The 121,896-nt window shown below is 41.9% G+C and overlaps 1 protein-coding gene across 1 annotated transcript; it reads left to right on the top strand.

Annotated features, from left to right (window-relative positions):
* The first annotated feature begins 833 nt into the window (after window positions 1-833).
* ipmkb (inositol polyphosphate multikinase b) lies at window positions 834-56,148 on the top strand. Its single transcript, XM_060939568.1, has 6 exons — window positions 834-1,119; window positions 13,376-13,461; window positions 19,880-19,976; window positions 23,298-23,470; window positions 46,924-47,005; window positions 49,968-56,148. The coding sequence occupies exons 1-6, from the start codon at window positions 927-929 to the stop codon at window positions 50,453-50,455; spliced, it is 1,119 nt and encodes a 372-aa protein (XP_060795551.1). The 5' UTR covers window positions 834-926; the 3' UTR covers window positions 50,456-56,148.
* Window positions 56,149-121,896: the final 65,748 nt, after the last annotated feature.

The raw sequence follows: 121,896 nt of genomic DNA, 5'->3' as shown, positions 1-121,896 counted from the left end.
CCTGAGATATTATTTACTTTTCAAATTTACGCTCAGCACTGTATCTTTTAATATTGATGGAATATATTCATCGAAGTCTGTTTCAACAATGAATGTTGAAACGTGAATTTCTAAATCGAATCGTATTTAGTGGTTTACATTTTTTTTGGCTTTATCTTTCTCTCATCCAACCATTAAGAAGGAATATGATGAAATAAATGATTTCAGTCTGGAAAGCCTACGTGACTTTTAACATGATAGCTCGTGACCCGGAAGTAATTAAAAAAACCCGTAAGAACTCGTGGTTTACAAAGATGGCTTTTATTACAATTCTTTATATTTGGAATAAGGTACACTTTATAAATTTACGTGAAATGAAAAATAGTTCCTAGGTAGATAAATACATAGTTGTCTGTTGTGACCTTTGTGGCTGTTCGACGTCACGCGTGACGTCACGCGCACCTCGTGCCTTCTGGGATGAGGAGGCAGCGAAGAAGAAGAAGTAGCAGCAGAGCAAGCGTTGATGAGAATGAGGAGGTGTTTTTGATACAGCTTGGGGTTTAATCTCGATTAAATTGGATGGCGTGGCTGTTTTTGTTTCCGGGTGGGGTTCTGCCCCTCCTGTCCCCTATCTCGGAGTAATTAGAGGAGCGGCTGTGTGTAAACATCTCTGAAGTGAGGAAGTGGGATGTGGCCCGGCTCTGTCTCCACTCACGGTGACACAATCACAGTGCCGTGGGCGCGCGCTGACACTCTGACACGCGGATATAAAAAGGCGTGAGTGATGGCATCCGCTTCATGCAGCTGGACTCGCGCGGCGGCTGTTCTGGACTCGGTTCTTCGTGCTGGAAGACTGAAAAGCGAGACGTGTGTCGTAATGTAGCGAACCGGACTGTCGTGCGTTTATTTTTTTTTTGCCCTCACAAAGCGTCGTTTGCGTCGGAGAAATGGACTCATCGGTCACGCTGGGCAGGTTAGAGCTCGGGCGCGCCGCCGTGAGCCCGGGCGCGCGCCTCACGAGACCGGGGGTGAAGGAAAGGAGCGCGCAGCAGCAGCACGCGGGGCCGCGCACAGGACCTCTCGGCTGCGTGCCGCTCTCGCACCAGGTCGCGGGCCACAAGTACGGCGTGGACAAAGTAGGTCAGTTTCACGATTAAACTCCTTCCTGTGTGTCCATGTTAAAGCGTCAGTGCGCTGTGCTGTGCAGACAGTAAGTTAACGCTCGGAAACAAGCTGGATGACGCGCCTGCGCGTCGCACGCGCTCCCGTCATGTTTTCTATCTATGACGTCACTACATCAGTGCTTTGAAATTGTACTTAAGTTTAAAGTGCAGATCCTGGACCAAACAAGTGTGTGTTTTTATTTTTTTTATATGAAAGTATGTCAGTGGCGGCTGGTGAAAAAAAAAATTCTTGGTGGGGCTGGTGTGTGCCAGTAGAGTTCCCTGCCTAGTCCAGTATAAGCATTCAAATGAACAGTCAGGAAATGACAATTCCACAATAATAATTTAATTTCCTTCTCAAAATCAGCAGTTTCACAGAGAAAGTAAATTAACAATTTACAGCTATATTAGGCTCCATTTATGCTTTGGAAAGGAACGGTTTCAAATACAATACAATACTCAAGTTCTTGAGAGAAGTTTACAGCAAGGGTACGATTTCAGCTAAATCTATACAAATCAACTGTGTGTGTGAGAGTGTGAATGAGCGAGAGAGGGAGGAAGGTTTCTAAGGTGAGTGTGTCTGATTCTAAGGTGAGTGTAAGGCTACGTTCACACTGCAGGCTGAAGTCAGGGCTCGAAATTAACTTTTTTTTTCTTTGTGTCCCCCAGTGGTCCCGAATTCTGTGTTGTATTGTCCCGAATGGAAGCAATAGTGTCCCCATTTTTTTCCTCTCTGAAATAACCAGTGGTTAATATTATCATACGAAGTTACTATTATATTTGTAACTATGCGATTTTGAACCCTTTATATCATTTTTACAATAAGTCACAAGACACAAGCGACACATGTCCTATACATCATCTACTTCAAAATTACAGTTATTGCATTTTAATGTTTATTAAACTTTGGCGATCTCACTGTATGAATAGATACCCGTTTATTTAAAGGGGCCAACTAGCTCATTCAGAAAATGTTTCAACTCCCTACATCTGCAGTACACTTTAGTTGAAAATAAGACCCCTTTTATGTTCATTTCATCTACTTGTACCTTGAATATCTGTTGGCACTTATAAGGCCAACTTATAATTTTCACCATTACCGTTATCCATTTTTATGAACTTTCCGTTATCCATTTTATGAACTTTCGCTGCCGGGTGCAAATGTTAGCAACATCAACATAGTGGCAGGTCCGAGCCTAGTTGTGCTGCTGACTGACTAAACTTTCTGAACTAGAAAGACACCAAGAAAACTCACTTATTCTGTTGAACGGTATCTTCCGTCAATATCATCCACATCATTCCTGTTGTATTTTATAACGTGTCTAACAGTGTTCATTAAGTTCATTCAGTTGCTAGCGTTGCCTGCAGACCAGGCGATGACACTTTGGATCCTGAAGGTCCCGAAGACGTTATGTCTGGGCTTTCAGTTTCTTCCCCGCGGTCGGTCTGCTTCAACCACTTCAGCATTTTTGTTCTGGCAAGAGTCGGCGCAGCGTGTGCGCTAGCAATTCCATTCCAAGTCCATATAATGCGGACTCCGGCCGAAGATTCTAGAACAGAATGCGCTGCTCTGTAGCCTACGGATGCAGGTGCATCGAAAGTGTAGCTACTATGTATTTTTCGCTGTTAACGTTTTAAAATTAAAATTGACAAATTAGGTGAATGTCTACGTATGTGTGACGGCTTTGTAAATAATATTAATGTAGAACTTTTTTTTCTAGATCTATTTTTTTCCATTGTCCCGGGATTGTCCCAGATATGATAATTTTGTGTCCCGATGACATTTTTTATGGTCCCCGGGACATCGGGACACCGTTAGTTTCGAGCGCTGCCTGAAGTGACTCAAATCCGATCTTTTCGCCCATATGTGACCTGTATCCGATCTTTTATTGACAATATGAACGACACAGATCCGATTTTTTTCAAATCCGACCCAGGCCGTTTGGATATGTGGTCCTAATTCCGATTCCTATCCGCTCTTTTCATATGCGACTTCAGTCTGAACCGCCAGGTCGCATTCGTCCGACTTACACGTCATCAACAAGCCACAAACGTCACTATTCTGCGCTGAAGTAGGCGGCGGGTCTCTCAAAAAAGTTACAACAACATGGCGCATAATCACGGGCGCAGATAGAGGGTGGGACTCGTCCCACCCAGATTTAAATTCACCTCGTTCGGTCCCCCCCACTTATAGGGAGGAAAAAACGTCTATGCTGTCTTTCTTTGCATAAGGCAAACCTCACGGAAAAATCAAAAGACTAATTACCATTCGGTTTATTGAGGTGCACAGCAGTGTATACATAGTTGCAACAACTCACATAAAACAAAGACTGATATTCGGTTGATTGAGCTGCGCAGACTGCACAGGTTGCGAGCTCGAGCTTGGTTGCTATGGTAACCCACAACAAGTTTGACAGGCATATCGGGGTTGGGGTTGGTTTGCTGGCAGCTTTGTTCTCCCCCCCCCCCCCCCCCCCCCAGTTCAAAAAACGTATCTGCGCCCCTGCGCATGACATCAATGCGAGGGACGCTTCGGGCTGTGAAGGTTCTGAATCTTCTCAATGGAAGGACGCAGAGGTTAGGGAGCTGATTTCCATTTGGGGGGATACAGCTATTCAAGCTAGATTGGATGGGTCATACCGCAACCGGGCGGTTTTACTTCCGTAAACACTGGCCATGCTCACTGCGTGTGACGTCGTCGTATCCTGCAATGCGCATGCGGAACACTTTTAGGTCGCTTTTCGTTCATACTGAGGATCACATACAAGTCGCATATATTTGTTAATGTGAACGACCTCACAAAAAAATCGGAGTTGAGCATTAAGCCTTGCAGTGTGAACGTAGTGTAAGATTTCTGTGTGAGAGAGTGACTATGAAATGAGGTGTGTGTGTGTGTGTCTGTGTGTTCTGAGCTCGGTGTATTTCTGTGAAACGAGACAGTGAGAGGGGGAGCGAAACACAGTGTTGACACTCTTGTTGTGAATACAAACTATGACAAAGCTGTGTGATTATTGTCCAATATGAACCAAAAGTCAAGTTTTGAACATCAAAGACAGAGAGAGAAAGAGATGCATTTTCTGTAGCAGGGGCGAAATTTCCAGCGCCCCAAAACCATTAAATTCGGCAATGCTGATTGGCCAAATATTTATGATTTTTCCCGAGCAACCATACACGATTGGCTATTCCGCTGCACTTCTGGGGCGCTTTGCCGAGCGCCCAAGAAGAGAAATGATACGCGTCTGTCGGTGGAAATTCACCATTGAATGAGAGTCAGTTGGTGGAAATATTGTTTAAATAATTCAGATCGCATGTAGGCACACACTATTAAGTAAAACTGACATTGATAATAAAATTTGTAAAAATATATATCTCATCTCATTATCTCTAGCCGCTTTATCCTTCTACAGGGTCGCAGGCAAGCTGGAGCCTATCCCAGCTGACTACGGGCGAAAGGCGGGGTACACCCTGGACAAGTCGCCAGGTCATCACAGGGCTGACACATAGACACAGACAACCATTCACACTCACATTCACACCTACGGTCAATTTAGAGTCACCAGTTAACCTAACCTGCATGTCTTTGGACTGTGGGGGAAACCGGAGCACCCGGAGGAAACCCACGCGGACACGGGGAGAACATGCAAACTCCGCACAGAAAGGCCCTCGCCGGCCACGGGGCTCGAACCCAGGACCTTCTTGCTGTGAGGCGACAGCGCTAACCACTACACCACCGTGCCGCCAAAATATATATCGAGATATATATATTTTTTTCCCCTCCACATCTGGGAGGGCGGCGCCCGAGCGCCCCCTATGAGCCAGCCACCACTGAAGTATGTCCCTTTACACACTCATCCAGAAGGGTAATTTTGCACAAGGCCATCTGTTTACAGCAGAAAAAAATAAAACAACAAAACGCATCTGGAAAAATCCCAAGGGAGTCTGGAGCCAGATTCGTGACGTCACCTGCGGAAGCGCCAGCAGGCTGCGCGAGCTTTGCACGGTTTCAGTGCACAGCCTGTGTAGACCAAGCGCTCCCATTTCTCTCTCGTTGTCCGGTCTTTTGGGAAACGATGAGTACTAATCCCATCAAGATTGGTGTTGCTACACCCTCCTACGATACATCTGTTAACCATTTTAATAATTACGTGATAACGTTGAAGAAATTTGCAGAAAACCACCAGGTCGTTTTCTCATAAACAAACCAGCGCTGACGTAGGATTCAGAGGGAGGCGTCCCGCACGCGACGTCACGAAAATCAACGTTTCCCGGGAAATTCAAATGCCAAGTTTTTTCAGAGGCGGACCAATTCACCTCAAATGGCTTGATTTCAACTGAATTTTTCTGGTATTGCGCAAGGCAAAAAAATTGCACAAAATGTGACAGATATTTGACGTAAGTTTAATATAAAATAGGAGAATTACACTGATCTTGCTCCTGAATTTACCCGTGATGTGCGCTTTAAGTTTAAAGTGCATATCCTGGACCAAATTCGTTTTTTTTTTTTATATGAAAGTATGTCCCTTTACACACTCATCCAGAAGGGTAATTTTGCACAAGGCCATCTGTCTACAGCAGAAAAAAATAAAATTAAAATGCATCTGGAAAAATCCCAAGGGAGTCTGGAGCCAGATTCGTGACGTCACGTCTGGTCACATGCGGAAGCGCCAGCAGGCTGTGAGAGCTTGCACGAGTTCAGTGCACAGCCTGTGTGGATCAAGTTTAGCAGCTAGCGATTTTGTATTGAAATATAGAATTGCCACCTGAGCGCAATGTTACTTCACATTTGGCTGAAGAATCTAATGTTGCTACACCCTCCTACGATACATCTGCTAACCATTTTAATAATTACGCGAGAACGTTGAAGAAATTTGCAGAAAACCACCAGGTCGTTTTCTCATAAACAAACCAGCGCTGACGTAGGATTCAGAGGGAGGCGTCCCGCACGCGACGTCACAAAAATCAATGTTTCCTGGGAAATCCAAATGCCAAGTTTTTTCAGAGGCGGACCAATTCGCCTCAAATGGCTTGATTTCAACTGAATTTTTCTGGTATTGCGCAAGGTAAAAAAATTGCACAAAATGTGACAGATATTTGACCAAAGTTTAATATAAAATAGGAGAATTACATTGATCTTGCTCCTGAATTTACGTGTGATATGCACTTTAAAGTAGAGATGCACCGATTGCAATTTTTTGGGCCGATTCCGATTTCCGATTTTCCATGGAGTGTGACCTGCCGATACCGATTTTGGCCGATTCCGATTTCATTTTTTCAAACCACTTCACAGCACACACAAAGACTATTTTCTTTTTATCTTTTCTTTAATAGAACATTCTGCCAGATTTTCAGTAATAAATTTTCAACACCTCAAAGGTTGAAAACAAACAAAAAGACATTGTTCTTTGTAAAATCTTTCTTCATGTTTGGTATTAACATATTAATTCCTGTAATAGGAAATTCACACAAACATTTTTTCTTTTCCCATCCAATATCTGGCACAAAAACAACTTCCCCCTCATATATTATTTGCCAACTGCTACGGAACACACTTTCATAAGCCTATTTACATCTGAAAACTTATGCCTTATAGAACAACCCATTTCTTCATTCAGTATCAAAATACAAAAATAATTTCCAGTCATACTTAAACCATAGCCATTCTATCATCTTTGTCAAATGTGTATTTGTAGAGTAATTTCCAATGGAATCAAGTGCAACCAAGGTCGTAAAACAAACAAAAAGACATTTTTTTCTTTCTCTCTTTGTACAAATCTAACTAGATGTTTGGTAATAGGCTAACGTATTAATTCCTGTAATGGGAAATTCACACAACCACAAATGTTTTCTTCTTTTCACATCCAATATCTGGCACAAAAAAAAAAAATTAACTATCGTGAATTTTTTTTTTTGTTAACGGCGCGCGCGCCGGTGCTCGTTAGGCGCTCAGGACTGACACTGTTCTGCGCAAGCGCAACACAATCGCACTAGAAAGCATGTTCAAGCTGCCAGTGTAGCTGCAGCCTTTTTAGTTGCGAATTACGAGTATTTCCACTTTCATCTCTATGTGATACACAAGTTTTGATCGGCAGAAAATCGGCATATTTTAATTTTGACCGGCCGGTCGCCGGTCATGGCCGATCACGTGAAAATCGGCCGATTCCGATCGGCAGCCGGTCAATCGGTGCATCTCTGCTTTAAAGGTGCAGTAAGTAAAGCCCACCGTACACCTTCCCGATTCGCTTACGAGTTTGTCGGGCCGATTAAATCGCTTGCGAATCCTGAATGTGTGTGGCGGCACCTCGTAGCCGATTTCATCAGTTCAGATCAAACTGGTCTTGATATTTTCGGATGCGATCTCCTCATACGCAACACATTCGGTAGTGTGCGTGTTGTTATTATGATCTCATGGATTACGATAATTTTTAAACAGCCAACTGGAGTGCCAGGATTGATCACACGTGGACTGCAGACTGGGAAGCACAACTTGTGTCGTTTTGGGAAGCGTCCGCCTGTCTTTATGACGTTAGTTCACCTGATTACAGCAAACGGGAAAAGAGGAACGAGGCTATGGCTGTAATCGTGTCCGCTTTGAAAATGCCTGGTAAAGTATTATAGCATTGTCAGAGGTACAGAAATCGCTTGGCCAGAATCCCGGAACAAGTTGAATTTTAAGAACGACTGAACAAATTTAGAATCAATTCTTATTATTGATTTGTCTAGTTGGGATTATCCCTTTTTGATTCTAATATTCAAAATTTAATACTACTTTATGTATGTATATTTTTTATTTTATACATCACGTGATATCTTGAACACGTGACCATCTGTTCAGGCTGAATGTGTACGATGTCTCACAAATGTGTGCGGGGGAATTTTGAACTGATCAAATCGGGCCTGTATGCTCGTAACTGATCGCCTGACGCACAAAGCCCCGATGGAATCAGGAAGGTGTGCGCTGGGCTTAAGGTCAGTCTCAGCTAAGTGGGCTGGCCAAGAAGAGGCGTTTTTCCGCAAACCTTTTTGCACTTGGTTTTAACGTGTATTTTTTTCGACCGAATCGCAAGTAGAAGTGTAAACTACTATCAAGATGCGTTCACTCAAACCGAGGTGTTCTGGGACGGATTTGAGCAAATGGTTTTCGTAGCATAAGTACAAAGGGAGGACTTGCACTTGCATGTTGGGTTAATTCAGGGCTCGACGTTAACTTTTAAACCCACCTGCCCTGGGGGGAAAGTGGGGGTAAATTTCCATTCCTCCCCCATATTATCACTTGCCCCCTATTTTGCGAGTGCTACTTTATGGAAAACCATAGAATAGTTGTGAACTGCAACATAAAATGAAGATCACACACTGAGTTGAAGTTTGGTTATTGATTAAGTTTATTATTAAGTTTGGTTATTGGTTACTTTTTACTTGTAACATAACAGTTTTATCTAAAATAGTTTTTCCTGCCTTAAGCTGGGCATACACTGTGCGTTTTTTTTTTTTTTTTTTTTTCCCAACCGTGGTATTCAGCTGCTTCTCACACTGTACGAGTGAATCGCAGGGGTAAACAGCACGCAGCTTACGATTCCTGTTCTCACACTATACGATCCGATGCTCAGGATTTCAAACAGGTTTGATTTTCATCCGATCGATCGGGAGGAGGTCGTGAGGTGTTAATCGCTTATCGTTACCCCGTGTATACTACACGATCCGAGACACACGATTGAGCCAAAACTCGGCCCGATCGCCAAAATAGTCGCACGAGTGAAAATCGGGCCAAAAATCGCACAGTGTATGCCCAGCATTAGTCGGTTTATTTTCATTTCACATGCAGGCAGCTGTTAAGTCTGGTGTGGTTTTGTGTAGGTTCATTACTCGATAATGTAGAAATCATAAAATAGAAAGCTATAATAGGGTGCCAAGACTTTTGAACAACCTTGTGTTTGAGTATGTATGTATGTATGTATGTATTTATTTATTTATTTATTTTCTGGTCATGTCATCCACCTCTAGGTTTAAAAAAAAAACAAAAACTGCGCTGCACCATGACAGACGAGTTTAAAATTATAGTTTAGTGTGTAGGTTGTGGGTGTTTTATACAGACCTGGCAACTTGTAACTGAATCAGTGCAGCCAGTCTGTCATAACAGAGCACAGGTTTTTTTTTTGTTGTTGTTGTTTTTATAAATAAACCTACAGGTGGATGAGAGAACAAAAAAAAAAAAAAGTCCCCTGATATATAAACATTTTGCACAGGACTGTGTTCCTCTGATAACAGAAACAAAGCTCCAGCTCTCTCTGCTCCTTAATCTGTTCTCTTCTTTCAGGATTTATCGCGCATGTTGCTCCTTGTTGAGGGTTTTTTTTTTTTTTTTTTTTTAAATGCCTGAGTTGTTTGAAACCAATGTGGGTTTTCTGTGTCGAATAAGGAAGCAGCTTCACCTGCAAGAAAATCAAACACTTTCATGAAGGAGCTGACTCGAATGCGAGCAGAAAAAAGATAAAACGAGATTCTTAAGCGAACTCTCCCATCCTCACTTCCGACTTTGTTTTTGTAAAATATGTTTTAAATACAATTGTGAATTTCTCTGGAGTTTTCAGGCTGAGCTCCTCTCATCGTATTCTTTAACCACTCATTTCCTCATTGTTCTTGAAGCATTTTTCTTGATAGCGGGAGACGGTAACGCCTTTTATCGATTTCTCTGTTTGAACAAGCAAAAACAGCGCTAAAATTAACCATGTTGAAGACCGATTAAGTCTTGCTTGCATGAAAGAAAGTGTGTGTGTCTGACCCCAGCTGTAATTATCACATGATGTTTGACGTCATGCACAAGGGGTCTATAAACAGTACATGTACCATACTACAACAGCGGGGTATATAAAATAACTTGCAAAGCACTAAAAGAAACCGAGACGAAGAAAACAGCCAAGACATAATGGCGGATACGTAGTGAGGGACGCTTTTAGGAACTGAAATAAAAGATCCAAAAGCCTAATTTTTGTGGTACTAGTTCGTAATAAATGCTCATTCCAGCTTGCCCGGTCGGGCATGTTGAGGACATATCCCATTTGCCCGACCGCATGTTTCACTTGCCACGGGCAATCGGGCAGTCCTTAATGTCGAGCCCTGTTAATGCTTGATGGTGGTGTAGTTGTGCCTGATGTTTGAGGGTGTCTTGCTGGTCTGATCGTCCTAGTGACAGCAACCAATTACAGTTTCCTAGCACTGAAACATGCATAAGCGCGATCTGATTGCCTGGAGCCTGTGCTGGAACGTTTGATGGACTGGCACCTGCACTGCGGCTTGAAAAGTTGGACTTTTTGCAACTTCCACCGCAAACAATACAAGCAAAGCGAAGGAACGGAGCTGCAATGCAGTTTGGCAATGCATGACACCTCCCCCCCCCCACTCAAAGTCAAGTGAATGTGAAATGTCTGCATTGAAACCTCCAAGACATATGTGAGTGCTCCCTACATCCTGATGTGTCCCCAACAAGGACGTTACAGGAAACGTGATGTAAGAAGTAACCGAATCTTAACGCGAGTGTTCAGCTGGTCACCTTGGAAACAACTGGCGAAGATGTAAAAGCAAGTGTAAACACGGCCGGTGTCTCATCGTTAAAGCACGCGTGCGTGGAGAGTTTAGCTCGGTGAATTTCAGTCTTGCTGTCCTTAATTAAACAGTAGTGAGTGAAACCAGGCACATACTGCCATATATACATGCGTCTGCTGACGCTTGCGTGACGAATGTGGTCGATGGGAGTCCAGGAAAATGAGACTTGCCTAGTTTTTTTTTTTTTTTTTTTTCCAAGATGAGGTCTTAGGTGGGTTTGACATTTTGAACACAAACACGTTCTGGACCAGAAGTCCGTTTTCCCAACAGGAACTTTGTCTCAGTGACTTAATAGACTTGATCCTAGACCACAACTGAATCCATTAGTGTGTAAGGTTATTTTATTTATTTATTTCCCTTAAATAAATCCTGCTCGTCCAGGTCATTTGTACAAGTAAAGAATAAAAGATGTGCTGTTGCACCTTTTTAAGTGACTGATGTACAATCATTAGTTCATTCCTCTTGAGTAACTCGTGATCAGGGTTACTGTATGGAGAGTATTCTGGGAACACTGGGTGTGAAGCAATCACATCTAGGAACGATTGAACATAGCCCGTCCACCTCCCAGCATGCTTTTGGGAGGTGTGAAGGCCTCTGCATGCTCTTGCGACAAGGCTTTCGCAGATAGCTTTTCGCGGACAGTTGTAATTTATCGTTGAGTGGGGAGTAATAGGCGTGTGCGATGTTATTCACCGCCACAACGCAAGGGGGCGCGAAATCGGTAGGAGTAGTTGGTGGGTGTGGTTAGTGGAGTGTTTATCCTCCGGTTACTTATAATGACTAGAACTGGAGTCGTATAGATGTACGTACTTCCTCACTTCCTCGATCAACCGCTCTTCGTGCTGCTCCATCTTCGCTCGTGTTTTTAAAAATGGCGGTCGTGAAAACAAACCAAACCAGGAAAGTAGGGAAGCGGAAGTGCGTGTACAGCGGATGTAGAGTGGACCAATTGGAGCCCTCTTGTCTGCGATACTGTCTGCGAAGCTTCTGCGGTGGTCACAATTTTTGGGAGGTGCGCGCAGAGCGTCTGCGAAGGTGGGGGGGCTATGCAGACACTGTCTGCGAGGACTGGGTTGTCAGCATAAATTGGCCTTGAGGGAACCAGAGAACTGAGAAGAAACCCAGAAGGACATGGGTAGACGTGTGGAACTCCACACACACACACAGAGTAACCCGATTTCAGGATCGAAGCAGGGTCTCTGGAGGTGTGAAGTGGCAGCGCTACCCGCTGCACCAGCTTCTCAGTCTAAATTTATTCATTTTATCTGAGGGGAAGAAAAAACATCCAGTTAGGTCAGTGATTTGATCTGTTCAACCAGGTTGGTTTGAGCGATGCATTAATTCCTGATGTATTCATCCAGTATGTCCAAGTGTATTTCCAGTTTTAAGTGTTTTATCATACATGTCAACCTTTGGTCAGTCAAACCTGTATAACCAACCTCCAAAATCCGTATTTCCCTTATAAAATCTGTATAAGATGCAAATTAAAATAATTTACCTAAAATTTGAATGATAATTAACAATGATGTATCCCAGTTACTTTTTATTCAATATTAATAACAATAAACCTTCAGAATGAATACAAAGCTCCAATGTTCGACAAAAACACAAAGTGTTTTCAGCGTAGTTACGAAGGAAATACTTCGTTGTTTGGAGACAGGTTTCACCGAGCGTCTATTATGCGCGAGACTTCATATTAGCCACAAAGGCAGAAAAATCTGTTTGTAAAATTACGTTATAATGACCAAATACGATGAAAAGTATTTTTCCAGTCTCACCTGTGAAAGGTAATCCCATGTGATCTCGTTTGGACGGTAAACCTGTTGGTACAGTTAAACGCAGCACATGAATGAGGCATCTTTATTCTCGGCTACTGTCTAGACGCTATACCAGAGACGGCTGAAGAATCTCCACTTTGCCACATCCAATATGGCGGCGAGGATGACGTATGATTCTACGCAGAAGGCGGCGTCTATGTTTATATGTCTATGACTTCACGGTTGGCGGGATTCTCGCAATGCGGTGTGCGCATGATCAAAAGTGGAACGAAGTCTCGCTACCACAAGATAACGCACGATTTCATAAGACTCTTTACTGGATGTCTGTGGTGTACAGTACGTTTGTAAATGTTATGCGCTCTTTTATCATCGTGGGAATTGATTATAGCGCTAAATAAATATTCAAGTTTTTTTTTAAAGAATCCGTATGACTTTATTTATATGCCCGTATACTACGTTTGTTGAATCAAATCCGTATAAAATACGGACATTCCGTATAGGTTGACATGTATGTTTTTATTGCTACGTATGTATCCGTCAACAATCAACTTTATACGAACTAAGCAATGGAATGGAAGACATGAGTCATGACAAAATACAGATGAATACTGAGTCACGGTGCAAGTTTAACAGAAGAGTATGTGGAAATGTTGCAATAGTACAGACAGAGGGAAACCAGTCACGGCAGGAGAGACGAACCATAATGACCGGTTTGATGCAACCAGTAGTCACTATGCCACTTCTGTGTGATGAAAGGGAAATAAGTCGACTTCCAGGACTGATGCCGGGTATTGTGAGAATTGCAATCACTTCCTAGTTAAAATTTAAATGCATGTTTGTGGTTGGATTTAACTCTAGGTATACTGCAGCATCCTGATGGTACGGTACTAAAGCAGCTCCAGCCCCCGCCTCGAGGACCCAGAGAGCTGCAGTTCTATAGCATGGTAAGTGGTGTTTTTTAATGGTACGATTTCCTCATGCTCTGTTATCTTTGGTATAATAAAGTAATAAGGACTGCTGTGCATTTCAATTTGATGGGCATTAAAGTGCATATTCTGGACCAATTTAGTTTTTTTTTTTTTTTTTTTTTTATATGAAAGTGTGTCCCTTTACACACTCATCCAGAAGGGTAATTTTGCACAAGGCCATCTGTCTACAGCAGAAAAAAATATAACGCAACGCGTCTGGAAAAATCCCAAGGGAGTCTGGAGCCAGATTCGTGACGTCACCTGCGGAAGCGCCAGCAGGCTGCGCGAGCTTTGCACGGTTTCAGTGCACAGCCTGTGTAGACCAAGCGCTCCCATTTCTCTCTCATTGTCCGGTCTTTTGGGAAACGATGAGGACTAATCCCGTCAAGATTGGCGTTGCTACACCCTCCTACGATACATCTGTTAACCATTTTAATAATTACGCGATAACGTTGAAGAAATTTGCAGAAAACCACCAGGTCGTTTTCTCATAAACAAACCAGCGCTGACGTAGGATTCAGAGGGAGGCGTCCCGCACGCGACGTCACGAAAATCAATGTTTCCCGGGAAATCCAAATGCCAAGTTTTTTCAGAGGCGGACCAATTCACCTCAAATGGCTTGATTTCAACTGAATTTTTCTGGTATTGCGCAAGGTAACAAAAAATTGCAGAGAATGCGGAATGTTACAGATATTTGACTAAAGTTTAATATAAAATAGGAGAATTACACTGATCTTGCTCCTGAATTTACCCGTGATGTGCACTTTAAATTGCAGAATTGTTGGCGTTCTTCAAAAGAATTGGCAAAAATAATTAACGTAAACAGTGGACACAATGATTCAAATTTTTTTTCAAGAAGAAAGAAACTATTCTTTCCTATAACAATTTAATTTTTTACATTTTTTTTTTTTTAATAAATAGTAATTTCCCTCAGAATCTGGGGCACAGTTAAAGTGCCATTCCACCATTGGATGTATTCTTTGGCATAAAATACAATATATTTTATGACAACATGACTAGACAGAGAAATCTTTTAGCTTCAAAATGATATATCAAACATATAATTTTTTGACAACGACAAGTATATTAATTTTGCGACCAAAGTCACCTACCCTTTTAATTTCCGCGCGGTAGTGAAACGTGATGTCATCGGCAGGTTCCCCTTCTTGTGTACCACGTCACGTGGCACAGATTATCAGCAATGGCAGATAGAACACGATTTCCACTTGTCGATTGCTGTGCCGATATTCACCATCGACCGTCTCCTTTGGGCATCACTTGCTATTTTCCTTCGCTTCTTTTCCAAAGCTGACAATCGCGTTCTATCCGCCATTGCTGATAATCTGTGCCACGTCACACGTGACGTGGTACACAAGAAGGGGAACCTGCCGATGACATCACGTTTCACTACCGCGCGGAAATTAAAAGGGTAGGTGACTTTGGTCGCAAAATTAATATACTTGTCGTTGTCAAAAAATTATGCTTGATATATTTTGAAGCTAAAAGATTTCTCTGTCTAGTCATGTTGTCATAAAATATATTGTATTTTATGCCAAAAAAATACATCCAATGGTGGAATGGCACTTTAACACCACCATGAAATAAAATGTAAAATAAAGACAGACAAATTGTCGTCCTTAAACGTATTGTATTTTAAAAATGCCTTTAGTTACCGGATCCTAGGCATATAACAATTCACTCAATTATTTTTATTAACTGAATGCGAGGGCTTTATGAGAAAATATCAGACCTCGGGTTTTTTTGTACTGTCAAGACCTTCGTCTCATATTTTCCCGTAAAGACCGAGCAATTGAGTTTAATAAGGATAAGTTTATTATATGGCTTTTTTTTTTTTAATTTCTGAGATTAAAATCGATGGTTACTATCCCCTTGCTGTCCGAAAGGCCCGAAGAGGGATTATGCCGTGGTGACGTCTGTCTGTCCGTCCCGGAAAAGGTGCTCACTTTCTGAAATCAACTCCTCTCACAATTTTTGGAGGAATTTCACAAAACTTGGCTGGATTCTTTGATTACTCAGTGACTCGTTTGTCTTTTGTGTTGCGGACGTTTTTGGTTCCGTTTTTATTTCCGATTAATCTTTTTTGTTGGCTTTTTGCAACACTGAAAGACAGTGCCTTGGAAAAAAAATCGCCCACAGGCATTACAGGACAATTCTGCCTGCCAAGGAACCAATCGGAGCGCACGATTTTACCAGAAGTAGCTTGTGCCATATGAGATTACCATAAAAAGCAGCATTTCCAATTCTTTATCATTCTTTATTTTGGTTATGAATTTTCCTAATAACCAACAATTAGTTATCCACATTTGTAAAGGTTGGAGTAAAATATAATAGCCTGTTAACTGAAAGTGTCTTTTTATTAAAAATGATGTTAATAGCAAATAGGTCTTTTCTTAAAAACTTTTATGAACATTTGTACTACCTGCATTTGCTTCTTTTTTTTTTTTTATAAAGCTTTCAGCAGTCTGTATAAAGAGAGCTCTGATTTCTTATTAAATCTGCTTGCAGAGTCGATCGCACAACACCTCTTTCCCATTTTAGATAAATCTTTTTTTTTTCAATACATTGGAGCTGTTTTCCTTCCACCTTGGGTGAAGTCACATGCATTCCCACGATTGTTCCAGTGTTGTGTAACCCTTTGCTGTCTAAACAAGGCGATTACAGCTAGTAAAAACTAAGATTACACATCCTGATGATAATCCTGATTCATTTTTTTAAAAATTGATTTGAATCCTCATAAACTTCTCATGATTCAGCATCGCACGATATATCGTTACATGCCTACCAGGAACTGCATTGCTGTATTGCATATAACCAAATGTGAGGTGCTATGTATATCCTTTGCCATCCATCACCATGCAGAAAGCAAAATAACTTTTAATTGACCTGTACAAGTCAAGTGATGCTCATAATAAGGTTTCAAGAGTAATGTGCATCAGTTGCCCTCACTTTCATAAAATCTGATGCATTTTTGTTTGGGTGTTCCTTTTCACCAATAAAGACATCCTGTAAAATGTTTTGACCATATTCAAAAGTCTAATGGTGGCACCATGAGGTTCATTTTTTGCCAAAAAACGCATTTTATGTTTTCGCGTAAGGTTCGAATCACAACGTTGGACTCCATTTATTGATTTCTTGTGACCCAGAGATCATGTTAAGAACCTTTGCATTTAATAGGGGCTAGCATATGCATTGGCGGCAAGCTTAAAACCAGGGTTATAACATTGATAATGCTAGTGACACCCTAAAATAAACCTCCAAATATTTTTAGACATTCTAGACATACTGCCTACAGTATCTAAGATAAACTCAACAAAAATAAAAACTTTACACTCGTTTCAAAGTCAATAATTTGAACATTTTGGAAAATAGGTTTGAAATAACGATTGTATTCAATTATCTTGTCATTAAAGATGCTATAGCATACAGATCATGTTTGTCATGGAATCGGTTCCACCGGAAATGCGACGTCAATGTCCATGATCAAAAACTGTGAGTCACAACTTAATGCAGAGCGCAGGCGATTTCGAATGATTTGGGCAGTCACTCGACCTCCAAACAATTCATTCCCAGTGGATGTGGCAGTGACAAACCGATTACGCAAATGACGTAAGACAATCTGTCGGTCTTCTGCGTGTGACGTCACGCGTGGTCGACCAGGACGGGGGCGGTCGGCTGTGGTGCCAGTTTGATGGAGACGTGTCTGGAGGTTATGGACGGTCTGTCGACTGCATCCCATAACCCTCGCAACGTCAGTGACGGATGTTCCCGTATTCAGCATGCCAATGGCACGTTCACGCTGAATGTTTGACAGTCGTGGCATTGCAAATTAACGAATAATTAACCATAAAACCTTGTTTTTCTGAGATGACACTCTACTCTGCTACCGTGAGATCAATTGCACGTGTATCAATAGGTCACGTCACTTGTGTCACGTGGAAACGTGATTTTTAGCGTGCAGTGCTCTCGCACGTGCTACGTAGGCCCGACCAGTAGAATGAATGTGTGACGTAATGCCCTTGACAATGCATTTAACCATAATCACAACAAGAACTCTCAAGAAAAGTTTCTAAACACTATTTGAAAAATGAGTGTCAAGTTTTTATTTTTGCTGAGTATATTTGGTATACTCTATAACGGGGGTGGGCAATTATTTTTTCCATGGGGCCACATGAGAAACAGAAAATTTTGTGGAGGGCCGGACCAAAAGGCTGAACTAAATTCTGCATAATATTAATTGTATTTCTTTATATAAAACAATAAATAACGTTTTTACAAGCTGCTAAGACTGGTAAGAGTATGGAAAAAACGAGGTTGCCTTACAAAAAATTTCATTTATTCAATCAAATTTCCCAAAACAATGGTTAACAAAATGTGAATTATTTTTTTTCAGTCACATTCACCCCAAAACACAATAAAGACATCACAATATTGTCTTTCTACTCCAAATATCAAACAAGATACATCATATAATAATAATGATGCCCACATTTGTAGTCTAATCACCTCATTTGGTGTTTTTCAGTTTTTTATTTGTTCAGTGAGAGAAATCTAGTCTCTGTTGGTCTTTAACGAGTGCATCAAAGTCAGATTAAATGTCTGAGGTGGAGATGTGAAGCACAGCTGACAGATGATCATCAGTCGATTCGGTGTAGGTATCAGATTGGCTCAGGCGTGGGGGTGTCGTGGCTCAGATGGCTAAGGCACCGTACCATAAATCCGGGGACCCGGGTTCGATTCCGGCCCGAGGTCATTTTCCAGATCCCTCCCCATCTCTCTCTCCCGCTCATTTCCTGTCTCTCTACACTGTCCTATCAAAAAAAAAAAGATTGGCTCAGGCGCCTGCTGGTGACGTCACAATATGTGATTGGCTGGACTGTTTGAAGGATGACGTACAAGTTTGTGGTTGGTCTGGACAAATTACGGAAGTAGTTATCGCGGGATTAGGTTTTGGGGGATTTCATGTCGCGCGCATTGCGTTTTTGTTGAACACAACTTCAAAATAAAAGCAATGCACATTCAGTCCATGCATGGGGTAAAATTAGAAAATACATTTATTTTGGAATTTCTAATTAACCTTACGTGGGCCGGTCAAAATGAACTAAAGGGCCGCAAAATGCCCAGGTCTGCTCTATAAGGTGCCATAATGTTTCATGAAAAGCGATCGAAATTTTGTCATAAAAGTCATAAAATAGCAGCTTTTTCCATAACTTTGAGCCCCTGGTGCCACCAATAAACTTTTGAATTTTGTCAAAATATTTCACCCAGTGTGTTTTCTTACTAAAAGGAACATAAAAACAAAAATGCATCATGATCAGAGGAACTTTTCATTTTTAGGGGTCAACTGGTGCACCCTATTCAAGAGTCTAGAAAAGTTGAAAATTACCAGCAAATTGGGCACACGATTCCACCCCTAGTGTGAGGAAGGTGGTGGAAGAAACGAAGCAAAACGCAAAGATCACAAATTCTCACTTTTTTTTTTTTTAGTTGATTTTGGGCTTTCAAAATTCTGAATGTATTAGATCCTATCTTCATAACACCACACTGTTTGGAAGTGATGGATGGATGGGGGAGGAAGGACACGGGATTGATGCATCTTACAAAACGCTGAACCAAGCACCAACTTCACCAAATGTCAACGGACCTAGAACTGCAGTCTTGAGATATGGCGAAAAAAGTGTCCTGTGCATCAGGAGAACTTCCTCATGCCCAAAGTAAAATATTGCAGGACATCATTGATGCTGTAGCCTTGGCCTGATTTTGCTGGCATCGATGGCATCAAGGATTCTGAGAGGACATTTTAGCCAAAACTTTGTTGCCTATGCCCGACCATCTCAACCTGGCTGCCTCCGATTCCAGATTTGAACCCTGTTGAAAATCCTGTGGTCTGATCTACAGCAGTGTATTCGTATTAAGCTCATATTTGGACTTGTTCTTGGCAGTCTGTGCGTTCATATATTAAAACTAGTGTTTATAAGAATGTCTGTCTGTTTGAGCTTATCTGGAGCCATCACTGATGCTCATAAAGCGTGAAGATAATGGTGACGACTCCAGAGGCCTGCCATTCCTCACTGACTCCTGAAGATAGTCTCTTGAGGAAGACCAGTTGGTCTCTCAGTCCAAACTTGCTTTTTGAGGGGTAAACGTTAAGCAGTCCAACGACGGACGCTGTTATCCAGTCCTGTATCTGATGTAATATTTTCAACGTGCTCTGAAACGGTGAGTGTTTTCAATCAAGGTTTCATGGTTTTTCCATTGGGGTTCAGTTATGTAACCGACAGTGCTGGCTATGGCAAGGATCCACCCACACGGCAGCGTATTTTCATCTTTCTTCCTTATCTTTAGTTCACCTGGTCCAATCTTGTGTTTTGCACAGGTTTATGCCAAGGATTGCTGTGACCCCTGCTTACTCGAGCTGCAGCAGCATCTTCCCAAGTACTACAGCACTTGGTCTTCTCCTGACAGCCCCACAGGTGACCTATATAAACGTTACACAAGTGTATCACCGTCTCAAGCATTGTACATCTGTCCTGTTCCAGATCATGTTTCAGTGCATGTTTTACGTCACATACACGCCTAACCCTGATTCTTGTTATGGGAGTGTTCAAGTGTGGAAAATTTCACCTGAGCAGAAAAGCAAATTCTCAGAAAGGGCATGCGAAAGACGTGTTTTCGGTTATTGTGCAGCGTATTGAGGTATTTCACCCACGTGACCAAGTCACGTGACACAGCCATTTTGGATGGCACGCTTAAGTCCTTCAGTGCAAGGCGGTATGAGATGGTGGAGACCTTTGCACATTTTAACAAGAAGGTAAGCTGTGATTCGTGTTAAATTGGATCTGTCTTTTATCACAAACACTGTACCCTGTTTATTTATTTCTGTGTCCCGTTTCTTTCTAGCCTCTGTTATTGCGTTTTATGTCTGTCCGCTACATGCAACCCTAGACAAATTAACACTGCCTTGTTTCACTGCTCAGATGGGTTAACAAACACTGACCCATTTACTTTTTGCTATATATTTTATCAAAATTGCGTTAACTGATAAACTAACCTGAAATGAAATGATCACTGCAAAGTCTGGAGTACTCTGTTGGCTCCCAATCCTGTCTCTTCACAGCTGCAATCCATTTGGCCCTCTTGTCTGGGTCAGTAGGAAACCGGTAGTGATGTGTCGGTCGCAAACGATCCGGTTCAAAGAGCCGGCTCTTTGAAGTGAACGACGGGAGCCGGCTCTTTGGTGGGAGCCGAGTTGGGGAGCCGAATTAGCCCATGTTTACATTAGACCGTATCAGCGGATCATCAGATTAACGTTTTTAAAACGATTAGCGTGCCCACAGCAACGCCAATACACGATTCGCGTGCACACAGCAACGCCAATACACGGATACGCTCGGCTCCGCAGGCATCCTGCGCTCCAAATCACTCCGCCCTGAACAGCGAATGCCCTCTGGAGGGTGCGCACTCCGGCCCTGCGCAGCTCACAGAGCGCGCGAGTGAAGCGCACGAGCAGTGATTCGGGACTGAGCCGCTGTGTGTGTGATCCCAGCGCATATCACTTACCACTTGCAAGTGGAAGGATGGCAAGCCTAAAGACAATCATAACTACACAATGGGCAGTATTTGCATCAGTATTTGCAGTATTTTCATACTTTTATACTCTTTAATGAAAGGTGATACAAGGCGGAAGTCCGCGCCGTTTTTCAGCAGTCGCGTCACATGACCAACGCCAGCGAATCAGGAAGGTGGATGTCACAGTGACGTTGTCCAATGACGACGCCAGCTAGAGCTCAGCACAGCGTATCCGCGTATCTCAATGTTTACACAGCACCGGAGCTGACACGATCTGGATTGAATACGTGGACCCTGGCGGATTCCCGTTTCCAGGCGGTTTAATGTAAACGGACAGTGCATCCGCGAAGAAAATGAGACAGATACGGTCTAATGTAAACTTGGCCTTAGTTTTTTTTGTCCTTAGGTGCCTCAGAGAGAGAGAGACTTTCACGAAAAAAGTTGCTGTCCGATTGCGTCTTTGTGTTGTCTATTACCATTCAAAGGAAAAAAAGTAGCATGGTGTACGCCTACTTTTTTTGGTTGGGGGGGGTTGATGTCATTCACAGCTGCGAAAATATGAAAATTGGTGTAATGCTTAAAGCTGTGGAGCGCAGGGGAGAGGAGTCTGTGAGGCACCTGAGGAGGGGAAAATCAGCTGTGTATTTTATATTGGTAATATAACACAGTTTTGCATTATGTTTGTGAGAAAATAATTTATTAATTGGTAAGTAAGTTTTATTTCTATAGCTAGAACATTGTTACACTGCTATACTTTACAAAGCTTTACAAAAACTAAAAAATAAAATGGAAAACATCCTATTGATAAAATTTAAATAATAATGTAATTAATCGGGCGGCACGGTGGTGTAGTGGTTAGCGCTGTCGCCTCACAGCAAGAAGGTCCGGGTTCGAGCCCCGTGGCCGGCGAGGGCCTTTCTGTGTGGAGTTTGCATGTTCTCCCCGTGTCTGCGTGGGTTTCCTCCGGGTGCTCCGGTTTCCCCCACAGTCCAAAGACATGCAGGTTAGGTTAACTGGTGACTCTAAATTGACCGTAGGTGTGAATGTGAGTGTGAATGGTTGTCTGTGTCTATGTGTCAGCCCTGTGATGACCTGGCGACTTGTCCAGGGTGTACCCCGCCTTTCACCCGTAGTCAGCTGGGATAGGCTCCAGCTTGCCTACGACCCTGTAGAACAGGATAAAGCGGCTAGAGATAATGAGATGAGATGAATGTAATTAATTAACTAGTTAATTGCAGCAATTAAATCAAAAATAAAATCTCAGGAGCCGTTTGGGAGCCGAAAGAGCCGGCTTCTTATAGTAAGAAGAGCCAAAAGAGCCGGCTCCTGAAAAAGAGCCGAAATTCCCATCACTAGAAACCGGTAAAAGGAGCGTCCTGCACGCTGTCCCTGTCTGTTTTGGCAGCCCACAACACAACAAGCAAACACCATGGTTATTTATAGAGTGCTTACTGACAAATTAATCTATTCTAGGTGTCTGTAACACGTTTTTTTTTTTCTTTTCAAGCTGGTTCTCCCTCTCTGTCTGCAGCGTTGGTATGTAGCTTGACGTTCAAAATGGCGGACACCGGGGCGTCACGTGACGTCAGGTGAAATACCTCAATAGGTGAACTTGCAACCTCGGTCTTGTGAGGCAGGAGAAACCAAAAGGCTCAGTATTTTGCATTTGTGAAGATGTTTCCTTTCAGGATGTAAACCTTTTTTTTTTTTTTTTTTGGAGCTTTTTTTTTCTCGTCCTATTTGGACAAATGTTTGATTAGTTTAACGGTCTCCCATCATGTTTGTACAGTAATAAAGACTGATGGTTTTCATTGACCACTTTATTTGGAACCTTCAAGTTTTTTCAGTCTTCAGCTGTCCAGTTCTGCCTCAACGTTCGACGTGTACAGTAGTTGTGTATTCCGAGATGCTTTTCTGCTCACCACGTTTGTTTAAAAAATAAAAAAAAAGTGGTTATTCGAGTTGCATAACCTTCCAGTCATCTCGAACCAGTTTCGTCAACTCTGTTATCAGCAAGGGGTTGCGCCCACAGAACAGCTGCTCACTGGACGGCCTCGTTAGGCTTTTGGTAACCATGATAATGACAGGAAGGTTGAAATTTTAACCAATACGTCTTGACATGTTCATGCTGCTCCCCAGAAGAGTCTGCGTGAACTTGCCAACATTTTACAGGTCGACCCGGTGGTGATGACACTAATGGTTATGACGATCCTCTTCGTGTACAGAGCTGTATCTGAAGCTGGAGGACGTCACGCGCCGCTTCCAGAAGCCCTGCATCATGGACGTGAAGATAGGCCAACGTAGCTACGACCCCTTCGCCTCACAGGAAAAGCGCGAGCAGCAGATCAGGAAGTACCCCCTGATGGAGGAGATCGGCTTCCTGTTGCTCGGGATGAGGGTAAGCACTCGTTTGTGTTTTTATTTGAAAATATTCATTCAGACAAACGGCTCACGTTTGAGAGAATTACTTTAAATGTTTTTACTCTGGTCCGTCCTGTTTCGGTAATCCTACTCCCACACTTTTTTTTTTTTTTTTTTTTTTTTAAATTCGGTTCATTCAGAAATTAGTTCATGGGTGGAGATTGGTATTTTACAACAGTTTCCAGATGATTTTAATAGCGATGATGCAATCAGTCAGTGCTGTAACAAGAAACTATCATAATTCCTTAAAAATTCTTCCAGCCCTTAAAGGAGAACTGAAGTCATTTTTAAACTTGCTTTATTCCTTAATTAACGTGTTATTCAATTCAGTTTTCGGTTTTAGTAAACTTGTATCGTGACTCGTATTGGCAACCAGTTGCAATTAAATATTATACTTACCGGCCTATTCGGTTTTTAGCCATGTTGAGTTTAGCTCGTTTGGTCCACGGCAGGTGTCGCTTATCCGCGCGATCTTTGCGAGACTTGCGCGAGACTTCGAAACGTCAAGTGTCAGCCAGGTGTCAGTGCCGCCATTTTGAAAACTGTTTTCCAAACGAAGTATTGCACAAAAACGAGTTTAAATGACGATTACTGCCTGCTTCTTTTCAAACTTTCCTGATTTGCTATCAAAACAAACAACTTCCGGCTTGATTACGTCAGCATTCGAAAGAGGGCGCGCGTGTCTTTTGACAGCGTTGGCAGATGTTGGTCACTTTGATTTCCGCTGTACGTTTTACTTCCGTCCTACAGGTCTCAACAAATCTTGTTTACGGCCATCGCTTTGCCATATGGACTGATGTGTGTGTGTGTGTGTGTATATATATATATATATATATATATATATATATATATATATATATATATATATATATATATATATTTTACATAGCATATTTCGAACACTCATAACTTGCTATAGCCATGACAAAATAGCGATCAAAAATGCATTCCGATATTTAATAAAATTTGCCTTCAGTTCCCCTTTAACTTGTATCACAGTATGGTTTATTAGCTGCTAATTAATAAGGATTTGTTTGCATGGCCCGTTTTGCTCTTATTTATTTAGTAAGTACACAAAGGCACTGTAAAAATGTACTTTAATGATTTCTGCTCACCAAAAGAGAACACATTCCCCCTCCCCCCCTCCATATTGCGAAAGGGCCAAGGGTGACACAAGCATTGAGCAAACCTGCAGCGCACGCAAACAGGAAGGCTGTACGGGTTTTTGAACTGGACAGATATGTTCTATGGAAAAAAAAAAACAAGCCATGCAAATCAAATACTGTGGCAGTCATACTGGCATGACTCACCATCATCAAGAACCTGATGGACTTTATTCCATAAGCAGCTCTGGAAAACTAATGTAGGAGCAGACGGACATATTTGCATGCACCTGTGCCAGCTGCTCTTTGGTCCTGAATCACAAAAGCACAAGGGGATTAAAACAGCACTTTAAAACAGGCGGCTGATTTACTACTGATGGTCGAGATGCACTATTGAGTATAGAAGTATAGATACTGGCTTGAAAAGCTGGATTTTGATCAGCATTAGGATTTCTGATTCAATCTTCTGACTTGATGCCATGCCACACATTTTACACCTAATTTATCACATGACTATGGTACACTACTTGTCTTGAAGTACATCAGCATGGCTATGATGATTTGCATAACAAACCAACATGGCAGAAACTTTCAGGGAGTCCGTTTGGTTCCTGTGAAGATGTCCGTATTAGATTATCAGGTAGTGACTGATAGTCAAAGCTGTCATAACAGTATTGTATCAAAGACGTACTAATTGGCGGTGTGTATTTCTAACGCACTCAAACTGTCAGCATTCAAACAGCGTTTGTTTTCCAATTTGTGCTGTTTGGCTATCGGGTATTAGCCTAGTAAACTAGACCCACCTGCCTAGCGGCCAAAAATATTTTTTGCCTAGCGAGTGGGTCTAGCCTCACACCATATAAACAAAAACACCCCGGGCATCAAATCGTGCCCGCCAATCACAACGCAAGGTTTTTGTTTGGATTCTTTGGGCGGGCTTTTGCAGGAGTGACGACAAAGCTGCGCGACGCTGGAGAAAGCACAACAGGAAAGATGGCTACGGCTATTGAACAGCACGTGTTTGACTCCGCTTTGGAATCAGTTTTAGAAGAATTAGACTTGGAGTTTTCGTTGAAACATGAGCAGGAAGAGGCTCTCCGCTCATTCCTTTTCAAGAAGGACGTTTTCGCTGTTTTGCCGACCGGCTCTGGCAAAAGTCTGATCTACCAGCTGGCTCCGCTCGTAGCCAAAAGGATGGGGCTAGTTTGTGCAGTACGAAGAATTAATAAACAGCTTTGAAACATTACTTTTTGATTGTTTCTTATTTTCCCGTTATTTTAAATTTAAGGGAAATTATTTCACCAAACACCACTAAATAAAAACTCTCAAAAACAGTTTAAGCAAACCCTTGAAAAACACTTGAAAAAAATGTGTATGTTAAGTATGTGGTACAGACTCCAAACTTGTGGTCATTATCTCCAAACTTCTTAATATCTAGAACCTGTTTATTAATTAATACGCATTTTGAAAAATTATTTATTTCAAGGCCTCTCCCACTGCTTTCTGTCGCTCTGACTACGTCACTGTCACTGTTGCGCTGATTGGTCAGAGCGTTGGCCTATGGACCCTTTTCACGTGACGTCACGACAAACACGGCTGCCATTTTGGACGTGTACTACCAGTAGTTTACCACAGCCAGCATTGAGGAACGGCAGCAAAGAAAGTGTTTATTTTCAGCAAGACTTCCATCATGCCACTATATTGTTGTGCACCTGGATGTAGTAACCATCAACAAACAAGGCAAGGGTTATCATTTTATCGGATCCCGGTAGATACTGACCGACGGAGAAGATGGATAGCGGCATACCAACGCTTGTGTAGTGACCACTTTGTTGGAGGTAAGACGAATAAAATTAGCCAGAAAAGGCATTACATTGCTGTTAACATTCTGTGGCGGCAAGTGTGTAACCAAATAGGCTAAAATAACCCATTGTAACCTCTTTGTTCTTCTGTAGTAGCTATTAGCTAACGACATTAGCTAGCGTTGTGTTCCTTTGCTGTTGGTAGACTGTAGGACAGATCAGAGGCAGTGTCCTACAAACAGCGCTTAATTTGAGGGGGAGCAAGCCGGAGCGCGCTCCGGAACCTCGGGCGTTGGCTCCGGCAGCTATTTACACTGGATCTGGTGATCCGACACCTCTTTTGACTATGTAACAAAAAAATAATAATAATAATAATAATTAAATTAAAAAATGCAAGTTTATTTAGTGTTAATGTCTGATTTTGATATCTGTCTTGTTGGTGATTTCTCTCATGAAACGACATCCACAAAATATCTGCAGATGAACTTAATTTGCAGTGTTATTACAAAACATGCCCAGAAGCGCAGCGCCGCGCCCCTCTCCCCTCTCCTCTTTTTTTCCGCACCGGAGCCGCTCATCCTCTGCGCTCCGGGACCTCCCACTTTACAAATTAAGCACTGCCTACAAATAAGTGTTCAAAACAAGAGGAGCATGTATTTGTCTCTTAAGTCCAGGCCGTTCCCTGTAATCTGTAACAACGGTTGGAGAAAGTAATGGCAAATAGTGAGTGCACAAACCATAGAAGGGAAACTGTACACAGCGCCCGGGCAGTGTGATGGTATGTCTACTTTTAGATTGTGTTAGCTTATCAATGAACACACTCGACGAGTTTCACGTCTTTACGACGGATACTTAAATGTGTGTTAGGTATTATTGTTGCAGTCTAAGCAGTCACTGTAGCAGCTAGATGAGCAAGAACCGAAAGGGTCTGTGCCATAAACCGTTATTTCTGTACGGCGTTGCTAATGTGTCGTTACTGTTGTTATTTCTCCCTCTGCTCGCCCTGTAAATGCCCTACGTCGCTGGATAGCGAAGGTGTTTTCTGCATCTCCCTCCTTTTTCTTGTATGTTCTCCGTTTGTCGCCTTCCTCGCATTCAAACCAATTCGAGCCGAAGTCCACTACATGTCCAAAATGGTGGTCGCGTTTACGAAGGTCACGTGACTGAAAAGGGTCTATACGCACAGAGACAGTTTGAAAGACGGCGGTTTGTTCCACCCCCACCCTTCAGAAATGTCTACGGATCGAGGCCAGACTAAATATTCACATTTAGTCTGGCTTGCCAGGCTAATCGGGTATAGAAATTAGGGCTGTCAATCAATTTAAAAAAATTAACTAATTAATCACATTTTGCAATGAATTAATCGTGAGTAAAAACTTCTTTTTCTTCTTAAGACTAAAGCTTGATATAATGTATATTTTAAATATAAAATAACCAAATTAACCCTTTGGGGTCCAGAGCGTCGACCTACATGAGTAGGTCATGTAGCAAAATTACAGAGTAATTGTGTAACGGAGTAGGTTGTGGTTCTGGACTGAGTAAAATAGTACACGAGTTAATTTCAAGACACACTGAATAGAATCAAATACCAGATAAATGAAGCTGTTGTAAGAATCATATTTAGAACTGTGTTGGAATGTGTGAAAAATCATGACCTTACCCATTGTGACCTGCCGTGATGATTACAGGTCATCGGCAAAGGTTTTAAATGTATGCACGTTTGAAACTTTATATGTTAAACCGTCTGTAATTTTCTTCTGGTTCCAAGAAGTATTGTTAATAATTAAAACTAGACCGGACAATTCCCCGGGGGAAATTGTGAGAGGATGCAGTGCGTGAAGCAATTCGGTCACGCATGTTCGCTGGCCGTGAATGTGTGACCTGCAATGATGTTTCAATGCAATGATTGTGTGTGTGCTTGAGACAGCAGCCGTCATGAAGAAGAGCTATTCAAGAGTATAAACAAATTGACTACAGGCGGAAATTAGCATGTACTGCTATAACCTGGGACAGACATCTGTCCTTACCACAAGGATAATGTTTAATTTGTGCACTGTCCCTTTTAAAAATAAAATAAACTCTAAGAAGAGTGTTTGTAGTTTGTATGTACGAACAGAAGTGTTCCTAATAAAGTGGGCGGCTAAGTTGAGGCCCGTCGGCTACCTTCTCAGTTTGAGGCTTCTCGTTCAAAAACTGTAAATCCTATCGTTTAGGTAGACACATTGGTGTGAATCAGGACAAGTTTTACTACTACTTTTGAGAAAATCATGTCTGTAGAGTGAAATTTGTGGCTGAAAACACAGTTTAAGCGAGAAAGTTTGACCTTTTTTTTTCAAGCTCTCTCCACTCTGACTTAACGAGTTGCACTGGTGTGTAGCGCAATAGACACCCATTCAAAAGCCGGATTTTCTCCCGGAACCCACATGGCGTTTGAGCCGGGACTGATCCGAAAGTGTAGAACCTAGCAGAAAAGTTGAATGCCAGATCCACAGAGGAGAAGTTTTCCTACGTTTTAGAGTTTGAATCATGTCTCTAGGTGAAAGCATGCCAGAGCAGCGGACGTTTGAAAAACGTTGAAAAAGAGCTTTTTTTTTTTTTTCAATTAATTCCATAGAAATGAATGGGGTTTTTTTCAACGATTTTTTTCGCGACTAGGTCGCGAAAAAATCGTATTCTGTAGAGAAAAGTAATAGCATAGCGAGTCCGATCGAGCCGCACGTTTTGATATATTGTTTGTCTGTGTGCGACGTACGGTTGTGTGACCTGCTATGAAGCTACAATGCCATGATTTGTGTGTGCTTGAGACAGCCGCCCCCTCCCCTATCTGCTCCCTTACTGAAGCCAGTCGGCATGGTGACGGGCCTGAGCAGGTTAAGACACACACACAAGATTTTGTCAGGTGTCTGCTGTATTTTGCTAAGGACCAGGCCTCGAACAATGACAAATAACTCGACAACGGAAGCAGCTATTCACAAAATTCTTTCACAGTGAGCGCTAGAAGGGTCTCCTGAATAAAATGATGTATTTTTTTGTCTGTAGTCTTAAAAATAACGACACTAGAGCGATTTAAAAACGAGTGACTTTTCTCTCACGTTTATAATGGGTGTCAATGAAGCCTGTCAGCTGCCCTGTCCTCAGTTTGACGCTTGTCATTCAAAAACTGTAAATCCTATCGTTTAGGTACACATATTGTGTGAATCAGGACAAGTTTTCCTACTACTAGGTTCTACACTTTCGGATCAGTCCCGGCTCAACCGCCATGTGGGTTCCGGGAGAAAATCCGGCTTTTGAATGGGTGTCTATTGCGTTACACACCAGTGAAGCTTGTTAACTTAGAGTGGACAGAGAGCTTCACTGGTGTGTAACGCAATAGACACCCATTCAAAAGCCGGATTTTCTCCCGGAACCCACATGGCGGTTGAGCCGGGACTGATCCGAAAGTGTAGAACCTAGCAGAAAAGTTGAATGCCAGATCCACAGAGGAGACGTTTTCCTACGTTTTAGAGTTTGAATCACGTCTCTAGGTTAAAGCATGCCAGAGCAGCGGACGTTTGAAAAACGTTGAAAAAGTGCTTTTTTTTTCAATTAATTCCATAGAAATGAATGGGTTTTTTTTCGACGATTTTTTCGCGACTACGTCGCGAAAAAATCGTATTCTGTAGAGAAAAGTAATAGCATAGCGAGTCCGATCGAGCCGCACGTTTTGATATATGGTTTGTCTGTGTGCGACGTACGGTTATTGAGTTATTCGAAATCAAAATTTGTGTAGGAGGAAGAAGAAGAAATACGTAGAAGAACAATAGTTGCAGTGCTTTGCACTGCAACCTATGGGCTCCCCTAGGGGAGCCCATAGGTTGCTGTGCTGCAGCACTGCATCCTAATAAGTTAGCGTGGATCGCTGCAATTTTCTGCTCTGCGATTTTCGTGACCACTCGGCGCGTGACATCATTCAAGACAAACAAATCGCTTGAGTTGAGTCCACTTCCATTTATTTGCATTGCCGTTCGGCTTGAGTGCAGACATGCGTTTGGTAATATCCAAAGAAAAACCATGCCTTATTGTTGTGCAGTGAACTGTAACAACGGGACCGGTTCAGGAAGAAGTTTTTACCTTTTTCCGTGAGAGGAGAAGAGGAAGAGAGAGTGGATTGTGCGTGTGAAGCGAGAGGGTTGGCAGCCGGGTAAATACGCCACTCTGTGCTCCAATCACTTTTTGAAGAATCCCCATCTGTTGGAGAGTTTAGGTGTCAGTGTCGGACAGAGAGGGCTCAAACCTGACACTGTTCTGACAAAATCCGAACACAAAATCAAGCAGTCAAAGAAGAAACAGACCAGCGACGCTCAAGCAAAAAAGATTGGAGGTAAGCGTTTTTTACCTTTGCTTGGAATTGACAAGTCAAGAATCCTGAGGGATCCTGTACAGTCATTGTGGAAATGAGACAAAGGGATATTTCCTCGCTTAGAGTTGGCTATAAATAGTATAATGCCGCGAATGGCAGGCTAATGTGGCCTACCGGCACACTGTCAAGTAATCATTATCTGTATCCACTAGGGAGGGCGGTTTAATTATTCTTCAAAAGGGCTCTTTAGTATTACAACGAAAGTAAGAATTTATCATAACTTCCAGGATAAATCGTTTGGGCGCGAGTCTTGTTGAGGTCCGGCGTCACCGTGATCAGAGTCGGCGGAGTCGCTGTCCGATTCCGAGGCTGCACAGTCAAACCAGTGAGCCACATTCACCGATTGCTTCGCAACGGCCATAGGTTCATACATCCATGGTTTCAATTTGGAGAGTTCCTACTTCAAAATCGCTATCGCTTTCAGACGTTTTACACAACAACTCGCAACCAAAGTCCGTACACGTGTGCTCAGTTTGCAAGTAAACACAGAACTGCTCCCAGTCTGTTTGCCTTGAATGCAGGGCTGTGAAAAATCCGCGGAATTCCGCGAATTTGGCCGCCAAAAATATAATTTTAGTAAATCATCTAGGGGTTGTTGTCTACCGACTAGGGCTGGGTATCACCAGATACCTTACGATACTATGGCGATATTTTGCCCACGATAACGATAGTATCACAGTACAGCGATTCAGCGATAATCGATATATTGCAAGAAATTTCAACCACATCACGATATCTGTCACTGAAGAAAATCAGAATTTATTGACCACTGTAAAATTACATTTCACATACATAACTACACACTCTTGCCAGACATACATTTGTCTCTATTCCACTGCTGGCAAAACCAAGAGTTGCTTCACTACAACATACAGAAAATTCCCATTTCTGTGCTAGTATTCTCAACTTTTCTGTAAGCATGGACACATCAGTGCTGCTTAACAAGCAAATCAAATTGTTTTATGAAAACTTAAAACTTGCACTGCAGACTGCACATACATTTCAGTGCTAACACTAATATCAATTTGTTCTTTGTAAACTTGAGAACATATACCGGAGAACATTTAACTTGTGCTTAGTACTTGTGTAAAATTTAATCCAAACCTGTACTGTGAGCACACACTTCAAAACTGCATGTTCTTCTTCAGGATGAGCAACTGGTCAGCATGCTCAGAGGTGAGACAGCTCCTCTGAGAGCTGATTATGTCACCTGCAGTAGAAATGGAATATCTAATTGGAGCGAAACAGGTTTTGCAGAGTGTGTACTCTTTGTCCGGCTCACTTTTTTTTTTTTTTTCTCCGTTGGAATCCAAAGTGCCTCCAAACATCTGCCTTAAAGTTCGGCGGCGTCTCTAGGTTTACGTTAACAGCCATGCTTGCTTGCTTTTTTTTTTTTTTTTTTTTTCCCCCTCACTGCAACCACCGGGAAAAAAAGAGAAGACGAAGAGTGCCTTGCAGTGAGATAGCGGCACAGTGACACCTTGCGGAGCGGAGGTGCGGAAGTCGTACTGGATTTACAATCTGTCTGAAACATGATTTATTATTTGAAAAAATATCGATATTCAAATTTTGAGTATCGATATTGAATCGGAAGACAAAGTATCGCGATATATCGCCGTATCAATATTTTTGCCCACCCCTACTACCGACCACTAGTAGTCTCATACAGTGAGCGTCACCAAGCCGGCGAGTCTGGGAAAGAGCCTACCGCAAATTGTTCTTTCTGTAATGACATCGTAATTTTTTTTTTTTTAAAGATTTTTTTGGGCTTTTTTTCACCTTTATTGGATAGGACAGTGTAGAGACAGGAAATGAACTGGAGAGAGAGATGGGGAGGGATCGGGAAATGACCTCGGGTTGGAATCGAACCCGGGTCCCCGGATTTATGGTATGGCGCCTTAGTCGACTGAGCCACGGTGCCCCCGACATCGTAATTTTTTTGGTATCTTTTTTTCTTTTGCGACAATGACAGACCAGTTTACAGCATTTGTGCCATGCTTACAAACATGGCGCGAATCTTGTGTTCTTTTCGTTTTACCATTGTGCTCTTTAAACACGCTTTCGATATCGACGGTTTTGAAACGAAGAATTTCGCGGTATGTCCGCGTCACGGAGGGACATCGTTCAGAGGGAGGACGGTGAGACCGACGATGTCAAAAACATTGACAAGGAAAACGGCATCAAAAATCCATGGAATTGGCGATGGCTGGAGTTTAAAGCGGGTAGTGAATATCTCCATGAGCACATACGGAAGATAAAAGAACCAGGGAAAGCTTACTGCATCTTGTGCCATCAGGATGTGAAGTACGGTTCTGGTGGAAGAAAACATTTGGTTGACCATGTTAAAGGAAAAAAACATGCGGAATCGGTGAAATTGAAGCTGTTGAACTATAGATTACCAGGTAGACCATCTTGTTCACATTTATTATTTATGTAGTTTTAACTTATTGTTCATAATGTTCATTGTTATCATGAATCTGTAATGAAAGAGAGACCAAAAGAGCAAGGAAAAGCCATATAGAAAGTCAGAAAGAAAAGAGTAGGCTTTCTAAGCTGAAGAAACTGCTAACAAAGAAAAGGAAATAAATATAAATATTGACTTGTAAATAGTTGTATATAGTTTTTGACTAGAATCTGTCTAACATGAACAAAGACATTTTGGTATTGAATCAGTTCAAAAACAAGAACATTAGTGACTATTATTTAAGTCAGTCTAGAATTTCCCCCCTGGAAAAGACATTATGGTACCCAATGAATTGATACAAATCGACACAAGAATATAAGTGAATTTTTACAATATGAGGTATGTTATTGATATATTTTCATTCAAGTGAACCCTTATCAGTTAAAAGGTAAATCAGTTCATATTGTATTATTTCAACATAATACATACCTGCAAACTAGTCACCTTTCGGCGAAATTCGCTGTTTTGATCCCAAAATAGGTCACTTGTGTGAATCGTGTAGATCCGAAGAGGTGTTTTTTTTTTTTTTTTTTTTTTTTTTTTTTTTTTGGGGGGGTGCGCGAGGCCAAGTTGCCGAACATTTGGTTTCAATGTACTACTACTTCAAAGTACTACTACTACTTTTCTCCTCACACCCACATTCAGACCATTTCCGCCTTCATACTTCAAACGTCTCTCTGATTGGATGACATTCCAACGAGCCAATAGTCTTACAGAATGCTGGACAGTATCCGTGAATTGTAACTGAATAGAGGCGGGGTTTTCTTGAATACGGGTGTGTATAGGAGGATGGCAGAGATCATCCAAACGCAATGCAGAACGGGACACTGAGTCTTGAAAACAGCTCACGGAATCATATTTTCTGATTTTTTCCGGAACTCTATATTACATCTGGAGACGGAAAAACATTTTTAGTATGCAGAGAAAGCTGCGTTACGATGAGGGCGATTTAAAGAGGCTTTAGGGTGGTTTTTTTTGGTACCTGTGATTTGGTGGTCTGAGTCGCGTTTTTATGACGTAAGACGCAAGGGGCGGGGCTGTTACGTTTGAACCGAACGCGCGACACGGAAGATGTTTCTGTGGGCTGAAACAAAACAGAAAAAAAAATGTCAAATCGGTTTGAATAAAGTCATTTTTTTCTTGAACATAAGGATCTATAAGCGTGTGTTTTGGGTAAGAGAAATCATTTTTATGTGAAACTATTGGTGGGATTGTCAAAATTATAACGTAATATGTGTTGATCTCGGTTGTATTCAGAGAACCAGTTGTGAGTGAGAGAGAGATATTCTCTCTCTCTCTCTCTCTCTCTCTCTCTCTCTCTCTCTCTCTCTCTCACACTCACACACACACACACACACACACACACACACACACACCATGAATTTGGCAGCACTGAAGGAAATTTGAATTTGATGTCCAGCCATCTACCAGTGCTGCTGGTAATAGGGCAGAGGTGGTAAAGAAGGATAGCATGGCGCGAAAGAGGCACATGGCAGAGCAGCATAAATGTGCCCTTGAACGGCTTGTTCGGGCCGAAAGGTCTAAAAAATGATAAACTGGTCTGCTGAAGAAAGTTTCCAGTGTCACACTTCAAAAATTACTTTTTTAAATTCAAATTTTACTTTTTATACTTTTCCTTCCTTAATGGTAATGTAATGAGGTGTCAGATGCAAAACTGAAAATTGCAAAGCTAAAAATGAATGAATCTTGTCTTTGTTTTAAATGTCTTTTCCCTTTATTTTCCTTGATCGCGCGCTGTTTAAGGGGGCCTGGGGGTTACCGGTAGTTTGTCACCTTTTTCAACCCTCATGAGTTTGCAGGTATGATAATAACAACAGTTCAAATTAAATGGCATGGTTGAGAAAATATTTGCTTTCAGGAGATGCTTCAAATCTATCAATATACACAAAATCTGTTCAGCTTCTGGGGCCCTGCGGCCCCCAGGCCCACAGCTCCTGGGGGGCTGCGTCCCCAGACCCCCTGCTAAAATTGTTTCCTCGGATTTTGTCATTTCTATTTCACAGTCCTGTGAATGACATCACGACGATGGTCCCCTGGCGGTAAAAGTGCGCATAAGTGAGATATAAACAAACTTTCGGAACTTGCGCAAACCAGTATATTTTAACCGTTTTATTCAATTTTAGGGTGCAAATTAAACACCAGCAAGATTGAATTTGCTTTTGGGGTTGTTCTCCTAGAAAATAAAGTTGATATTCTACGTTCCACCTCCAACCCTTGCCTATGACCTTTAAGAGTTGGCAGTGGGAGGGGTTTTCACTCTTCTCATTGAATGGAATGGAAATTTTTACACTCCTCATTGAATACCACTGCCAACCCTTTATACGAAAACAATAGAACATTAATTTTTTTTTGATGGCCAGTTAATTGTCCAAATCAATGGAGCAGATTTAAGTTTTTGTGCTTGATCCATTCCTAAGACTGAACAAAATCCCCTCAAGTGACCAAAACGGTTTGACACAATGGGTAAGGTCATGTTTTTTTCACACATTTCCAACACAGTTCTAAAACTGCTTTTTACAACATCTTTATTTATTTAGTTGGTTAGTTTAGTTTTTATTTATTTTTTTAAAGTACAATCATGACATATACATATTGTAGCTGAACTTGTGCTGAATACAAAAAAAGTCATACGACTTGGAAAATACTGCTTAGATTTGTTGAAATTGACGACAAAATCAGAGCATGCCAAAATCATTAGAGTGCCAGAAAATACCCTCAGACCCCAGAGGGTTAATGTAGAATAATCAGAAAGGATGTAAATTTCAGACACCATTGTTTTAATAGTATCTTTAAATACAGAACTATGCAGTTGCAGAAAGAGAACTCGGGAAGAGAGAGAGAGAGAAAGAAACACACATACAGAAAACACTATAGGGGTGTTCACATGGCACATATTTGCATCAGTGCTGCACTGATGTATTTTGTTGCGATATATCTTACACCGGTGTAAATTTTGTGGAGCGTTCACAGGTCACAAACCTGCTTACTAGAGAGAAGCGTGTTAGCACCGGTGCAGCCCCACTTGCGTTCACACGGCAGTTTTTGCGACCGTGCTATACGATAGTAATAATGCGGAAATGAAATATGCGCATGCGTGAAAATGTACTTCCTTTTCCCGGTTGTCATGGCATCACCAAGCGCCGGGAAAACAACGTGGATGAAGACACCAGTGTTGCCAGATACTGCTGATTGTTTTCCAGCCCAAAATATGTTCAAATCCGCCAAAATGCACTTAAAACCGCCCAATCTGGCAACACTGGAAGACACGCAGTTCTGTTGTTGTTGATATTCGCCATTTTGGAAGCGCAAAATACCAGGATGCAAATTATGCAATGCCCGTATGTAATCAACTCTCCTCACGCGTAGCGAGTCTACCCCTGTAGCGTTCAGACGTCCCATTTTATATCGGTGCTGCCCCTCAAACTAGCATTTACTCTGAAGTAAATTTCTTAAACCACCTCCCGAGCAGGGTTAGATTTGCACCGGTTTAAGCAGCTTTCAGGGGCGACACCGGTATAACTTTGTACCGTGTGAACGCTCTACCGGGGCAGCCCCGGTGCTACACCGGAGTAAAAGTTGCCGTGTGAGCACCCGTTATGCTCATGGGTTGAAAGTTTTTAGCTATCCAAGTAGCCAGCTGGTTTAGTTATTCACTCACGAGTACCACACTCCTGTAATGTAGACTGGCGAGCAGTGCAGATGGTTCCCAGAGGGGGTTTTGTGTAAAGGTGATATTTTCGAGACAGTATGCTTCTGTGATCATTGAATTTGGCTTTGCAAGCTGTGCAAATTACTTTTGTTTTCTCAATGGTTCCGTTGGGCAGCTTTTTATATTAAAACTTTCCGCCCCAAACTCCTCCACTGTTTGTCTCCATTTCTAGCTAGGGATCGTCTCTGGCTAGGATGAGGTTTCACTGCATCCAGGTCATAGGTCAGCCCCCACACAGGAAGTAAACAAAATGCAGCTGCATTGTGTTTTATTTATTTGAATACGTTAAATATTTTAAAATAAATCGCAACAGTTAACGTGTTAATTTTGGCAGCCCTAATAGAAATTGATTTTATTCTCCATATTTCTTGTTTGTCCCTAATGGTTTAAAAGATGTTTTTGAAATGTTTCTCTTCTGAAAAAACAAGTATTTAATTAACGGGTGAAATACAAAGTCAAGGTGATTTTTATTAAAGAGGAAGTTCAGATATTCATATACAAACAAGCTCTCCTTATAGCAAGAGAATTCAGCTAAAACTTCTGAAGGTCCAGAAAGGATAAAATAAGAAAATATAGTCCTGTAAAACCCACGGTTTTAAGTTATATGATTTAGCGATTCTCTGTTGCAGCCAATGACAAAGTTAATCTGTTGTACTATGGCGTTTGTAAAAGTCCTCTGAAAAGGCTTTTCTGTAGGGCTGCAGCAAGAAATCGATTATAAAAAATCGTTGGCAACAAATTTCATAATTTGTTAGGTCCATGTTGTTGCATGCTGTGTCACGGAGCTGGTTATGTCGCATCAGTAAAAACTTTTGAAACACGGTGGAGGCGGAGAACACCGTTCGACCAAAATCATCTATAGTGTGGGAGCATTTCAGATTAAATTTGAGTAAAAAGTGTGTCTGACGTAAACTACGTAATACCGATTTGCATTGTGTAAAATGGGGATAGGAGCACCACGGTAATAAGAGAACACCTGAAATGAAAACATCTTTGAGTTATATCTCAAAAGTTACTTCCCATCTCATTATCTCTAGCCGCTTTATCCTGTTCTACAGGGTCGCAGGCAAGCTGGAGCCTATCCCAGCTGACTACGGGTGAAAGGCGGGGTACACCCTGGACAAGTCGCCAGGTCATCACAGGGCTGACACATAGACACAGACAACCATTCACACTCACATTCACACCTACGCTCAATTTAGAGTCACCAGTTAACCTAACCTGCATGTCTTTGGACTGTGGGGGAAACCGGAGCACCCGGAGAAAACCCACGCGGACACAGGGAGAACATGCAAACTCCACACAGAAAGGCCCTCGCCGGCCCCGGGGCTCGAACCCGGACCTTCTTGCTGTGAGGCGACAGCGCTAACCACTACACCACCGTGCCGCCCCAAAGTTACTTCAGAATCGTAATTATTTAAATGTGTTTCAACCCACGGCATGAGTTGCGTTTTTGAAGTGAGGAATCGTTCGTCTCACAACAAGTAGTTCTCGTTTATTTAATAGCCAGTGTTTGTACACTATCCAGCTTGGATGGTTTAGGAAGTCAAATTTAGTTCAGTATTGCATGACCAACTCCGCCATGGCCAGTCCCAGGCACGGCTGAGAAAGGAGAAGGATTGAGTATAGGGTTAGCAACCCGATACCGTAAAAATCTACCTGCTCCAGAAACATCAGCAAGAGCTCAAGAGACTTAAGTCCTGAAAAAGGAAGGCCCAGGACGGGAAGCTGTGGCAGTGTTGTTGGTGGCCTGTGCTCCAGGAGGGGTGATGGGTTTAAGTAAGTATTTCATGACCTTATGGCTTACATCAATGATGGAGCAGAGGCAGTGTAGCTAACGTTTGCCTAGCAAGCTAATGAACCAGTAGAAGTAATCACTTATTCCAGTGATGGCAATTGAATGATTTTAAGCTAGTGTTTAATTTACTGAAATTTATTAAATAAGGCACTTCATGTCTGAAAGTAATGATGGATGTCATTTCTCTTTACTTAGTTGAGTGGTTCTTGACATATGGATTACTACAGTTGGGCAATTCAAATAGGACTGTTTGATCTCAAACACATTCCCTGTGTCTGAAATCACTCTCGTTCACTACTCCCTACTCACTATATAAGGAATTACTGTATAGAGGACTATACAGTGAGCTCATTGGTAAAATTAAAAAACGCTTTCGGACACTCCTCCGCCACGCTGTTCTTTACGTCGTTACTGTCGCACAATTAAAACGTGTCAGATCAGTCGGCTGGTGGGTTTTCAAAATGATAAATACGCACATGTATTTTTGTGATAAATCCATATTATACGGAGCGTATTTTCCACATTAATCAATACAAAGTACCTGCAGCTTTCAGTTCTTTTAAAATCAAGGCTGAATACTTTCTTCTTTATCGCTGCCTTTTATTAAATCAAATTTGAGGCTTTTGATTAAGTCCTCACTCTGCACTCTTACACTACGTTCACACTGCAAGGCTTAATGCTCAATTCCGTTTTTTTTTTTTTTGTGAAATCCGATTTTTTTGTGAGGTCGTTCACATTAACAAATATATGCGACTTGTATGTGATCCTCAGTATGGACGAAAAGCGACCTAATGGCCCTTTTCCACTACCCTTTTTCAGCTCACTTCAGCTCGCTTCAGCTCACTTCAGCCCGACACGGCTCGCGTTTCGACTACCAAAAACCAGCACGACTCAGCTCGTTTCAGCCCTGCTTAGCCCCTAAGGCTACGTTTACACTAGACCGTATCTGTCTCGTTTTCTTCGTGGATGCACTGTCCGTTTACATTAACCCCCCTGAAAAAGCGGGGAAACGGGAATCCGCCAGCGTCCACGTATTCAATCTAGATCGTATCAGCTCCGGTGCTGTGTAAACATTGAGAATACGCGAATACGCTGTGCTGAGCTCTAGCTGGCGTCTCATTGGACACTGTCACTGTGACATCCACCTTCCTGATTCGCTGGCGTTGGTCATGTGACGCGACTGCTGAAAAACGGCGCAGACTTCCGCCTTGTATCACCTTTCATTAAAGAGTATAAAAGTATGAAAATACTGCAAATACTGATGCAAATACTGCCCATTGTGTAGTTATGATTGTCTTTAGGCTTGCCATCCTTCCACTTGCAAGTAGTAAGTGATCTGCGCTGGGATCTCACACACAGCGGCTCAGTCCCGAATCGTGGCTTGTTCACTTCACTCGCGCGCTCTGTGAGCTGCGCAGGGCCGGAGTGCACACCCTCCAGAGGGCACTTGCTGTTCAGGGCGGAGTGATTTGGAGCGCAGGATGCCTGCGGAGCCGAGCGTATCCGCGTATTGGTGTTGCTGTGTGCACGGCTAACGGTTTTAGTGTAAACGCGAATCGTTTTAAGAACGTTAATCTGATGATCCGCTGATTCGACGTAATGTAAACGTAGCCTAAAACTCGCACCATTTTGGAGTGGGGCTGAAGCGAGCCAAACCGTGCCGACTGAGGTTGGGGGCGTGAGCAGACACTCCCCTGTGCACTGATTGGTGAGGAGGAGTGTCCTCACATGCCCACACACGCCCCGCGAGCGCGCTGGGATCTGTAAACACCGCAAACCCGGAAGAATAATAATTACGAATTACGAGAATTTCTGAAGCCTTATGCGCCTCGCCTCATCTATACGCTCTTGCCAGTATCTGTCCGCGTTGTCGGTGACAACAAGCCACAGCACCGAGACCAGCAACACTAACGACTCCATGTCCTCCATGTTTATTGTTTACTATTCGGGTCGTGAGACTACCGCTGAAAAGCTCACTGAATCAGTGAGAGCATCGTGCACGAGTTCGCGGAGCGCAAGGCTCGTCGTATGCCCTTCAAATAATGCGCGCAGTAGGCTATTGATGTTTTATTATGAGCCATGTACAGTATGTCGCCTAATGTTTTTTTTTGTTTCTGAGTTACATGTTCGTCTGAAGGACTTGATGTACAAACTAACATAGTTGCACCCCGTAGTGTTGAAATTGGTAAACACAGTGCATTCAGTGAGGTTTGCACCGCCCTCCTTTTATTTCTGACTCTTCCTGTCAGCGTTGCAACCTCTGAGCGCTCATTCGTATGCCCTTCAAATAATGTGCGCAGTATAGGCTATTGATGTTTTATTATGAGCCATGTACAGTATCCTAATGTTTTTTGTTTCTGAGTTACATGTTCGTTTGAAGGACTTGATGTACTAAATAATAGTTGCACCCGGTAGTGTTGAAATTGGTAAACATCGCAGTTGCGGACATTTTGTAGCCTAAAATGATGTTATGATAAGCTTTAATAAAGGGCCCGGTCATTTGCCCCGCCCCCGGCCCGGCTCTGACTTGTTCCGCCACTGTCACTGATGTCACTGTTTGCGCTGCTTAACGGCATCACGTGACGTCCACCCACTTTCGCTAACTCCACCCAATGTGTCCACCCACTTCCAGCCAGCACGGTTCAGCGCGGTTGTAGTCGAAATGCAACTCCAACAGCCCCGCTCAGCTCGACTCAGCTCGACTCGGCACGGCACGGCTCAGCCGCGTTTGTAGTGGAAAAGCGGCATAAGTGTTCCGCATGCGCATTGCAGGATACGACGACGTCACACGCAGTGAGCATGGCCAGTGTTTACGGAAGTAACCTAAAGTTTCCTGTGTATGACAGTAGCCAGCATGGAGTACCTGGCGATGATGCAGTTGTTGTTGCGACGGAGCCAGAACATGCACAATAGCCTGATGTTAAGGAGGAGGTCGAGAAGGAAGAGGGCAAGGGTTTTGGCTCAGGCGTTCTGCGGGGTAGTGACTGCAACCTCCGTTCAAAGGAACATCAAAGCCATGTTGTAACTTTTTTTGAGAGACCCGCCGCCTACTTCAGCGCAGAATAGTGATGTTTGTGGCTTGTTGATGACGTGTAAGTCGGATGAATGCGACCTGGCGGTTCAGACTGAAGTCGCGTATGAAAAGATCGGATAGGAATCGGAATTAGGACCACATATCCAAACGGCCTGGGTCGGATTTGAAAAAATCGGATCTGTGTCGTTCATATTGTCAATAAAAGATCGGGTACAGGTCACATATGGGCGAAAAAAATTGGATTCGAGTCACTTCAGCCTGCAGTGTGAACGTAGTGTAACTTTTATTCTTGTATTTTATCTGACTTATTCTATTTTAGCTTATTTTCTATCCTCTATTTTTAATTGTACTTGAATGTCTGTCTGTTTTATAATGCGTTTCTTCCTCCGTCCAGCCCAGTCCCCCCCCCTTTTCATTTTTCCCTCTTTTAGCGCGACCACAATGCATGATGGGATATATTGCTTGGTTAGTGACCATCGGTTGTACACTACTTTTCATGATGCATTGTGGGATGCTTTGAGTGCACTATATAGGATGTAGTAATTTTCACTATACTTTCAGCCAGCACTACAAAATGGCGAACTCGCTATATAGTCCACTATATAGTGAGTCGTGAGTGATTTCAGACACAGGGTCGAAGAAGGCAAGAAACTCGTCCACTAATTAACTTTTGACGAGGTAAACCTGTTAATTGAAAAGCATTCCAGGTGACTACCTCATGAAGCTGGTTAAGATAATGTCGATAGTGTGTAAAGCATCATCAAGGTAAACACTGGCTACTTTGAAGAATCAAATTTTTTTTTTTTTTTAACTGCATAATTCTATATATGTTCCATATGTTATTTCATTTGTTAGTTGTAGCCCTAGTTTTCTGGAGCTGCATCCGGACCATGGTCCGCCATTTGAGTCCTACAGCGTCTCAGCATTACGTGGTGCAGAACATGTACAAGTCATCCAACTCAGCTCTGTGCTTTGAGTAATGGGCCAATAAATTATGCATCCTCTTGTAAACAGATCTTTCTTTTGAGAAGAGAGTTTTTTTTTTTTTTTTTTAAATAAATGTTTGTTAGTTATCATTGAAAGGCGAGGGAATTTTTTAGCTTTTGGAACTGGCTGAGCATCGGTATTCTGTATGAATGCGTGTGCTATCAGCCTGACAGGATGAACTTGTCTCTCAGGCCTGCCTGAATGATCTCTTTAATCAACCTTCACCTCCCCTAGAGTCCTCGTCAGTCTCCACAGACTTGCCTCGAGGCTCTTTTGTCCTTATCTGAAATCCATCATGAAGTTTACACAACAGCCATCGCAGTTATGTGGGGCTGAGGCTGAGCCATTTTTAATATCCTAAGAGGAAATGTGTACTTGAAGCTTCAGAGCTCGTCCGACAGGTTACGTGCGCATATGGGTTGCCTGTCATTCTCACAGTAACGCACAATGAAGTGGCTCTGTTAAAGCGTGACATATGAATGTACCGACAGGTTAGTATTGTACTAGGTCTGATGTAAAGAATCACATTAATAGCAATATGAATCTGGGGTGTGTGGTTTCATCTCCTTATCTCTAGCCGCTTTATCCTGTTCTACAGGGTCGCAGGCAAGCTGGAGCCTATCCCAGCTGACTACGGGTGAAAGGCGGGGTACACCCTGGACAAGTCGCCAGGTCATCACAGGGCTGACACTAAGGCCAAGTTTACATTAGACCGTATCTGTCTCGTTTTCTTCGCGGATGCACTGTCCGTTTACATTAAACCGCCTGGAAACGCCGGGAAACGGGAATCCGCCAGGGTCCACGTATTCAATCCAGATCGTGTCAGCTCCGGTGCTGTGTAAACATTGAGAATACGCGGATACGCTGTGCTGAGCTCTAGCCGGCGTCGTCATTGGACAACGTCACTGTGACATCCACCTTCCTGATTCGCTGGCGTTGGTCATGTGACGCAACTGCTGAAAAACGGCGCGGACTTCCGCCTTGTATCACCTTTCATTAAAGAGTATAAAAGTATGAAAATACTGCAAATACTGATGCAAATACTGCCCATTGTGTAGTTATGATTGTCTTTAGGCTTGCCATCCTTCCACTTGCAAGTGGTAAGTGATATGCGCTGGGATCACACACACAGCGGCTCAGTCCCGAATCGTGGCTCGTGCACTTCACTCGCATGCTCTGTGAGCTGCGCAAGGCCGGACTGCGCACCCTCCAGAGGGCACTCGCTGTTCAGGGTGGAGTGATTTGGAACGCAGGATGCCTGCGGAGCCGAGCGTATCCGTGTATTGGTGTTGCTGTGTGCACGCAAATTGTGTATTGGTGTTGCTGTGTGCACACTAATCGTTTTAAAAACGTTAATCTGATGATCCGCTGATACGGTCTAATGTAAACATGGGCATAGACACAGACAACCATTCACACTCACATTCACACCTACGGTCAATTTAGAGTCACCAGTTAACCTAACCTGCATGTCTTTGGACTGTGGGGGAGGAAACCCACGCGGACACGGGGAGAACATGCAAACTCCACACAGAAAGGCCCTCGCCGGCCTCGAACCTGGACCTTCTTGCTGTGAGGCGACAGCACTAACCACTACACCACCGTGCCGCCCTGTGTGTGTGTGTTGTGTGCGGGTTTTTTTTTTTTTTTTTAATTTATATATATGATTATTATAATTATTTAATTAATTATTTCATCCTGTCAGGCTGATAACACATGCATTCATACAGAATACTGATGCTCAGCCAGTTCCAAAAGCTAAAATTATTATTATAATCCACCTTTTGGTGAAGTCGTTTCGTCTTGCACTGAAAACATGAGAAAAATCCAGCCTTTAATTGAAATAAATGTATTGAGAGGGGGAAAAACAAAGCTCTCAAGAAATAATTATTTTCAACAAAAACACATGTCCCACTACAGGGTGTTTTTTCAAAAAAAATTTGATATTTGAGATGTAAATATCCCAGAAGCTACATAGTCTAGGCAAATGAAACTGAACAGGCTTAATGTTGAGCAATACAAGCTTTATTCCTCATAATTTGAATGAGAAATTCAAAGGTCTGTGGATTCCATGAACGATTTCACAAATTTTCAATATGCATGCCGCCTGAGACACAGAGACGCGTCAAGTCGGGAGTCCAGCTCCTGCCAAACACGCTGCAACATGTCTTTGGTAACAGTGCATTTTTAGAGAGTTCTCTCTTAAATGCACGCTGCACAGTCTTGTTCGACTGTGTTCAAGCGTCCTCGAACACATGCAACGCTTTTTCTTTTCCATTGAATGGTATTTCTATACCTAAAAAGACAAAAACAAAAAACATGCTGTTAAATTTGAGGTCAATTGAAGGAGAATTGGCCAAGTTATTAGATTGTGAAATGATATCACTTTTTTTTTTTTGAAACACTCTGTATTATTGGCAACCCTGGAAATGATGGTGAACACAGTGTAACTGAAGCAGGGTTCCCATTTAAATTGTACAGTATTTTTGAGTTGATTGGAGTGTGTAGGAATTCTCAAGCTGTCATCCATGACTTCTTGATTAACTGGGGTTCAAATATGAGGTGAGACAGAGGCCTAATTCCCTTAGTCATCCATCAGCATGGGAAAGATAAGAGAACACATGAACCAAATGAGGGAGAAATGTGCTGACCTTCATAAGTCAAGGAACGGTTATAAAAATAGCTACTTGCCTTAAAATGTCCGTTTCTACTGTTCGAGCAATAATAAAGTGGACACCAACTGGAACTGTTACAAACTTGTCTGGAAGAGGAACCAAGTTTATTTTGCTCCCTCATACAGTGAGGAGGAGGGTAAGAGAGGCAAAAAAAATCCAAGGCTCACTGGTGAATTACAAGAAAAAGTAAAATCTTGGTTTCCAAGTCTCCAAAACCACCATCAGACTCCACCTCCATGCCAACAGATTATTTAGAAGGTTTGCCAGGAAAAAGTATTTTCTGCCAGTTAACCACAAACATAAGTGGCTGAAGTTTGCGAAACACTATGACCGCTCTGACTGGAACAGTGTTCTCTGGTCTGATGAAACAAAAATGGATCTTTTTGGCAATAAACACTTAAGGTGGGTTTGGTGTAAAAAGAAGGATGGCTATAATGAAAAGAACCCGATCCCAGCTGTAAAATATGGTGGCGGTTCTGTGATGTTTGGGGCTGTTTTTCCTCCAAAGGCCCTGGAAACCTTGTTAGGGTGCATGGCATCATGGACTCCATGAAACACCAGGACGTTTTAAATCAAAATCTAGCTGCTTCTGGGAGGAAACTAAAACTGGGTCGTCATTGGATCTTCTAGCAGGACAATGATCCGAAGCATATGTCCAACACTAAAATGGCTCACTGAGCACAGAATCAAGCTTCTGCCCTGGCCATCTCAGTCCCCTGACCTGAACCCCTGTGGGCTGAGCTGAAGAGGAGAGAGCGCAAGAGAGGGCCGAGGACCCTGGATGATATGGAGAGATTGTGTAAAGAGGAACGGTCTCGGACGCCCTGCTCTGCATCTCCAACCTTTTATTCTCAGTGTGAGATGAAAGGACCTCACCAAAAGGTGGATTTCCCCCCCCCCCAACTCTTTTTACTAATCTTTCCAAGGGGTGCCAGTAATTTTGGAGGGCACTGTATGTAAAAGGAAAGACTTGTGAATGATGTCATTTAATGTCATGGCAAGACATATGGCTTTGCTCCAGTGTGTGAAGGCTTTCATCTTGTCTCAAGTGGTTTTGTTCTTTGGCAGGGATCATGGGGAAAAAAGCAGTTTAAGCTTGAAGCGGTTAAGCCTCATTTCCGAGCAAAATGAGCTATTACTAGTAATTACACTACTCATTTGGTTGATGGTCCAGAAATTTTACCTTGTCTCTTAACAGACCGAGACTTGCAGAGCATCAATATTAAATTGACTCCTTCCTGGACATTTAACAGGAATTCAATATTCTCTGCTTGCTTATTCATTTAATTGAGTAACTAGTGTTTATATCCTTTTGCTTCCACTAGAGGGAGCTCACAGCCTCTAATAAAACCATTTGCAACCACAGATGTGATTTTATGTGTGTGTGTGTGTGTGTGTGTGTGTGTGTGTGTGTGTGTGTGTGTCCCCTATTGTATAGGTGTACAACGTGGGCTTGGACAGCTTTGACACTTATGACCAGCATTATGGAAGGGGTCTCATGAAGGATACTATCAAAGATGGTAAGATTTTAAACCGTGCACCACCTTTAATGTGTTTATAATGTATTCTCATGCTTTTTAAAGGGGAAAAATAAACCCCGATTATGACTCGCATGGTCAATGCTGTTCCTCCATTACCCACAATGCCGTTCAGCCACATTGGCCAATAGGAATGTAGCCCTCACTTCATCTCTACTTAAAAGTACACTTTGCTACACTGATCAGCTTCTAAGTGCTTCAGCTTTTAGGCAAATCCCAGTGTCCTCGCCATCGTGCTGTCGGTTAATAAATCACTACTAGCCATCCTGAGTGCCTGGTGTAATTAGGTGCAAGTGTGCCATGTAGCTGCATTGCGTCCTGGAACTTTGCTCTCGTCCTGACTTAATTATCGTTAATATGGTGCTGAAAAATGGCGAGTGAGGAAAAGAAGCTCTTGCTCTTTTATTTTTAGGCATCAACAGTGAAAGCTGACTGTGATCACTTATGATTTGCATGTGCGATAGCGATCAGCGTTCCCCCTGGGTTCTGCAAAATATTCTCCACCTTTTTCCTTGAAAAATCAAGTCAAAGAAATATTCACACTTTTTTTTTTTTTTTTTTTTTCTTCACTTAAGGGGTGTTCACACTGCAACTTTTACTCCGGTGTAGCACCGGGGCTGCCCCGGTAGAGCGTTCACACGGTACAAAGTTATACCGGTGTCGCCCCTGAAAGCTGCTTAAACTGGTGCAAATCTAACCCTGCTCGGGAGGTGGTTTAAGAAATTTACTCTGGAGTAAATGCTAGTTTGCGGGGCAGCACCGATATAAAATGGGCCGTCTGAACGCTACAGGGGTAGACTTGCTACGCGTGAGGAGAGCTGATTACATACGAGCATTGCATAATTTGCATCCTGGTATTTTGCGCTTCCAAAATGGCGAATATCAACAACAACAGAACTGCGTGTCTTCCAGTGTTGCCAGATTGGGCAGTTTTAAGTGCGTTTTGGCGGATTTGAACATATTTTGGGATGGAAAACATCAGCAATATCTGGCAACACTGGTGTCTTCATCCACATTGTTTTCCCGGCGCTTGGTGATGCCATGACAACCGGGAAAAGGAAGTACATTTTCACGCATGCGCATATTTAATTTCTGCATTATTACTATCGCAAATGATAGGAAATGATGGTAATAAAAGGAAATGATATCAAAACTTTATTACTATCAAAGGAAATGATAGTAATAAAGTTTTTGCTACTATTGCACGGTCGCAGAAACTGCCGTGTGAACGCAAGTGGAACTGCACCAGTGCTAACACGCTTCTCTCTAGTAAGCAGGTTTGTGATGTGTGAACGCTGCGCAAAATTTACACTGGTGTAAGATATATTGCAACAAAATACATCGGTGCAGCATCGATGCAAATATGTGCCGTGTGAACACCCTCATCTCATCTCATTATCTCTAGCCGCTTTATCCTTCTACAGGGTCGCAGGCAAGCTGGAGCCTATCCCAGCTGACTACGGGCGAAAGGCGGGGTACACCCTGGACAAGTCGCCAGGTCATCACAGGGCTGACACATAGACACAAACAACCATTCACATTCACACCTACGGTCAATTTAGAGTCACCAGTTAACCTAACCTGCATGTCTTTGGACTGTGGGGGAAACCGGAGCACCCGGAGGAAACCCACGCGGACACGGGGAGAACATGCAAACTCCGCACAGAAAGGCCCTCGCCGGCCCCGGGGCTCGAACCCAGGACCTTCTTGCTGTGAGGCGACAGCGCTAACCACTACACCACCGTGCCGCCCTTGTGAACACCCTATTAGTCTTTTTTTTTTTTCCCCTTAGTTACCGACTTAAAAGTCGACTTGATACAGGTTTATACAAACCAAACTGGCACAATTCAGCTATTTGTACAGATACAGCTCAGCCTCTCCATTCCATATAAAATTTGGGCTTCACTCCAGCCTTGAATAAGAGACTTGGTTTTGGGCACCCTGTGCACCATCAAGCTAAAATAAACCTCTTTAGTTTGAGCTTACTGAAGGTTATTTTAGCAGGGAATTATTCAAGAGATATTAGGACTCCCTTTAGCCTTTACTTCAACACACAACTTGATTTACAATTGAACATATTCAAGAAGAGTCTTGGACCAACCAACAGTGAAGGAATCAGAATTTCCTGTTTGATTTACGAACCGAACACAGAATGACACCACTTTTTAAAAAATAAAAAAAATCGTACGTTAACCACGGGAACGCAACACACCATGCTGTGCGAAACACGGCTCCCTTCAGTCTCTTGCCGGGGGGTTTAACCGCCCCCTGTATTACTGCTACTGTCTGATGTGCTCGGGGACGATCGGGGCTCTGAGTGTGCCTCCTCCGTGGCTGTTTGAGCCCTTAAATCCTCTTCAGTGCTTGAAGCTCACTCAAAAAACGTAATCAGTTTAGACTGCGCCGTTATTTGGCTCACGCAGAGATAATTAGACCACCATGCCAGGCCGATTAAGACTCACTGCGATTTGTCAAAAGCTTGGCACTCATTTGGTCATTGTGTAGTCAATTTTTATTGGTCACAAGCACGTGCTCGTTGTTTACACTCTGGCCTCCCGCTGTCTCTTCACCGCAGTTGGATTTTGGCAAATGGAGGGATTTCTATAAAAGATGACTTGTGATTTAATGTGAAAGTTGACATGCATTTGTCGCAGCGATAACTGACTGCTCGTAATTTTCTCTTCGTCACTGATGGATTATGTTCGTCAATGACGAGTGTGACTAGCGCCAGCGGGAGCCCTGAGCGATGTCCCCCTGTGCTGTCAGTGCAAAAAGTCCAGTCCCAACCAACAAATTTCAGTATAATACTCTGCAGTATGTTTCAGAGTGGAGTTTTCCTTTCAAAGCCTGCTCTCTGGATGTATCGAGCCAGTCCAATCATAGACACGAGCTCAGGTGAACAGGTTATTTCTCCCTGCCCTAACTGCCACTCTCCTCAATACAGGACTCTGCAAGTTCTTCTACAATGGTGACCTCCTCCGCCGTGATGTCATCGCTGCCAGCATCGCCAAAGTCAAGAGTGTCCTCCGTTGGTTTGAGAACCAGAGCCAGTTGAACTTTTACGCCAGCTCTCTGCTCTTTGTCTACGAGGGGCTTCCCATGACCTCGCAGGAGAAATCCAGCACCCGGAGTCTGCAGAAGCACGAAGGGGTTCTGGAGTACAACAACAACATCGAGCAGAGCCTGTCCACCATGTACTCCCTGCACAAGAAAGGCTGCATGCAGAGCCACCATCCAAGCAAGCAGGACAACAGCGCGTGGCACGGCCTCACCCAGCCGGATCCCGGCGAGCAGGAAATGGAGGAGATGCCCGAGGTGGAGGTCCGAATGATCGACTTTGCCCACGTCTTCCCCAGTGAGGTCCACGACCACGGCTACATCTACGGCCTGAAGAACCTGCTCAAGGTGCTGCAGCAGATACTGGATGACTAAAGAAAAAAAGGTTCTTCAGCCATGATGATCTGCTCATCTCATCAGAGAGGAATTATTATTATTATTATTATTATTATTATTATTATTTTTATTTTTATTTTTTTTAATTTTAAAGTTGTAGCTACTCTTATTCTCATGTTCATTCCTCTCTCCCCTGGACTACAGTGAAATAACCCATTTCAAAAGCTTGCGCTGTGTCCGAAATCACTCACTGCTCACTATATAGTGGACTATATAGTGAGTTCGCTATTTTGTAGTGTTGTCCGAATGTACAGTGAGCATTATTACATCCTATATAGTGGATTTGTAGTATCCCACAATGCATCATGAAAAGTAGTTTGCAACCGATGGTCACTAATCAAGCAATATATGCCATCATGCATTGTGGTCGTGCTGAAAAAAACAAAAAAAAGGCAGACGACGGACAGGAGCACCCGGTGTTGCGGCTGAATGGACAGGGGAAGAAACGCTATCAATGGACATTCAAGTAGAACTAAAAATGGTAAGAGAATAGAAAATAAGCTAAAATAGACACAATACAAGAATAAACGTTACAGTGCAGAGCGAGGAATTACTCAAAAGCCTCAAATTTGATCTAGGACTAGACGGCCTTTCGATTTCATAAAATCTGTGAAACTTTGTTCCCTCTGAAATGTGGTCCTAGTGATGTATGTTTATTTCTGTAATATCTCACAAATGGCCCTTTTCCACTACCCTTTTTCAGCTCACTTCAGCTCGCTTCAGCTCACTTCAGCCTGACACGGCTCGTGTTTCGACTATCTCAAAACAGCACGACTCAGCTCGCTTCAGCCCTGCTCAGCCCCCAAAACTCGCACGGTTTTGGAGTGGGGCTGAAGCGAGCCAAACCGAGCTGAGTGAGGCTGGGGGCGTGAGCAGACACTCCCCTGTGCACTGATTGGTGAGGAGGAGTGTCCTCACATGCCCCCACACGCCCCGCGAGCACGCTGGGATCTGTCAACACCGTAAACCCGGAAGAAGAATAATTACGAATTACGAGAATTTCTGAAGCCTTATGCGCCTCGCCTCATCTATACGCTCTTGCCAGTATCTGTTGGCGTTGTCGGTGACAACAAGCCACAGCACCAAGACCAGCAACACTAACGACTCCATGTTTATTATTTACTATCCGGGTCGTGAGACTACCGCTTAAAAGATCACTGATGTCACTGTTCGTGCCGCTTAACGACATCACGTGATGTCCACCCACTTTCGCTAACTCCACCCAATGTGTCCACCCACTTCCAGCCAGCACGGTTCAGCGCGGTGGTAGTCGAAATGCAACTCCAACAGTCCCGCTCAGCCCGACTCAGCACGGCACGGCTCAGCCCGACTCAGCCACGTTTGTAGTGGAAAAGCGGCAAAAATATCAGGCCATCCTGTGGCTGGGAAGTTCTTTAATTGGAGGGGATTCCCGAGCAAATAGTGTGCATGAAATCGCTCGCTTCACACAGTCAAGCAGACAGAGGAAGTCCGTGTGCGCATGCGCAGGTTTACCACCACCACCTTCTTCTTTTCCTCCTTCTTTTGGGTTTTATTGCAGCTGGCATCTACAGGTTTACCTTTGACCATGCACTGACAGTTCCATCATTCTGTCACTAAACGAACAGCTGATCACACCGAGGTGCTCGCTGAGCGCCGATGTTTATTAGTTTGGTCCTGTGTTTCCTTTCCTTCGTATATAACATAACGTCTTTTCTTCTGGCTTTCCGTTACTGCAGTCGGTCTTTCACGTTTCATTCGCACGCTCACGTCCTCCATTTTTCTCTCCTGTTTCAAATTTGTATCCCACAATGCCTTGCGTGAACGGGGAAAGCCCACCACGTCATGCATGACGTAGTACCTTGAATTGGGTCATGGGGAAGCAGGAAAAAAATAACGGAGAATTTAGGGCCACGTGGTGCTAAATTTGTTAGTTCTATTAAAAAAAAAAAAAAAAAAACACTAATAAAATTGGAAGTCTGTGATTCAAATTCAGTAGTTTTTGGTCCACTAAACAAAAATAACTGGGTTTTTGGAGGGGGGAATTCTTTTTATGACCAAAACTTGAAAAATCTGAAAAGGCCGTTTTACCTTTTAATAAAAGGCAGCGGCAAAGAAGAAAGTATTCAGCCTTGATTTAAAAGAACTGAAAGGATGCAGGTACTTTTGTATTGATTAATGTGGGAACCGTGCTCAGTATAATATGGATTTATCACAAAAATACATGCGTTTTATTATTTTGAAAACCCACCAGCCGACTGATCCGGCACGCTTTAATTGTGCGACAGTAATGACGTAAATAACAGCGCGACGGACTCGTGTCCGAAAGTGTGTTCCCAATGAGCTCACTATATAGTCCTCTATATAGTAATTCCCTATGGAGATCTTGCAGTCACGTGACCGGAAAGTACACAACCGCCATCTTGTCGGTCAAAAACACCGCTGAATACTGCTGCACTCGTGTACAGAATGGATCAATTTCAACTGACGGACTACACGGCTCATTTTTCTAATGAACAGAGAACTAGATATATGTCTAAAATAAACAATCTACAGATTAGTGACCCTTATGGTTTACCAGACGGAGTTTTCACGACCGGATTTTGAACTGCCAGCGGAATACCTGGACGTGTATAATTACCTCATTAACTTTCCCTCGCTGTTCAGTGGTGAAGCACTGCGTGCTTATAAATCTCTGGACAGTTATCTTTACAGAAATTCAGGATTTGTCAGCGACTCAGATGTGGCATCTTGTAAACAAGAATCCTCATTGGATGGGTAAGTCACTTAAGTATTGAGTATAGCACTGACCAGCCGATTATAGACTAGAATAAGGTAATTCCAGCTGTAATTCCAAATCGTCCGTCTTGTTTACATGGATCTGGCGTTGGAGAGGTAGAGGCTTAGCAGTGGAGATTTGAGTGGCTGTTTTCTGAGCTTAATCAACAGGCCGGCTCTGCAGCCTCGCTTTTGCTTCCGCTCCCGGCGCCGCCTCCTTCGCTTTGCTTCCGATAACAATCCATGGAGACCCCGCTGGTCTCGCTATCTCGTCCGGAATGTTGTGCATGCGATGGAAATCGCTACAAACCGTCATTTTCTGCTGGAAACCAATGTCCAGTAAGTCCATACGGTTGTAGTGGATATTGAAGTCCGGTACAGACGAACAACACGCAAAAATACACACAAAAAAAAACATAAAAAACGTACACAGGTAGGGAGAGCTTGTAGCTGCAGCCGTTGTAGTAGAATTGTATATAGTAGGGTTTTCCAGAAGAAAAGGTAGAAGTAAAAGCAGAAGTAGAAGGCGGAATATGGCGTTTGACCGACAAGATGGCGTCTGTCACAATCTGGATCGGCTGTGACGTCACATGCAAGTGCTCCATATAGGGAGTAATGAACGAGAGTGATTTCGGACACAGATTTGGTTTAGCAGTTGGTCTACATGCACCTGTGTGGGTTTTTGTTTTTTTTTTCCAAGTTTTTTACTCAGGTAAACTGATTACATGGTCATTTATGGTATTTATCTTGGCAATGGCAGAAATGAAATTCTCTCACTTTTACACACCGTCTTAACCCTTTCTCTGGATTTCTCAAGACAAGTTAAATAAGGTTTTGTCTTGCTTCACAATGCTGTAAGGACTCTGAGGACACATTTGTCGGTTTCTTTAACCTGCGCTGCCATAATGGCTCTACCTGTGGTGAGTTTTAAACTTGCGGTTTTGACTCGTCTACATAAATTCCCCTGTGTAAATACGGTATCCTATTTTATGTAATGTAACGATGCAGTATGCTGAGCCGATGAAGGGAAGGCTTGGATTTTTATTGGCGTTTTAAAAACCGTCTTGGTGAGCTTGTCCTATGTGTCGTAAATGGGGGGGGGGGGGGGGAGTTAAGTTCGTACCATTTTTGGCCATCTTTAAAGCCATGCTTTATTAATGCTGTATCAGCTGCTAAAGTGTTTTTGATACACTTTCCTGAGCTGAGTGAATGAAGCGTTACTGTGCAGACGTAGTATTGATTTGAGTGCAGGAGGCAAAAACCAGCATAGTGAGCTTGATTTTTATAAAAAAAAAATCCACTGACTGAACGGGGGAGGGGGAAAAAAGAGGAAAAGCTATAAATATTTAAAAAAAAAAAAAAAACTTTTCCCTCCCGGAGGCATTGGACCCCCCTTTTTTTTTTTTTTTTTTTTTTAAATCCTTAACTTTGCATTGTATTTATATGAACTAATTTTGTTGCAGCTTTTTTTTTTTTTTTTTCCCTTTTTAAATTCTAGGGCATTGCAAATTTTATCAAGACTCATATAGGTGCGTAATCACTGTATACAATGACATACTGAAAAAAAAATCTGTGAAATGTATTCCTCATCTCAAAGCTGATAAGTTTCTTGCTTTATTCTTCATTGATTGCAAGAAATCTGGAAAGTGTTCTTCGATGCATTTCAAGTTTTACTTGGAGCATACTGTATATGTAGGACGTCTTCTGACCTTGTCTTGTGCTGAACGACTGCCGCTGCGTTCGACTTGTCTGATTTTTAACATTCCCGTCGATTTAAAGCAGAACAAGAGCATGCTTTCTGCTTGTCCCCCGAAGAAGAAAGTCAGGCTCTGAAGGAAAAAGCCAACTTGGAATCGCACGTCTTGGGGCAAAGTCGAAACTACCTGTGTGTCTGATTCCCTGGCTCTTGTCTCACACTCAGGAATGTATTAGCGTTACGACTTCAAAGTAGTCGAGACATCCGTATGCAAGAACTGGAAGGAAACAAGCCGTGGGCCAGTTCAAGCTTGATGCATTTTTTTTTTTTTTCCTTTCCTGTAGCATGCACCATTAAATTGAGGAATTTGTTTGCATTCCAGTTTCTTTTTGTTCCTGCTATTACATTTACAGCATTTTTATTTTCATTCATGCACTGAAGCAAGTGGAAATACTGTATGATGTCTATATCAGACTTCCTGCTGTGAACTCATCCATTCGTCTGTAATTTTTTAAAAATCTTATTCTCATTTATTACTGTGTTTTAGTAATATTTTTTTTTTCTTTCTTTCTTAAACAGTTGCACCTGACTGAAATTTACGCTGGTGCTCAGAGCACTTTAATTATTTGCTAGACTGGAGTTTGCCTATGGAACTAGTTTAATTGAACTAACTGTAAAGGCATATTGCATTTTAAATGCCTCCAAATAGAAGAATCGAACGTTTAACCATTTTTGTAACCTGGTTTTGGTAAAACTTTTTTTTTTTTTTTGTGCTATTTACGCAGTCTCAAAAAAAAAAATAATCAGGGTAATTTTATCATGTTATGAGGAAAACATTGAGTATAATTTATCTTTGCTGCCCTGGAATATCCAGGCTCATTTACGCCCATGAAGCAGCAGGGTTGCGCAATAAAATGGGTTGGAGTCGCTACATTTGAATGATTTTTCCCATGTGCTGTATAATTCTGCAATTCACAATGCAGAAACTCATCTGAAAACTGATCTGATTTCTGATTTAAGCTTGAGGTTCTGGCAGAAATGATCCAGGTTGCAGATCAGTACTGGAATGCCCATTACTCATGTGAACCCTGGAATAAACAGACGAAACTAATGATGGTTTTTGTAATCTAGATGTATAACGTCATAATCAGACTCGTATATTTAGGTGTATATTTGGCAAGTCTATCATTATTAATAAAAACATAACGCCTCTTAATAATGCCTTGTTTGTTTCTTCTTTGAGACACTTCATATTTTGCTTTCTTGTTCAGCGGTGATGGTACAGAGCCTTATTTTAAGTGGACATCTTTCCAAACAGTACATCGCTGAGGCTTTTTAGAGATCAGTATGAGTGTTACATGGATTAGTTCATTCTTGTACAGCTTCTACAGTGCTGCTGGAGTCTCAAAATTAGGTTTACATTCACCTTATCCCAAATGCCTTGGGTCAACTTCGAGCTTGATCACTCAGGGCCATCATCTCGTACATCACCGCTGATTCCCAGGGTTGCAGATATTAACACTTGCTACCGACCCACTCCAAGGTACCTGGGTGTAAGTGGAGTGTCCGGGAATGCTCTGAGCCAATCAAGTTCTGTCTTGAACCTCATCAGGCAAGGGATTGACTTGATGTTTACTAGCACCACATAGTAGAGAGCTGGTGCGACCGATGAGAAAGAATTAAATATGTTGACACTGCTGTATAGAGGTTTCTTAGTCACGTGACCGGAAACTCTTTACACCGCCATGTTGGAGTGAAAACAAACCGGCTCGGTGCTTCACAATGTGTAACCGATCCGTCAGGACTGCAACATTTGAACATGGCGCAAAGCGAGGAGTCGAGTGGGATCGTTTCCCCAGCACTGTCAGATTTAGCGGAAAGTTATGATAGTACGCATAAGGCAAGATATGTGGAGAAAATGGTGATCGCTGGTCTCACAACCAATCCTTACTTGCTATCGGAGGCAATGTTTGTTTACTGCTTGTTTGGATGAAGCGATAGAGAACATTCCTAGTTTGGTATATCCAGATATATACCGCTACCTGATAGACCGAACCTCAGACTACACAGTACACGTGAAAAAATGAGTTATAAGAGTTTGCAAGCTTATAGACCCCTTCGCATGTTTGTAAACAAACCGGCCGTTGCCAGGATGCGCACGCAGCCTGGACCCAGAAACAATGGCGCTGCCCATAGACCGGCATTATGAGCTGTCAGATTATGCCAGACAATTGTCGTTACAAGATCGAGAATGCTACATAAATAAGTTAACTCTAACAAGTGGACATCACGGGCGGCACGGTGGTGTAGTGGTTAGCGCTGTCCCCTCACAGCAAGAAGGTCCGGGTTCGAGCCCCGGGGCCGGCAAGGGCCTTTCTGTGCGGAGTTTGCATGTTCTCCCCGTGTCCGCGTGGGTTTCCTCCGGGTGCTCCGGTTTCCCCCACAGTCCAAAGACATGCAGGTTAGGTTAACTGGTGACTCTAAATTGAGCGTAGGTGTGAATGTGAGTGTGAATGGTTGTCTGTGTCTATGTGTCAGCCCTGTGATGACCTGGCGACTTGTCCAGGGTGTACCCCGCCTTTCGCCCGTAGTCAGCTGGGATAGGCTCCAGCTTGCCTGCGGCCCTGTAGAACAAGATAAAGCGGCTAGAGATGAGAAGTGGACATCGCCTACCGGATCTGCATTTAATTAAAGAGTGGACGGACGATGTTAATAAGTTCCCTGGCCAGATATATACTCGTACCTTATTGACAAGACTTCAGTGTACACCCACGAAAAACTTCGTGCCTACAAGTCTTTAGATGCATATGATTATGTGCGGGCATGTACAACTTGATTAACAATGGGACATTCATATTCGTTTTGTTTTAATCAAATTATGCCAGTGATGTGATGGCAATGTGGCTTTAGCTACAACAGCAAATACCAACATTAAACAGCAATTTGCAGGAGGTAATGGCATGAAAGGAATGATAGTGTAAAGAGTGCAGCGAAGAGAAATCAGAGCTGCGTAAAAAGCGAGAGGCAGAGACCAGAAATGAAACTGAACGGGGCGGGAGCTAGGTTAGAGCAGTCAACGTAAGTTGGCATTTAGAGTGAGGGCACACAATTTTACCTTTCCATCCTTGCTTTAAAATTGTGATTTTCGGCATACACAAATGATGATGGCACAAAATCTGGACTGCTTGAGTCAAGCGAGACCTCTCCTACAAACAAAACTGCATGCAAAGCTAAGTTAACATGCTAACAATATTCATTACATTGTGTAACTATGACTCAGCTAATCAGACAAACGTTACCAAAGTATTTTGCTACATCAATAAACGAAGACTAGAAAGAATAAAGAAAGATTTAATAAATAGCCTGATCTTACCCGTGATGAAGTTGGCGCTGCAAACCCGCGCATTTTTGATGGTGCTTTCATCCCAGTCTACACGTTTGATGGCTTGTAGTCATAGACGTCAGCGGTTTTTTTTTTTTTTTTTGGAATGGGTGAGATCCTGCTGGAATTCTGGACATTTTAACTCCATCACTGCTACGATTCTGACACCCGACAACACAACAACTAGGCATTTCTGAGTCTTTTTTGGATCCAGGCTGCGTGCGCAATTTCCGCTTTCGTATGAATGACGTTTACTGCGAAGGGGTCTATAACTATATAGTTTTTCCGGATTTGTTACGCATTTAAGAACGCGTGTCGTGGGACGAGGACCTGCACAGCAAGTATCCCCAGGTGCCGAATCCAAAGTGCTTGTTATGGCAAAGGTAATTTAATCTCTTCAATTTTCGTTTCTAATAGAATTGGATTGATAAAAACTACCACTTATATTTTGATGTAGCGATTGTGAGTTGACTGACATCTGATCCTTTCAAACATAATGTTAAAAGTTGTAACCTAGTTAATCACCACTTCTTGTGTCTGTATGTTTGATCCTGGACCTTGTTGAATCACGTAGGCCTTTGACTTTGTACGCTACATGCTGCTAAACATTTCTAGAGTGTACATCCAAATGTTTCTTTATTCAACATGTGCTTAATAATTTGATACAATGTATGGATTGTGTTTTCTTTCAATGATATAAAGACTTGTATACTATGTTTTTGAGCAGAACTATGGGGGGGTGTCAAAACTATAGATTGCTTCTATAGATTAATTTTACATTTATCCTTCATTATCGAATGAGTAATGATTCATACCTCCGACAAAGTGTTCATTGCATATATGACTGGTCGCAGCTGGTCTCCATTCGCTCCTGGCGTTGGACGAGTCGGCTCTCCGTAATGCAGCAATCCATTTTTCATGGCGGTCGCGATCGGCTGGGAACCTGTGAAAGGGTAGTCCAGGTTTCTTTCCCCGATAATTCTGACACCCTACAGCAACACAGTTTAGAACCATGGCACAGAATCTGGTTTACAAACGCAATCGAAAACTTGCGGTCTCCAGCACTGCCTTCTGACATGCTGAGTGAGTGGTTTGTTTTCCCTCCAACGTGGCGGTTTAAACAAGCGGTAATTTATGTGTGATGTCAGCAAAGAAACCTTTATTGGGAGTAGTGGTGTTGAGTCACTAAACCTCAAGTCCGAGTCCAGTCTTGAGTCCCCGGTGTCCAAGTCATTTAAAGAAAATTTCAAGTCAAGTCTGAGAACAAAACTCCAACCGCACCATTTGATGGTGGCTGTTGCTGCCTTTATGTGAAACTGTCTCTGCTGCTGTGTTAGACTAAGGCTACATCCACACGACAACGGCAACGAGATTTAAAAAAAAAATCGCATCCACATGGGCAACGGATCAGTAAAATATCAGGTACATATGGCAATGCAACGCTTGCTGAAAACGATGCAATACACATGCCACACCTCTAGGTGCGCTGTAAGACGGTCCTATCGGAGACACCAGAATAATAGAAGTAAGGACGCATGCGCATAAACTATTATGCGCGAGACTTCATATTAGCCACAGTCAGAAAAATCTGTTCGTAAAATTACGTTATAATGACCAAATACAATGAAAAGTATTTTTCCAGTCTCACCTGTGAAAGGTCATCCTATGTGATCTTGTTTGGACGGCAAACCTGTTGGTACAGTTAAACGCAGCACATGAATGAGGCATCTTTATTCTCCGCTTTGCCCCATCCGATATGGCGGTGAGGATGACGTATGATTCTACGCGGAAGGCGGCGTCTTTAATGGTCCGGAATAAATTGAATGCTACACGTTGATGGATTAATTTGTTGTTCTACGCCCTTTTTGAGGAATGTATTGTAGGACTTAAACCAACATCTGAAGAGGTGAGATCGCTCCTTTTTTTTTTTTTCCCCTATTTTTGCTGGTGGGATTGACTCTGCCCTAAGGGCTATTCTCTCTCTCTCTCACTTTGCACCATCACACAATAAATATTCACAGTGAAAATATTTTGTAAGCGCGTTTCATGAACCAAGTTATAGGATTTGTTGACAACTCGCATTGAGTTCGTTACACTTCTACCCGGCGTGAAGCACATGTGGTTGTGACGTCATCGTAAACAAATCCGTTCTACTCATCCAGACGACTTCGCAACGGCGCCGTTGCCAGATCTTTCCACTCTGGAACCCATTCTCAAAAGATTTCGTTTTGGGGCACCCAAAACGCCGGTGCCGTGTGGACGCCAGGCCGAAACGATAAACAATTTTATCGGATTCACCTGAATCCGTTGCCGTGTGGACAGGGCCTAACATTACTGCTTGACTGCCCCCATTTTAGTTAATAGGCTGCATATAAAAAGCTTGTTCATCGCTCAGCAAGCCCCGCCCACTATCAACAGGGCAAATAACATGAGAGAAGGTTAACATTAGCTAGTTCATCAGTCAGCAAGCAAACCCCGCTATCAACAGAGCAATGAACATAGTGTGTCACTTCCTTCTCTGGGTGGAGTCTCGCCAAATGACTATTGAAGTTCGAGGTTGTTCCCATCGTCTCCTCGATAGTTGTTCTACATTTGGAACACATAGCAGCGCTCCCCCCCCGCACGAGAAGTCTGTATAAGCAAAGTGGACAATCCTAGGGGCTTCTCTCCAGGCATTTTAGCGCCATTAACATTTAGTTTGTTCCTGAACATGATGTATGAACAGGTGAATGTGCATTCTCTTGCATGAAATTAGTATAAAATTTCAAGTAGATGTAAATATCTTATGCCAAATTATGGCATGTTACAAAAAAAATAAAGGGGGGAAAGAAAAAAAAGTGTCCATCTCCAATTTACAAGTCTGAATGCGTTTAATGTACAAGTCCAAGTCACGAGTCGGACTCAAGTACTACAAGCCTGGTGAGATGCCAAGAGGTCTGATGCATGTCGGTCCTCTTTTAGCAGATTCATTGAACTCAATATTGATACAGTTAGGTTTAAGGTTGTTCTGGATCTTCCAGGTCAAGATGATGGCGTGTCGCTCATGGCGCCTTTGTAAGGAATAGAGGCTGGGAGCCTGAAGTCTGTTCCAATAGTTCGAAGACCGTTGATTCATGCACTTTTTCCTAATATGTTAGAATTTCTGTATTTATGACAGGCACTATATTAAGAATAGATGGACTGAAAAATGGTGAGTATCGGTAGGGTGAGGTTTTCTGTAAAGAGAGGTAGCATTTCTGGAAGGAGTCGCCAGTGCTTTGGAACAGTAAGTTTTCAACTGAAGGAAAGACATCAGAACAGAGGAAGCTTTTCTCAGCAGTCTGATAAGATGATGATGAAAAGAAGCTGGTGAAGGAGTGAATTTATGGCTGCTGTAACAAGTGATAACAGGCAATAACTTTGTTAGCAGATGTTCCACAACATTAAATGTTAGTAGAAAGTATGATGTGTCATTCTCATACATGTCAACCTATACGGAATGTCCGTATTTTATACGGATTTGATTCAATAAACGTAGTATACGGGCGTACAAATAAAGTTATACGGATTCTTTAAAAAAAACTTCAATATTTATTTAGAGCTATAATCAATTCCCACGATGATGATGGCGCATAACATTTACAAACGTACTGTACAGCACAGACAGCCAGTAAAGAGTCTTATGAAATTGCACATTATCTTGTGGTAGCGAGACTTTGTTCCACTTCTGATCATGCACACACCGCATTGCGAGAATCCCGCCAACCGGGAAGTAACATTTTGTTTGAAAAGCGTATTTCCACCTGAGCGACTTTCACTAGCGACTGAAAAGATTCTGAATGGGCACTCCAGCAAGATCAACACAGACACTTGCTGTGACATGCAGCCTAGTGAGGTATTGGTGCAGAGTGCTAAAAAAGCTGTCATGGAGTACAATTCAGAACATTAGAGTAACACTTTGTGTTTTTGTCAAACATTGGAGCTTTGTATTCATTCTGAAGGTTTGTTATTAATATTGAACAAAAAGTAACTTGGATATATCATTGTTAATTATCATTCAAATTTTAGGTAAATTATTTTAATTTGCATCTTATAAGGATTTTATAAGGGAAATACGGATTTTGGAGGTTGGTTATACAGGTTTGATTGACCAAAGTTTGACATGTATGCATTCTGTTAATAATCATAATAATAATAATGCACTGTTGGGAAATTGCTATGGTTTAATTCCTCTTAATCACTTCATGGTGGTTTGTTGACTATTCTCCTAAAGGAGCATGCACCTTGATGAACATTCTGAATGACAAACTTCATGGAATTGAACAAGATAAAAAGAGTGAGTGAGGAGAAAGTAAGTGCCAAAATGCTACTTCCAGGGCTGAGTGCATCCAAAGTGTCACGTGTTTAAATTTTTAATGTTATCATGCAGGTTTAATGGAAGCAAATAATGAAGATACAGTGGTGCTTGAAAGTTTGTGAACCCTTTAAAATTTTCTATATTTCTGCATAAATATGACCTAAAACATCAGATTTTCACACAAGTCCTAAAAGTAGATAAAGAGAACCCAGTTAAACAAATGAGACAAAAATATTATACTTGGTCATTTATTTATTGAGGAAAATGATCCAATATTACATATCTGTGAGTGGCAAAAGTATGTGAACCTTTGCTTTCAGTATCTGGTGTGACCCCCTTGTGCAGCAATAACTGCAAATAAACATTTCCAGTAACTGTTGATCAGTCCTGCGCACCAGGTTGGAGGAATTTTAGCCCATTCCTCTGTACAGAACAGCTTCAACTCTGGGATATTGGTGGGTTTCCTCACATGAACTGCTCATTTTGATTGGATTAAGGTCAGGACTTTGAAGTGGCTATTCCAAAACATTAACTTCTTATTCTTCTTTAACCATTCTTTGGTAGAACGACTTGTGTGCTTAGGGTCGTTGTCTTGCTGCATGACCCACCTTCTCTTGAGATTCAGTTCATGAACAGATGTCCTGACATTTTCCTTTAGAATTCGCTGGTATAATTCAGAATTCATTGTTCCATCAATGATGTCAAGCTGTCCTGGCCCACATGCATCAAAACAGGCCCAAACCATGATACTACCACCACCATGTTTCACAGATGGGATGAGGTTCTTATACAGGACTGCAGTGTTTTTTCCTTTCTCCAAACATAATGCTTCTCATTTAAACCAAAAGGTTCTATTTTGGTCTCCTCCATCCATAAGACATTTTTCCAATAACCTTCTGGCTTGTCCATGTGACATTTAGCAAATTGCAGACAAGCAGCAATGCTGCTTTTGGAGAGCAGTGGCTTTCTTCTTGCAACCCTTCCATGCACACCATTGCTGTTCAGTGTTCTCCTGATGGTAGGCTCATTAACATTAGCTAATGTGAGAGAGGCCTTCAGTTGCTTAGAAGTTACCCTGGGGTCCTTTGTGACCTTGCCGACTATTACACGCCTTGCTCTTGGAGTGATCTTTGTTGGCCGACCACTGCTGGGGAGGGTAACTATGGTCTTGAATTTCTTCCATTTGTACACAATCTGTCTGACTGTGGATTGGTGGAGTCCAAACTCTTTAGCGATGGTTTTGTAACCTTTTCCAGCCTGATGAGCATCAACAACACTTTCTCTGAGGTCCTCAGAAATCTCCTTTGTTCATGCCATGATACACTTCCACAAACGTGTTATGAAGCTCAGACTTTGATAGATCCCTGTTCTTTAAATAAAACAGGGTCCCCACTCACACCTGATTGTCATCCCATTGATTGAAAACACCTGACTCTAATTTCACCTTCAAATTAACTGCTAATCCTAGATGTTCACATACTTTTGCCACTCACATATGTAATATTGAATCATTTTCCTCAATAAATAAATGAGCAATATTTTTGTCTCATTTGTTTAACTGGGTTCTCTTTATCTACTTTTAAGACTTGTGTGAAAATCTGATGATGTTTTAGGTCATATTTATGCAGAAATGTAGAAAATTCTAAAGGGTTCACAAACTTTCAAGCACCACTGTACATCTCAAGGGCTTAGTTCTTGTGTCTCAAAATTAAACTAGAAGGGCACTCGGTAGAGGCCATTACTTCTGCCAAGCCACATATTAGAATATCCAGATGTTTACTATGTTTACATACATATCCAGATTTGCATCAACATTTAATCAATTGTTCCTTGGCCCATGGCTCACCTTCCCTCAAAATTTAATTAAAATCTGTTTGCTACTTTTTGAGTTATGTTGGGAACAGACAGACAAACAAACAGAGGAGAAAACAATCTCCTCCAACATGGCTGGTGGAGGTAATAAATAAGAATATGAAGTAAAGGTCAAAAGTTAAAATGATAAAAAAGGAGACGATGAGAAGAGGAGGCAGCTTTATTAGTGTTGGGGAAAACTCCCATAAGTTGAATCTGATGGACACAGGAATAACCTGACGACTCCTTTAATTGTATGGACAAAAACACACAACCCCCCCCCCCCCCCCCCCCCCCCCCCCCCCCGATAAAAATGAGTCTCTGGTGTCGTGTTTGGTGAGAAACTTTCACATTCAAGCTCCAGATCAGTAATCCGTTTGTCACCATGGCAAGCAACACTGCAAACCAGTATCCAGCTGTCACTCTTCACTTTCCTTACTCTTGCTTTGGCCCAAACCATGACAGAGATGGTCTTGTTTTTCTCAGATCAGCAACAACATTATGCATCTAATGCCAGCAAGATATGACTACAACCCAGTACTGTCCTGAGTTAGAATGTGTGTTGATGCCTGTCTGACGACACAAACACAAGACCTAAAGAAGGCCATGGTTGTATTAGCACTTGTCAGTTAGATTTTCAGCCAAAACCCATTTCCTATCCTGGTCAGGCAGCACAGATCAGTGTTTAAATATCAATGTCTGACTAGTGTGCACTATAATATTCATTCATTCTCTGTACTGCTTATCCATTGAGGATTGTGGGTGAGATGGAGCCAATCCCAGCTGACACTGGGTGAGAGGTGGGGGACAGTCTATGACCAGGCTAACACAGAGAGCCAGACAGCCGTTCACACTCCTAGGCAATTTAGAGTAGCCAGCAAACCTAACCTGCATGTCTTTGGACTGTGAGAGAAAACCGACTCCGGCACAAGACGAACATTTAAGCTCCACACAGAAAGGCCCCAGTCGACCAGCAGGTTTGAACTCCAAATCTTCTTGCTGTGAGGCAACAGTGTTAACCACTGCACCACAGCAATGACTGTTCATTGAGAACATCCATCCATCCCTCCATTATCCATAACTGCTTATCCTGTGCAGGGTTGCGGGCAAGCTGGAGCCCATCCCAGCTGACTATGGATGAGAGGCGGGGTACACCCTGGACAAGTCACCAGATCATCGCAGGGTTGACACACAGAGACAAACAACCATTCACACTCACGTTCACACCTACGGTCAATTTAGAGCCACCAATTAGCCTAACCTGCATGTCTTTGGACTGTGGGGGAAACCGGAGCACCTGGAGGAAACCCACACAGACACGGGGAGGTAACATGCAAATTCCACACCAAAAGGCTGCCGTTGGCCACTGGGCTCAAACCCAAGACCTTCTTGCTGTGAGGCTATTTCGGTTTTTTGGAAGTGAGAAAATATGCATGAGGTCTATCTTTACATTTCATCAGTGGCTTTAACATGACTTCCCATCACAAGTCTGACCATGTGCAGCACAATATGAAAAAATATATATTTTTTTCCTTTGAGCAAAAAATTTGACGGACTCTATTCCATTTATCGAATATTTTTGTATTTAAGTAACATTGTAGTGTTTTACATTAATGGCATTTTGGAGATGTCCTTACCCAGAACAGCCTAGGGAGCAGTTGGGGGTTAGATGCCTTGCTCAAGGGCACTTCAGCCGGTCCAGGGAATCAAACCGGCAACCATTTGGTCCTAAAGCTGCTTCTCTAACCTTTAAGCCATGGCCTTCCCTTATGAACCTTATGAACTTTTCATAACTGAAATTGTGAAATAAAAATGACTCTCCCAACATCTCATCTCATTATCTCTAGCCGCTTTATCCTTCTACAGGGTCGCAGGCAAGCTGGAGCCTATCCCAGCTGACTACGGGCGAAAGGCGGGGTACACCCTGGACAAGTCGCCAGGTCATCACAGGGCTGACACATAGACACAGACAACCATTCACACTCACATTCACACCTACGGTCAATTTAGAGTCACCAGTTAACCTAACCTGCATGTCTTTGGACTGTGGGGGAAACCAGAGCACCCGGAGGAAACCCACGGGGAGAACATGCAAACTCCACACAGAAAGGCCCTCGCCAGCCCCGGGGCTCAAACCCAGGACCTTCTTGCTGTGAGGCGACAGCGCTAACCACTACACCACCGTGCCGCCCTATCCCAACATTAAAACATATATATATATATATATATATATATTTTTTTTTTTTTTGATTAACCAACATGACATCTCGAAGAGTTTGAGTCAACTTTTACATTTCCGACTCTGATCATATCCTCTAGGTGGCACCAAAAATTGCATCAAGATCAAACTGCTGTTCCCAGAGTTGCCAGATTGCTCTATATCCCTATTAATTCAGCTATTCTTAATGACATGGGGCTGGCAGATACACTATAACTTGGCAAAGTTCTGAGCTCGTTTATATTGAATTGGTTGAGTGATTGCATTTGGAAACGAGTCCAATCAATCTGGCGTCTCTCCTAGAAGCAATCTGGCAACGCTGAGTGTTTTCCAGTTGATCCATCAAACTGTATTGTAAGCTGCTGAGCATGAAAATGATGCCCTGAGCTTCTTCAATGCTGTTGAGTACAGATAAAATGAACCATTCTTTACAAAAAAATAATAATTTGAATTTCCCTGAACATGCTGTGCGCATTACAGGGATTGATTTGTTTCACGGGGAGGAAAATGAGCATTTACTGTGTAATGTATGCTGATGCTGGTTGTTATAGTGGAACTGGAGATCCTGCAGATATACTCCACAGAGTGTTGCCTTCCCATTCAATTAGGGAGTTTCTTAATTATCTTGCGCTGATATCGGAAATGCTGTGGCATGATTTGGATAGCAATTTAGATGTCGTTTATATATAATGTAGTTATAATTATTTAATTTAGATATCATTTAGATTCTGTTTTAATGTTTACATTAGGTTTTAAAGTTCCCTGAAACTTGTTTTAAAAGTTATTTTATCCAATAGTGAGTTCTGGTCCACTAATTTGATTAGTCGAGCATTCCAGAAGTGCTTATCTTCTATTTCCTGCGAAATGCATTGAGACATTTCGCTGTATGTATCACTACGTTCATCTGTGTCCTGCACATAAAATTCCACTTCCTAGTTCGAAACCATTACTACAATATTGTTAGTGAAATCATCAGTGAACATGGAAAATGATCTCATTCTCATCTCATTATCTCTAGCCGCTTTATCCTGTCCTACAGGGTCGCAGGCATGGAGCCTATCCCAGCTGACTACAGGCGAGAGGCGGGGTACACCATGGACAAGTCGCCAGGTCATCACAGGGCTGACACATAGACACAGACAACCATTCACACTCACATTCACACCTACGGTCAATTTAGAGTCACCAGTTAACCTAACCTGCATGTCTTTGGACTGTGGGGGAAACCGGAGCACCCGGAGGAAACCCACGCAGACACGGGGAGAACATGCAAACTCCGCACAGAAAGGCCCTCGCCGGCCACGGGGCTCGAACCCGGACCTTCTTGCTGTGAGGCGACAATGCTAACCACTATGCCACCGTGCCACCCATGGAAAATGATGCTTTTCAGAAATATAACTTATTGCAAAAATATATGAAATAATTACCTGAGGTAACAATTACACAGACAAATCTAAAAAAAAAAAGGGTCAAAGGACAGAACACTAATTCTGCATGCTCACACTCCCTTCCTCTGATAAACCAGTGTAATGTCTGTGTGATGGCGGCCCAAGGAAACTCCCACCCAAGCAGCACATTGCTCCTCACTTCACCGCTTCCATGGTGCTGAAAAACAGTGCCACTTTAGCACCACTATTTTGAACTGACAAAAGCAGCATGGTGACAGGTTGGGGGTCCAGTGATTCCACATGACTGGAGCAGCTCAAACAGCACCCCAATCTACCCTCCGTGAGCAGCCAGGGGAGTATAAAGAGGCACCACCACACACAGGTTAGTTGGGTTCTTTTCATGCATGTTGTCTGATTCTCCCTTCATCTCTCTGCAAGACAACGACGACATCATAGACATCACGTCGCTCTCACTGGCGATTGCCTTTGCTCCTGTTTCCAATGGTGGATTGACGGAAGACCCAGATGCAGCCAGCTCCTGCCTGCAACCTTGCGTTAGGCTGGCTCTGACCCTCTGACACCTGCACCAACTATGCCATTTTCACCCCTTGCACTTCCCCTACCTTTCTTTAGCTCCTATCTTTCCACTAAGACCCTGTGTTGTGTGTCTGTGTTCCCTACCACAGCTGCAAATTCAACGTTTGTTTTTGCATATTGAAACATGATAGGCTTCTACATTTTATGACATAAAACTTTCCTGTCACATAAACCGTAGGTGGTAAGGAAGGCAACTGGACTTGCTTGAAAATCCTTAAAGATGTTTCACCTCTCATCCGAAAGGCTTCTTCAGTTCTGTCTTGACTAGTGGGGAGTTCCAGGTATTTATCCTCTTGTGGACCAAAAGCAACCCTAAGGAGAGTCACTGAGGTCACATGGGTCATTTGACCTTCTCAGTCATCCTGTAGGTTGTTAGTGTCACTGGAGGCCATCTTCGTCAACCTGGAATGACCATCACTGAACAGAGGAGGTGGTCTGAGACACCACTTATCAGCCACCTACAATGCAGTCCTTGGCACACTTCCCAGAAAACTGAATACACATCCACACCAAAACTCAGCTGACTTCGCCCATGTTTACATTAGACCGTATCAGCGGATCATCAGATTAACGTTTTTAAAATGATTAGTGTGCACACAGCAACACCAATACACGATTTGCGTGCACACAGCAATACCAATACACGGATACGCTCGGCTCTGCAGGCATCCTGCGCTCCAAATCACTCTGCCCTGAACAGCGAGTGCCCTCTGGAGGGTGCGCACTCCGGCCTTGCGCAGCTCACAGAGCGCGCGAGTGAAGTGAACAAGCTGTGATTCGGGACTGAGCCGCTGTGTGTGTGATCCCAGCGCATATCACTTACCACTTGCAAGTGGAAGGATGGCAAGCCTAAAGACAATCATAACTACACAATGGGCAGTATTTGCATCAGTATTTGCAGTATTTTCATACTTTTATACTCTTTAATGAAAGGTGATACAAGGCGGAAGTCCGCGCCGTTTTTCAGCAGTCGCGTCACATGACCAACGCCAGCGAATCAGGAAGGTGGATGTCACAGTGACGTTGTCCAATGAGACACCAGCTAGAGCTCAGCACAGCGTATCCGCGTATTCTGAATGTTTACACAGCACCGGAGCTGACACGATCTGGATTGAATACGTGGACGCTGGCGGATTCCCGTTTCCCGGCGTTTCCAGGTGGTTTAATGTAAACGGACAGTGCATCCGCGAAGAAAACTAGACAGATACGGTCTAATGTAAACATAGCCTTCAATGACTCACATGATGGCAGAGAGAGCCAACGACCCACAGGTCACCCTAACGACCCTCTAGGCTGCTAACACTGTTCACACCCCTGCCTGCAGTGACCCTAACAACCTACAGGATGACTGAGAGGGTCAACGAACCATGTGACCTCAACAACTCTCCTTAGGGTTGCTTTTGGTCCACTAGAGGATAAATACGTGAAACTCCCCACTAGTCAGACAGAACTGAAGAAGCCTTTTGGATGAGAGGTGAAACATCTTCAAGGATTTCAAGCAAGTCCAGTTGCCTCCCTGAGCACCCATGGTTTACAATGACCTGGATGACTGAGGACCTTCACAGACGTATTTCCTGTCACATGAGGTAGGACAACTACCTCAGTCCTCGTGAGACATTCAGCTCTTGTCGCTTTCTTCAAAACACACAGGACGAGCACTATAGTTCCCTCCAAAATATATCTTATGAAATTTAGAATGACTTTTAATCCACTAACCTTAAAATAAGGAATCCAGTTTCAGCCTTCTGACCATACAACCATGCAAATTTCTGGTGCACTAAATAACAAAATACACTCAAAGAAACCCCCATAATTCAATTTTGGTATAACTGTTAGGCATTTAACATTGTTTAAAAGTGTTTATCCACTCCTCAGCTTGAAGGATTTCACAGTGTGAATAGATTAATGTGCTGGCCACTGGCAATTCTGGCAAACTTGCAATATTTACTGAAACAAGCAATGATTCTCCCACATGTATTTAAGTCACGTTACATTTTTTTCCACTACAAGCTTTATTGAGTTATAAATAATGCAGCAGTATTTAGTCTTAAAGGCAGTGAGATGCAGACATCTCCTCTCATGTGTCAAAAGCCTTGCAGGCTTTAGATATTTTGGTTCAAGATGTTCAGTAAAGTTAACAGCAGCTTCTATACTAAGAAATGATATTTGCTATTGATTGTCTAAGATGATAAATATCTACTAGCGAAGATATCAGTGTCTTAAAGGTTTCCACTAATGTCCTGATTGGGTTCAGTACTGAAAGTGTTCTGTCTGGTAAAAGTACAGATAAGCAATGATTTATAAACCCAATATCAACTGTCACCCAGAAGATGATGGGTTCCCTTTTGAGTCTGGTTCCTCTCAAGGTGTCACCTCTGGCTTGTTCACTAGAGATCTAAAAGTTCATTGAGATTTCTGTAAACCTGCTTTGTTATGATGTTTATCAAGATATCATGAACAGATACCTAATTTACAACCCCGATTCCAAAAAAGTTACCCAGTCATGTTAATGACCTATTGCCAATTGACCTAATGAGTTGCAATTTGGTCCTCCAGCTGTTCCTTTTTTGTACCTTTAACTTTTCCAGCCTCTTATTGCCCCTGTCCCAACTTTTCTGAGATGTGTTGCTGTCATGAAATTTCAAATGAGCCAATATTTGGCATGAAATTTCAAAATGTCTCACTTTCGACATTTGATATGTTGTCTATGTTCTATTGTGAATACAATATCAGTTTTTGAGATTTGTAAATTATTGCATTCCGTTTTTATTTACAATTTGTACTTTGTCCCAACTTTTTTGGAATCGGGGTTGTACAAGACAACTCAAGAATTACAAGTCATACTTGAAATATCCCTCCATGTTCATATTTGAGGAAATAGTTGAAATGTCTTTGGTCTGTCCCAAATCACAGACTATGAGATCTTTTCAATACAAGAGTAAACTAATAATAGACTACATTTATCTATATGGCCAATGCTTTTATCAGAAGTGACTTACAAATGAGATAGTCAAAGCATAGAGCCAAGTTAGAGGTTAAATATATTACGTTCATTATGTCTTCTTCTTAAATCAAAATAATTAGTTTTTTCTTTTTGTTTCAGACATGTAAAAGCTTTTTTACCTTTACCTGACATGTTTCGTTGGATCAAGGAGTCAATAGAAATCAGAAAGCGTAGCCCAAGAACAATAAACAGGGATGAGGGGGCGTACATGCTCTCCCACACCTGGAGCGCCGTCCTGAGGGGGCAACACTGACAGCGGGAGGCGTGACCGACCTGTCAATATTGACAGGGAGGTCACGCCTCCACAACATCAGCTGATTATAAAGGCACGTCACACACCAACATCCGGGTGACCCTCTGATGAAGACGGAAGTTACACCGTCGAAACATGTCAGGTAAAGGTAAAAAAGCTTTTACATGTCTGAAACAAAAGAAAAAACTATTTCAAGTTAGAGGTTAAAGGCTTTTACTCAAGCCATCCGGACATTATTCTTCATCTGTATCACCACAGGTTTGAAATGGATTTCTGTGAAAATATTGCATTGTTATTTAGGCTCTCAGTGTTAGGCATGTAGAGATGACCGGACTCCAAAAACGAGACTCAAGACTAGCAATTCAGCAGGTAAGGTTGATTTATTGAACAAAAGCAAGCAGATACCAGGGTTTTCCAGGAGAGCTGAGCAGACAGGCAGAGCAGGACTGAAGACCAGCTGGCAGTCTGGGGTGGCTGGCAGACTGGTAACAGGAAGGCAGTGGCTCTGAAGCACAGAAGATTCACAGTTAGTCAAAACTCAAAAAACATGCAAGTGACAACTCAACCAGTTACAGACTTGGCCATCACACAGTACCATATTAGTACAACCCCGATTCCAAAAAAGGTGGGACAAAGTACAAATTGTAAATAAAAACAGAATGCAATGATGTGGAAGTTTCAAAATTTCATATTTTATTCAGAATAGAACATAGATGACATATCAAATGTTTAAACTGAGAAAATGTATCATTTAAAGAGAAAAATTAGGTGATTTTAAATTTCATGACAACACATCTCAAAGTTGGGACAAGGCCATGTTTACCACTGTGAGACATCCCCTCTTCTCTTTACAACAGTCTGTAAATGTCTGGGGACTGAGGAGACAAGTTGCTCAAGTTTAGGGATAGGAATGTTAACCCATTCTTGTCTAATGTAGGATTCTAGTTGCTCAACTGTCTTAGGTCTTTTTTTGTCGTATCTTCCGTTTTATGATGCGCCAAATGTTTTCTATGGGTGAAAGATCTGGACTGCAGGCTGGCCAGTTCAGTACCCGGACCCTTCTTCTACGCAGCCATGATGCTGTAATTGATGCAGTATGTGGTTGTCATGTTGGAAAATGCAAGGTCTTCCCTGAAAGAGATGTCGTCTGGATGGGAGCATATGTTGCTTTAGAACCTGGATATACCTTTCAGCATTGATGGTGTCTTTCCAGATGTGTAAGCTGCCCATGCCACATGCACTAATGCAACCCCATACCATCAGAGATGCAGGCTTCTGAACTGAGCGCTGATAACAACTTGGGTTGTCCTTCTCCTCTTTAGTCCGAATGACACGGTGTCCCTGATTTCCATAAAGAACTTCAAATTTTGATTCGCCTGACCACAGAACAGTTTTCCACTTTGCCACAGTCCATTTTAAATGAGCCTTGGCCCAGAGAAGATGTCTGTGCTTCTGGATCATGTTTAGATACGGCTTCTTCTTTGAACTATAGAGTTTTAGCTGGCAATGGCAGATGGCACGGTGAATTGTGTTCACAGATAATGTTCTCTGGAAATATTCCTGAGCCCATTTTGTGATTTCCAATACAGAAGCATGCCTGTATGTGATGCAGTGCCATCTAAGGGCCCGAAGATCATGGGCACCCAGTATGGTTTTCCGGCCTTGACCCTTACGCACAGAGATTCTTCCAGATTCTCTGAATCTTTTGATGATATCATGCACTGTAGATGATATGTTCAAACTCTTTGCAATTTTACACTGTTGAACTCATCTCATCTCATTATCTCTAGCTGCTTTATCCTTGGCCCAGAGAAGATGTCTGTGCTTCTGGATCATGTTTAGATACGGCTTCTTCTTTGAACTATAGAGTTTTAGCTGGCAATGGCAGATGGCACGGTGAATTGTGTTCACAGATAATGTTCTCTGGAAATATTCCTGAGCCCATTTTGTGATTTCCAATACAGAAGCATGCCTGTATGTGATGCAGTGCCGTCTAAGGGCCTGAAGATCATTGGCACCCAGTATGGTTTTCCGGCCTTGACCCTTACGCACAGAGATTCTTCCAGATTCTCTGAATCTTTTGATGATATCATGCACTGTAGATGATATGTTCAAACTCTTTGCAATTTTACACTGTCGAACTCATCTCATCTCATTATCTCTAGCTGCTTTATCCTGTTCTACAGGGTCGCAGGCAAGCTGGGGCCTATCCCAGCTGACTATGGGTGAAAGGCGGGGTACACCCTGGACAAGTTGCCAGGTCATCACAGGGACTGTCGAAATCCTTTCTGATATTGCTCCACTATTTGTCGGCGCAGAATTAGGGGGATTGGTGATCCTCTTCCCATCTTTACTTCTGAGAGCCGCTGCGACTCCAAGATGCTCTTTTTATACCCAGTCATGTTAATGACCTATTGCCAATTGACCTAATGAGTTGCAATTTGGTCCTCCAGCTGTTCCTTTTTTGTCTCACTTTCGACATTTGATATGTTATCTATGTTCTATTGTGAATACAATATCAGTTTTTGAGATTTGTAAATTATTACATTCCATTTTTATTTGCAATTTGTACTTTGTCCCAACTTTTTTGGAATGGGGGTTGTAGGCTGAATGATCTGGCAAAGACTGGATTGCCGAGGCGGGTTATATATACTACCGGAGCTTGATTGCTGGATGGATTGCAGGTGTGCAATCAGATTGGCAGCAGGGGTTGATTGGTCACAGCAGGAGAGCCACACCCAGACACACACACACAGACAAACAAGAAACAAAGGAGAGGGGAAACAGCTGAGACAAGAAGAATGAGGAAGAGGCACAACTGGAGACCATGCCCACAAACTCATACTACGTCATGATCTTTTTTTTTTTCTAAATCAGTCATGTTCACAGTTGGTAGCACTAATGTCCAAAGCTTGAATCCTAACACGGCTTCTGGTCATTATAAAATCTTAGAACTTGAAGTGATTCTCCGTACCAACAAAATCTCTGTAATGGGTATTACCGAAACATGGCTACATGACAGTATTCTCCCCGATGACATCAACATCCCAGGATATAGCACAATATACAGAAAGGACAGACAAGGTAAAACTGGAGGAGGCGTTGCCATCCTCATTAGTGACACTCTACCCAGCAAACGTAGAGTTGACCTTGAAACTTGCAATTCCACTTGCAATTCCAAGACCACTGTGGCGGGCAACAAAGTTCTTGTCTCATGTATCTATAGACCACCAGCTGCCCTTGACAGCTTCTACGACCAGTTTGAAACCTCCATTTCAAAAGCTGCTACAGAAAAAGGTACAATTGTCATTACCGGGGACTTCAACTGTCATCACACTGATTGGGGCGATATATCAACAGATAATCATGCACTTAACCTCGTAGACATCATAGAGAGGTACGGCCTGTACCAGTGTCAACACAAGCCAACCCGATCTACTCCTACTTGCCAAAGTACTCTTGACCTCATCATATTATCTGACCCATCCAGGATAAATGGCATGTCTACCCTAGCACCTGTCGGAAATTCCGATCATGCTGTCATAACTTGTAAACTTAATTTGTCTATTCCAACTATGCACTTTACTAGGAAACAGGTATGGTACTACAATCATGTGATTTTTGATGTATTTAGGCATCTGAATTAAGTAAGGTTAATTGGAACTCCTGTATGCATGGCTCCATAGACGAGAGGTGGAATGGTTGGAAGGCTAAGTTCCAACAGTTTTATCATAGTTTGGATTATCATGGGCACATCATTGGCAAAACATAAAATTCTTAATGCAGACTGTTGCCTTGAAATTTCAAGTATTCTCAACTATTTTTTTTTACAGTGCAGTATCAGAAGACTTCCTATGTTTACCAACGAAGAACTCAATATAATTGTAGTATCGGTGGAGGAAGTCCAAGGTGTCCTACAAGGACTTCATTCCAACAAGGCTCCTGGTCCTGACGGGATATCCAACAGATTGCTTAAGGAGGCAGCACCAGTCATCTGCACCTCCCTGTGTCATCTGTTCAACTTTTCACTCTCAACAGGCCAGTTCCCAGCAGAGTGGAAACAGTGCAATGTTTCACCAGTGTATAAGAAGGGTGATCGCACTGATCCCTCCAACTACAGGCCCATTGCCCTACTTCCTACAGTTCCCAAGGTCCTGGAGAGACTTGTTCATAATCATCTCTACACCTACCTTATGAACAACAACCTGATTAACATCAACCAGTCTGGCTTCAAGAAAGGGAACGGAACAGTACTGCAGCTTATACGGTTAGTAGATGAATGGGCTAAGTCCATCGATGATCCTAACATTTCCTGTACTGCTGCTGTATTTCTAGACATTCATCGAGCATTTGACACCATGTGGCATGATGGTCTCAACTATAAACTCTCCCGTTATGGAGTCAAGGGATCCCTTAACAAGTGGTTTGCAGACTATCTCACGGGCCAACAGCAACGAGTTGTGATTAATGGTGTAGCATCTTCTTGGGGGCGCACACAGGCAGGTGTACCACAAGGAAGTATTTTGGGACCGCTACTATTCCTTGTGTTTATCAACGATATAAAAGACCTACCTTGTTCCTCCAACATCAACTGCTTCGCCGATGACACATCGCTATCCAAGTCTGGACCGACAGCCCAGGAAGTGGCCAACACAACAAACATCGACCTTCAGCTTGTTTCCACTTGGTTCTTTGACTGGGGCCTGCTGCTCCATCCAGACAAATGCAAGGTCCTGTGCATTAAGTCCCCTCGGAGTAAAGTACAGCTCCCCCCATCTACATTGCAGGACCGATAGTCGAACAAGTGCTGTTTTATACCCACCTGGGCACCACCATCCACCAGACCTTACGTTGGACTGAACACGTCCAGACCACATCCAACAAGGCCAGGAGAACTCTGGGATTCCTGCAGAAACTTCGAGGCAAGCTATCCCGGGAGGCACTAGAGATGGCGTACAACATAATGATTCGAACAAAATTGGAGTACGCTTCTGTACTGCTAGGGGACTTGGCTTCTTCATCCAGTAAGATGTTGGGGCGTGTCCACTACCAAGCTGCCTGCCTTGTCACCGGAGCCGCGAAACGTACACTCTCAAGCGTCGTTATGCAGGAGCTTGGATGGGACAGCCTATCAACCAGAAGACACATCCACTCCATGGTTCTCATGTATAAACTGGTAAATGGCTTAGTTCCCCCTCACCTCCAACCACTGATACCCATCACACGAGGAGAGCAAAGAGTCACATGTTTAAAGCTTCGCAACTCTACGCACCTCCACTTACCTCACTGTACGACCCAGACATACAAGTCCAGCTTCATTCCTTACGCGTCCCGACTTTGGAACGAACTGCCCCAGTCAGTAAAACAAGCCCGCAGCATAAGTGTGTTCAAGCAGAGACTGTTGAACTGGACTGCCTGATAGATATTTTAGATTATTGTAGATATTTTAGATCATATTTAATGTTTATCTAGCGTTTTTGGAGAATCCTGTGTATTAATGTTATGTTTATGACTTTGTGTGTGGGTCACAACACCAGCATCAGCTGCCTGCGCCTCACGAGTATTGTATTGTCTTGCAATCTTAATAAAAGAAAGAAAGAAAGAAAGAAAGAAAGAAAGAAAGAAAGAACTGGACTATGACACTCAGCTCCTCTGGTCATAGCTGGAAAATTTGAAAAAACTCAAGTAGTAAACTGCCATTATTCTTGTATAATTTCCTGTATAAGTAAACCATGGGTTCACAAAACTTTTATACCTAGGGATCCTTTTAACTGTAAAATGACCAATATTCAATTCAAATATTATGCAGTGAGCTCATTGCCCCATTTTGTTTCATATAGTTACTATTGTACATATTGGTCAAAAAAGGGAACTGCAACTGTAGTGGTCCATTGGGACAGGAATAAGGTGGACAGTGGTTAGCACTGTCGCATCACAGCAAGAAGATTCTGGGTTCGAACCTTGCAGCAGACTGGGGCTGATCTCCCTGTTCACATGCAATACCTGCATGGGTTTCCTCCAAATGCTATGGTTCCCTTCCAAAGACATGTGGATGAGGTCAACTTGCTAATCCATAAGCATAAGTGTGAATGGTGATTCATCTCTGCACTACCCCTGTGATGGATTGGCAACCTGCCCAGGGTGTACCCTGCCCTGGACCAGGGACCACTGTGCTGCCCTTATTCCTGTCCCAAAGGCCCTCTCTTCATCCTTTTTGCAGTTTCTTTTTTGACCAGTAGGTCCAATGGTAACTATATGCAGTGTGGGAAATAAGGAATTTTAAGCAGACTGTCACAGGACAGACGAGTCTGAAATGTTGTCTGTCCGTTCAAATTTCAGCCTGTCCAAATGACAGGCCAAAGGCCGGGAGCAATGTGGCCTGGGGCCTGGGACCCGCCTTCAGGCCCCAGATAGCTTCTCAGCTATTTCCAGGCACATTTTTGTGATCTTCAAAGGCCAAATTACACTAGACATTAGTTGCTAATTGCACTACAAATTGAATATAATTTACAAGAATATGTCAGAAGAGTCAAGAAAAATATTTTAAAGTTCTACCCAAGAAAACCATAGTACACACAGGTCAGTTCCATGTCTAGAAAAAAGTATGGGGGGCAAGGGTGGTCCAGCTGGTTACAACTTACTGGTACTCATACCGTATGTAGGTACGATAATAACAATCATGAAATATTATGTCTAGAAGAAGATGAACTTTATTCATCACACATGTAAACAATGACTATGTTTTATACTATGTTTATAATAAGTCTATAAGAAATTGAGTAATTAACAATACAACTATTCTTACATAATAGAGTTAAAATTTTGTGGACGAGATTCCAAGTAACTTTGTAACAAAATGATTTTTAAAATGACTCAAAACTAGACATGGGAATATCATTTGGCATTCATACTAAAATCTGTTGGACTAGAACTTATAAAATAGAAGAAAATAAAAAGTCTATTAAAATATAAATCTACTTCCTACAAAGCATATGACTGACTGTCAGTCATTCTTATTATGAATTTAAAAAATGCACATAATAATAACATCACCATTGATTGGCAGTTTGGCACTTAATACGGTACTGCAAAGTTTCATGTAAACTGAACTCTTAATCAACTGACTGGATCAATAAGATACTGTCAACCCTAAAGCACTAGTTCAACTGCATTGTGCAAAAAAAAACAAAAACAAAACAACAATGAATACTGAGAGTATTATTCATCTCATCTCATTATCTCTAGCCACTTTATCCTTCTACAGGGTCGCAGGCAAGCTGGAGCCTATCCCAGCTGACTACGGGCAAAAGGCGGGGTACACCCTGGACAAGTCACCAGGTCATCACAGGGCTGACACATAGACACAGACAACCATTCACACCTACAGTCAATTTAGAGTCACCAGTTAACCTAACCTGCATGTCTTTGGACTGCGGGGGAAACCGGAGCACCCGGAGGAAACCCATGCAGACAACATGCAAACTCCACACAGAAAGGCCCTCGCCGGCCCCAGGGCTCGAACCCAGGACCTTCTTGCTGTGAGGCGACAGCGCTAACCACTACACCACCGTGCTGCCGAGAGTATTATTATTATTATTATTATTATTATTATTGTCTTATTTAGTGTGCCACTCAGGGAGAGGGAGGTGCCTGTAAATTTTGATGGGGCTAGGACCTTCGGTGGCAGAGTTATGAATTTTTAAATCCCCGCCTGCACGAGCGGCTAGAGCCAGGGCTTGTGCTAAAGCTTTCTGTGATCCACACTTGCTTCTGATGTCAGATCAGGCTGAGCCTATGCTCGTTCGAAAGGTCTTGGGGAGAGGGATGTGCCTGTAAATTTTGGCAGGGCTAGGACCATCTGTGGCCGAGTTATGAATTTTTAAAACCTGGCTTGAGCCAGGGTTCATATTAAAGATTTAGGCGAGCAGTGCTCGTGTGGGGGTTTCAGGGGCGAATAGCGGGCTGAGGTGGGGTCTTAGTGGACCATGCTTGTGCTGGTTTGAAAGGGCTTGGGGAGAGGGACATGTCTGTAAATTAATTTTTGCGGGGCTAGAGCTAACGGTGGCCAAATTATGAATTTTTAAAGTTGCGCCCAGGGGGGCCCCATTTCACAGGCCGTGTTACGACATAATGTATTCTCCCAATGTAACATTTGGAAGAAAATTAGAAGTAGATTAAACCCATATCTTTACAATTTTTTCATGGGCCATCCAGTTTGATGATTTTGAAATACAGACGGACACGTGAATTATTTTTTATCAGCCATTCATTCATTATGATATTCATAAATATCATCTAATGGATATTTATAACTCCCACCTCACCCGCAAAGCCATCAGGATTGCAGGTGACCCCACCCACCCATCTCACAGCTTCTTCATTCTGCTGCCGTCAGGGAGGAGACTGCGGAGTCTCCGGGCCAAAACCAGCAGGCTCAAGAACAGTTTCTTTCACCAGGCGGTCAGGAGGCTCAACTCCCTCCCTGTTCTGCCCCTCCTCCCCCCTCTGTCCCCTGCCACAGATTCTGCTCGCACTCCCCCCTGCCCCCCTTCAGCATCTGACATGTCATCCTCACAGTTTCCTCCCCCCAAACACACACACACACACACATACACACATCTCATCGTTCATTAACAGAGTGAACTCAGGGACCGCACATCTCACTTTACCTCGCTCATTTGCACTATTCCGCACTACCTCACCTTAACAGCTGCTAGTTTGTTTATTCTGCTTATTTCATGTTGACCTGCTATACCTCAAGTGCCCTTGACTGTTTGTTTATTTGCACCAATTTACGTGTGTGTGTGTGTGTGTGTGTGTGTATATATATATATATATATATATATATATATATATATATATATATATATATATATATATGAGTGCTTAGTCTACGTCTAGTTCTTATCTAGAGTGTTTATACTGTTTATATTGTTTGAGTGTTTAGTCTGTCTAGTTCTTATCTAGTGTTTATACTGTTTATATTTATACTGTTTATATTGTTTGTCTGGGTGTTTAGTCTATATCTATTATCTAGAGTGTTTATACTGTTTATATTGTTTGTTTTTTCAGTTATTCTATTTTTATTTTTATTTATTGCATTGCCTGTTTGCACCGTGGGTCAAAGAGGACTGAAATTTCATCTGTGCTGTATGTCGAGCATGTATAGCATATTTGACAATAAAGTTGACTTGACTTGATTCCGATGCTTTTGAAATACAGATGGACAAATGTGAAAATTACCAGCAAATGTCCGCCAGTCTGCCCTTATTTCCCTACACTGATATGGAACAAAACGGGGAAGTGAGTCAGCTGCATAATATTTGAATTCTTGGATTATGTTCATAAAAAAAATCTGTTTCGAGGATGTGTGGAATCAGCTGGAATTTATAATAATAATAATAATAATAATAATAATAAAGTTAAATTTGTTCCAGTTCATCCTGTGACCCTGATGGATAAGTGGTATAGCTAATGGATTGATGGATGGATGGATGGATGGATGGATGGCAGGGAGAGGAATCATGCTGCCCCATGCTCCCTCTGAGAACAACTTCAGTGGAGGAGGAGCAGCAGGCCAGACAGTTAATTTCAGGGTTTCCTACAAGAAAAAGTAAAAAAAAAAAAGTGTCTTCCTTGTCCAGTACCCAAATCTCCAGGTCATTTCAGAGCTATTTTCAGGTGTTTTGCGTAGTTTTTACAATGTACTTGTGCTTGAAATGTTTCTGAAATCTGGCAACCCTGGTTAATGATTACCCTCGTTTATAATTTACCTATAATTTTTTTTCAAGTTTGAAACCAAATACTAAATAGTTCAGGATGTTGTTGTGTCCCAAATCCGGTAGCTGGTTTGCCGAACACTTTTCAAGTGGAATAAATACATCTCATCTCATTATCTCTAGCCGCTTTATCCTTCTACAGGGTCGCAGGCAAGCTGGAGCCTATCCCAGCTGACTATGGGCGAAAGGCGGGGTACACCCTGGACAAGTCGCCAGGTCATCACAGGGCTGACACATAGACAACCATTCACACTCACATTCACACCTACGGTCAATTTAGAGTCACCAGTTAACCTAACCTGCATGTCTTTGGATTGTGGGGGAAACCGGAGCACACCCACACAGACACGGGGAGAACATGCAAACTCTGCACAGAAAGGCCCTCGCCAGCCCCGGGGCTCGAACCCAGGACCTTCTTGCTGTGAGGTGACAGCGCTAACCACTACACCACCGTGCCGCCGGAATAAATACATTTGTGGGTAAATTAAGAAGAACAAGCCTTTATTTTGTCTCTTTCCTCCTTTACATTTAACCCGCATGTGTGCACAGACGCGTGTACAGAGAGAGAGAGAGAGAGAGCAGTGGGCTGAATAAATAAATAGGTTTGTGGGTAAATTCTATGGATCTGTGATGTCTGCTGGAAGAGAAGAGCAGGGAGGATTGAGAATCGAGTGGCTGTGGTTTGTTTACACCCGATACCAAAACTTGTAGCATCCAACCTTCTCAAAGATGCAGACAAAAAGCCCAGAAACTCCTGTTAACCTGGGTAAAAACGATAGAGGATTTATCTTGTAGTGTTCTGATCACCAGATCTTTAACTCAGCCACATATAAAAAAGTTGCATGCCTCCATGCTCTTCCAGGTTTTCATCTGTGTGTCTGTGTAGAACTACAACATCAGGTAGTTTGGATGTCGGGGAACTCAACGGATGGATAATTTTCCAACTCATAATGAATGAATAAATTTATTTAAACCCGATAAGTTGGTCAGCAGAGCTGGTGGGGTCGTGCATGTATAGATACAAATAATTACAAATACAAAAGACTAAAAATATACACAATCTTTAAAAAAACCTTAAATCTGTTGATTATCTGTTAATTATTTTCACATTAAGTTAATTAATAGTATGCAGAACTGTTGTCTTTGTATTTAGTTACGGCTACAATAGGATCAAAATTTATTCTACTAATGTCAAATTTAGTGAGTACATTTTTCTTTCATAGGAAAAATCCTTTTTTTGTTAGCGTGTAAGGATCTAATCCCATTGAGTGGTTTCTATATCCACTTCTTTTGAGTGTACTTCTTGGTTTTAATAATTTGCTTGTTTTCTGTACACAAACATGGCAGTAAGTTCATATATTAATGAACCAGACTCCACTTTTGGATCATTAATCTCTTTTGACTGAGAATGCCCCGCATGTATGACTTGGCTTCTGGTACATCCATACAGTTTTTTTTTTTTTTTTTATAGATAGGACAGTGTAGAGAGACAGGAAATGAGCGGGAGAGAGAGACAGGGAGGGATATGACCTCGGGTCAGAATCGAACCCGGGTCCCCGGATTTATGGTATGGTGCCTTAGCCATCTGAGCCATGACACCCTTTCTTTGAGGAAGCCTTCACTGGCTGCATTGATTGTGGATTATGATTTTGTAGTGAAGATAATGGTGGAAATGGATGCACAGTTAGCATACAGCCAATGCATGTGAAAAAAAAGTGCATTCAGTCAAATTTCAAAGGGCCTAGAATTTTGGACATGTGATTCTGCTGTAAATTTCGGTAAACAAAAGACAATCCCATGCATATTTGTTTTCATTAATAAAGCCGAAGCAATAGAAAGCAATTGGAAGAACATAACTATATGATATACTGTAATTAGAAGAGAATAAATGAAGAAATATATGATTAGCTTCGAGAAGGGAGAAGGCTTTGCTGGCCTCGAGATTTAAACAGTGTTGACTTTTTTATATGAGCAGAGCTAAAAATGTAATACTTCCTTTGCACATATTCGAATAATATCCTACATGGTACTTATGAAAAGAAAATACTGGATGTCAATGTGATGTGTAAAATGAGGTCTGATCCCTGCTCTTACATCAGGCTTCTTTTTTATTCCACAGAGAATTTAATTAAGCACCAGAGAAATATGGAAGTCCTCTCTCAGGAAGATCTAATGATCCAGAACTAATTAACTAAATCCAAGACGTTCAAACTTGCCTTAATTACTGCAATGATCAAGTGCGCAAATGGGTCTTGGTTCCACTGCTCTGGATTGATAAGGTGTTTATGCTTGATGCTGATTTGAGACCAGCAGGCCCCACACCCTGATTTCATCTTTTTGGTTTCATACAGAAACTCATTCCACTATGAGGTAACAGATACTTCTCCAAAAGATACACAAAATTCTCGTCATATCCTGTCTGCTGTGGTAGCGGGCTGCAGTGATGGTGCACTGAACAACGAAGCGTTCAGCTTTCAGATGGTAATTGATGCCTGAATGCACACAGCAATCAGATTGCATGGCATGGTTTTACTCTATGTACGCGTATGCCTTGCACATCAGCCTGCTCCAACGTCCAAATCTGTTCCCCAAAGATAACATTGCTTATTATATTTTGATAAGCCTTGTTGTGTTTTCCTTTCCCTATTTTCTGCTCTTTTTCAATTCCAAATGAGCTACTGGATCCTGCTAATGCAGCACTGTTTACAAAGAGCCAATTGATTACATACCAGTTAGAGGCAAAGCTCAATTTGAATGGCAGTGTTATTTTCTCTATGAAAATTAGATGGGGACTCGACTGTAGACTCTGTCACGGATGTTATGTTACCACTTTGAAACTGAAGACTAACAAAACAAATCAGTCAGCTTACTGCCTTAAAGAATTTGAATTTGAAAGCCAAGCTATTTGAGTGTTAGAATTGATTTTAGCCCAAGCGCATACATTCTGCTGGTTTTGCATCTCACGCACAATTGCTTGTTGTTGCAGCTAGTAAAATCTTGCCAATTGTCTAGCCCTATACAGTAAGTAGACTCACCTCGGAAGATGGAATTAAACAAAAGGGAAGTGAATGAGTAGTTTATTCGATCAACTGCAGAAATATTTCCCTGCACATTGCATGGTGATGGACTTGACAGTAATTGTCATCCATTAGTCCAGGATAAGGTATTGTCCATATTTTTCTTCTACTCCATCCACTGACTACTTTTCTTCTACTTTTAAGTTCTGAGTCTCTGTCATGCCCACACAACATTCCCAAAGCTCCCACTTGCATGAATAATGCACAATTCACTTTGACCTTGTAGACCTCCATATTATACTCTCATGTTGCTCATTACTTTGCGTGTATAATGGAGCCCATTACTTCAGATTATTTCTGGAAAAGATCTGTGTATCTGAGGCTTTCCAGGCTGAGCATTGTTTCTGAGCACGTTCACTGTCAGAAATAGGGGTACAGTAGGAGTCCATTTCTGTCCCCCAAGGTACCCCTAGGGCTCAATATTGGACCTCAAGGAAACTATGTGTACCTGTTTAGGGCCAAAAAGGTACATATATGTTCCCAAGCAGTATATAAAGGGTACAAATAAGTACCTTAGAGGGTAGTGCCCCAGTGACAAACCATTGTACCAATAAAGGTACAGTAATGTACTTTATTTTCTCAGACTGTTGGATGGTTGTCTGGCATTTGACCTCCTTTTTCACTGACTAGTTCGGATTCTCTAGATCATTCTGTTTGATCCTGTTTTAGACCTCTGCCTCACATTACACTTTTTCCCCTCACCCAAATGACGTTTGGCAGGGGATATAGTCCGTCCATCTGTCTGGTCGCATTTTCATTTCTGGGCCATATCTTTAAAACTACTGAAGATATCTTCATGAAAATTTGTATACATATCAAGCAACATGTGAACTGGTGCCTTTTGCTATTTTGGATTTTTTTTTAAAGGATTTTTCAAATATTTACATAAAAAATAGATTTTGACTTATTTTCTAATGTTCGTTTCCGGAGCATATATCCAAAACTACAGTGGTACTTGTAAGTTTGTGAACCCTTTAGAATTTTCTATATTTCTGCATAAATATGACCTAACACATCATCAGATTTTCACACAAGTCCTAAAAGTAGATAAGGAGAACCCAGTTAAACAAATGAGACGAAAATATTATACTTGGTCATTTATTTATTGAGGAAAATGATCCAATATTACATATCTGGGGGCGGCACGGTGGTGTAGTGGTTAGCGCTGTCGCCTCACAGCAAGAAGGTCCTGGGTTCGAGCCCCGGGGCCGGCAAGGGCCTTTCTGTGTGGAGTTTGCATGTTCTCCCCGTGTCCGCGTGGGTTTCCTCCGGGTGCTCCGGTTTCCCCCACAGTCCAAAGACATGCAGGTTAGGTTAACTGGTGACTCTAAATTGACCGTAGGTGTGAATGTGAGTGTGAATGGTTGTCTGTGTCTATGTGTCAGCCCTGTGATGACCTGGCGACTTGTCCAGGGTGTACCCCGCCTTTCGCCCGTAGTCAGCTGGGATAGGCTCCAGCTTGCCTGCGACCCTGTAGAAGGATAAAGCGGCTAGAGATAATGAGATAATGATTACATATCTGTGAGTGGGGGCGGCACGGTGGTGTAGTGGTTAGCGCTGTCGCCTCACAGCAAGAAGGTCCTGGGTTCGAGCCCCGGGGCCGGCGAGGGCCTTTCTGTGCGGAGTTTGCATGTTCTCCCCGTGTCCACGTGGGTTTCCTCTGGGTGCTCCAGTTTCCCCCACAGTCCAAAGACATGCAGGTTAGGTTAACTGGTGACTCTAAATTGACCGTAGGTGTGAATGTGAGTGTGAATGGTTGTCTGTGTCTATGTGTCAGCCCTGTGATGACCTGGCGACTTGTCCAGGGTGTACCCCGCCTTCTGCCCATAGTCAGCTGGGATAGGCTCCAGCTTGCCTGCGACCCTGTAGAAGGATAAAGCGGCTAGAGATAATGAGATGAGATGAGATCTGTGAGTGGCAAAAGTATGTGAACCTTTGCTTTCACTATCTGGTGTGACTGCCTTGTGCAGCAATAACTGAAACTAATCATTTCTGGTAACTGTTGATCAGTCCTGCAAACCGGCTTGGAGGAATTTTAGCCCAGTCCTCTGTACAGAACAGCTTCAACTCTGGGATGTTGGTGGGTTTCCTCACATGAACTGCTCGCTTCAGGTCCTTCCACAACATTTCGATTGGATTAAGGTCAGGACTTTGACTTGGCCATTCCAAAACATTAACTTTATTCTTCTTTAACCATTCTTTGGTAGAACAACTTGTGTGCTTAGGGTCATTGTCTTGCTGCATGACCCACCTTCTTGAGATTCAGTTCATGGACAGATGTCCTGACATTTTCCTTTAGAATTCACTGGTATAATTCAGAATTCATTCTTCCATCAATGATGGCAAGCCGTTCTGGCCCAGATGCAGCAAAACAGGCCCAAACCATGATACTACCACCACCATGTTTCACAGATGGGATAAGGTTCTTATGCTGGAATGCAGTGTTTTCCTTTCTCCAAACATAACGCTTCTCATTTAAACCAAAAAGTTCTATTTTGGTCTCATCCGTACACAAAACATTCTTTTTGGAGAGCTGCTCCCCGGGCGCTGTTAGCATGGATGCCCACTGCTCTGGGTATGCGTGTGTGCATGTGTGTGTTCACTGCTTCAGATGGGTTAAATGCAGAGAGGAAATTTCAGAAGTGTGTGAAAGTCTTTCTTTCTTTCTTTCTTTCTTTCTTTCTTTCTTTCTTTCTTTGAGTGGCTTTCTCCTTGCAACCCTGCCATGCACACCATTGTTGTTCAGTGTTCTCCTGATTGTGGACTTATGAACATTAACATTAGCCAATGTGAGAGAGGCCTTCAGTTACTTAGAAGTTACCCTGGGGTTCTTTGTGAACTCACCGACTATTACACGCCTTGCTCTTGGAGTGATCTTTGTTAGTCGACCACTCCTGGGGAGGGTAATAATGGTCTTGAATTTCCTCCATTTGTACACAATCTGACTGACTGTGGATTGGTGGAGTCCAAACTCTTTAGAGATGGTTTTGTAACCTTTTCCAGCCTGATGAGCATCAACAACGCTTTCTCTGAGGTCCTCAGAAATCTCCTTTGTTTGTGCCATGACACACTTCCATAAACATGTGTTGTGAAGATCAGACTTTATTAGATCCCTGTTCTTTAAATAAAACAGGGTGCCCACTCACACCTGATTGTCATCCCAGTGATTGAAAACACCTGACTCTAATTTCACCTTCAAATTAACTGCTAATCCTAGAGGTTCACATACTTTTGCCACTCACAAATATGTAATATTGGATAATTTTCCTCAATAAATAAATGACCAAATATAATATTTTTGTCTCATTTGTTTAACTGGGTTCTCTTTATCTACTTTTAGGATTTGTGTGAAAATCTGATGAAATTGTAAAGGGTTCACAAACTTTCAAGCATCACTGTGTAGTATGTAACAATATTATTGATACCATTTAAGAATATTTTAAAATAATATTTCAAAGAGTTGGTCCAACATGACAAAAAAGAAGAGACGTTTAATTGTACAAATTGGGTAATATAAAACCATAAAACTTTAGAAAACTTGAAAACTCTATCCTTTTGCCCATAAGTTCCTTTTTATTTTTTATTTTATAATTTTTTAAACTTAAAATGTCCCTTAGTTAAATGTCTAACTTCTTGAATATTGTTAATAGTCTCTGTGCTTGTCTGGTCTGTTTGGTATGTTACTTATGATACATTTATTATATGGACATGAGTGTTTTACTGGGAAATACACCACTTATATTTTTCATCCAAGCTACATCTGAGACATTGAGATCCAAAATTGTGACATAAATCTCTGTATGTCACTCATGAGGAAATCAATGAACTCTTTTAATAAATCTGGGTACTTTTTGTTTGTGAATGTGTCTATATAGTAAAAAGAAAAATCACATGTTGGCTTGAAGATATGAAGTTTATCTTCTTGTGTTGAAAAGGTCACATTTTTGAGATGAAATGCATCTCAGATCTGAATGATTTAAATAACAATATTTCAATAATATTGGCTGGTTTTGAGTGGCATATCAGATATATTCCATTCAGCTAGCATGATATTGAAGAGGAGTTCAATATCATGCTAGCTGAATGGAATATATCTGCTAGACCACGAAAAAAAGCCAGCCAATATTATTATCATTATACTTACACATTTGATGGAACAATTATAGATTTTACAAAAAGTTACGAACAGGGTTTACAAATTGTCACAATCGCTCATTAGTGTGGAAGTTTTATGTGTAATTTGTATCTTATGGCATTTTCAATTCACTGCAACAGTTTACTGTGGGCACTGCCTGCGAACAAAGAAATGTTCCTGTGCATGCACAGCAGAAAACTTTCTCAATGGATATTCGCATCAGCTCTGGAGTATGACGTCATGTTGTCTTGAAAACCATGCAATATCGTAAACCATATTCAGTGCTCATTCTGCATTGGGTAGAGTGATGTAATACAAGTAGGATAAGCAATATGATTACAATATTGTATGCTATCAAACCAAATGAATGAAACCTGCTAGAAGGGAATAGAACACGTTTTTATTCCATCGAAAAAATGTCCTGTATGTATAATAATTCCCGATATTTCACTCTGATGGTGTCACTCCCAGTGTTTTCCTGCTGACTAGATACACTTTGTCAAAATGGCAAACCGGTTCAAAATTAAAATTCTTTTGATTAACTTGCATATTTTTTTGTGAATGCATCCATAAAATATAAAGAACATTACATTGGTGGCACGAAGATATGAAGTTTATCTTCTCATGTTGAAAATATTTTCACTTGTTCACTCTACTCACTCATGATGTATACATTCACCACTCCAAGATAAACCTCATATCTTCGCACCATCGTGTAATATCCTCTATGTATGCACACACCGAGACGAATTCCTCATATGTGTAATATATTTGGTAAAAAAAATACATTTTCTAAAATAATCAAGACATTCTGATTTTGATTCTAATAAACTCTATCATCAACAAAGGGGCTGCAAGCGAGTAAAAGCTCCTGATATCGACTGTAAAATATGGTGGTGAAACACTGATACTCCTTTTCCACCAACAGGGCCAGGTTTGTGCACCAAATTTTGAACTGTTTGGAGCATTTTGACCAAAAATAAATTGGTTCCGAACCTGAAAAGTTGGTTCCCAGTTAGAACCTAAAGGTATCTGGGTTTTTCAGTGTGAACCATAATGAAATCAGTTGGTGTGTCATTAGTTTTGAAAGTTTCTATGTCTTCTTATCATTAGTACATAGTTGGTCTATGCTTGTTGTATGGTTGAAAACAAATATCTGCAATAACAGAACATAAGCTTATAGGTAATCAATGCAATCTGCCATCTTGCTACTACTAGTGATGGGATGCTCAGCTCTTTGAATCTGATTCAGTAAAATGAAAAAGTCTTCTTTTTTTAATCATTTGTCCGATGGAACTATTGTGGCGCTGTGGCCCCGCTATACAGTTCTCAAACACTAACAGCAACATGGTGTGCTTCATTTGGTATAATAGTTCACTTTTGTTAAGTTCTTAAGCAACCTTTTGGATCATAGCTTATAAGTTATTAAGTTGAAATGACTGATTTCTTCAAGTTCACTTGTCTGTATGACAGCACTGTGCCTATCAACAACAACAAAAAATATCCTTCTATTCATTGTGTGATCGCTATTCACTTTAGCCTACCTGGTTCACTGAAGACCTGTAGTGTATGAACTCATTGAAATGGAAAGGAAAATTAAACATCCATTCAACAGCTACACATTACACACAGCGAGCTAGCTCTGTCTGACCAGTTAACATTAGCAAGTTCTCCTCTCATCTCCAGTAATACCACTGGTCAAAGAATATTGAATGAGAGACTCAGACCCCAAAGACCTATTATTATATAATTATGATTTGTGAACGAATCAGTCATGCTCTAAGAAGTCATGTGACATATGAATAAGAGGCCCAATACCGAAAGACCTGTAGTTACAAGTCATGAACAAATCAGTCACCATAATTTTTACTAACCGTTGTTAGCGTCTCCTCTCCTCTCCTCTCCTCTCCTCTCCTCTCCTCTCCTCTCCTCTCCAAAACCGGAACTGTATTTGGCAAAGCATAACACAAAATGACCTGACATACAATACCAATCAAAAGTTTGTACACACCTTCTAATTCAATGTTTTTTCTTTATTTTTATTAATTAAAAGACACTTCATATCTTAAAGTAATGATGGACACCATTTCTCTTTACTTAGTTGATCAGTTCTTGACATAATATGGATTACTGCAGTTGTGGAACAGGGCTATTTACTGTATTTCTATTATTTACTATTTACTGTTTGACCTCAAATGCATTAAGAAGGCAAGAAATTGCATTAATTAACTTTTGATGAGATACACCTGTTAATTGAAAAGCATTCCAGGTGATGAACTCATGAAGCTGGTTAAAATAATGCCAATAGTGTGGAAAGTGTCATCAAGGTAAATGATGGCTAGTTTGAAGAGTCTAAAATGTACATGTTTTTTTCACACATTTTTTTTGTGAAAACACAATTCCATATACGAGTGCATCTCAAAAAATTTGAATATTGTGGAACAGTTAATTTTTTTCATAATTTAGTTCAAAAAGCTAAATTTTCATATATTCTATATACGTTACATGTAAAGTGAAATATTTAAAGTCTTTTTTTATTTTAATTTTGATGATTATGGCTTATAGCTCATGAAAATCAGAACTCCATTGTCTCAAAATATTAGAATATTTAATTTAGAGTTTGAGTAAAACAGTATAAATACCGTGTATCTCTTGGTCTAGTTCAATACACGCAACCATAATCATGAAGAAGACTGTTGACTTGGCAGTTGTCCAGAAGACGATCATCGACACCCTCCACAAAGAGGGTAAGCCACAGAAAGTCATTGATGAAAAGGCTGGCTGGAAAAGGTGCACAAGCAACAGGGATGACTGCAGCCTTGAGAGGATTGTCAAGAAAAGTCGATTCAAGAACTTGGGAGAGCTTCACAAGGAGTGGACTGAGGCTGGTGTCAGTGTATCAAGAGCCACCACACACAGTCTTCAGGAAAGGGGTGATAACTGTCACATTCCTAATATCAAGCCACTCCTGAACCAGAGACAATGTCAAAAGTGTCTTACCTGGGCTCAGGAGAGAAAGAACTGGACTGTTGCTCAGTGGTCCAAAGTCCTCTTTTCAGACAAAAGTAAATTTTGCATTTCATTTGAAACATTTTGCATCCCTGTTGCTTGTGCACCTTTTCCGGCCAGCCTTTTCAGCAATGACCTTCTGTGGCTTACCTTCCTTGTGGAGGGTGTCGATGGTTGTCTTCCGGACAACTGTCAAGTCAGCAGTCTTCTTCATGATTGTAGTTGTGTGTACTGAACTAGACAGAGAGATACATATACTGTTTTACTCAAACTTGAAATGAAATATTCTCATAAGTTGAGATCCTTGATTTCTGATTTTTATTAGCTATAAGCCATAATAATTAAAATTAAAACAACAACAACAACAACAACAAAAGGCTTGGAATATTTCACTTTATGGGTAATGAATATAGAATATATGACAGTTTGCCTTTCTGAATTAAATTATGAACTCCCCCAAACTTTTTCATGATATTCTAATTTTTTGTAATGAACTCATATGTTCCATATGTTATTTCATAATTTTGACGTCTTCAATATTGTTCTACAGTATAGAAAATACAAAATACAGAAAAACGTATGAATGAGTCAGTATTAGTCAAAAGTACAAACTTTTGACTGGTATTGTACAACCCCAATTCCAAAAAAGTTGGGACGCTGTGTAAACTGTAAATAAAAACAGAATGTGATAATTTGCAAATCATGGAAGCCCTATATTTCACTGAAAATGGTACAAAGACAACATATCAAATGTTGAAACTGAGAAATTTCATTGTTTTTTTTTTGAAAAATATATGCTCATTTTGAATTTGATGTAAGCAACACATTTCAAAAAAGTTGGGACAGGGGCATGTTTACCACAGTGTTGCATCACCTCTACTTTTAACAACACTCTGTAAACGTTTGGGAACTGAGGAGACCAAATGCTGCAGTTTTGAAAGAGAAATGTTGTCCCATTCTTGCCTGATATACAATTTCAGTTGCTCAACAGTTCAGGGTCTCCTGTCATATTTTGCGCTTCATAATGTGCCAAATGTTTTAAATAGGAGACAGGTCTGGACTGCAGGCAGGCCAGTTTAGCACCTGGACTCTTTTACTGCAGAGTCATGCAGTTTTAATATGTGCAGAAAATGGTTTGGCATTGTCTTGCTGAAAGAAGGAAGGCCTTCCCTGCAAAAGATTTTGTCTGGATGGCAGCATATTGCTCTGAACAGTGTATATATCATTCAGCATTAATGATGCCTTCAAGCTACCCATGTCATGTGCACTAATGCACCCTCATACCATCACAGATGCTGGCTTTTGAATTGTGCACTGATAACAAGCCGGATGGTCCTTCTCCTCTTTAGCCTGGAGGACGTGGTGTTCATGATTTCTAAAAAGAATTTCTATTTTTGATTCGTCAGACCTCGGGACAATTTTCCACTTCACCTCAGTCCATTGTAAAAGAGCTTGGGCCCAGAGAAGGTGGAGGTGTTTCTGGATATTGTTTATATCTGGTATTAACTCGCATTTGTGGATGCAGTAATGAACTGTTTTCACAGACAATGGTTTTCTGAAGTGTTCCTGAGCCCATACAGTGATTTCCCCTCCAGACACGTGTCTGCATTTAATGCAGTGTCGCCTGAGGGCCTGAAGATCACAGGCATCCGATGTCAGTTTTCAGCCTTGTATCTTGCATACAGAGATTTCTCCAGATTCTCTGAATCTTTTAATGATATTATGTACTATAGATGATGTGATCCCCAAATTCTTTGCAATTTTACATTGAGGAATGTTATTCTTAAAATGTTGCACTGTTTGCCCATGCAGTCTTTCACAGAGTGATGAACCCATCCCCATCTTTACTTCTGAGAGTCTTAGACTCTCTGGGATGCTCATTTTATACCAAATCATGTCACTGATCTGTTGCCAATTAACCTATTTATTTATTTATTTATTTATTTATTTATTAGCATTACACAACTCTTTCAGTCTTTTGTTGCCCCTGTGTCAACTTTTCTGAAATGTGTTGCTGGCATCAAATTCAAAATGACCATATATTTTTCAAAAAGGAATAAAATTTCTCAGTTTCAACATTTGGTATGTGAACTTTGTACTTTTTCAACGAAATATAGAGTTTCCATGAATTGCAAATGATCACATTATGTTTTTATTTACATTTTGCACAGCTTCCCAAGTTTTTTGGAATTGGGGTTGTACATCTATTAATCATAAATCCTACTGAACATCTGTAATCTACTCGAAAAGAAGAGAACATCCACATGCACAAACCTAGCAATATATAATGGAACTTGAAATCTTGAGTATGGAGGAGCCTAAAAATCCTCTCAATTTTTAGACATTGCAAGATGAAGCTCTTTGCTGTTATTCTCTCTGGGGTGGCTTCAGTGTAAATTAATCGAGATCAAATAAAACTATAGCATGCACGGAGCCGACTGTATTTTCATGTGATGTTTTCTGATTTGAGTTTTATAGTGAAGAGGCCCTGGGTAAGCATGAAGATTAAAGATTGATCTTTTAGTTCAATTTAAAAATACATCTCCATGGATTCAGGATATGACTGATGAAGAAGGATGGCTGAGCATACTCAAAAGCACACAAGTAATTTTTTTTAATTATTATCACAGGAACACTGATGCTATGATGAATGTGTTTCTGAGTTTTAAAACTATTTTCTCCCTTACAGCAAATCCATACTGAAGTTCAAATTGTAAGTTGAGCTCCTGTTTACATTTACATTACATTTACATTTATGAGTTTTGGTAGATGTCCTTATCCAGAGCAACTTATAGAAGTGATTTGAAGTATATATCAATAAATACATCCTAATAGTGGTGGTTCACTAGTCTAAAAATCCTGTTTGGGAAGAAGTATAATATGAAAAACGCCAAGACAACACAATTTTTTAATAACAAAGTGCTAATGTTTAAAACATTGAGAATGCAGCGAAGAATGTGAAGTATACCTCAGCTAACGGTCATCGCATCATTTGATAGCTGGGTAACTTTTGGCCTATTCTGCACTAATCCTGAAGCTATATATCAGTGAGTTTTGAATTTCATTGGTCTGTTAATAACATTGTAGCAGTGAGTTGGTTATGGCCCAATGGTCTGCTCTCCTGGACACTTCCACAAAATTAAAAGCAAAAAAAAAAAAATTGCACTCAACTCATTAACAATGATTTCTGAACATCACAGTAAGGTTCCTGTTGCTGAGCTGTTGCATCAGTTTGTATTCAACACTCTGAGCCATTCAAAGCCAGGCTGCAGATGAAGCCAAGCTGATAATTATGCTGAAAAAATAAAGAAGTGCCAACTGAACCCATTTCCACCCCCTCCGAGACTTGATCAAGTGCTTTCATTATATCCCTGGCATTCATGTCAGAGCGGAGACTCTGTGATGATGAATTTCTCCAGCAGGCAGCTGGGCTGAGTGGCATCCGTTCTGAAGGACATGAAATACCCGAGGTTATAAAATCTTAACCGTGCAGAAAATCTGACACAATTTCAACTCAGTAAATTTAACCTAAACCACTAAATTTGTGCAGTTTGTGTGTGTGCGCACAGTGATTTGGAAGAGGAATTTCTGTTATTCAGGCAAGGTATTTATTAAATGGCTCTGGAGATTCAAAGTCATTGCATCTCTGTTGAAATATCCTTGAATTGTTGAATGTTCTTCCTCTAGCCAGTCTTAGTGTACTGAGAATGTGCACTTAAACCTAGGGCCAATATCATGCTGTCTATTACAGCTACATAACACATACCAAACCTTCCCTGCTCCATATGTATGAACCATTAATAATTATTTTTATATTCCAGCTGGTAAATTCTTCACAGAATATGACTGGTGAGAGGGGTTTGATCTTTTTTCTGTAGCATCAACAAACTATTATTCCATCCATCTATTATCTGTAGCTGCTTATCCTGTATAGGGGCAAGCTGGAGCCTATCCCAGCTGACTATGGGCGAGAGGCGGGGTACACCCTGGACAAGTTGCCAGGTCATCACAGGGCTGACACATAGGCTACGTTTACATTAGACTGTATCTGTCTCGTTTTCTTCGCGGATGCACTGTCCGTTTACATTAAACTGCCTGGAAACGCCGGGAAACGGGAATCCGCCAGCGTCCACGTATTCAATCCAGATCGTGTCAGCTCCGGTGCTGTGTAAACATTGAGAATACGCGGATACGCTGTGCTGAGCTCTAGCTGGCGTCTCATTGGACGACGTCACTGTGACATCCACCTTCCTGATTCGCTGGCGTTGGTCATGTGACGCGACTGCTGAAAAACGGCGCGGACTTCCGCCTTGTATCACCTTTCATTAAAGAGTATAAAAGTATGAAAATACTGCAAATACTGATGCAAATACTGCCCATTGTGTAGTTATGATTGTCTTTAGGCTTGCCATCCTTCTACTTGCAAGTAGTAAGTGATATGCGCTGGGATCACACACACAGCGGCTCAGTCCCGAATCGTGGCTTGTGCACTTCACTCGCGCGCTGTGTGAGCTGCGCAGGGCCGGAGTGCGCACCCTCCAGAGGGCACTCGCTGTTCAGGGCGGAGTGATTTGGAGCACAGGATGCCTGCGGAGCCGAGCGTATCTGTGTATTGGCGTTGCTGTGTGCACGCAAATCGTGTATTGGTGTTGCTGTGTGCACACTAATCGTTTTAAAAACGTTAATCTGATGATCCGCTGATACGGTCTAATGTAAACATGGGCATAGAGACAAACAACCATTCACACCTATGGTCAATTTAGAGCCACCGATTAGCCTAACCTACATGTCCTGGAACTGTGGGGGAAACCGGAACACCCGGAGTACACTCACACAGACATGGGGAGAACATGCAAACTCCACACAGAAAGGCCCTTGTTGGCCACTGGGCTTGAACCCAGGACCTTCTTGCTATGAAGTGACAGTGCTAAACACTACACCACCATGCCACCCCAAACTACTACTACTACTACCTTTGCCAACTTTGTAGGAGGAGGTTATGTTTTCACCTCCTTTTGTTTGTTTGTTTATTTGTCTGTTCCCAATGTAACTCAAAAAGTAGTGAACAGATTTTGATGAAATTTGGAGGAAAGGTGAACCATGCACCAAGGAACAATGACCCTAACTCATGTCATCGCTTGTTTACTGCAATGCATTATGGGTGATACCCAGGGTCAGCCCCGCTATATTGTTTACTTTTGCCTTTGTTAAACACTGCATTGTTCTGTCTAACCAGTTTTAACCATGCCACCTAAAGTGAATTGCTGTGTGCCTTACTGTGTCTCCACAACAAAGAGAACACCTAATTTGAGCTTTAATCAGCTGACAGTCGAGGAGAAGAGAAGAAAGAAATGGATAAGTTTAAGCCGCAATTAAAACCTTCGAAAAGAATCGAAATGGACAAGTGTTTGTAGCTTACATTCCTCTGGTGGGAAAAAGACGTACTTAAACTGTGACCCAGCAGTATTTCCCTGGTCTGTGGAATGGCCTTCGGTTTTAGAAGGTTAGAACAATTGACACTGTTCATCCTCTGAAGCTACAGTAGCAATATTCCAAAACCTGTAAAACAAATAAGCATTCTTTGGCCTTTACCTCTCAACGTACCAAAGCACTCAGCAGCCGAACGAGCCTTTCGGACCAATAAAACTCTCAAACCATGAAGGGTTCTCTTTCAGGTATGTTTAGTGTACCTCACTAGTGTCATTTATTGAAGTAAATGCATTTATACTGAACATGACATGGCAGATCAGTGGGTTTCCAAAGATTTTTTTTTTTTTGTAATACACTACCGTTCAAAAGTTTGGGGTCACCCAGACAATTTTGTGTTTTCCATGAAAAGTCACACTTTTATTTACCACCATAAGTTGTAAAATGAATAGAAAATATAGTCAAGACATTTTTCTGGCCATTTTGAGCATTTAATCAACCCCACAAATGTGATGCTCCAGAAACTCAATCTGCTTAAAGGAAGGTCAGTTTTATAGCTTCTCTAAAGAGCTCAACTGTTTTCAGCTGTGCTAACATGATTGTACAAGGGTTTTCTAATCATCCATTAGCCTTCTGAGGCAATGAGCAAACACATTGTACCATTAGAACACTGGAGTGAGAGTTGCTGGAAATGGGCCTCTATACACCTATGTAGATAATCCACCAAAAACCAGACATTTGCAGCTAGAATAGTCATTTACCACATTAGCAATGTATAGAGTGGATTTCTGATTAGTTTGAAGTGATCTTCATTGAAAAGAACAGTGCTTTTCTTTCAAAAATAAGGACATTTCAAAGTGACCCCAAACTTTTGAACGGTAGTGTATTTCTTGATATCAAGTTTTATTTAACTAATCACTCATTTATAAATGTTTTGATGCTGTTCATCTGGGCCCGGGATCACAAAGCAATCTTAGACTTAAGTCAAAAGTTGATTTTTTTCATAATAGTTTCCCGAACTGCATCTGTAACTTTCATTGTACTGGATCAAGATTAAGTACAAGGCGAAGATTTCATTAGAACAAAGCTTCTTTGAAAATGGTAAGGAATAACTGAAGATTAAAAGAAACAAATTTAGACTTAAGTCTAAGATTGCTTCGTGATCCCGGGGCTTGTAGTCTGGGGCTGTGTAACTAACAAACAAACAAACAAACAAACAAACAAACAAACAAACAAACAAACAAACAAACAAGCAAGCAAGCAAACAAACAAACCAACCAACCCCCCCCAAACCTTCTTACCTTCTCACCAAGCTTGATTTGGATTCCGATTTTCCTGCCGTAAACACTCAACATGTTATCTGCCTCTTTAAATCACCAATTCCATTGTCTTCTATGACAGAGCACGGCAAAATTGGGCCTCTCACATTGCTCTCACGTAAAATTATTCTGACATCTGCTACATCACTCAACTACCAACCCCATAATGCATTGCGATAAACAAGTGATGACGTAGTTATGCTTGGGGGCTACTGATTAGATTTTGATGCAAATATGGATATGTATCTGGAGCCTTTGCATGTTTTTTTTGTCTTTTCCCAACATAACTCAAAAAGTAATGAATGGGTTTTGTTCAAATTTGGTGTACAGCTTTAGTATTATCCTAGGTTCAAGTGATTTTATTTTGATGATAATATGTGGCTTGGTGGAGGTATAGACTCTACTGTATCCGCTTCTAGTTTTGGACTTTGCTGCTTGGCAGACTTGTTATTACTGTTGTTGTCAATATGTTAATATTGTTAATGCATTATCATTTTTATAGTAACATGCTATAGGGATGCTAGTAACACCTAATTCACCCTTGTATACATACTAAACATCATCTAATACAAGGGTTCCCATACTTTTTTGGACAAACAACCCCAAATGGACATTAAGAATTTCATAATACCTCATAATACCTCAAGCCTTGACTAGATTTATAATTTCATACAACTGTAACATTTGGCTGGACTGATTTATTTATTACAGTGGTGCTTGAAAGTTTGTGAACCCTTTAGAATTTTCTATATTTCTGCATAAACATGACCTAACACATCATCAGATTTTCACACAAGTCCTAAAAGTAGATAAAGAGAACCCAGTTAAACAAATGAGACAAAAATATTATACTTGGTCATTTATTTATTGAGGAAAATGATCCAATATTACATATCTGTGAGTAGCAAAAGTATGTGAACCTCTAGGATTCGCAGTTAATTTGAAGGTGAAATTAGAGTCAGGTGTTTTCAATCAATGGGATGACAATCAGGTGTGAGTGGGCACCCTGTTTTATTTAAAGAACAGGGATCTATCAAAGTCTGATCTTCACAACACATGTTTGTGGAAGTGTATCATGGCATGAACAAAGGAGATTTCTGAGGACCTCAGAAAAAGCGTTGTTGATGCTCATCAGGATGGAAAAGGTTACAAAACCATCTCTAAAGAGTTTGGACTCCACCAATCCACAGTCAGACAGATTGTGTACAAATGGAGGAAATTCAAGACCATTGTTACCCTCCCCAGGAGTGGTCGACCAACAAAGATCACTCCAAGAGCAAGGCGTGTAATAGTCGGCAAGGTCACAAAGGGCCCCAGGGTAACTTCTAAGCAACTGAAGGCCTCTCTCATATTGGCTAATGCTAATGTTCATGAGTCCACTATCAGGAGAACACTGAACAACAGTGGTGTGCATGGCAGGGTTGCAAGGAGAAAGCCACTGCTCTTCAAAAAGAACATTGCTGCTCAGTTTGCGAAAGATCACATGGACAAGCCAGAAGGCTATTGTAAAAATGTTTTGTGGATGGATGAGACCAAAATAGAATGTTTTGGTTTAAATGGGAAGCATTATGTTTGAAGAAAGGAAAACACTGCATTCCAGCATAAGAACCTTATCCCATCTGTGAAACATGATGGTGGTAGTATCATGGTTTGGGCCTGTTTTGCTGCATCTGGGCCAGGACGGCTTGCCATCATTGATGGAACAATGAATTCTGAATTATACCAGCGAATTCTAAAGGAAAATGTCAGGACATCTGTCCATGAACTGAATCTCAAGAGAAGGTGGGTCATGCAGCAAGACAACGACCCTAAGCACACAAGTCTTTCTACCAAAGAATGGTTAAAGAAGAATAAAGTTAATGTTTTGGAATGGCCAAGTCAAAGTCCTGACCTTAATCCAATCGAAATGTTGTGGAAGGACCTGAAGCAAGCAGTTCATGTGAGGAAACCCACCAACATCCCAGAGTTGAAGCTGTTCTGTACGGAGGAATGGGCTAAAATTCCTCCAAGCCAGTGTGCAGGACTGATCAACACTTACCGGAAACGTTTAGTTGCAGTTATTGCTGCACAAGGGGGTCACACCAGATACTGAAAGCAAAGGTTCACATACTTTTGCCACTCACAGATATGTAATATTGGATCATTTTCTTCAATAAATAAATGACCAAGTATAATATTTTTGTCTCATTTGTTTAATTGGGTTCTCTTTATCTATTTTTAGGACTTGTGTGAAAATCTGATGTTGTTTTAGGCCATATTTATGCAGAAATATAGAAAATTCTAAAGGGTTCACAAACTTTCAAGCACCACTGTATGTCAGTAACATACAGAATGTATAACATAGGACTAAAATCCAAAGGAATATCCCTTGCACTGATCTACCAGTCAGGTGAGAAGCATGAAGTTGCATTTCTTGACACACCTTTACAAAAAATCAGGAGGGCGCATGTCTTTCTGCTGTCACGTCCAGCTTCAAACAATACATAAGAAATAAAACACAATGGGGTGCATGGCTATAGGAAAATAATCCATGATGGGATGGTGGTACAGCCCCACATGAAGCAGAAGGGTCTGATTATACTTGATACATGCATACAGAAGCAGTATCAACATGAGCAGCATTGTTCACACACTCACCTGCGTATCTAATGTCCATCTGGAGGGTTAAATGTGACATTTATTAGCAGTGTTGTGCAAGTTCACACTTTTTTTGAACTAGTTCAGTTCAAACATGTTAAAAGTGAACTGTTCACGTTCATAGTTCACAGTTTTAATTCTGAACTAGTTCAAAGTTCAGTTCATTTTACTTTTAGGTGGGATATGAAAATAAAGACTAAAATCATATGCTACATTCTAGCTCAAAACTACTCACATATTATAGATATTATATTCTATCACACAAAATGGAAGTTATTGTACATACTCTATATGGAAAAAAGGACAAAATATTTTGATTTCTTCACTGACTCAACCACTGCTACCAAAATGTTACACGTGACTTCAAACAAATGCTTTCAGTTTCAACTAACAGCAACTTCTAATAAACGACAACTAGACTTCCTCATAAATGTGTGTGTTTCTAAAAAGATGACTGCCAATATGTATATACACTGAAGGAGTGCTATTTTAAGATCCATATCAACAGCATTGACCATATCAACCATATTGATCAGACAGAGGGATGCATGCTCAAGGGCTTTTTATTTCTCAAAATACAAAACAGGAAAACTTCAGATAGCCTCATTCTTCAGTACACATCTGTGTATGCACACAACAATCTCATCTCATCTCATCTCATCTCATTATCTCTAGCCGCTTTATCCTGTTCTACAGGGTCGCAGGCAAGCTGGAGCCTATCCCAGCTGACTACGGGCGAAAGGCGGGGTACACCCTGGACAAGTCGCCAGGTCATCACAGGGCTGACACATAGACACACACAACCATTCACACTCACATTCACACCTACGCTCAATTTAGAGTCACCAGTTAACCTAACCTGCATGTCTTTGGACTGTGGGGGAAACCGGAGCACCCGGAGGAAACCCACGCGGACACGGGGAGAACAGCACACAACAATCAAATTTCTAAAATTATTTGGCATTGTACTCATCTGTGTTCTCCGTGCCGCTACTTGAACTTTCACTGGCCATGTTGCTGTGAGTGTGTGCCGGCTGTGGTGTGCGCGCTGTCTGCTGCCTGTAGCTAGGGAACGCTGGGTTACGCCTACTCTGCTCTGCTGCATCATGGGTAACATAGTATGGAGCCAAATCATAGAGCCATCCACTATCTCCGGCTTCACACTACGTTATCCATGATGCATTGCACACACGCGGCACCTCAGGGCAGTGAGTGACAACAACATCAGACTGACAGTGAAGTAGTAGAACGTAAAATATCTTGCAAGTAGACGTGCCACTCGATTCATCAGGTTTCATGTTTCGTTCATCTTCATGTTTGTCGTTCATGTTGCATAATTTGAACGAATTCACGTTCAAGTTCTTTCATTACAAAGTTGTTGCGTTCAGTTCAAAGTTCATGGAAAAACGAGCGTGTTCAGTGAACGCGTTCTTTTGAACACGTTCATGCACAACACTGTTTATTAGATGGCACATCAGAGCCAAGACATCCTTGTTCATTTGGTTTCCAAGCCAAACTGTAAGATGTTTAGTGAGTTCATACACAATGAAATACACACTCTTTTTAAAACTTTCCACTGTTGCCATGCTTGTTGTCTCAAATCAAAAACTCTGATCTTCCATTCCAAAGTATTTACTAATTTAGAAAATTAAGAAGATCGATACGCAAACGGACGTTTTGATAGTTTTGAAGGCTACGTGAAAAATCTTGAACGTTCTAATCTTTAAGGTCTAATTTGTTTAGTGTAGCTAATTGAACAGGGAAATTTGTTCATTTTTATTGCTGAACAGTGACAGTGAAAAGATTGCAAAACCATGTCCAGTACCAGTCAAAGATCCAAAAGTTTGTATACCCCACTCATTCATACAGTTCATACAATAATTCTGCCACAGAAAAAGAACAGTTCAGAGAGATGACTGAAAGCCCAAATATTGCCATGACATTCATATCCAAGATGACATTCATGTCACTGTATGTAAACTTCTGACTACAACTGTAGATAAAACTGCAAAGGTTTTTACTTTAACCCTTTGGTGACTGACCCCTTGAACATGGTTCCTCCAGGAACGATGACGTTTCAGTCGTCAAGACAACGGAAAAACTAAAATACAAGAGCATTTTGTTTTGTGCACAAGAGCATTGTGACGTATCTTTCTGTTTTTGTATTTTAGTTCTTCTGTTGTCTTGACAACTGAAAAGTCATAGTTCCTGGAGGAACCATTTTCAAGGGGTCAGTCACCAAAGTTAAAAATCTACAATTGTAACCACCAAAACTGGCAAGGTATCAATAATACAGATATCAGATAAAGTAGTAAACCAAAGATACAAAGCTATAAATGAGAAAACGAGAGGTGAAAGGTTAAAGACAAATATAATCAGAATGGCAGAGAATAAGAATTGAATATCATTACTGTAGAAATCTTTGCTCTGCAGTTACAAGCCAGACAAACATAAAATTGTTGTCATAACATGCTTTACATTTTAGATTCTTCAAAGTGAACCTTGATGATGCTTTGCACACTATTGGCATTATCTTAACCAGCTTCATGAGGTAGTCACCTGGAATGCTTTTCAGTTAACAGGTGTGTCTCTTGAAAAGTTAATTAGTGCAATTTCTTGCCTTCTTAATGAATTTGAGCTCAAACAGTAAATAGTAAATCATAAATATACAGTAAATAGCCCTTTTCCACAACTGTAGTAATCCATATTATGCCAAGAACCGCTCAACTAAGCAAAGACAAATGACGAGCCATCTTTACTTTAAGACATGGAGCGACTTAATTAATAAAAGTAAAGAAAAACCATTGAATTAGAAGGTGTGTCCAAACTTTTGACTGGTACTGTATACTCAATTTAAATGTGGCATAAAAGTGAGTGAGCGAGTGTATTACCAAATTCTCTTCTATATCCATCACATAACCAAAATATAAAATTAAACTAAATTTGTAAATATAAGCAAAAATTTGAATTTGAAATGTAAAAATATATTATTTTGGTGCTAAGTTTAGTCACAGTCAACATTTTCTCTCCAAACTGAATCCTTAATTTATTGAATGTGAGTGAATTGAGGTGAGATACACTACCGTTCAAAAGTTTGGGGTCACTTTGAAATGTCCTTATTTTTGAAAGAAAAGCACTGTTCTTTTCAATGAAGATCACTTTAAACTAATCAGAAATCCACTCTATACATTGCTAATGTGGTAAATGACTATTCTAGCTGCAAATGTCTGGTTTTTGGTGCAATATCTCCATAGGTGTATAGAGGCCCATTTCCAGCAACTCTCACTCCAGTGTTCTAATGGTACAATGTGTTTGCTCATTGCCTCAGAAGGCTAATGGATGATTAGAAAACCCTTGTACAATCATGTTAGCACAGCTGAAAACAGTTTAGCTCTTTAGAGAAGCTATAAAACTGACCTTCCTTTGAGCAGATTGAGTTTCTGGAGCATCACATTTGTGGGGTTGATTAAATGCTCAAAATGGCCAGAAAAATGTCTTGACTATATTTTCTATTCATTTTACAACTTATGGTGGTAAATAAAAGTGTGACTTTTCATGGAAAACACAAAATTGTCTGGGTGACCCCAAACTTTTGAACAGTAGTGTATACAGTATGTACTGTGTGGCCTTCCTTATAAAGTTCAAACTTACCAGACATTTTGTTATAAAGTTATCACATAGAATTTTTGGCAAAGTAAATTTTCAGAGGAATGATTTATTGAGTGTGCAGCGCACGTATTATTGAACACCACAACAATCAGCTTCAGACAGAAAACCTCAGGACTTAAGCATTGCTTTTGTGGCAACTGATTGAACAAGCTAAGAGACTGAGTCAAGACAGTCAGACACAGAGAGAGAAAAGAAGCTGAGCTCGGAGCTCCCGTTTGTGCGCTTTCTCACGAGGGTTTTGCCTTGTTGAAATTTGATAACTCTTTTTGCATTATGTATTTGATCGCTACCATTTGCAGGATTCTGTTTTTCAAGATCCTTTTCAAACCTAGCTGTGTTTTTCATTTTTTGTAGTTTTGTAACAATGTTTGTTTACTGCATGTAACACACCACTAAATTACAATATTTTAATTCCCTGAATTATTTAACTGAAAAATTTCCTCAGCATGCATGGTTTAATATACAGTAACAAGAATTCTCCTGTTTTTTCATGGTCATGTCCCTGTTGAAATGAACAAATCTATACCTATTCTTGCCGTTTCATGATCATTTAATGCAGAGACTCTGCAAAGAGCAAGAGAGTTATAACCATGGTGCTTTTATAATATATTCTTTCTCAAAAGTTCTAGTTGCATATGCTGCCAAATGCAATCAAATGAGCTCTTTGTTTTTCTTTTTTAAAACCGAATTTGTACACTGCAGCAGTGATATTTCCATAATAACTTAGGATTCAATTTCAGAGTGATTTGATTTCAACACAGCATTTTGGAGAGTAATAACCAGCTTGCTGACACGACATGAAGCAAAAGTGTTTTATGCTGTCTCTGTCTCAAGATTTTATGTCGACATTTCGAAGGTAGACTTACAGTTGTGGTCCAAAGTTTACTGTGGCAGCGGGGGCGTGGCCAAGCAGCAGTCTGTGAATGGAGGGCGGGGTCAGGGAAGGTAAGTAGCTAAGTCATTCCACCTGCTGTCAATTAGTGTGTGTGTGTGTGTGTGTGTGTGTGTGTGTGTGTTGTGTGTGTGTGTGTGTGTTTGTTTGTTACAGGGATGGAGCATAAAAGGAGAGAGAGAGAGCAGAGAAAAGGGGCACTCTCCCCGACCACAATGCATGTGTGAGCGAGCGAGCGAGCGAGCAGGCAGGCAGGCAGGCTGGCTGGCTGGCAGGCAGGCATAAAAGGAGAGAGAGAGCAGAGAAAAGGGGCTCTCTCCCCGACCACAATGCATGTGTGAGCGAGCGAGCAGGCAGGCAGGCTGGCTGGCTGGCTGGCTGGCTGGCTGAAAAGCTAAATAAAGTGACTTGTGTAATCATCAACTCTCGCCTGCCGTGCTTCTGTGCTCCACCCACATCAGGAAGTGTTACAGTGGTGCTGAAATCCGGGAGCACAGAAGGGAACCACCCCATGGAGTCCTTGCCATTCAAAGAGCTCATACTTGCCCTAGCTACTGCCCAGCAGAACCAGCATCAAGCGTTGATTGCCCTCCGAAAGGAGCAGGAGCAATGCTTTGAAGCCTTGATGCTGGCCCAGCAGGAAGATCGCCAGGCATTCCGGCACCTACTCGCGTCAGCAGGGGCGTCAACCACCTCTGCCGCCACCCTCAAGAAGATGGGACCGCAGGACAATCCAGAAGCGTTCCTCGCTCTCTTCGAGCAAGCAGCCAAGGTGTGGGGGTGGCTGCTGGAGCAGCGTGCGGCACGCCTCCTCCTGCTCCTGACTGGCGAGGCGCAGCTCGCAGCGCAGCAGGTCCCTGCTGACAGCTGGCTGGTCTACGCGGACCTAAGGAAAGCCATCCTGCAGCAGGTCGGCCGCTCCCTTGAGCAACATCACCAGCACTTCCGGATGCTGGCATTGGAGGAGGTCAGCTGGCCGTTTGCATTTGGCCAGCAACTCTGGGACGCCTGCTGGCGGTGGCTGAGGGTGGAAAACCGCGACGCAGACAAGATCATCGATCTGGTGGCACTGGAGCAGTTTGTCTCTTGACTTCCAGAAGGAATGGCGGAATGGGTCCAGTGTCATCACCCGGCGTCGCTGGAGCGAGCCATCGAGCTGGCGGAGGACCATCTGGAGGCAGCTCCAACAGCAGGCAGACGAGGCATCTCCCCTCGCTTTTATTCTCTCTTTTCTCCCCCTGTCTCTCATCCCCCCTCCATCCCGTTCCCCTGCCATGGAGGCGGCAGCTGGCTCCTCCTCAGCCGGCCCATCGCACCCATGTCCTCCCCTCTCCCTCTACTGTGTCTGTGTTGTCTCCCCTCAGGTGAGTGACACCCATAACACCAGTGCAGAGGGAAAGCCTGGGCCGGTGTGCTGGCATGGCGGGGAATCGGAGCATCTCCAGGGTCAGAGCTCCACAAGGGAGGTGGGTGCTGTAATCTGGATCCCCGATGTGCCAGAAACTGCCCCCGATCGGGCCGGAACGTATTAGATTAGATTAGATTAGATTAGATTAGATTAGATAAAACTTTATTGATCCCTTTAGGTGGCTTCCCTCAGGGAAATTAAGATTCCAGCAGCATCATTATAGATAAACAGAGAAAAGAAATAGAGAAAACTTCTAGCTAAATTAAAATAAATTAAGTATTACATATACAAATATATAAAAAGAATAAGATATGGGGAAGAGAGGAAGGAGGAGGGGTGGAAGGAGGGGGAAGAAGAAAAAAAGGAAAAAAGTGGGGAGAAGGGGGCGTGGCGGTAGGAGAGATATTGCACTTTATATTGCACATTGTCCAGTATTGCTTATTGTTAGGCTAGGCTACTGCTCCTTCCCATCCTCTGTCCTCCTGTTACCCCTCCCCCCCAGAGAGGAGTTGTACAGTCTAATGGCATGAGGGACAAAGGAGTTTTTGAGTCTGTTCGTTCTGCACTTGGGAAGGAGCATTCTGTCACTGAACAGGCTCCTCTGGTTGCTGATGACAGTGTGCAGAGGGTGACTGGCATCATCCATGATGTTCAATAGTTTGTCCATAGACCTCTTCTCTGACACCGTGACCAGAGAGTCCAGCTTCATGCTGACCACAGAGCTGGCCCGCCTGATCAGTTTGTCTAGCCTGGATGTGTCCTTCTTGGATGCGCTGCCTCCCAGCACACCATGGTGTAAAACAGGATACTGGCAACCACCGACTGATAGAACATCCACAGGAGTTTCCTGCAGATGTTAAAGGACTGCAGCCTCCTAAGGAAGTATAGCCTGCTCTGTCCCTTCCTGTATAAGTGTTTGGTGTTGCAAGTCCAGTCCAGCTTGCTGTCCAGCCACAGCCCGAGGTACTTGTAGGAATCCACAGCCTCCACCTCGACTCCCTCGATCAGAACTGGTCGTGACCTTGGTCTGGACCTCCCAAAGTCAATGACCAGCTCCTTGGTCTTCGAGGTGTTGAGCTGCAGATGGTTCCTGTTGCACCACACAGCAAAGTTCCTCACCAGGCTCCTATACTCCTCCTCTCTGTCATCACTGATACACCCAACGATGGCTATGTCATCAGCAAACTTCTGGATGTGACACAGCTCCGAGTTGTAGCAGAAGTCCGCGGTGTACTGGGTGAAGAGAAGAGGGGCCAGCACCATGCCCTGGGGTGCTCTGGTGCTGCTAATCACAGTGTCAGACGTGATGTCCTTCAGCCTGACGTACTGCGGCCTGTCAGTGAGGTAGCTGGAGATCCAGGTGACCAGGCAGGGGTCCACTCGCATCCTGTTCAGTTTGTCCTGAAGCAATAGGGGCTGGATGGTGTTGAAGGCACTCGAGAAGTCCAAGAAGAGGATCCTCACTGTGCCATTTCCCTTATCCAGATGCGAGTGGGCTCGGTGTAGCAGGTAGAGGATGGTGTCTTCCACACCAACACCTGCCCAGTACGCAAACTGCAGACAGTCCTGGGCATGTTGTACCTGGGGTCTGAGGAGGCTGAGGAAGAGCCGCTCCAACATCTTCATCAGATGTGAAGTGAGTGCCACCGGTTGGAAGTCGTTCAGCTCACTGGGCCGATTCTTTTTGGGAACTGGAACAATACATGATGTCTTCCAGAGGGTGGGCACTCTCCCCAGCTGCAGGCTAAGGTTGAAGATGCCTTGGAGTGGTTCACCCAGTTCAGCAGTTCAGTAGTTGGGGACACACGTTGTCTGGGCCTGCTGCTTTCCTGGGGTGAAGCTTCCTCAGTTGACCTCTGACCTGGTCTGCAGTAATGCATGGAGGAGTCTGTGTTGAGGTGGGGGAGGATGGGGGGAGGGGGCTGCTGTGATGACTGGGAGGAGGTGTGTTGAGGAAAGAAGGAGAGATGGCTGCAGTGAGGGAGAGGGTGGGGGGACGTGGGCTGGTTGAACTGATTAAAAAAGTCATTCAACTCATTCGCCCTCTCCACTGTCCCCTCAATGACTCTGGTCTTTGTATTGTGGCCTGTGATGGTTTTCACACCTTCCCAGACCTCCCTCATGCTGTTCTCCTTCAGCTTCTGCTCCACCTTCCTCCTGTAGCTGTCCTTAGCTTCCCTCACGCAGCGTTTTACCTCCTGCTGTGCTGCTTTCATCGCCTCCCTATCCCTGCTCCTGAAGGCGGCCTTCTTCCTGTTGAGGACAGCTTTGACTTCCTGTGTTACCCATGGCTTGTTATTAGGGTAACACCGTACAGTCTTAGCGGGGGAGACCACATCTGCACAGAAGTTAAGGTAATCCATCAGACAGTGTGACAGCCCCTCTATGTCCTCACAGTGTGGGCTAAGCAGCACATCCCAGTCCATGATGTCATAACAGTCCCTGAGGGCATCTTCCATTTCAGGGGACCACCTCCTGATGGAGCTAGTTGTTGCAGGCTGCCTTTGAACCAAGGGGGTGTACTTCGGCTGTAGATGAACCAGGTTATGGTCAGACTTCCCTAATGGGGGGGAGGGGTGTGGCTCTGTATGCATCCCTCACATTAGCATACAGCAAGTCAATTGTCCTGTTGTTCCTTGTTGGACAATCCACAGCCTGGTAAAAAGCAGCCAAAGTAGAGTCCAAAGTAGCATGATTAAAGTCCCCAGAAATGATGATAAATGCCTCAGGGTGTTGTGTCTGCAGCCTTGCTGTGACAGAGTGAATCCTCTCACATGCAGCGGCTGTGTCTGCCCTCAGAGGGATGTAAACACAGATGGTGATCACGTGACTGAACTCCCTCGGCAGATAATATGGCCGCAGGCTAATGGCTAGCAGCTCCAAGTCCGGGCAACATAAAACTGTCTTTACGGAGATATGTCCCAGGTTACACCAGCGATTGTTAACATAAATGATGAGTCCCCCACCTTTTGCTTTTCCCGCATGTGTTAGCGTCTGCCGGCTCTCACAGCAGTGAATCCCCGCAGGTCCATGTTAGCATCTGGTACGAAGTGTGTTAGCCATGTCTCCGTAAAGATAAATAAGCTGCTCTCCCGGTAAATCCACTGGTTGTTCAGAGCGGAAAGCTCGTCAACTTTATTTGGCAGCGAGTTCACATTCCCCATGATAACGGAAGGAATGGATGGTTTGTAGTGCCGCTGGTTGTCCGCTAGCCTAGCCTTTAGCTTAGCTCCAGCTTTGCAGCCCCTGGGTTTCCTCCTCAACTCGGCCGGGATGGGGTGTCGTATCCCGGCTCGTCCCATTGTTTTCAGGGCCAGCAGCTCCTCTCTCGAATAAGTGAGAAAACTGGCTCCTGGTTGCATGTTAAAGTTAAAAGTGTCCATGTTATATCAGTAAAACACACTATGTCTTCGTAAGAAGAGCAGAAAAGTAAAAAAAGGTGGAAAAAAGAGGTTTAAAGAGCTAAAAACTACAGAACTACTGGAAAGGCAGCCATCTCACACAGTGCCCATACAAATATTATCACATACCGGTGAGTATTCAAGGGGCTACATACCATGCTTTGGTGGATTCCGGTTGTAATCAGACCTCAATTCACCAACGCCTCGTGCAAGGTGAGGCATTGGGGGGAGCACAAGTGGTGAAAGTGTTGTGTGCGCACAGGGATGTTCACCATTATTTTTTGATTGATTGATTGATTGCTTTATTCCGAACAGTAAAGAAGATATAAAAACAAACAAAAAAACAAAAAATAAAAATAAATGCAATCATCAAAACATCGTCATAAACAGAATAGCGTAGCCACAAGGCAATAACATAATAATGTTCGGAAAGGATTAGGAAGAAGTAAATAACTTATCAAATCCTAACCCTCTATACCACCGTTAATCAAACATCACTTTCCACCATAATAAACTATATATACAAAAGAAAGCAAAATCAACAACAAAAAAAAACATACCAACATACCAAGACATACCAACATGGTATAATGTCGCCCAAATCAAATCATATATATATATATATATATATATATATATATATATATATATATATATATATATATACACACAAATACTTATGCTATGCATATATACACACATACATTACATATATACAGTACATACATATACGGTACACATACCTATAACTATACACATCCATATGTACACAGACGCCCATATCATAATTATGCATATTATGCTTATATATTATATACAATTATGCACTATACACACACACACACACACACACACACACACACACACACACACACACACACACACACACAAATACTCACTTTTTATATAATATATCCGAATGTACCCATACCCACATATACACTTATCAATAGCATGTTATTGTAATTCCTCCTCCCTATACCTCATAAAGATCTGTTCCTTATACCTTTCTTTGAACTGGTTTATAGTTGCACATTTCATGAGCTCCACATTCAAACTGTTCCATACCTTTACTCCACAAATAGAGATACTGAACATTTTTAACGTTGTCCTAGCACTGCGAATTTTAAATTTCAATTTCCCCCTAAAATTATAGCCCCCCTCTCTATCCGAGAACATTATTTGGATATTCCTTGGTACTTTATAATTCCTTACTTTGTACATTACTAAGGCAGTTTTATATTCTATAATATCCCTGAATTTTAAACATTTTGAATTTAAGAATAGTGAATTAGTATGATCTCGGTAACCAGCCCTATGAATTATTCTTATAGCTCTTTTTTGAAGTATACTGTAGTTATTGCATGAAGTGAACATTTATACGTATTTCCCCACACCACTGAGCAGTAATTTAAGTACGGTAAAACCAGGGAACAGTAAAGAATGCGGAGTGAATTATAGTCCAGGACATGCTTAGCTTTACTCAACACAAATATGCTTCTTGATAGTTTCATTAGTATGTATTTTATATGTGATTTCCAATTAATTCTATCATCTATTATTACCCCAAGAAATGTATTATTAGAAACTCTTTCAATATCAACACCATCTACCTGTACATTTATTGCCCTATTTATTTTATAATTATTAAATAACATGATTTTTGTTTTAGACAGATTTAATGATGATTTATTTTGATCAAACCAACTTTTTAACCTGCACAATTCTGAAGAGATTATTTTTCTAACTCATGTAAATGTGTTCCAGAACAAAACATATTTGTGTCATCTGCAAATAATACCATCTTAAATATCTTTGATACATTTCACATATCATTTATATAAAGAATAAACAGTTTAGGACCCAATACTGACCCCTGAGGGACACCACAATCAATATTCAAACGAGTTGAGACAGAGTCACCCAACTTCACAAATTGTGTCCTGTTGCTCAAATAACTTTTTATCCAATTTAATACAACTCCCCTTATCCCATATTGTTCCATCTTATTAATTAATATATCATGATTAATAGTATCAAAAGCTTTTTGAAGATCAATAAATATCCCAGCGACATGTTTCTTATCATCTATAGAGTTACTGATTTCTTCAATTGATTCCATTAGTGCCATCTCTGTTGATCTATTTGCTCTAAATCCATATTGACTATCACTGAGTAGTTTGTATTTTTCAATGAATTTATCTTATCTATTATTGAATAGTTTTTCAAGAATTTTGGAGAACTGAGGAAGTAAAGAAACAGGTCTGTAATTTGTGAAGTTGTGTTTGTCCCCAGATTTATACAATGGAATTACTTTTGCTATTTTCATATTGCTTGGAAATGTACCGGTTTGAAATGACAAGTTACAGATGTATGTTAATGGTTTAGAAATCCCCCCAATAATAGTTTTCACTAGTTTCATATCAATATCATTACAATCTGTGGATATTTTATTACTACATTTATTAACTATATCAATAATTTCCTTCTCATCTACTGGTGTAAGAAACATAGAACAAGAATTCCTCTTTATAATATTATCTATACAATCATCATTCGTTACTGGATCAGAGATATTTTGAGCTAATCTTGGTCCAACATTAACAAAAAAATTATTAAAACTATTAGCAACTACATTCATGTTATAATTTTTGATACCTTTGTCATTAAAGTATTTAGGGTAATGTATTTGTCCAGAACCATCTTTAATAATACTATTTAATTCCATATTCCTTTAATATTATTTTTGTTATTATATATTAATTTACCATAATAATCCTTCCTACATCTCCTTATGATACTTGTTTTGTAACCTTTTTTAAATTGGCAGGCACATAGATGATACACAAACATAAGAATCTAATATTAGGTTGTCTGTGTCTATGTGTCAGCCCTGTGATGACCTGGCGACTTGTCCAGGGTGTACCCCGCCTTTTGCCCGTAGTCAGCTGGGATAGGCTCCAGCTTGCCTGTGACCCTGTAGAAGGATAAAGCGACTAGAGATAATGAGATGAGATGAGAATATAGTCTCCATAAGAATAATTTCTTTAGACTTAAAAAAAGATTAAAAATTAAACTTTAATTAATATCTGCAATAAAACTGTTCAAATTAAAATAATCACAAATAACTTTATTGTTCTTAAAAGGGGTTCTAGATCCTCTTACACATAATAAAGTTGATCTGAGGATTTCAAATCTCAAGCGAGTATGCACCCACGACATGGTAGAAGCATAGTTTTCTTCTGTTTTCAAAGTTAGCTCATTTACTAAGTTCTTTAGAAAAAGCTGACAGTCACCCCCCATTCCTCCATTTGTTCCAAAGATTAAAGGTGTGAAAGTACCCATCTCGACATCTAGAATTCTTTGTTGGTATTTTTCTTTTTTTCTCTTTCTCTTGATCTTTGAAAATGTTGGTGGTGTTTTTGTTTGAATTACTAGAAGAGTTAACATGCGTAACGTGAACATCAAAAAATGCAGTAACTCCTCTACTCCAGAAACCGCCAGCTTTTATGTCCAGCCTAGCCTCAGGACTTATGTTCGTAGACCGTAGATCAAATTTCTCGCCATCCAATGGAATAAGCCGAGGTTCAGCTTCAACATTAATGCAGACTTTGTTGAGCAAATTTGTAAGTAGGTCTTGAACTCTGTCGTGTCTTTGAGCTACAAAACCCCCTTTTTTACAAGATAGAGCATGATTCACTGAGAAAGCTGTTCCACATGTGCAATGGCTGGGCAGTTCCGTCAATGGTAGGTTGTAGCGTAAACGCAAGGAGTCTCTAAATTCTTGCTTATTTCACGCATCAACCTATATGGATTGTCCGGAAATTATACGGATTTTAGCTCATTTCAAGGGCATACGGGCGTATAAACAAAGTCTTACGGATTTTCAGTATTTTCTGACCTAAATTTATTTTGTGTATCTTACTTGAACATCGTCAGCTGATCGTCGCAAAAACATACAAAAGCTCGATTTATAGACACAGAACAGCGTGTATGCAGGGGCAGATAACCCAGACTATGTGAAACCGGATGTTTATTCCTCAAGCCTCGTGCAGTATCGCGACTGCGAGACTTCGCTCGTTTCGGTCATGCGCAGATGCAGACAGGAGAGATTTCCAAACCTGAGAAAAACTATGGAGGCATTGCTGTGTCTACCTCGCAGCAATGCTGACTGTGAGAGGGTATTCTCACAGGTCAGGAAAATCCACACAGACTGCAGAAAAAACCTGGGCACAGACACCCTTACTGCACTACTGCAATGCAAACTGAACACAGACTTCTGTTGTGACATCACCCCCACAGAAAGGCAGTTACAGCTGGCAAAGAAGGCTGCCAGTGATTATAATCAAGATCATATGTAAACATGACTGACTGTGGACAAAAATGGTGAAGTTTGAGTGCTTTCTCTGGCTATATGAAAAATTGACTGTGGACAAAAATGGTCTCTGTGAAAAGTATCCCATTGAAATGGGAGCAGCCTACACTTTGACTGACAGTGCACAGACAGTGGAGTTTGAGTGTTTTCCCTGAGTCTGTAAAAAGTATTTTCCTTTGGAGTGAGAGCAGCCTACCCTATGAACAATAGGATAGCAGTAAATGTGTATTGTACAAATGTACATCAAAATAAAAGTTTGGTGCGATTCGAAGGCTATAAGGATTTTATGTTGATTTTATGGATTTCTTCCTCTGATACTACAGGTGGACGCCCAAAGGGGTTGACATGTATGTTATTTAGTGATAATCCTTATTCTTTCAGAGGTAGTGCGTTAAGCCACGAACTTGCTCCCTTGTCTCTTGCTTGAATTATATGCATTAATAAGTCAGGTGGTGATGTTACATCCAAGTAATTCAACTTGGCCTTCAGATGCGCTGATTTCAAAGATTTTTGCTGCGTCTTTAGCTCTTCTGTTGAATGTGGGAATTCCATACTTTGTTCTTTGATGGACTGCACATGAGGAGCAGATATTGCCTTCGATGCTGCAAACTGCATTGGTGCTTCATCTTTTAATGATTGTACTCCTAAGCCCCCCAATGCTGGAGGCAAAGTGACGACTTCCAGTAAAGCGGGTGGCAGTAATTCCTCTTGAACAAACAGAATAGGCAGAAAACTCTCACTCAAGACATCTTGAATAGGCTCTACATATTCTTCAAATGATTCAATTGTTCGCAAGTAGAACATAAACTTAAATTTGTAGGCCTTAGTGTAGGCAATATATGCTGACTGTGGCTGGCTTTTTGCGATTTCTGAGAGTAGTTCTAATTCTTGTTTCCATTTAGAGACTTTCTCGCTGCAGTACTGATCTTTGTACTCTTTTAAACCAATAACGGCGCCAAGATGACGTTTGCCTTCTGTTGAAACATTCACTTTACCCTCAAAAACCATATCAGCTTCAGACACTAGATCTTTTGACTTAACAATCAACCAACTTTTAGACCCATTGACATTGTAACCGTACTTTGCTCCTTCTTCACAAAGTTGTTCATACCAGTCATATAACGTAGTGATCCTTCCAGCTCCAGCAGAGTCATCAGCAAACCATACTTGCTTGACAGTTGGTCTACACATTCGTAACATATTAATGATCAGAGAAGTGTTAATTGAGTACCAGGGCATCGCAAGTGGATCGCCTTGAGTAGTGCCTTCCTTAGATGCAATTTCACTACCACCTTGAACAAAGAGCCTTGAAGGGCTTCTATAGGTGTTAATCAAGTATATGGATATTTCTTTGCAGGAGATCTGGATGTTATGCAAGGGAACAGATTGGTTCATTTGATTAAAAGCATTGCTTGCATCGATCAGTAGTACCCCATCTGTATCTTCATCAATAAAGATCTCTCCCATAGCATGTATGGCTGCTTCAGCTCCAGCATTGAAACCTGCACACACTTGCAAAGGGCCTGCTGCTTCTTTAATTTCGTCTTTAAAGAAAGCAGATATGGTCTCATCTCATCATCTCTAGCCGCTTTATCCTTCTACAGGGTCGCAGGCAAGCTGGAGCCTATCCCAGCTGACTATGGGCGAAAGGCGGGGTACACCCTGGACAAGTCACCAGGTCATCACAGGGCTGACACATAGACACAGACAACCATTCACACTCACATTCACACCTACGGTCAATTTAGAGTCACCAGTTAACCTAACCTGCATGTCTTTGGACTGTGGGGGAAACCGGAGCACCCGGAGGAAACCCACGTGGACACGGAGAGAACATGCAAACTCCACACAGAAAGGCCCTCGCCGGCCCCGGGGCTCGAACCCAGGACCTTCTTGCTGTGAGGCGACAGCGCTAACCACTACACCACCGTGCCGCCCAGATATGGTTTTCCCTATAATTCATCTCAATACCTCTTCAATTCCTATAGGGCGTATGCTGGAGTTCTTATCAAGTGGGATCAACCTACAAGAAGTATAACCTTCAAGTAACAATGGATGATAGGACGTTTTCAGCAAGTTTCTTGTCATCATTGCTATTTCTTCTCTCAACAGTTTTCCTTCCAAGTTAAAGCTTTTTGAGCATAAGATTCGCCGGTAAAGCTCTGCGTCCATACCCGATGGACCAGCGGAACCTTTTGTCTTCAAAGCTGAGATGTATATCATACTCTCGTTAATTTGGTCGAAGATACAAGGCGGAACTGCGTCTATTGGACCATGAAGAAGGGAATCTTCAGCTATATCAGCAGCTTGTGGATGTTTAAGTTGCAATTCTAACATCATTTCAGGTGATAATGAGAGTACTCCAGTAGAACTTTTCTGGTCTAGGAGCTTGATTGCAGCAGAGAGTTTACCTTGCATTACTAGATTTGCAAAGCATTTCGAGATTTCCTCCATAGATTTAGCTTTCTTGGAGCTCTTCAGTTTACCTTGGATGAATTTTACTTCCTTCGTGAGAAGATTCAGCTCTCCTTGTCTCCAAAGCAATAGTCTATGTTCAATGGTGATACTGTGATCTTTACTCTTTGATGTTGCAGAAGGTTTCTGTAGAATTAAAGAAGGTAATACCATAAAAGCTTTCAAAGCGATCGAGTTAAGTGCAGAATTTGTATTAAACTGTTTCAGCCAAAACGTTAGCTCAGATATAAACAACTTTCCGGCCTTACCACTAGGTATGTTAAAAATGTTCTTCCTGAAATGAACTATCTGATCATATATTTCATTAATATTAGTGCAAAGTTCTTCGTAACTTATGTTTCCCCACATTTGATTGTTAAAATCAGATGGAAGAACATCAAAATTTGGAAGATTTGGCTGAATTTTGCATTGAACTTTGTCTTGTTTGGCGTTATCATTCCTTTCAAATGGTTCCCTTGAGGTACAATTTGAATTAGTAGTATGCAAATATAGGCAGGGATTCAGTTGAGTGGCTGCATATTGAGGCTCATTATCTTCATTTTCAGAAATTAAATCATCGGATATCGTAATGCTGTTCGCTGAAAGATATCTTAAGCTTGACATTTTCTTGCATTCCTTGCGATTTTTATTCTTTGATCCTTTTGGTCTGCCTCGCTTTCTTGTTACTGCTTGCCTGTCTAAAGTCTGTTCTTTTGCATTCTCATCTAATTGTTTGCATGGTCTTCCTCGTGGCTTTCGAAAAATTTCATTTTTGAGGTTGCTTGTAGTTTTTAAATCTTCCTGAGCTTTCATATCCATGAACTTGACCCACTAGAGCATTCCGCTCGTGTCAGTGTTATTCCGCTTATCCAGCCTGATGATACTTGTTAACTTGTTTTTATATTTTTTTATATTTATTTTCTGCCTCTTTGGGTCTTAATTTAATAAATTCTCTATATAGAGTGTTTTTCTTCTTACAGGCATTTTGTAATCCCTTAGTAATCCAAGGTTGGTCATTATAGTTTTGTTTTGTACTATATTGCTTCAGTGGGCAATTTTTATCATATAATAATTTGAATATACTTAAAAAGTTATCATATGCTCTATCAATGCTATTCTCTATATAAACTGATTCCCAGTCTTGTATTAATAAATCATTATTTAATGCAAACATGGCTTCCTCAGTCCTAACTCTTCTATACTTAAGTTTATGGTCTGTCACATTTCTCTTATAATTACAGTCATAAATTGTAAAAACTGGTAGATGATCACTAATATCATTGATTAATATTCCACTTATAATGTTATTATCTATATCATTGGTAAATATATTATCTATTAAGGTAGCACTATGGTCAGTAATTCTGGTGGGTCTGGTAATTTTTGGGTGGAGACTCATACTGTACATGGTATTAATTAATTCCTCAGTCATACTGTGCTTATTAGGGTTCAACAGATCAATATTAATATCCCCACAAATGAAGATAACTTTTTTATTATCTACTATAAATGTCTTTTCTACCCAGTCCTTAAACACCTCTATACTAGTTTCTGGTGCTCTATATATACAGCTAATTAATACATTACTACTTTTTTCAATATTAATTTCGATTGTTAAACATTCTAATAAGTTATCAATCACTGTTGTCATGCCATCTATTTACTTATAATTCAAATTACAGTCCACATACATCGCCATTCCTCCACCACCTTTATTTTTCCTGTTTATATAATTAAATTCATATCCAGCCAGTTCGAAATCCACTCCTTTCTCCAGGTCAATCCAGGTCTCCGATATGGCAATTATGTTGAATGGATGAGTAAACTGACTTAAGTATTTCTTGATGTGTTTGAAGTTAGCGTACATGCTTCTGCTGTTGAAGTGTATTATTGATAATTTTCCCACAGCCTCAGTGGACTGATTGTACTGCTCCTCTGTGTAATAGTGGCAATTGTCATTAATGGTTGAAAAAAAGTTATTGTCCGGGTCTATGTCATTTTCTGTATCCAATAGTTTATGGTCAGTGAATTCATGTGGTTTCAGTTCCAGGTTTTCATAATCAATAAGCATTTGCGTGAGCCGAGTAGTGTTCCGGGTAATGGATGAAAGAGTTATTTCGATGTGTGTCATGGTTGAGTTTAGTGTAGTGTCACGTCGGTATTGATTACCGTACAGTCCCGATAGCATCACTGGTATTTGTCCAAGTCCTCGATGTTCCATATGACCAGAACTCTCGCCTCCTCCAGTGTCCCGTTCAGCTTGATGAATACTTTGCAGTTGGTGATCCATGTAGATTGAATTTTATTTTCCTTCTTCAGATGTCGTGCTTTTCTGGCGATGTCAGCATTGTGTTTTGTCAGGTGCTCATTGATGTAGACGTTTGTCCCTTTCAGTTTCCTTCCTTGTTTCAGTAGTGTAGCTTTATGTTTTCGGCTGATGAATCTCATGATGATGGTCTGTTTGTCTCTGGTGTTCCTCCTTGGTAGCAGGTGGCAAGCCTCGATGTTATCGCAGTCCAGGTGAATTCCCCTAGACTGCAGGAAAGCAGCTACCTGCTGCTCTGTGGAGCTCATATCCAGCTCCCCGGGCTCCTCCCCGCTGATAGCGGTCACTGCCCGAGCATATGACCAAGGTTTTACCTGGAGCCTGGTGACGACAACGTCATTCATTCTGGAGTATTGCTCCAGGTCAGCCACTCGGCTTTCCAGGTCAGCGATCCGCTTATCCTTCTCCACATTCTGGATCCGCAGCGTTTTCACCTCTTCCACCAAGTCCAATATGCTCTTCTGCTGCATCCTGACAGCAGAAACTTCTTCAGTTATGAAGTCGAGTGACTTTTTTATGTCATCGACTTCCTCAGCAGTGGGGATCTTCTTTGGGCCCATATAGCCCGGTAGCAAGTTGCTGGGACAACCAGCTTTTGCTGTCAGCTGTTAGCACCACCAGCTGTTTGCCTCACTGCCTTTCTGAATTTTCCCGCCAAAGGAAGAGGAAGACGGAAGTGACGCTCACTTAGTGTTCCCAATCTTACCCTCTAGTGTCTCTAGTGTCTGTCCAAATTCTATTCCAGGGCCAAATGCATAGAATAAAGGCGGTGGTCAGTCCCCGTCTCACCCACTCATTGATTTTGGGTACTGATTGGCCGGATTTAAAAAAACTAATGGAATATTTAACACGTAATGGGTCCTGCACTAGTAGGTCACGGGAAGATCCCGGTGTGGCATTGACTGGAGAAGCTGTCACAGAGCCGTCTATGTCAACACCATGTCAGAGTGAGGAGCAGCCTGCTCCTCCTCCCTCTCTCGGGGATTCCCTTGGGGATTTCCCACTTGAGCAGTCGTGAGACGAGACTCTGCGGCATGCGTTTGACCAAGTGAGAGTAATTGATGGTCAAACTCTTCAGCCAAGTGCAGCACTGACCTTCCTCTATTTTGCCATTATTAAAGATAGATTGTACCAAGTGACTCAGGACACTCAAACTAAGGAACAAATAACCCAGTTGTTAATCCCAAAGAGCCGTAAGGAACTCGTATTCCATGCGGCTCACTTTAATCCCATGGCTGGACACTTGGGGCAAAATAAAACACTAGCCCGAATAATGGCCCGGTTCTATTGGCCAGGGATTCACGGGAATGTCTGTCGGTGGTGTGCGGCATGCTGTGAATGCCAATTAGTAAATCCTGTGGCCACTCCAAAAGCGCCTTTGCACCCTCTTCCTCTAATCGAGACCCTGTTTGAGGGAATTGGGATGGATCTCGTCGGGCCATTAGATCGGTCAGCACGGTGATATCGTTTTATTTTAGTTCTCGTGGACTATGCAACGTGATATCCAGAAGCAGTGCCTCTCCACAATATCTCAGCATGCAGTATTGCAGAAGCACTCTTCCGCTTTATCTCCCGGGTTGGGATTCTGAAAGAAATCTTGACAGACCAAGGCACTACGTTTGTCATGCACACTGCGCGAGCTGTATGGGTTACTGGGGACTAAATCTAGCCGCACCAGTGTCTATCACCCACAAATGGATGGCTTAGTAGAGCGATTTAACCAAACACTCAAACATAATCTGTAAATTCGTAAGTGAAGATGCGCGTAATTGGGATAAGTGGCTCAAGCCCCTGTTACTTGCAGTATGAGAGGTCCCACAAGCCTCCATGGGGTTTTCTCCCTTTGAATTATTATATGGACGTAAGCCACATGGCATTCTGGATGTGCTACGGGAAAATTGGGAGGAGGGACCTTCACAGAGTAAAAATGAAATCCAATACATTCTTGACCTGTGTGCAAAACTCCACACCCTCATGCACCTAACCCAGGAGAATTTGCAGCAGGCAAAAGAACGTCAAAGCCGGCTGTA

The sequence above is a fragment of the Neoarius graeffei genome, chromosome 14, assembly GCF_027579695.1.
Source record: "Neoarius graeffei isolate fNeoGra1 chromosome 14, fNeoGra1.pri, whole genome shotgun sequence".
Taxonomy (NCBI): Eukaryota; Metazoa; Chordata; class Actinopteri; order Siluriformes; family Ariidae; genus Neoarius; species Neoarius graeffei.
The sequence above is the reverse complement of the archived record's forward strand: the minus strand, read 5'-3'. Positions and strand labels throughout refer to the sequence as shown.

Coding starts and splice junctions, on each gene's coding strand:
- ipmkb (XM_060939568.1), top strand. CDS start 927: ATGGACTCATCGGTCACGCTGGGCAGGTTAGAGCTCGGGCGCGCCGCC. Junction 13,462..19,879: donor AGCTGCAGTTCTATAGCATG/GTAAGTGGTGTT, acceptor TGTTTTGCACAG/GTTTATGCCAAGGATTGCTG. Junction 19,977..23,297: donor TTCTCCTGACAGCCCCACAG/GTGACCTATATA, acceptor CTTCGTGTACAG/AGCTGTATCTGAAGCTGGAG.